The sequence below is a fragment of the Platalea leucorodia genome (assembly GCF_965183815.1).
Source record: "Platalea leucorodia genome assembly, chromosome: 1".
NCBI lineage: Eukaryota > Metazoa > Chordata > Aves > Pelecaniformes > Threskiornithidae > Platalea > Platalea leucorodia.
Window position 1 is genome coordinate 79,505,583 of NC_138823.1, and position 113,945 is coordinate 79,619,527.

At 41.9% G+C, this 113,945-nt stretch overlaps 3 protein-coding genes across 8 annotated transcripts; 2 read left to right on the top strand and 1 right to left on the bottom strand.

Annotated features, from left to right (window-relative positions):
- Window positions 1–10,123: 10,123 nt before the first annotated feature.
- On the top strand, window positions 10,124–67,188 carry MARCHF6 (membrane associated ring-CH-type finger 6). Of its 6 annotated transcripts, none has more exons than XM_082317668.1 (26): window positions 10,124–10,202; window positions 15,027–15,123; window positions 15,411–15,484; window positions 24,981–25,124; window positions 29,416–29,488; window positions 31,520–31,688; window positions 33,446–33,638; window positions 33,940–34,001; window positions 36,044–36,076; window positions 37,772–37,823; window positions 41,304–41,362; window positions 41,983–42,063; window positions 43,286–43,354; window positions 43,473–43,547; window positions 44,388–44,522; window positions 45,030–45,149; window positions 46,938–47,038; window positions 47,745–47,882; window positions 49,699–49,900; window positions 54,219–54,288; window positions 55,468–55,664; window positions 57,069–57,203; window positions 59,301–59,390; window positions 60,889–61,021; window positions 62,045–62,180; window positions 64,135–67,188. In XM_082317668.1, the coding sequence occupies exons 1-26, from the start codon at window positions 10,184–10,186 to the stop codon at window positions 64,223–64,225; spliced, it is 2,748 nt and encodes a 915-aa protein (XP_082173794.1). In that variant the 5' UTR covers window positions 10,124–10,183; the 3' UTR covers window positions 64,226–67,188. The 6 variants fall into 6 exon arrangements, 5 of the variants coding, with proteins under 5 accessions (XP_082173794.1, XP_082173796.1, XP_082173793.1 ...); XM_082317670.1 differs by having other exon boundaries at window positions 55,483–55,664; XM_082317667.1 differs by having other exon boundaries at window positions 10,137–10,202; window positions 15,024–15,123.
- Window positions 67,189–72,811: 5,623 nt separating this feature from the next.
- Window positions 72,812–83,216, top strand: ROPN1L (rhophilin associated tail protein 1 like). The gene is made up of 7 exons (XM_082312559.1): window positions 72,812–72,830; window positions 73,436–73,593; window positions 76,681–76,804; window positions 76,976–77,137; window positions 79,504–79,679; window positions 81,442–81,528; window positions 82,789–83,216. The coding sequence occupies exons 2-6, from the start codon at window positions 73,463–73,465 to the stop codon at window positions 81,503–81,505; spliced, it is 657 nt and encodes a 218-aa protein (XP_082168685.1). The 5' UTR covers window positions 72,812–72,830; window positions 73,436–73,462; the 3' UTR covers window positions 81,506–81,528; window positions 82,789–83,216.
- Window positions 83,217–83,348: 132 nt separating this feature from the next.
- Window positions 83,349–92,163, bottom strand: SNRNP48 (small nuclear ribonucleoprotein U11/U12 subunit 48). Its single transcript, XM_082312546.1, has 9 exons — window positions 91,893–92,163; window positions 91,690–91,803; window positions 91,420–91,480; window positions 90,652–90,726; window positions 88,058–88,246; window positions 87,018–87,139; window positions 86,460–86,575; window positions 85,194–85,358; window positions 83,349–83,586 (listed from the first exon to the last, which is right to left on the bottom strand). The coding sequence occupies exons 1-9, from the start codon at window positions 92,007–92,009 to the stop codon at window positions 83,547–83,549; spliced, it is 999 nt and encodes a 332-aa protein (XP_082168672.1). The 5' UTR covers window positions 92,010–92,163; the 3' UTR covers window positions 83,349–83,546.
- Between the last annotated feature and the right edge of the window lie 21,782 nt (window positions 92,164–113,945).

Consider the following 113,945-nt stretch of genomic DNA (forward strand, 5'->3'; position numbering starts at 1 on the left):
AGAGTAATTTTTGATGTGTTCATGTTCATCTTTCAGGCAGCTGAACTGCTGGCAGTTGTGTTGCTTACTCCTGGAAACTCCCAGAGAATCTGCAGACTTCAAAAGCTGTTAGGAATTCTTCGTATTCTTTAGATAGGGCATCTTTTTGAGGAACCCTTCTTTCTGTGATCTCCCAAAAGCAACTGAAAGCCAACAATTATAACCTCCTTGTCACACTTGTAACTTTCTTTTCTCTTGTACTAAATGGCTGTCCATTTATCTTAAATGCAAATTTTACAAAGAAGAAAATATAATATTTTTCTGAATTTGTTTTTTCTGAAAGCAAGAAATACATGTTTTTTTCCAGCTCCAGATTTAAAAAAAAAAAAAAAAAAAAAAGAACATGACTGAGATGCTGAAGAAGCAGCCAAGCTCAAGCCAAGCTCCGAAGAGCCAAGCCAGTACAGGTCCCAGTCCTGCAATGCACACCACTTTCCCAAGGCCCCACTCACTTTATTCCCTGGGCTCCAGGAGGGACTTTGATTCTCCCATGGAGCACAACACTAAATACAGATGGTAATTTTTTAAGTACAATGGATTTAGGATGGACATCCAGGTGAGTGAAAATTTGTATCTTTCAGCTTCCAACTTTGAGTAAAATATGGTCATATTAAATAACTGAAAATGAGTAGGCAAAGAATCTTATTGAGTGTTTGTGATTATATGTGATACTAAAGTGCAGGACATCATAGTAAATATCTTTGAGAAGCTGACAGAGATCAATATAGCAACTGGAATATAGCAGGTAGGGAAAATGTGATGGAAAAATAGATGGAAAAGTCACTGAATTGTAATTACATTTTAGTGAATGGTTTGTTGCTCTGCATATTATAAATATGGGTTTTCAAAACCCGAAACAGGTCTTTAATGTGTTTCTTCTCATGTATCTTTCAGCGACAATCTGAATTCAACCCTTTTTTGGTTATGATAACTGATCTGGAATTGATCCTACATCCAAAATCTACAAGCCAATCCAAAGTATACTGCAGGTCCAAGAACATTTCAGATATAATCCTGAAAGATATATTAACATAAATACATCAACATATTTAACATAAGCATACATTTTCAAAACCCAATTTTGGACTGCAGTAAGAAAATCTAAAGCAGAAAACCAAGCACTAAGTCTCTTTGCTGTACAGATTTTGAATTCACCCACATTCACAGATCCCCATTGCTTAGACAAACCAGACAGCTCTGGGTCCTCTCTCTCTTGACCTACTTGGACTTCCTCCTGTCACTGCAAGATGAAGGCTGCTGGTGAGAACACATCCATTCACACAGGCACGCTGCTCAGCAGGGCTGTGCTGACATGCTGCCAGACTAAATCCAGTCCTTTACGGCCAGGCTCGCGCAACAGGCTCCTCGTGTGAGACCATTCGGTGCCTCAGCACTGGAGCACTCCCACACCCCCGTCCCTGCCCCCTGCCTCCTTCCCAGTGGGGACCCAAAGCCCCTCTCGTTCCTCCTGACTTTGGGCTGCTTCGTACTGCTGACAGGACATTTTACCAGGTAGCATTTTCCATGGAACTTGCTAGATTGGAACCAAAAGTTCACTGAACGGCATCAGGGTGACAGTGACCCCTACCTGGGCCCCCATCAATAAAGCAAGGGCCCACATCACCCTGAAGAGAGAGCCAAGGGCCAGTCCGTGGGGCAGGAGCTGGGACTGCTCCCCGCCGGGGCTGGAGGAGCGTAGCACTTTCTGCAGCTGCCTGGAGGCAGAGACCAGCAGCTGCGGGCACATCGCCCAGGCGATCCTGGGGGACGCACTAAACCCTCAGATCTTTCTCCCCAACCACCTCCAGCCCCAGCTGAGCACAGGCAATGACTGATCCAGATGAAGGGGTTTTGGCAGTCATGGGATGTGATCTGGGGGTTATTCTAGTGCAGATACAGCAAGATATGGCAGCCTGAGGCAGGACAGCAGATAGGCAGCCCCTGCTGACTCGCTCGTTCAGCTGCCACCAGTGCTAGCAAGGTGCAGGGCAGCCGTGCAGGATGCTGACGTGTTCAGTTTTGGGCCCCTCCCTACAAGAAGGACATCGAGGTGCTGGAGCGTGTCCAAAGAAGGGCAATGAAGCTGGTGAAGGGTCTGGAGCACAAGTCCTATGAGGAGTGGCTGAGGGAGCTGGGGTTGTTTAGTTTGGAGAAGAGGAGGCTGAGGGGAGACCTTATTGCTCTCTACAACTACCTGAAAGGAGGTTGTAGCGAGGTGGGGGTCGGTCTCTTCTCCCAAGTATCAAGCGATAGGACGAGAGGAAACAGCCTCAAGCTGCACCAGGGGAAGTTTTAGGTTGGATATTAGGAAAAATTTCTTCACTGAAAGGGTGGTCAGGCACTGGAACAGGCTGCCCAGGGAAGTGGTTGAGTCTCCATCCCTGGAGGTATTTAAAAGAAGGGTAGATGTGGTACTTGAGGACATGGTTTAGTGGTGGACTTGGCAGTGCTAGGTTAATGGTTGGACTCAATGACCTTAAGGGTCTTTTCCAACCTTAACGATTCTATCATTCTATGATTCTGTGCTGCTTCGGATGGTGAAGGCTCCAGACACCTGGAAATGCCCGGGGCCCTCTCAGGCTTAATCAGGTGGCAGCATTCAAGGCAATAGGTTTCCCAACATCTGCAGCTGCTCATTACATGGCCCACCAACTTGCCAGATGGCCGCAGCCAGGTGCATGCCACCGTGGTCGCTGCCTGGCTGGCCCACTGCAGGCCGCACAGGTGCTCTTCTCCTCCACCACCCTTCTCCCGAAGTCTCTAAGCCACCTCCTGGGGCTGGAGCAGAGGAGCCCTCTTGTGGCACCCATGGAGCTCTGTCACCTCTCCGGATCTGCCCACGCTCCTGCTCCTGGTCACCAGGTCTCAGCCGCCACCAGGCTCTTTCACTGCGCCTTCCATAATCCTCCTGTGGACTGAGGTGAGGCTGACTGACCTGTAGCTCCCTGGATTCTCCTTCTTCGCCTTGAGGGTGGCTGTGACGCTTGCCTTTTTCTCATTTTCAAGGACCTCCCCCTATTACAAGTTCTTGACTTCTTCTAGTCTCTCTCCTAGACTCTCTCCTCTCAGCCACCTGTACACACACCCCTCCCAACTCACTGCATTCATCTTGGCCATGCTATTCACCATAACCTTTTTCACCATGCTTTGCCTCTATACAGCTCCTGGCCGCTCTTCCCGCACTCCTGCATGGCAGGACTCCAGTACAGAAGGAGAAACTATTTGCTCAGCTTCAGCTTACCCCCGTCGGGAGCGAGCCTGAGGGCGGAAGAGAGAGTTGTCCATGAGCCTTTGCTTTCCTTGAAGCGACTGCGAGGTTCAGGCCTCCCGGAGAACTGCCTGCCCTTTACTGCATAAATTCTCCCCGGCCTTTCCATACAAGCGGGATCAGGAACTGGCTCAGGGGGACCAGGAGTGTGTAAGAAAAGTAGAGATAGTGCATCCCCTCAGGAGGCTATAAATCATTTGAAGACCCCTGCTTTCCTTCTTGGTAGAAGACCATTGAGAGAAGAGAGGAAAGGAATGAAACTTGAGGATCCAGGGAAAAACTAAAGAGAAGGAGAACCCCATTTGCTGTCCCGAATGTAAGAGTCCTGACTATAAAATTTGGTACAGGTTTCTGACAGCAATTTGTGTTCTCAGGGCTCAGCTGACAATGAATCAGAAAATACAGGTTCTCAGAAGACTCTTCCTGCTAAAGCAGGGATAAACTAGACACTGACTTCCAAAGTAGGGACTTTTCCAGATGTTCTCCTTTGAAAAGGACAGATTCCAGACAGGCTTGTTCTCAGGAGCTGAATGGGGACGCTGAGCTGAGCTGCTCAGATACTCTTCAGACCCTCTGAGGACAAGGCCATGAGAAAGAAATACCATGCACTGCCATTCCTGTGTGTATCATCATCCTTGTGAGACGACTTTTTCTTTAGCACCTTTACCCAGGCTGAGGCCCTGGCAGAGGCCCATCCGACATCATGAATGCATTAAAAATGAGTAATACAAAATCTTTAACTGATTCACAAAGAAGATCCAAGAAAATATAGGCTTTGAGTAGTAAATGAGTTTGATGTTCCATGTCAGTCACCCAACTGAAAATCTACTTCACTGAGCCAAGCATTTTGCTCTCCTCTTTACAGACATCAAAAACATTAAGTGGTTTCTTCACTGTATTCCCTGACACTACAGTAAAGGTGGTACACACAGCAAATGCATCATTGCCATAGGGGTAAAATTTATGGTTTATGCACAAATTCTCAGTGTGCAAGCTACAGTAAGTGAAAGTTACTACAGAAATCATACTTCATAAAACAGAGGTCATCAGCTTTGATCAACCTGTAATAACTCTGACCTTTAGACCATAGCTCACTTTTCTCTGGCTAAGACAACTGCAATTGTTTTTGCTGTTGCTGCAAATGTTTGAGAAACAGTAATGACAATTCATTAGAAATCTAAGCCCTTTTGTATTTTCCTCCTAGTCAGTGCAGGAGAAGCAGACGCAATACCATAAGTGTCGTTATAGAAAGTATCTGTAGTGACTATGTGGATCATTCTCCACAATAGACACATCCTCTTTTTGGCAACGCTCACAGTTTTAAATGAAGTAGAACTGAACCCTGCCCTGAAGAGTTCAGTTTAATTTGGTTGGCAGTCATAACCTCCAGTAACTTCTGGAAGGTCAAGAAAAGGTTTCTGGCAAAATAAGATTGTTTCTGCTAAATACTGAGGATAATCCCTAACTGCTGTCACCTCTAAGGATATTTTCACAGATTTTTAAAGACATGAGAACCAACACGTCCTCAGAAGGACTTACAAGCAGTCACCTGACAATGCTAACGTGTTTCACACCACATCCTCTATTACCAAGAAGTATGCAAAAAAAAAAAAATCATTCTAATCTAATGACACAAATATCTAACTACCTAAAAGGTTCACCTGAAGTTGATAGAAGTGTTTAGGTAAAGATCTGTATGCCTCAAATGATACTACAGTTATTAGGAATGAGATATTCTGGAAGACAAACACAGCCCTTTTTTTTTGTTTGTTTGTTTTGCACCCAGGAGTCCTTCACTGAGCAACAGCAGCCGCAGAGCTCTGAATCCCAGGTAGGTTAGTAGCAGCCATCGGCTCCACGCTCAGCACGACAGTGGGATCCCAACCAAGTTGATAGGGCCTATGTTTTAAACAGAAAATCCACTGTAACCAATACATGTCAAAAGATCCCTGCTGCCTTTAAGCAATGTAACTTGGTGATGCACATTCTGCAGATCTTAAGAAGAGTCATAAAGTTCTGCAAATATTTCTTTAATGCGTCAAAATGGATATGTGTCAATCATCCAAGTATTACCTACCTTCTTGAAATCTAGACAGCCTTGATTTTCTTCTCCTGTCAAACCTGTTCAACAGTGATTTCTCCTATAATATCATTTTAGACTAGGTTTTTTACACTCTAGCAAAACCTCACCTCTCACTGAAAATGGTAGTGAGCATAGTTTCTTTCTTGGTTGAAACGTTAATAATCCATAGAACAAACCCTGGTGCATAGCCAAGCATATCCTCAGAAATATTTTGTAAAATATGCAGATCTGGAGCCTATATCATGACTGTGTCTGATGGTGCTGAGCCATTATGTCCATCCCTAAATGTACGTTCGGTGCAGTACTGCTACGTGTTTTATAGCATACAGCAGGTGTGCAAAACATGAATCACAAGTCACATCTTCATTCAGCAAGTCTGATTCCTCAGATAGCTACTAATCACAGCCTCGGTTCGGTAAGAAGCAAACACCAGCTGAAAGGAAACACATCGGTCAATACCGAGGCTTCAGAGTCAGTATCTATCATCAGTCCAACAGCCTGGGCCACCCTCCTTGTGCAGCAGTAACCATTACTGCCTGCGCAGTACCTTTGAGACTGCTGCTCTCCATCGCTGTGCCAGGAATCCGCTGGCACAGCAGCTGCCTGCTGGTGCGGGGGAGCTTTATGAGAAGTTGTGGCAAAAAGCACGGCCAGTCACCAGGCAGCACGTCCTCTAAAGGCCCTGCAGCGCATGGGAAGGATCCAGGGTGGCAAGGGCTTTTGCCGTGTGTTTTTGTAGTCCTCAGAACTTTGTGCTTTCTGATTGCCAGGTTAGTTTTCCGTAGGCCATACTTTGTGCTATATACCAGAGTGCCTGCTCTAACAGTTTTTCTCCTGCCATGGAAACTCTAGGCCTCCCTAGCAGTGGTGCATCAGTTGTTTAGGAACCAGATACCTGTTCACCCCAAATACTGCCTGATTTTTTAAGATAAACTGACATCCATTTGGTTTTCCTTAAGATAATCCATTATGTTTTCCACATTTCTGTAACTTGCTGTTCATAACCAGCTGAACCATTTTTGTGGTGAGAGTCAGGCAGACAGCTGAGGAAAAGAACTAGGACAGCAGTGAAAAACACCAAACAACTGGTTGAGAAAATAAATGCGTTTTGAAATGTTCAGCTAAAGAAAAACTGAAAAGCATTAGCTTTTGCTGTTTGGCTTTTTCAATGCTCTGAACTTTCAAAATAACTCTAAAAACATAAGGGAATAATTTTTATGAAGTGTTGGGCTTTAACCCCAGCCAGCAACTAAGCACCACCCAGCCACTTGCTCGCTCCCCCCCCGCGGTGGGATGGGGGAGAGAATCGGAAGAGTAAAAGTGATAAAACTCATGGGTTGAGATAAGAACAGTTTAATAATTGAAATAAAAAAATAATAATAATAGAATATACAAAGCAAGTGATGCACAATGCAATTGCTCACCATCCGCCAACCAATCCCAGCCCATCCCCCAACCAATGCCCAGCCCATCCCCGAGCAGCAATCGCCACCCCCCGGCCAACTCCCCCCAGTTTATCTGCTGAGCATGACGCCATACGGTACGGCATAGCCCTTGGGCCAGTCTGGGTCAGCCCCCCTGGCTGTGCCCCCTCCCAGCTTCTTGTGCACCTGGCAGAGCTTGGGAAGCTGAAAAGTCCTTGACTGGTGTACGCACTACTTAGCGACAACTAAACCATCAGTGTTTTATCAACATGATTCTCATCCTAAATCCAAAACACAGCACTATGCCAGCTACTAGGAAGAGAATTAACTCTATCCCAGCCGAAACCAGGACACAAGTAATTTTAAAATGGGAGAAAAGATGGAAATGTCATAGCACAAATGCTGGATAGTTTCAATTTTGCAATATTTATTTTGTATTCTCTTAAGAGAACTTTTGAAAAAAAGACAGTATCTTTTCTAAGCATTTAAATGTTACAAAAACAAAATGTTTTACCAAAACAAAAACATGTTCAAAAGAATCTTACCTTTTTTCTGCTCTTCCCACCCACTCTAAATATGCCCTTCCTTTTTCTGTAAGCTTCTGTGATTTGGGGTTACATCTATTACTGTCTCAGGTTTCCACCTGCAACATGTCCATATTTCCTCTGTTATCCAGATAATAACTTATTTGGAGCAGAGATTTTTTTTTTCTAGTATGTTTGTTCAGTGCCTGTTGGCACTAATTCTTGACCTTGATGACAGTCAGAAGCTAACAACAATGTCCTAACATCCTCTGTACCAAAAATTAAAAACTACTTAAGCCATGGGTATTTCTCAGGCGAAGAACACCTAACATATTACCAAACAGAGAAGGATTAATAGTATGTTCACCAAAAACACCAAGAAGGCTGAAAGAGAGAGATTTAATTTAATTTAACTTACACTAAAATATTCATTTTTTTTCTTTTCTGTTTAAATTATAATGGCCTGCCTTTGACTCATGTTTACCGGTAAGCTATTGAGTAGCCCATACTGAAACACTGCGTAAGAACAAAATTTTGGGATTAATTCTCTCTAAATGCTGAGAAGGTGGTATACATGTAATGTTTGTTAGGTAATTTAAGTGGCTGAATAGATTGATACAGACAGGAATGAAATTATTCACTGGCAACATATAGCGACTCATTTTAAAAGCTTTCATCTAATTTAAAAAAGCCTACCATGAAAGACCAAAATTGGAGAATTATGCACATTAATCCTGCCAGGGCCTTTTTAATGTAAATGATAATATAGAGACTTTTATATGGCATTTAATTTATATTTATCACAACAGAGTAACAGCAATGGTTACACGTTTGGGAAGTAAAGAGTGGTAATTATGAATGTACTTGGAAATTGAAGTGCCCCATTTCTTGGGTTTTTCATCTGGTTTTTTTTTCATTGATTTTTCCTTGTTCAGACAAATTGAATATACTGGCATTTCTCTTACCCTCAGTACTATGCTGGCACTTTTTTAATATGACAGGATAATTTGTCAAGATGAAAATGAGTTTACTTTTAAAATAAACTGATTTTTTTTGTTAAGTTATAAGTGGGAGTTTTTTCACCTTGCCTTTCTGAGAGGAAAGACACAGAAGAGCTGAATATGATAGCGTAGCCCACATGTTTTATTGCAGCATTTTACTGTAATTATACAGCTACTGGAGAGCCACACCATCCTCACATTTTCCTGAATTTTTTTTCTTACACGGGCCAGTATCCTACATCCCACCAGCAGCTCTGGTGCTTGAAGAAGGTAATCTTGGAGGTACTAATGGGGTTAAAGTTGAGGAAAAAGAGTTATAAAATTGTAGCTTGAGTATGTGCCACCTCCGCACTTTAAGTCTGGACTTGAACTACCATCCACTCTACTGCTGACATAGTGCATGGAGGCTTTGTGTAAAGGATTTAATGACTGGTTGGACACAAAGGGTCATATGGTAAAAGAGAGCTGAAAGTTGGTATGACTCGTTGATCAACCTGAGGGGTTAAGATAGATGCTACAATGGAAAGCTAACATAATACACACATACATTTCATCAATATAGAATTTCTATTTACCCTTAATACAATGAACTTCTGTTTTCTTCCTTACTAAGATTCTTGCCAGCTCATCTGAGAACATCTGATAATCATAGAATCACAGAATACCAGGTTAGAAGGGACCTCAAGGATCATCTGGTCCAACCTTTCTAGGCATGAATCTGCACAGTCTAGACGAGATGGCCCAGCACCATGTCCAGCTGAGTCTTAAACGTGTTCAGCGTAGCGGAGTCAACCACTTCCCTGGGGAGATTATTCCAATGATTGACTGTTCTCATTGTGAAAAATTTACCTCTCATGTCCAATCGGAATCTCCCTGGGAGTAACTTGTACCCGTTACCTCTTTTCCTCACCATGTGGCTCCTTGTAAAAAGGGAGTCTCCATCTTCTTTGTAGCTGCCCTTTAAGTACTGGTACATGGTGATGAGATCACCTCTCAGTCTCCTTTTCTCAAGGCTGAACAAGCCCAGCCCTCTCAGCCTGCCCTCATACAGCATATGGTAACTTTGTGCGCATCCGCCAGAGTACAGTTTTAATGTGCGCTGTCTCAGCTGCTTAGGCCAGCAAGACCTGTACACGTGAATGATGAAGCTAAACGAGATTTTTGTGGTTTGCTGAAGAGCTTATTAGTTCTGTCAGAAATTTCGGGCTGAGGGAGGAGAGACGGGATTTGAAGAAGCGGGCAGGTAACAACTGCCCCCCGAGCAGGCGAGGGCCCCTTCCAGGGCCACCACAAAATCCGTGGCCTGTGGGTTCCTGACCCCTGAAACACCAACCCTCCCGACAGCTTGGCCGACTTCAAGGCTGAATGCGGTGTTTCTCTTTGGTTTGGGGTAGAATTTAGAATCGTTTTTAGCTGTGTTTTGTCCGACTTCCGTGCTCTTCCCGCTACAGCCGCTGCCCCGGGCACGGCGGCCTCCGTGGCCGCCAGCCCTCCCGTCCTTCTCGCCCTTTGCCGCCCTGACTCCCCCCCTCCTGCTCGCTGCCACCCGCAGCGGCGGGGCCGGGCGCTGCCGGAGCGGGCAGTCGCGCAGCAGCGACCACCGCGCCGCCAGCCTGAACGGCGGCCGCCCAGCGCCCCGCCAGCCCGCCCCGGGGCACGGCGGAACCGGGCCCGGCCCGGCCCGGCCCCGCCACCCCCGCCAGGCGGCGCCCGCGGCGCGAGCGGCGCTCTAGCCCTGCCCTCTCGGTGGTGCGGTCTCTACGGTGCCCGCACCGCTTCCCCGCGCGGCCCCGCCCCCCGCGGTCACGCCACCCGCTCGGCCGGCGCTGCGTCAGCCGGGCAAGATGGAGACGGCCGAGGAAGGTACCGCGCTCCCGCCGCGACCCCCCCCTTCCGCGCCCGAGCCGGGGCTCTGCCCCTGCTGCCCCGAAGGGTGGAGGGGCGGGGGTGTCGGGGGGCCCGGTAGCCGCTGGGCGGGCCGGGAGCTGTTTACGCCCGGAGGGGCTTCGCCTACCGGGGCTGCAGGTGCTCGGGCCGCCGCCCCGCCCGGCCGGGCCGCGCCGCGCCCCTCCTCTGCCGGGACCGCCGGCCTGCGGGGGGGAGGCGGGGAACGGGAGGCGGGGGGGGGGTGGCGGCGGCGCGCGCGCGTGCGGGTGCCCCTTACATAACCGCGGCCGTTGGGAGCCGCGCGGGGGGTGGGGGAGGGGAGGGCGGGGCACCGGCGCGGGGCTGGCCTGGCCCGGCCCGGCCCGGCCCTTAGCGGTGCTCGCCGTTACCGGTGCTCGCCCCGGGGCCCGCTGCCACCGGCTGCGCGCTTCCCCGGCGGGGGCGAGTGAGGGGTGTGTGGGAGAAGGCGCCGGGGCGGGAGCTTGGGCTGGGGCAGCGCGGGGGGCTGTGAGGAGGGGACTGCCCCGGGTCTGCAAAACCCTCGCCGGGCCCAGTTTTGCTCCTGGCCGGCAGACGCTGTCGTACCCGGTCCTGTAACTTAGCGAGTTTTAAATTTCCTCTTCCAGCTGAATAGCAATAGCAGCGGTAGCTGCTGCTGCTTCTTTCGCAAGGTTAACTTTGTTAGGCATGCTGGAAAAGCTGTTTGAAAAATTGAAATAGTAAAATGATGCAGGAGCTGACTTGTTTCTCTGTCTCTTCTACAAGAGACTAAAACATAGTAACTTGCCTCATTTTAAAAAAGAAGTTGTCAAAGAGATCATAGTCGTGTTCTTTAATGTGTGGTTTCCATTTTTAAGGGTATTGCTTTACTTGAGATCAAATGCGGGTATGTTTTGTCAGCACTTCTGCTCTGCTGAGGTAATGTTGAGGAACTATGTAGTTCGAGCTGATAATGCAGAATTTTCACAAACCAGGACTTCATGTTGTAGCATAAACCAAAATAAATAAAGGACGTGTGTTGTGCTAGGTTTCTTGCAGTATTTGAGCTTTGTTTGTCTTCTTAAGCAATAACTACAAATATATATTGCAGTAGCAAGACACTTCCAAGGAAAGTGTTCTGTGTCTTGGCTTTTGTCACTTTGGCATCATTTTGAATGTAGCTTTTTATCTAGTGGCACTTGATTTTCCAGCTTGAGAGGATTAAAAAGAGAGAAAGCTGGAAAAACATGAAACACCAGATGAAATAAGACAGCACCTTTGTAGAAATGTCCCTTGGGTTGTGCTGTAGACCTCTCTAGTGCTTGTGAAGACAGATGGTTTATCAAAATATTAGTGTTTTTAAAATCTAACAACTTTTAAAACTGCCTGCTGCAACTTTGTCATGCATCTGTAGACCAACAGTTACTGACACTAATGAAATTAACAAAGGGAAACTTTGATCGCTTGGCCTCTGGTTGCCCAGAAAACCTGGATTATCGCAAACTGTGAAGTGGATACTCAGAAATGACCGGCTGAATTCCCACTACTCCAGTAGTTGGTAAATCCATCTCGGTGGATTTAATTCAAACAGCACAGTTGATCATTTGTTGCAGCCTGTTAACAGTGGTAGTCTTTGATCATACCTGCTTTTACAGGATTTGAGTAGGTGAACAGAGAGACCGGGAAGAAGAAGAAGAGGGGGCTGTTAGTTACATCTTAAGGCATTGTCTCCTTTAACCAAACCTTCGTGTTAAACTCTATACTTGGAATTTGGACTTCTCTCATTTTTAAATTTATATATATATATATATACACACGTAAACACACACACAAACACATATACATGTAGCCTTAAATATTATATTGTAGTCTTATCAATGTTACCCTCAAAAGCTCTAAGTAGTAGGATGAAAGTAACTGGTCTATATGCTCACTTTCCATAAATACCACTAGAATGTTACAACTTCTACAGTTTCAAACTTCGGTTCCCGCTATTAGAATTTCACGACACTTGCCAGAATGCTGAAGAGACTTCCCAAGGTTAGAAGCATTAAAGACTAGTAGCAGAAAAGACTGCGTTAGTGCCTTAAGGAAGAGGAAACCCGTGCTCTAATATTATTGTGTGCCTGAACTTCTGCTACAAAGTGTGAAATGGACATCCCGAACTGTTGGTAGGCCCTTAACGGTGTTAAGGCCACGGTGTTTCTGATGGGTTTCATGCTTGACTGACTTGTATTGTGGAGCTAGAAAACTTAACTGGATGGTGAGAGCTCAGATAAGAGAGGCAGTTTAGGGTAATAACGGTCAGAGCTCAGCGGCAGCTTCTTCGCCTCGGGATGAATGTGAGAGTTGCTTCTCTAGCACCTGAAAGCACCAGATACCAGGTTTTGCTGATCAGAGGTACTTCTGTTTTCTTTCTAGTTAAATCAGTTTGCTGCTAAATAACACAGTCTTCACTTCTGGAGATTACAGTGATGAACATTCTGTTAGAGAGGTGATAGGCAGAGAATCATTCTCGGGGGGAACAAAAAACTGTATTGCCCAAGGTCATTCTTTCCAAAACACGTGCATGAAGAACAGGATGCAAAGCTGATGTGCAAATAGAAAAGTAGCATCTATTACACAGTGGAATTCCCTCTGAACGTGACAGTAGGTCATAAGGTGCATAGCTTTACATGGTGACCCTCAGCGGAGTTTATTGATATGAAACTATCAGCTGCTTAACAGTCCAGATTGTTACACACATAATACGTTTATTTGGATTTATAAAACAAGTGGGAATATCTAGAAATTCTCATAGCCTTGGAAAAAATAAAATTTAGATTTAACTTATTTTAGTAATTGAACAGGAAATCCTTTTCCGAATAAAGAATTCATCTGCTTTCAGTAAAGCAAATTATGTTTTTTCCCAACAGTCTTGAGAATAAGTGAAGAGTCTGCTGTGAAAGCCAATGGACCATTAATGAGTGGGTTCAGAGAGCTATGGGGGTCTTTCAGAGATCAGCATGCTTTTAACTTGCTTTCTTTGGTGCCAGAGAGTAATCTTAGAGCAGCGGTTTCACATCCTGCCTCTTGTCCTGGCTCTAGTGCTTGTCTGACCCTTTATGAGGCTGGTCCAGCGTACAGAGTTCTCAGCTTACTGCAGTGAAATAGCTCTGTTCGAAGGAATGCCGGAGGGAGGTGGGCACGCCACGGCTCGTGGCGGTGGGTCAGTTGAAGAGACCTGTCCTGTGCAGCCATCTGGAAACACTCTCTGTGGTAAAAGACTCGTCTGTTACGTGAAGTAGCGGTTCTGGTCGTTCTTGTCAGCAGAGGAACCAGGGGCTCTTGATGTGTGCAGCGATACGTCGTTGCTCAATATGGCTGTGACGGAAGTGCTCTTTATGTCTCTCTGTAGCATCATTGATGTGGTATGGAATATGTGTTTCTCCTAATTCTAGGTTTTTGGCCTGCATGAATGAATTCAAATCTCTTTTGTGGACACAAAATTATTTTTTTTTTCTTTGGGGTCACTTGAATTCTTATGCTTTATGTGTAGAAACTGTTCTAATACTGCGTGAACTAGGGATATGGTCATATCGCAACTTCTCTTCTTTGTAGAAAAACATTCATATTTTAGTGTTCAGTACCTTTTGGAACTTTTTGTAGAAATACATTAACTTTCGGAGATGGCAACCAAGAATGAAGATAAGTGGTTCAGACTTGAAATTGCATATTTTCAGTATTCTTACGTCAGTACTTTAAGTTGGTATTTTTCTAACAGAGATCTCTGATGTGCATTTGTTAGACTCTTGCAGGTTTGCTGAATGGTGGTTGATAGAGAAATAGTTAACAAAAGAGAAAATCCTAAACTGAAATATTCTATAAAAATGGACATTTTGTGTTCATTTCCTTAATAGAAGTAAAAATGCAATGGTATTAAAGGAGGAGTAAAGGGAAAATACCACACTTCTGTCAATAAGGAAAGAAAATACTTAATTTTTATTTATATTTTGTTGTTTGTTTAAATGCTCTGGATAACCAAATGGTATTAAAATAGACGTGTGTTCGTTAGAGGGAGAGGCTTACACTCACTTCCTTGTCCACAAAACATCTTGCAATCTTTAGTTGTAAGAAAATGTCGAAAATAGAGAATAAAGGAGGTGTGGGACCTATTGAAATATTATTGAAATTGAAATTATGAAATAAGAAATAGAAAATGTATTCCCTCTTGTGACTGGACTGTAGACTGCTAAATGGATGGCGTTATTCAACTCATGTAGCAAAATCACAAAAATACCTATTTCTGTTTATTATGACGGGGTTTTTCCCTTTCACCAAGAGCACCAAGGAACATCCATGTTAGGTTCAAGAGTAGCAAATCGCATGTTTAAGTCATTGTTAGACATTAGTAACTCTCTTTTGCTCAGCCTCCATTTAACTTTTTCAAAACTCTAATGGAATTTTTCCATTTCAAAGTCTCCACTTTCAGGAAGATTATCCTTAACAATCTATGTGTTGTTTTAGTGATAACTTTTTTAGGCAAAGAGCACCTCTGCATGTAGTTTCACTGTGTCTATTTCCTAGAAATCTTAAAGATATAGTAAGACATGTTTTGCATTTTTTTATGACAGGATCAGGCAGATAACATTCTTGTTGCCTTTTGGTGATCTCTCAGTCTTCATGTCTTCCATCAGATGAAATCTGTCTTTCATCCTCTTTCAATTTATTCTGGCTTCGTTTTGCTACATGGCAAAGTTTCTAGAATTTAATTGTATAATTTGTATCGTAAATTTGAGTTCTTTAAGCAGTAGTGTTTAAGCTTTATGTTCTTGTCAGCAGATATATGCAGAGTCTGTCGGTCTGAAGGAACTCCTGAGAAACCCCTCTATCATCCATGTGTGTGTACTGGCAGTATCAAATTTATTCATCAGGAATGGTGAGTTCTGTGTCTGTGGGTTTTTTAATTTTTTATTTATTTTTTTTTTTAATAAAACACATTAACATGTTTCTAAAAACAATACTTCCTAAGTCTTCAGGTTAACTATTAAGAAAATCCAATTTTCAGTGGAAATGTGTTAGGGGTTTTGATGTTTTTTACATGATGATTCATTACAGTTCACAAAGAATTTAGTAATTATATATGAAAAGAAAGTACTGATAATTGTTTGTGCTTAGGACTACAGTTCTGTACTAAGGTACTAATATGATCACTTTTTATTGCAGCTTAGTTCAGTGGCTTAAACACAGCAGAAAAGAATACTGTGAATTATGTAAGCACAGATTTGCTTTCACACCAAGTAAGTATGTTTTACTGTTCCTATTTTTTTCAGACCTTCTTTTCTTTTTTCTCTTAGTATGTATGAAGTGATTACTTTTTCATTCAGCATGATAGAGCCAAACTTGTGTCTTAACTTCTATATTCTTGTTTGAATTGCAGTTCTTATGCACATTATTGCAGACTTTGTTTAAATAATGGATAATCTGTTTCTTTCATAATCTTACATGAGCCATAAAAGAAGTAGTATTCTATACCTTTTCTGACTGCTTCAGTCCCATTCTTTTGTTGCCAGCATTACAGCATATGGCACGTTTTCAGTGTCATTGATGAATTTGCGTGTTTGGAAGTCTCAATGTTAAGGTGAAACCACAGCAAAATTTGAATTTGAAAACCAGTTTTCAGTTACCTTTGGACTATCTACCTGCAACACTACCACATGACTTCTGTCAATTTCAGTTCAAATTATTTTGACAGATGATGCAAATGATAATTATTCCACTTGCATTTCAGTCAAGATGCAGTAACTGCCCAGTATTACATCGCCTTTTATGCTAGATTCAACTAAAGAAGTTAGGCAACTTATGATGAAGAATGACTGCATCTTTATGTAGTTCCCAGAGGGTTCTTAAGTACATTTTAACTGATAGTAGTAGAAATAAGTGAGGTCCTTTGGCTTGGTGGCAGGCTAGGCTCATTATTTAGTATTGCCAACTTACTGACTGTTGAACAGGTAAAGTGGTTCTTGTGCTACGTATTTTTCCCATTAAATTTATTTGTGCTGATTTATTCTTTACAACTGCTGAACTCGGTTCTTCATGGTGCAGATATGTAATTTTTTTTTTTTTTTTTAAACTGACAAGTATCTGCACTGTAGAAGCTCTCTTAAGTTGGGAAAGATGATGAGGTTTGACTGTTTTAGGTGTGTGGTACAATAAGATGTACTTTATTAGTTTTGTGCATTGGTAGAAAAAACTGAGGCTAAGGACCTAGATGGTTTAGTTCATGTATTTTCTCTTCCAAAAATCCTGTAATCCACCTTCCTTCTGTATATTGAACCTCGGAATTTTCCATTTCTACCAGCAATTAGTTGAACACATTAGATCATTTTTCAAATGATCAGCAGTGAAATGTACAATATTAAGTCTGTCTTACCACTTTGAGGAGAACAGCATATTTTATGTTGATCACAGCAATGCTTTCAGGTTATTCTTTTTAAATACTACAGAGACCTGTATAAGAAATGTAAGAGACATGTCATCTGCTTGCAGATTTTATTTGTTAAATGTTTTTATGAAGGCATTATATTGTTTCTGTTTGGAAGCTTTGCAACTTAAAAGTGATCCCCAGTTCTCGAGCTCCCTACAAGCAAATTAGCCACTTTCAAAATTGCATTCTGCTACTAGGTCCTCTTTAGTGTGCAAGACCAGAAAACTAGATTTCAGTGATTTACTAGTTATTAAGAAGAAAGAAGACAAAAATGCCTAGTGTTTTCCTTAGGATATAGAAAAAAGAGGATGAGAAGTTCTAAATGAAATGCACTTCAGATGCGTGTTACTATTGATACTAGAAAGCTTATTCACTGCCCTTATCAACAGAGGTGTTCCTGCAGAAGTTTGATCCTTGACTGACATAGCTGTTAGCAGCACAGCTTGTAATGTAGTTGCAGGTTACAGACACGTGAGAAAACATAATTGAGTTACTGTGGTTTAACAAGTTACCATTTCTCATAGGAGCCTTGAAATTGGTAATAAGTGCACCTCTTTCTTCCCTGTGTAACAGAGTACTTCCTCCACATTCAGCCTCTAGCAAAGGTCTACTTATCTTCCTGTCACACACTGGCCACTCCCCAGACTTAGCACCCTCAGCTGATAACGTTTTCTTCTTGGCTTTCCATGTTGCACAGCGTGCTTTTTTTCTACGAGGCTGCACACAGTGGTCACATATGTCAGGTACCTAGCACAGATTCCTCCAGCCCTCTCTACCCTGCATCTCTTGTTTCATTGTTTCCCTTGCACTCATCACTCATGCAGTTACGGTTTCCTTAGTTTCTCTTATCCCTCTTTATTTGGAGAATAATGTGGCTGTCCAGTCTGGAAGCTCGATCTGCTTGTGGGAGCTGGGAAAGAGTCACAGGTGCTGGAGAGAGAATGATAAGGCAGAGATGGGATTGATGTATATATGCTAGTCATCCAAAACTAAGTTGGATCTGGCCTATAACCATGACAGGTTCAAAGCACTTTCAGATAATTTAATTTACCATGGGATGTGGTGGAATAAACGCATGTACATAATTAGTATCTGTGCTTCAATGGACAGGCAATAAGTTGAGAATAATAGTGCAGTAATACCAGCAACCTTCTTTTAGTTTAGCTTGGTTTGCTTGTTAAGGCTGTTGCTGTCATTCTGTGAAAAATGCTCCTTTGCTGGTATAACTTTTTGTGTATGGAGTATTCATAAAATATTCCTAGTACATATATTCTTTAAGTCCTTTATGATCTTTAAATTCTGTAACATCTTGTGACTTTAGCACCTGAGCTACTAGGTTAGTTACTGTTCAGAAGGAAGGAAGGAAAGAGTAGAAGGTTCAACTTTCATCTTGGCAGGAGTACAAAGCAACTGATTTTTCTTTTGAATAATAGCAGCATTCTCTGAAAATGTTTAGTCGTGTAGGCAAATAACTCAATTTCCAAATGCGTACTTTGAAGCTAAATTTTATGTTTTAAAATTCATTCCTTTTCTGCAGTTTTTTAAGTTATGAATTAATACAGCTTTTAAAAAAAAATAGCTTTGGACTTTTTTGAATTATGTCAAGGTGCTTGTTCATTTTTAACTTGCACATTTTCTTTCTGAGTTTTTAAAGAGCAACTACTCTATATTATACTTCTCCTCCCCACACATGCACTTTCCTTTGTCATGTGCTAGGATGCACTTTTCTTGATGTCACACTAAACATTCAAAAGCACTGACCCATGAAAGAAGGTGAGGCTGTATTTCCCGTGAGAAGATAGTTTTCAAAACTTCTCTTTTCTGTAGAGGGTAACATTAACATAAATATACAGATATGGAAGTAGACTAACCTGATCTTTGGTTGAAGATTGGGATGGGTTGATCCCTCTACTTCCTAAGCAGCTGCATTGCTGGTAAGTGGTCGATACGATATTACAAGCTTAGTTAATACAAAGATTGTAAAATGGAAGGAAGCCATGTGGGCAGGATGTTCCTCAGTTAATAAATTATTATAATCTGAAATAAGCTTTTGCTTTATGCATGCAGAGTTACTAATTCAAGGCTTGCATGTACTTGGAACTCACTGTATTGTTGTAATCCTTGTTTGTTACTGTTTCTTCTCTTTCTTGTTGTTTGCCACCTTTGTTCAGGTATCACTGTTAATGGGAAAGTTTGTTGGATGAGAAACTGTTGATGTGAAAGTATGTTGGATGATTGAGCACCTAAGCTTTCCTATAGTGCACTGAGATTCTCCACATTAAGTACTTAAGGCTGTGGGGTTTTTTTAAATTAATCCATAAGCCTTGATACTTTTTTCATCATCATCATCTTAAAACCTTCCAGATGTGACTAGCATATTTAGCTTAATGTGAAAGAGTTTGTGGCTCTAGATTTTAAGGCAAAGAAAAGTCAGTATCACTCTGACATAATTGTAAAATATTAAATTATATGTTCATATTTTTAAGTAACTTGTGCAAAAACTATCGCTTAGTGATTGCATGTTGTTTGTAGTAACACTTAATTTATTAAGTTCCAAACTTTTGGATCTTTAATTTTGTACAAAATGATCTGTAAGAAGCTATGTAATTATACTAAAATGAGTGACCCATTTTGTTGGACTCGTCATCCAAAGTAATTAAGATTTTATTGGAGGATATAATAGGCTAATTTTTTTTACCTGTTCATTTTGGCAACTCTAACACATAGCTTCAGCATTTCTAGAAAGTCTAGTTTGGAAAAACATAAACTTCTGAAACAAAATACTACATGCTGGCGCAGAATTCAGCATGTCTGCTGCCAGCTCCAGGGTGTGGAGTAAACATGCAGTTGAGATACGTATGAGTATCACTTCACATGTTTTGTTAGACCCATGGCTTGCATGAGCAGGGGTGGCGTTTTTCTCCTTTTACCTTAGCAGTCTGGAGCAAAGTCTGCATATGTCTCAAGAGTGTGAAACCTGGAATGGTTTGGGTTGGAAGAGTCTTTTGAAGATCATCTAGTCCAACCTAAAGAATAATGCACAACCCCTGTGTTGTGGTTTAACCTGGCAGGCAGCTAAACACCATACAGCTGTTTGCTCACACACCCCCCACAGTAAGATGGGGGAGAGAATCGGGAGGAAAAAAAAGTAAAATTCATGGGTTGAGATAAAGACAGTTTAGTAGGACAGAAAAGGAAGGGAAAGTAATAATAATAATAATAATAATGATGATGATAAAAGCATATACAAAACAAGCGATGCACAATACAATTGCTCACCACCTGCTGACTGATGCTCAGCCCATCCCCAAGCAGTGGTTGCCACCCCCCGGCCAGCTCCCGCCAGTTTATGCACTGAGCATGAGGCCATACGGTACGGCATGGCCCTTTGGCCAGTCTGGGTCAGCCCCCCTGGCTGTGCCCCCTCCCAGCTTCTTGTGCGCCTGGCAGAGCGTGGGAAGCTGAAAAGTCCTTGAGTTAGTGTACGCACTACTTAGCGACAACTAAACCATCAGTGTGTTATCAACATGATTCTCATCCTAAATCCAAAACGCAGTACTATGCCAGCTACTAGGAAGAGAATTAACTCTATCCCAGCCGAAACCAGGACACTACATTTTACCAAACCAGTGCTTTAACCCATGAGCTATAAAACACATGGTTTTTACTTATGAATTACATAGTCAATTTCATGATCAGTGCATAAGGATGATTGAGATGGCATATAAGTGGCTTGCAAGTGTAATACTAAATAGAAAATCTATGGGTGAGAGGACTGTAAGTGCATCGATTCTGTGAAGTAGGCTAAATGACAGTTTTACCTAATCAGAGAAAGATGTTTTGCTTTCTTCCACTCTAGACATGCACCTGATTAGGTTATGGGCAAATAAATACCCTGACTTGGATGGGGAAAGAGTGAGAAATGAAATAGGATCCAGTTGCATTGTGACAGCTGTGGAGAAAAGTAAGACTATTTGAGCCTTTGTAATAAATAGTGGTAGGGTTTTTTTGATAGAGTCTATGTCAGAAGGGTGTTGCTTTTCCAGTGTCTTTCTGCAGCTCTGCTTCCCCCAGTGAAAAGTAAGATGATGCGCTATAGGAAGGGACTCGTGGGAGGTATGAAATCTGTACGTATAACATAAACTGGGAAAATACATTTAGGATCTTTATTTCCTTCTAGGGGGAAGATTTGCATTTTCAAAATGTTGCTGGCAAGTAACATGAAAACTACAAATAACTTGCCATTGTATTTTATACTAGTTCATAATGATCATATATCTGACTTCTCTGCAAATGTTTGCATGCTTCAGAAAGCATCTACTTTTTTACCTTGTGGCAGAACTAGCCATAAATGGGGGAGATAAACATATTTAAACCTGCACAACCCGTTCTCGTTCATTGGGAGTAAGCCCTTAGGAGACAGGGAGAGTCTTGGACCGTTGCTTTGGGACCAGTTACACATTGCTGATGATTCATTGTGGAGGTGGGTTTGTACAGGGATTCTACTGCTGGTGTGAGACAGGAAAGAGGAGCAAGAGAATTTCGGGATTAGGAAGAGCCTGGTGTTCTCTCTGTATTGGTCGTTTTTTTCTGTTGTGCAGCTGGCATTTATAACTACAGAGAGTGCCAGTGCTCCTGATTTTGCTGCTTCTTTTTTCTTCTTTTTTCTTTTTTTTAATACAAGCAACAAAAGTGAAGTCTGAAACTATCCAGGTTTGCTAATATTTATAATTATCATTACATATTACATTATCATAACAGAACATAGAGGTATTCAAAAAGCCCCTGTAATTGCTCAGATACTGCTTGGATGAGAGCTCCTTTCTGTACTCTTCGTGTCATGACTAAATATCTCTCATATCCCCTTGCAAGGGAAATTGTGTAGGCAGTATAGTTTTCATTTGGATTAAGTTTTGGTACTTTGAAAAGATTGGGAAACAGAGATTGAGTTGAAAGTGTGAGTTTGTTTATTTCTTCGTAAGTTTAGTGGGAATTATAGCATTCAGGTTCAGCAGATTGTCCCTATTGTGTTTGTCAAAGTACAGTTGTGTGATGTTTGTACTAAATAACCTCTAAGGAAATGGGAATGATGAGAAAGCTTCCTGTAATAAACTTAAAGGTATCGCTTTGGTGAGCTAGAGCATTGGGAACTTTTTTTTTTCCCCACTTTCCTGTTCTAGATTTTTTTTTTTGTCAGCTGAAATCTATTGACAAACTGTTTTCCTGAAAACTACTAATCATTATTGTCTACTTTCTTCCTTATTTTTTCTAGGAGAAGGAAAGTTTCTAAAGACAGCCTTGTGTTTTTCCTACCGTATTTGTGTAAGTGTAATAGCAGATTTTTGTCCTGAGCTGTGTGCTTTGGAGAAGCAAAATTATATTTGTGTTCCTGAAAAAGTTAGGCTTATGGGGGAGGGTGGTGTGCGTGGAACAAAAACCCACCCCCAGAAAACAACCAGCCAAACGTGGCCTGGACAGTTCAAAGAACCTGAACTAAAGCTCACTTATGCTCAGCCAAAGTCTGTTTGAATTTCATGCTGTAATAGAAAAAACGATTGCTTTAATTGGCCTCTAGCAGAACAATTTTTATTTGGAGGAACTGTAGTAAATAATGCAGGAAATTGGTTTCTCAAACTGATTTAGGAAAGATTACTGGGACGCGAATTAAGGGATGGAGGAAGGATGAGGAGGACAAGTGTGTAAAAGGGAATGAAGAGGATGTGTACCGTGGTGGCAGGGGTCAAAGTCTCAGGCCTCACAGTGGTTGTGGGGAGTGGATAAAAGGGGGTGGAATGTGGAGAGAAGATAGTGGTAGATGACAGACACAAGTGGGGGCAATTAGCTATGAAAATCACTGGCAGCAAGCTTCAGTGCTGCAGCATGCTTGCGCACCAGGGGTTCCTGTCATGCTAGGAATTTTTGCATTTCACCTACCTGAATGTTGTAGGACATAGAAGGGCTTTATCTTATCATCATGGTATAAAACTTCTAGTGGTAGAAGCTTTATATATGTTGACATGTGGCAAAACAGAGGAAAAAAAGCAGTCTTCCCCTCCACCCCCTGTGCCCCCAGCTCCAGAAATTGTCAACAATCACCAGATTGCACCAAATTGTTAAAATTTGGGGAATGTAGCTTGTCTTCTCTGAGTAGTAGCTACGTTGTGCGTTTATTTGAATGCTCACCTGTAATCCTAAAGCCTTTAGAAAAATGAGTATGTAGAGGTGCTAACATTTGTAACCACTTCAGCTTCACTGAGTTAGGATGGGCATCCTTTTTTACAATCCCCTGTGTGAATGTTCAGTAATTCCTGAAAGATGCATTTTTTTTTTAAACTTTAAACCCTCCCAACTTCCCCCTAACAAATAAATCATTAATGCATAGTTAATGTTTTCCTTGTAGCCTCTTCTGCAGTTCCAAAGTGTTGATCAAAATATATTTTTTGAAAACTAAAAAAAAAAAAAAAAAAGCCTCAAAGTATCTGCTGAGTTCAGTTGTATTGGGTGATACCATAAATGTGTAACAAATGTACTCTAGGTAGGTATTCTTGTAGAACCCTTAACAAAGGTCTGTTTGTCTCCTCTGATAATTTTCCAGAATGTATGTTCAGTCTGAGCTGAGAGATCGTTAGTAAGTCTTCAATTGGAATTTTCTGTGGTACTACCAAATTGTATACTAAATTTGTTTCTATAATAAGAAAATTGTAAATTGGTAGACAGTGTCAAAAAATGTGTGTGTCCTGCTTTTAGTTTACTGCTCTATGTTCTCACAGCTATACTTCCTTAGTGTTAGATTTTTAGTCCTTCTTTCTTTTTTACAAATTCCAGTTCCTTGCCAGATACCTGACAACCAAGAACCTTTGAAATTTAAAACCAGTTGCTCTTTGTCTTGTGCTTACTGTTTTGTTGTTACGTTGTGTCAAATATTACCCACATGTTGTTGAAATGCACCAAACTCTCCACAATCTTTGGCTACTTCTGCATGTTGATGCTGCTTTCCTATGTTCTGGAGTTCTCTTTATAATACAGAAACTTAGAGAAATATCCCTGGAGAGAAGAGGTTTTTTCTTCTGTAGTGGGTTCCTCTCTGAGATTAGTAAAAGGATGATTAGTAATGTAGGTAAAGGTAGCAGGGATATTCATTAGAGAAAAGGGGGGATGCAGGTAGGTTGCATGAAGCAGTGTTTCTCAGACTTTTAAGTTGAACGATTGTCCATGAGAGGGAAGGAAAGCTTTTCTCTAGTAGTTCTTATAAAAATAAAGTTCCCTTACATAGTTAAAAGTATGTGATCTTTTAAAAAATAGTCCATTAATTAAATGTGTTAAAGGCTTCCAGCTCAGCTGTTTCCAACGTGACTGTTAAACATCCAGGCAGCAATGTCTTTGTGCAACTCCTAACTGTAGTTTATCTTCTTTATTCAAATCTGTTATTGATACTGTACATTACCACTTCTTGGCATCCATATAAGAGTGTAGGTGCTAACAAAATGTAATGAAATTGTTAGAGATAGATGTTTTCTAATTGTTTGCAAAAGAAGCAGCCCTGTCACTGTTTTTCTTGGCTTTTGAGTAGGGATGGGTTTATTTAAATTTAAAAAGTCAAGACAATTTACTATTATGAAAATGTCTACACAAGCTAAGGGATTTGCATTATGTTCTGTAACAGGAGTGACCTTAGAAGAAATCTTGTGTAGTATGAAATAGATACCTGTTGAAAGTAAAAGTCATTCTGTGTAAATTTCAACGTCTGTAGATACTTAATCAGTTCCCTTCGCTTTTTCTGTCTGTGTGGTACTTTCATTTTGCTGATTGTTTTTTTTTGTGCTGTTGCGAGTGCAATCTAAATTATCTAGCACAAACAAATTGACAGTATGCAAAATTGCTAAGCGCTCTTGTTCCTTGCGCTCTTTCCTTGAACTAGGTTTATAAGTAACAGACAGGGATATCTTTGAGGTAGTGCTGAGTAGGAGGGCTACTGAACTTAGAATCTGCTTTTTCTTGCAGGCTTGAGCTTATTTTGAGATAATCAGAGTTTACAGTTCATAAATAAAGCTATTAAGAAAACTTAGATAAATCAAAAACTAGCATGGTGTTTATTGATTTTCCCATTCCACTCAGTACACAATGTAACAAATACGTGATGTGAATTTTTTTTTTTGTTATTTGTTTGGGGTCATCTCTTGGGAATCTATAAAATATGCTTATTCTTCTAATAAGCTTTTGTCAAATACAAACATTTTGTAGTTGGCAGGGCTTATACATAAATGCTTATTTAAAAGAAGAACTGTTTCATAAGTGCCTTTTCTACACAGTTTATTCCCCAGATATGCCTTCACGGCTTCCAATCCAAGACATCTTTGCTGGACTGGTTACGAGTATTGGAACAGCAATACGATACTGGTTTCATTATACACTTGTGGCCTTTGCATGGTTGGGAGTAGTACCTCTTACTGCATGTAAGTATTAATTTTTTGTACCGTAATACTCTTATAGGCAGGAAAATATGTCACTTCCTGCAACAGTGTTGTGAGACCATTGTTGGTTTATTTAAATAAAACAAATCATTAAGTGAAATAATGTCTTTGAATTTTTTTCACTCGGAAGTTCTAGCTATTTGACTCTTAAGCCAGTAGTCCAATGCAGGAAGGTGTTAAGAAATAGGAGAAAATGCATAAAAGGGTTTTTAAACTTCTTATTCCAATAAAATGCTTCTTCTCAATTATCTTCTTTAAAATCTACATGGAAATTTTTATTTGATACCATATATTAATATTAAATTAGAAGAATTGTCCTGGTTTTTCTAACCATCTATAAATGAAAGCGCAATATTTTTTTTAGTATGAAAAGTGAAATTCCTTTATAGTCATACATAAATTGATTAGTAATAAACTCTACTACTATAAGTAGAAAAAGAGGGCACATTTAAATTACTGTGGTATCCAGTTTGAAATTCACTCTTCAAATACAAATGTAAAGAGAACTATTGATGTTTCAACAAGCTAAAAATATAGAGAAGATGAAAAAAGGCAAAAGCGATATAGTGTTCAGTCAAAGAAATTATTAGAAGTGCATCTTTACAAGCAGTAATATACCCCTTGAACAAAAGAGCAGGCAGCCAGTGAATGCATTTCCCTAGACAGTTTGTCAATATGTTCTGTGCTTTTATTTGTAGCTGGCACTGGCTTAGTTTGAGAATAGCACAATATTGGTATCAGCTGTAAAAGAGTGATCCTGTTTCTGCAGCCTGTCCTTCCTGTGCAAGAAAAAGCTTTTCTGGGCACGGAGTAAGCAAGATTTGCATTGAAACTAAAAAATATTTCAAATTTCTTCCTTGTGTTTTTAGACAAATCTTGGTTTTCTACCATTGTCTTTCAAAATGCAAATGTTGTATGCTTTTCTTACTAAAATTTCTAAAGGACAGCAAAATCATATTCAATAGATTAATTAAGGTAGCTATGTTTCATAACTGTCTGAAAACCTGATGCTGGCTCTTCAGTAATACTGAAATGTTACCTGAAGACACCACCTACAACTTAGTTACATAGTTTTGTGGTTGGTTGTTTTTGGTGTTTGTTGGTTTTTTTTGTTTGTTTGTTTGTTCTTTTTTTTTTTACAAATGTCATTTTTGTTTTTTTGTTTTTTAATACTCATTTACTAAGCCAACATAACTGACTTATGATTTTGATTTACGAGTGACTGGTTTTTTTACTTTGTCATAATTTCTAACATTGCACATGTACCCCTGTTTATGGATTCCTTTAAGAACTAATGTACTGTGAAGGGTAACACATTTGCACAGGAGGATATCCAACATGATAGAACAATTCAGTCTAACGAACCTTGAAAAATCCATTTACTTTTTAAATTCGTCAGGATCTGTCTTGTGGATGTGATTTTTGTATAGGTCTTGTCTTCTTACATTAAATGCCTTTAATGTAATCTTTAATTTTCTGTAATATTTAAACACTTCTCAGTGTAATCTTTTGCCTTCCCCATTTCTGTCATAAGGCTTACATAATTATGTGTGGCTGGCTTCGCAAGGAAGTATTCTTCTCATTATTTTATATCTGGAAGAATAAAGTGCAGCATAAAAATCTTGTCAAACATACCAAAGGAGATGTAGGGTTGAACAAATTTGTCTTGCAGATTAACATGCTAGTCATGCAGTTATCCCATTGTAGGATAAATTCTACATTCTTTTTTGGTAATTTCATTTCTTTATTGCATACCCATCTTATATGGTTGAGTAAAAGGAATTTATCTCTCTGTGCACACCCTCAGCCTAATCCCAGCAGGGTCTGATACGGTGTTGCTATTCTGTTAGCACAAAGCATATTTACATTAGTGGATGAAAAAAAGCCAGTTATACAGCTTGCTTGGATCTGTTCAGAGAAGTAGGATTAATTGGGCCAATTTATTCCATAGTTATTTTATTCTCTGTGATAATTGTATTTAGCTGCATGGTTCCTAGAGAGAAATACCCAAGGTACCTATACAGTGCGTGGGGTAAGAAACAGGTGTACACGCTGAGTAAAGTGAATGTGTACACTGAGGCAGTAGGAAATGCTAGAGTGGGAGTAGGGTTGTCTGAAGTGCCTCCTTTATCTCAGATTTTAGAAATCACTGTTCACACACCGATATGGCACATAAATGTATTTTTCTGGAGTGATTCAGTTGCCATTAAAAAAACAAAACAAAACAAAAAACACAAAAAAAAAAAAAAAAAAACAAACAAAAAAAAAAAAACAAAAAACACCATAGCTGAAGAGAATGGTTGTATACCTGTTTCATGTAATTGTATAGTGGTTAAAATTGCAGAGGTGTGTAATAGAACTACTTAAATTGGCATGAGTAGAGTATGAATGGAATTATATGCATGAGCACCAGCAGAAACAGCAGAAGAAGGGCTAAAAGGAGTATTTGCTGTTTGCGAAAGAGCACTGTATATGTGATTTCATTCAAATCGAGGAAAAACAAACAGACTAAAGATAAAGTGTCAAGAAGATGACAACAGGACTGGAGTCATAAGATATACAGATAAGGAGAACAGGAGAACTGTGAATTTTGCCTCAGGCTCAAGAGGGATGAAAGAAAACAGTGAGGTAAAGACATCCACTTATGAAGAGTATGAAAGGCAAGTCTAAAATGAGTTCATAAATGCCAATCAACAAGAATCCAAGAGATATGATGAGCTGGTGTCCTTTGTCTTCAGTGTTGCTCACAAGTGATGCTGTCCAGACCACTTGGGCGTACATATCTTAGTACTTGTATGAGAGTGAGCAAGTGAAATCTGTGAGGAAAAATAGCTTGCTTAGAGATCAGTTTGCTTAGAGATCTTGTGTAATAAAATCCCCTTCCTATTCCATAAAATCTCACAGTGAGTTTTGTTACACTGGCTTCCTACCAGTGTAGTGTAATTGGGAGTTATAAGGCTTGTGTTCTTTGACCTTTTCAGCCTGGCAGAGTTCACAGCGGTATCTTGCCCCTTTGAAGCTCCCCCACCATGTAGCTAGATAGTAGGCAGAGGCAAACTATTAAAACTCACTGGCAGCAGAGGATCAGTATCCTCTTGCTAAATTTGATTCAGTGACTGTTCAATATAAAACGTGTAAGTAGTACTGACTACAATGAGACTGAACATTTTCATTAGATCAGCTACAGCCATTTTCTCTTTTGTGTTCTAACTAACTCTAGACCTTTGAATTTTGTAGTATTATTTTGTATTATTTTCTGTCCAATATCAGAACTTCAGTGGGAGGGATGGATTGCACTAGGGATATAAGTGTTAACTTCCTCCAAGTGCTGTATTATGTCTTATATAAAAGATGAGCATAAACAGTAGCCCTTTGGGGCATTTCTGGTAGATTGACTCGTGAGAGATGTAGAAACATAAACTTTCTGTAAGTTTCAAATAGGTTTAACCAAGAGGTAATAACTGACCTATTTATTCTAGGTCGCAGAAACCACAGTGTGCTAGTATATACTTGGGTACCTACGCCTGCCTAAAGGGTGGAATGAGAATCTCAAGAATTGCATTTCTGGGTACGGGTGCCTTAATTCTTCCCTCATCCTGTTCTGAGCATCTCTGTCAGCCTCCTGTGGATCTGAACCTAATTTTCTGAAGTAGACTATATACACCGATAGCCTACTTTTAAAATTATGTGACTGAAGAATCGTGGTAAAAAGCTAACATTAACTAGCATCAAGTATTAATCCATAAAACAATTATTTAAAACAGATAATGAAATGGTGAGACTCCTTGCTACAAGATATCATAATACCGAAAGTTCATACAGGTTCAAAATATGATTGAACAAATTAATGGAGGGGGAAAATCCATCAAGGATTAATTAGCACTGAGATATGGCACAGGAACTGAGCTGCTTAGCGTGAAGCCTATGAGAGTGTACTGAGGAAGTATTGCTGCAAGCGTCTTTAACCGGCTTCCATATTCTTCCTTAGGCGTCTGTTGGTGTGACCAGTGCTGGAGACTGAGTCTAACTTAGTATGGCAATTCTTACACTTTGAATGTATGCTTTATCAAGAATGTTCAGTTAAAATAAATACAGCTTTGTTCCATGTGGTTGTATATGGTCTTGAGTTCTGTTAGTTCACTAAAAGTTGAGATTTTTTTCCTTGTCATAAATTTAGTTAGGACACCAGGTGAAAAGAGGGTACCTATGGTCCTTTCCAAGTGAAGCTATCACCAAAATCGAATTTATACCATACTTCTGTTTCTTCATGCAGGTCGTATCTACAAGTGCTTGTTTACTGGCTCTGTGAGCTCACTACTGACACTGCCATTAGATATTCTGTCAACGTAAGTACTTAAACAGTTCAATGCAAATAACTTTTCTAGTCAGGTTTCACTGTGAAAATGGTTGCTTTGGAACTTAGTGTCCCTTTCTTCCAGTTATGCTTGTTATTCTTCCTTCATCTTATGAGAGCAGCTGCCCATTACCCTTTGCATAACAAGATGTATGGCCAACAGTATTCCAGTAGAAATTATTTCACTTTGAAGTTCTGTTATTCAGGATCTTTGGAGATGGAAAACTGACTTTTCATTTACCAGGGCCCATTTTGTAGATTTGTATTTGATGTCAAAAAAACTTACGCTGCAAAATTACACTTAATAATTTAAAAAATTAATTTCCTACAGTTTAAATCAGATGCCACATAGCAGAATATTAATATATATTGCTAATAATATTAATGTCACATTCTGCTTTGTTACATTTTCATATTTTGAATTTAATTTTATCCATCCTGAGCCTCTTATGTGATAAGGATTTTTTTTTTTTATTGGATTGCCTTCTAGCTGACACTTAGATTTTAGTGCTTCAATCACCATATGCTATTGAATATTGCCTATCTTTGTCTTTTTAAAATCAATATTACTTAAAGAATTGGCAAATGCCAACACAACAGAGTTTCAGGCTCGTTCTTACTTTTTTCATTGTCTTGAACCTGAGGAATTGAAACTCAGTTTGAGTAGGATCAGTTGCAAGTCAAGCAAATTTTGAATGAATGTCCTGTGCAGTTCAGCTAAGTCATCTCAGCTGGGCTATTTGATTAGAGACATCAGGTCATGTTATGTTTAATTAATTTTTATTAATGGAGGGAGATGCTTGCTTGAGATTAATAACAGTATTTTTCCTGTTATGTCCCAGTAAGTGTAGATTTTATTTTTATTTTTCTGAGAAGAATCTGAAACAACTGAACCTAGAGCACCTCTTCTCCGGTCTTTTACAGTCTAAGCGAGAAAATAAGGGACTCAAGTATGTGTCAGATTTTAATGGCATGTGAAGCTGTGCTTTGACATGTATTTCTTTGGCAGAGTCAATTTCAATAGCATCTTGTGTCATCTTTTCATTTTGGACTTCTTGTCCCCAGGGTATTCACTGTGCTGTGCAGGCACAAGTGCTTGTGCGGCTGCATGGAGAGCCAGGCAGAAACTTCTTTGGGGATGGCAGAGTGCTGTGGTGGCGTATTTCTTACTTATTTTAAAAAACGTATTGTAGTTGGTTAGTTTCCTGAGCAAATTCACTGTGGTCAAGGAGTAGTGCAAGGGTGGAAACAAGTGGGAGGAGGTATCTGGAATTAGGGATGAGGGTTGCTTAAGCCAATTTAAGTACTTCTTGCATTGCATGAAACCCTAGTTTCAGTTGGCTAACCGAACTTCATTTTGCTGCTGTTTTACTGTTATGGATGACTTGATAGATTAGGATTTATAAAGTATAGGGATAATATCTGGGGTAAAAGACTACCTGAAATGTAGAGCAGTCGAAGGCAAACCCTGCAGTTCCGTTCCTTTGGTTAGGGTAGCTCAGCAGACAAAATGCTTCAGTGGACTGGGTATTATGCATCTAGCCATTTAAACAGATCTTTTACTGTAGCAAATCATTTATTTAGTGACTATTATGTTTCCTTTGCTATTCTTGCAGATTGTTTTTCCTGAACTACTCTTGAAGCTTTTCTTCATATTGAGTCAGATCCTGTTTTGCAGGAATATTTATGTTTAAACAGTAGTAATTTTACAAACCAAACCAGAGCGAAATAAAACCTTTCCAAATCAGTGTTTATCTTGGCACTTAAAACCATTTGTACACAGGTACATACAGCCTTCCTAAAAGAAACCTTCTTTGAACAGATTTTTTTTTTATATTAAATAAAAATAACGTCTAGATACTTTCTTCACCTAGAGACATAAATAAATGCAGCTTTTTGCCTAAATACTAGTTTATTTGTTGGCTTGGACGAGGAGGATCTGGTTGTGGTAGTTAATAGTGACTAAGTTTAGTCTTATTAGCAAAATATATTTGTCATTCATTTTTTTTTCTTTCTTTAACAGGGAGAACTTACTGGCTGACTGTTTGCAGGGCTGTTTTGTGGTAACATGCACTCTGTGTGCATTTATCAGCCTTGTTTGGTTACGTGAACAGATCGTCCATGGAGGAGCACCACAGTGGTTGGAACAAAATCAGCAACAGCCACTCAATGGTGTTGGTCAACAAAATGAGGTAAAACTTAACTGCTCAGTAGTTTATGATAACCTTAGAAAATGTGTTTTTGTGAATAAATACATTATCAGAACCAAACAGTAATGTTATTTTACTGCAGGGTATCTTTATTTGTACATTAGCAGGAGTTGAACATGTGTTCCTGTATAAACTCAGTGACACCACTGTTACATTTTTGAAGTTCTGTAAAATGGAACATTAATGGATTTGTTTAGTATATTTTAGTAGTATATATTTTTGTATATTAGTATATAGTATAAAATAATATAATAGTGTATATATATAGTAATATATAGTATATAATATATATACACTATTAATATAATATATATTATATACTATATATTATATATTATATAGTATATATAGTATATATATACTATATATATAATATATAGTATATAATATATATTATATATTTTATATAATAATAATATATATTATATACTATATATTATATATAGTATATAATAATACTATATAGTATAAAATAATAGTATATTTTTTGTAAAGTAACTTTAACATTGTTTAGATTCTTATGTCTGTATCTTTACACTTTTTAAAGATAATTTTGTGTGTATAAAGCTGAATTGTCAGCCATAGTCAATGAAGATGCAGCTTGCTTTTATCTTGTCTTTCTCATAAGTATTTCAGTAGTTCATGAGGTAACAATTCACTGTTCTCAAAACAGAGGTTTTGTTGAAACCTCTGAAGCTGGAGCTTCTCTGCCCTCCCAACACACACACATGCACCCCTTTAGTGCTTACAGGAGCCTCTTGGGCAGGAAAAGAGGTGATATAAGCAATACATGCATAGGGGGAAATAATTAAAATTTTGTTTTCCTTTGTAATAAATGTCAATTTTTTAAAGACAGAGACAGAGATCTTCAGCTTGATGACTGACTTGGGTTGTCCTTGACTGACCATCTTTCTAATACAATGATAGTTTTCATAAGATCAAGAGAGTTCCCCTCTATTGAGCACTGGTGAGACCACATCTGGAGTGCTGTATCCAGTTCTAGGCTCCCCCAGAACAAAAGAGACATGGACTTACTGGAGTGAGTGCAGTGAAGAGCCAACAAAAATGATTAAAGGACTGGAGCATTTGACATACAATGAGAGGCTGAGAGAGCTGGAACTGTTCAGCCTGGGGATGAGAAGGCTCAGGGTGACCTTATTGGTGTGTATAAATGCCTGACGGGAGGCTGTAAAGAAGACGGGGCCAGAGTCGTCTTGCTACTATTGAGTGACAGGACAACAGGCAGTAGGCTCAAATTAAAATACAGGAAATTCCATTTAGACACACAAAAAAAAAAAAAAACCACAAATGCAACCAAAACCCATCCCGCACAAAAAAAACAGATGTAGGTTTTTTTGTTTGGTTGGGTTTTTTTTTTGCTGTACATGTGATCAACTACTGGAACGGGTTGCTCAGAGAGGTGGTGAAGTCTCCATCTCTGGAGTTACTCAAAAGCCAACTGGAAACAGCACTGAGCAACCTGCTCTAGCTGACCCTGCTTTGAGTAGGTGGCTTGACTTGACAATCTCTAGAGGCCCTTTCCAACCTCAGCTACTCTGTGAAGAAGTCTGAATGTTTGTCTTCCTCTTTTAAAAGGTTTAGTGGTCCCAAATTTAATGCTTATGTAAAAAAATACATTATTAACATTTTTTCAATACTATTCGTTTTTTCTATATACAGGATAAAAGTACAGAGAGAGGTTGATCAAGTTAACTGAATACTAAATCCTGTTTCTGCAGGCTCAGGCTGTTGTAAATGGAGGTGTTGAAAACGCTGTGCTTGATCAACCTGCTAACCCGGCTCCTGAGAATGTAGTTGTAGGTGAGAACCCTGAAATTCAAGAAGAACAAGTAGATGAAGAGGAGGAGGATAATGAAGATGAAGAAGATGCTGTAGTAGAAGATGCAGCAGATGCAAACAATGGAGCACAAGGTAACAGGTGACTCAAAACAGTAATGTTCTAGTTCTTTTTAAATATAAATGAAACCATTGAAAATGGAACTGTCATAATTCAAGGAAGCTGTGTAAATTCCCAGTTCAGCTTATTTATCTTGTTTTTGCAAATTTCGTATATTTCTTTTGAGTGCTGAAGCATTTGCTTGCTGAAAAGCTATCAGCAGTTATGAGTGGAACGTTACGCACTTAAGTCTTTTTGTTCATTTAAAACATAGCACGGAGTGGTTACATCTTGTTTTGGGTGAGTCAGCTGTAAAAATGGCCATTGTCTCCTCAGATGACATGAACTGGAATGCTTTGGAATGGGATCGAGCAGCAGAAGAGCTTACTTGGGAGCGAGTGAGTAAGAATCATTTTCTTGAATTGAATAAATCAGACACATACTTGAAATGATTATCCATTTGGGATAGATTTGGATACCATTGTCTAGTATGAAGACTATCAGTAAGAGGCTTTAGTGACCTAAAAAAGACATTATATTAAAAACAAAATGTTATTATGCTATTTGTTAACTATCAAAAAGGCATTTATTTGATTTGAAACGCAGTAGCAGCTTAAAACATGTTTTAGCACAGACTTTTCTGAAGTCTGCAACTTGGGCAGGTTTAGAGATGAATTGCAGCTTGCATTGAGGATGCTAGGTCAGATTAGAAGCACATAGGTGTTGGCGTTATGTATAGTTTAATGGTTAATTTTTGTATTCGTGAAAGCGTTAAGCTAAAGAAAATAGAGAACCATAAATTTTGGTTAATTTATTTTATTTACATGTTTGCAAAAGACAAGTGTATTTCTTAAAAAATGACGGAGCATTTTAATGTAACATTGCTTCTGTTTTGTTTATGGATCACAAGTTCCATAATTAAAGCATGAGATGCATGTACACAGTAATCATAGTGTAGAGACTCAAGAAGTAGGTTTTTTGTAGCTGGTTTAGAAGAAGCCAATGTCTGAGTTCAAAGCTCACCACATGCAGCAAAATCTACCTGAAGGTAGGTGCAGCAGCTTCATGTGATTTACCAGTGTCTCTAGTGCCTACGGCAGACAGTTGTAAAGCTAGTCACTGTATTCCTAGGCTGTGATATAGTTGTTGCCTTGATTGCAGTGTAGTAGAAATACAGTTTTCATCACAAGGGACAGGTCTTGATCTTTGTTTTGTGTCTAGTGAAAGCTTCTTCATTTGTTTTGAAAGATGTTTAGTGGAAAAGGGCATATGTAGATTCAGGTTTCTGAACCATTCTACTATGTATCTCAAGATGAAAGTGTTATATTTCTGAACCCAATTTATGCGCTGGGAAATGCTGATGTACTCCTAATTGAAGATATTGTGCTGCCTCTCTGTGAATATAGAAATCGGTTTCAGCAAACCCTTATAACCATTTCCAACCCTATGTGCTGGCGTAGGCAATAGACATCTAGTTGGAAATTAGTATCAAAGGTGGGGTGGGCTTTTCTGCTATTTTATCTTGTGAAAATAGCATGCAAGCTTTCTGAATTTTCAGAAGTATTTGCATCTTGGTTTACTTTGTAAAATATGTGCAACTTTAATATCTTGGAACTTAGTGCAAAATCCTGGTACAAAATAGCCTTGAACCTGGTAATTTACAGCAGTAATTGTGGAGTAGGAGTGTCTGGATTGAAATAGTAAGAAATCCTCGAAGTGGGGGGAAAAGGAGAGTTATTGGGGTTTGGTTTCGTTTTTTTTTTTTTTTTTTTTTTTTTAATAGATGCTCTGGTTTTGGCTGTTCTGTGGATGCTTCCCATAACAGCTGTGCAGAGGGATGGAGGATTTGTTTCCCGTCTTCCCTAGCTGTAACGAATTATGTCGTAAACTTAATAACATAGTGTAACAACATTATCCTGTTACTAGTTGCTTTTATACATTGAAACTAAAATATTAACCTTTGACTTTTCTCAGTGCAACATAAACTGATACTTTGCAGCTAGGAAGCAAAAAAAAAAAAATCGCTCTTGTATTTTAATATTGAGTTGTTTAAACATGTTTTTAAATAACAGTTCAATCACTAAAATGTTTTGTAAATACAAAATCTTTGTTAGTCTTCAAAATCTTGGAGAGACATACCCTATAAATTAATTGATTATGTGTTTGGTTTGCCATATATAAATACATGTGTATTAAGATATTCCACATGTATATCACTGCCTTTGATCAACTGAGTTTACTATGTTGAACAAGAACTTAGTTTCTCTCTTTATCTTCAAGAATTTATGTCCAGGTTATGTTGGTCGAGCAATAAAAAAAGCTTTTGAGTGTATTGGACATTAAAAGTTGGCGTGGAAGAGGCTTCTATGCGGCTTATTTTAGATGCGTGTCACTTAATTTTTCTGATGAGTAAATAAAATTAACTTTCTTATCTTCACAGATGCTTGGACTTGATGGATCTCTGGTTTTTTTAGTAAGTGAAATCCTGCGTTTCAAAAATTTCTATAGAAGGCTTTTTTTTTAAAGTAAACTGTATTTTTTAAAATTATATCGTTCTATTTGAAATCCCTATTTTCATATGATATATGTTCTTTAAAGAGAGACTTTCATATGATGTGTCGTGTTCAAGCAGACTGTCTTTTTAGGAGTTTCACAGAGTAGAGTTGTGTGTGTGTGTGGCATAAAAGTGGAATTTCTTAAAAGACTTTTGGATCACGTACTCCACTGTAAATAAAAATTAGAGCCTTTAAAAAAAGCATACACTGAAAATACATATCTGTTCTAGCCTTAAGTTTTGCTCTTTATGTTGTAATGAAAATAGCGTCCATTCAGATTTTTCTGATTTTCCCTAATACCACCAGAATGCACTAGTGAATTCTTAGTGTAGACTAGATTTTAAAATTTAAGATCTTCAGTTATGTTTCTTGATTTTATTTAGGGTTGGGGTTTTTTTTTCTTGTTCCTCCCTAGAATTTTTCCCCTCTTGAATATTATTTTAATTAATATCCGTATCAAATCTTTTTTTAAAATCTTCACAATAGTCAGTCTATCTTGTGGAGCACATATCTTTTAAATTGGTTCCAAAAATCTTTATGATAATTTAGCAAAGCACTCCTGAAAAAGCTATTGGCTTTTTAACACTTGTCTGTGGGTGAACACATGTTGATTATCTCCCTGACAAACTCTTACATATATAATGCATATCTTCTAGTGGATTTTGTCATAGCTTATTTGAAGGGCTCGCTCTGCTGCCCATCCTACCTGACTGTTGGAGATGTCTAGCTCTGACTTCAGGGTCAGGGGATAGAGAATGCAAAGAGTTGATGGCAACAAAACTTTAACCCATCACAGCTACATTCATTGGGTATCATCTGCCAGGTCACTTACTTTTAAAAAGAGAAGTCATTTATATTTTAAAGAGGAAAAAATGATCTGTGCTCTCTTCCAGCAGTATAAATTTTACTTTATTTAATGTGTGAAAGAAATATAATTCCTAAATAGGAATGTGTTTCTTAGATACTGTAGTGGACAAATGTCTCATATCTGAAATAAAACGTCTCATATTTTAATGTAGCGTCTCATGTTTAAAATAATGTAGCTTATTATGTCATTAGTGACTGACCTTAATTAATAATGTCAAAAGAATTACAATTCCAGTGTACTTATGGCTGAGTTCACATCTTAGCTAAAAGTAATATTAAAAAACAGAGACACGCTGTCATTTCTAGAGTGAGAGCTGTCAGTTTTGTTAATGGGTTTCTTGTGACAAAGTCTAACTGTTAAAAGCTCAGATTAACATTTTCTCATTTATAGAATAAATATCCACATACATTTCGTATAATTGTTTTTAAGGCTGGAACTATTTATATTGATTTTAAAATAAAAGCTTATTTTTACAAAATAAGGATATTAAAGCCAATATAAATGCTCTTATCCAAGTACATGTCCATGAATGTAAACAGATGCTTTCATAATCTGTCCTCCATGTTTTGGTCTTTGTGTTAGAGCAAATTTCTTGACTCTAACATGAGATGTGCAAGTTCTGGTAATAATAGGCAGTTGAAATAAGAAGTTTAGATATAAAAGTAAAGTAACTTATCTAAATGACTGATATTTATGTACTGTTTCCTTGTCGTCTTCCTCCCTCCTTCCCCTATACTTCTTGCAGGAACATGTCTTTTGGGTGGTATCTTTAAATACATTGTTCATACTTGTGTTTGGTAAGTATCATTTGCTCTTAGGTTTTAAAAAGATCCTTCTTTGTAAAGTGATAATGCAGGTTAATTTTAAGGCTGTTCTCTCAGAATAAATGAAGTTGTGACATCTAGAAATGGAATCACAAACTAACTGGGAATATGAATAATAAATCTTTATTGCTTCTAGTTTTGTCATTTTAATTCCTTTAAGTGAATAGGTTTAAAATAGGAAATCTACAAAAGCTTAATGATGTCAGCCAAAGCACAGGAAATAATATTTGTTTGGAATACTGTTAAATTAAAGCAGGAACCTCCTGGAATTTAGCTTATGAGCAAATGCAGTACTTTTAGGAATGGCTAGGATGGTGGGGTTTTTTTCCTTATAGTTTTTGCTAGATATAGTTAAATTGCTTTTTCCATCAAGAAGCCATTTTTGGGGCTCAAAATTGAGAGGGACAGGGGCGTGCAAGAACATAGTTGAATGTGTAGAGTTGTCAAATATACTTTCATGTTGTGTCCAAAATTACTATGGAACAGCTTTCCTTAGGTCATACAACTTAGACTGACTTAAATTTTAGAAAATAGTAAATTCTAATCAGTGGTGTATTTTACTTTATTTTCTATTCTCCTTCCTGTAGATGCTGAAGCTGAACTGCAACTTTAAATGTTTGCAAGACTCTCTCTATTTCTAGTACAAGATAGGAATATTTCCATGTTCTGGTTCCATGTATAGTTAGTGCTAGGAAAATTTCTTGGACATAAAATTTGTCACAGCTTAAAAAAACAAAAACAAACAAACAAAAAAACCCCACCAAACTCCCCAAACCATAAGTGTATATTTCTCAATCATTTGAACCCTAAAAGAAAAGGGTAAAATGCCTGCCTTATTATAAGTAGCAGTATAGCAGTAAGCTCTCCTTTGAGAGTGTCTGGAATTCCTATTTTATATTTACTGCTTATAATATGTAGGGTAAATTTGCATTTCCACTCTGGTTTTACTGCAGAAAGGAGGGTAACAAATTTAGAATTTTTTTTTTTTTTTTTTTTTTTTAAAGACCCTCCTGAGAGGCATTAGGCTGTGATTCAGATTTTTTTTGTTTTGTACCTTACACCTGTTGAGTGACACAGGAAAATAATAGCTCTTCCCTGTGCCTTAATTTTGCCTGTTTTGCTGCTAACAGAAGCTTCTGGATTATGGTGCTTGAGCTCATTAGTGTTGTTAATGTGACAGAACTGTGTGCAGAAGCAGCAGCATTTTAGTGACAAGATAGAGCATTTTATACACTTGAAGAGATACCAGACACAAAATTTCACTTGCTCTGAGTTATAAGTTTAGAAAGGGATTGGTTATGTTGCTTTGGTTTTTTGAGTGGTCTTTCCTGGCAGAAGAGTTTGAGCTTTAAAAACTGATGTCATATGGTAGATAAGAAATTTTTGCTGCAAAGTAAAGCTCGCAATACTGAACCAGTGATTTCAGCATCTAGTTACTGAAATGAATCAGCAGATCAAAAGAAAATAAAAAGAATTATCATATATATTTAATTCACAAAAAACTATGAAAAACTATAATTGTTCTAATAGGAGTTGGAAAATACTTGAATTATTTCTTTCTGATAATTAGTCTATTTTAGTCTCTAGTTATAGCAGCTAAAAAACCTAATTAATTTATGATAAAATTTAGGCTTTTTTAATAAGTAGATAATAACGATGAAATTTCTAAATCCTTGATTTAAATTCATTAATAAGTGAGTAATAAGAATAATTAATAAGGTTGTCATATAGATGTGTTTTCGGTAGCTCTAAGTGTGCTTTAACAAGTGGGAAACTAACAAGTAGAGAAGAGAAGGGGAATGACTTTCCCAAGCAAGTAAGCAGGAGATCTGGGAATTTAATTTGTGCCTCTCAAGCCTATTTTTAATATCTTTCCCACTAAGTAATACTGCCTAATTTACAACTGCCAAATGTCTAGTTATTCATAATTACAGTCCTGGTGAGGTCAAATGTCACAGGAGGTACTTTCTAGAAGATAAAACAGAAGGAAAGCATTTGGAACCTTAATTACTGATCCAGAAATTCTATGATGTTCGCTTGGATAAGTTAATTAAGTTCAACTCTAATTCATATTTTCTATAGCTCATTTTAGTACTCACAGAGGAGTTTGTACTCTTTCATGCTCTTTATTAAAAGGGGTCTATTAGAAATTATCTTTTAAAGAAAGTTATTTAAAAAAACATGAGAAACTGTGCACTATAATCTCATAAAACACTGTCAAAAAGGTATGACTTAAGTCATGAGTCTGATACCTGTAGGAGTCATGAGTGTGATCCCCCCCCCCCCCCCCCCCCCCCACTTTTCTTTCCCTTGTTCTTACTGGGCAGGAAGTGCTCAAGTCCTCCTCCTCCCTTTATCTTTTACATTTTTGCTATTCCCAGTAACTGCTGGTTTCTCTGAAAGGGACATAAATTAAAACTTTCAGATCACTGATTAGGGTAATACAAGTCCTGCTGAATCTTTTCCTAGTTTTTTTTACATATTGGTCATATGAAAATGAGGAGGGGAGAGAAAATCATCTGGCTTTTCATTTGAGGGTATGTTTAGTCTACAGTAGTCCCCACAGTGGATTATCATGATATGTTGAAGGCAATATAGGTGAAAATAAAAGCTTGCAGTTACTGCAGCCCTTTTACTTCCTATTGACTCCCTCTACTCCTGTAGGAAAGTGATGTTGAATTCTGTAGTCCTTCGTAGCTTGGTTAGAAGACCACAGAGTGAGCTAAAACAACTGCTTGATCCTGTTGCAAATACACAGGTCTCCAAAAATGGGGAAAGTGCTGTGTTTTTTAATTCATTCCTGCTGAGACCTCAGAATTGGCAAGAGCGAGCGCTCAGGACTGATGACAGTCGTTAGTACATTAATTCAAAGTACAAGACTTCTCAGTTGCTCCTCATCTCTTCACTGGAGCATCATCTTTCTACCCCTCATCTTCTCTTCCCTTTCCAAATTTCTGCAGGGATTGCATTTTTCACAGTATTCTTAAGAATTAAAGCACTAAAACTGAAACCTCGCTAAAGCAAATCCCATCTGACCAAGATGTAAAATGGCTACTTAAGTCTTCTAGTGCACGGGAAAGTGAATATACAGAACAGGTTCCTACAGCAGTCTATGAGACCGATACCACCCTAGTATGTAAGACAGAGAAACTGAATTGAACACACAGCAGGATGAACTAAGACGGAAAAGACTGTCCTTTTATTCTGTGTAGTTTTGTATTGTTTGTAGTCTTTCAGTGTGAATTCTGATCCGATTATCAGTATTTGTGAGATTATAGAAATATAACACTTGCAAATATTTGCACAAAAAGTGATTTTATTTTTTAGTCATTTTCACACCATTGATGAGAAGTAGAATAATTACCATGTTACAATACACATCCTGCAAATAAGGCTCCAGTTAGCAGTTTTCATGGCCTTTGTTTTCCCCTTCTTTCTGCTTACGTTATGCAGCATTTTGTCCATACCACATTGGTCACTTCTCCATTGTTGGCCTGGGCTTTGAGGAATATGTAAGTACTGTTTTCTAATTTCAAAATGAAAAAACCTGCTGCTATTTATTTAATCACAATATTTTTGTAGCATCCTTCCACTTTTATTTGTGATTGCAAAAGTAACGTGTAGTGTCTCTCATTTTTTCTCCTCAAACCTTTTTTAATCTGTGATTAAAAATGTTCTCACTCTTTCCAACTTCCTCCATTATTTACATTTCAAGTGAGGTTTTCTCCTTTTACAAAAAAATGCATACGTTTTGGGGTTTTTTTAACAGCCTCTTCTTCCTAATGTATTTTTTAAATTTGTGTACTGAGTAATTTTCATAGTTGATGATAATAGGTAATGAAAGCTAGGAGGTAGTGAGGTAGTGTAAGGTGACACCTTTTGTTTCATATATAGAGGTGGTTTCATCTTTGAAGAAAGTAGTTGTTAGGCTTTTCTAGTAAATGTAAATGTAAACATTTTGTGCTCTTGATGGAGACACCAAAAAAGTAGTCGATTATTAAAATATGTAAAAACTAAAGAAACTTGTCATGCTTCTTGAAGAGTTGAGATTTGGAATTTATCTTAATTACATAAAAAGGAAATGTAATCTTTTGAGACTGATAGACTTTGCCTTTTTTTCCCTCCCCTCCAGGTTCAAGCATCTCACTTTGAAGGCCTGATTACAACTATAGTCGGATATGTTCTGCTAGCAGTGACTCTAATTGTTTGTCATGTATCCTTTTGTCAGTAGTTACCTGGTTCGGATTTTACATGTAAGTCATTTTTTCTGGCTGTATTTTGAGGAGGCACGGTTGTGTTGCAGATGCAATTAATTTAGCGTTTTGCTCTGCTCTTTTGGTGAAATTAGAAGGTCTCTTCTGTTCTCTTGGACATTTGAAAGTTGTCAGCGTGACTGCATTCTTCAGAACACTTGCACACATTTAACAACGCAAAATCATAGGCTTTTGTGCTTGCTTGAAGGCGTCCAACTAAATTTTGAAGGTCTGTCAGAGAAGATGAGTATAGAACTATTGTTTTTTCCTCACTGTCCTTACGCTATTGCTCTGGGTTACGTAGTTCCAGCAGAAAGAGAAATGAAGTTATGAAAATAAGTAGAGTACGATGGGAAATTTATGCACATCTTTTTGATCCTGCCAGATCTGTAGAGTGTGGATTGTTTTAGTTTCTCTTTTATGTCTCTAAACCACTGAGAGTTTGCAGCAAGGATTTATTTCAAGTGTTAACCCTCATTATTACAGAGAAAATTAAGTCATGGTGGAGTCCTGAAAGCTAGAAGGATTTGGTCAGAAGTAAGAAGTCTGCATTCTAGCTGCATGTTTTTAAAGGTTCTACACCAACTTCAGTTTGAAAGAATCAACATTTGTTAGTAGTTTTCTGCTCAAGAGCACACAAAGCTAACATCACATTTAGACCACACCAATGTGCAGTGCAAACGTGGTAAAACAGTTGATTGGCATCTCTCTGTTTTGCTTCCTAAAAGAAAACAAAACAACCCCCCAAACTGTAATATGCATCCAGCTTTTCCTGGAAAAGGTGAGAATTTGTTTCAGACTGCATGAAAAGGAAAGCTACCATTTAAGGTAGGCCTTCAGTTTTGAAAGTTGCTTACTCATGGCAGATGTTTTCAAAGGCAACTGTTTATTTCTCGAGAAAACTTTTGGATGCTTCAATTAAGAAGGGTGGTAATACTGTTATTTATTTATTCATTTATTTTAGATGCATGTTTGGGGGGGTTATCCAGCACATCAGATTGTGACTTCCAGAGTCACAGCCCACTTTGAAAATAGAGCCCTGATAAAATACATACTTCCTGTTTCACTTTTGTCTTTCGTAAAATTTCCTGTTGCTGAAAGCCACATAATATAGAGTTTCATATTAATCAAACTATGTTATAAAGTATTTTTCAGTATTATTTTCTTGACAAAACTATTCAGGGTTTGGCAGCACTTGTTAAGTTCCAGCGATCACGTCGTTTATTAGGAGTTTGCTATATTGTTGTCAAGGTAATCTTTTTTTTTTTTGCATGTAGCAGAAAACCCTCTCAATTTAAGCTTACATTATAACTTTCTTGGCAATTTCTGTTAAACTAGTGAGATGTTCTTTTCTCTTTTTTTCCTAAAGGTTTCCTTGTTAGTGGTCGTTGAAATTGGTGTGTTTCCTCTCATCTGTGGCTGGTGGCTGGACATATGCTCTTTGGTAAGAATGGAAATAAATGTGATAAAATATTTTTTAATGGTGTTTATATTTAAAGGAAGGAAAGTTCTGATGAAAAGAGAGTTGTTGATGTGAGTTTGATGACACTCTTCTGTTTTTATAAACATAGTGTTTCCAGAGGGAAACTGTCTTTTAGGTACTGCTTAATGCTAATTTTGTTTTCCTTTATGTTACTACATACAAATTAACATGCTATTATTAAGATGATAAGATCCTAATCCTTTTTACTTCATTTACAAGACCACTATGATAATGAACTTACTTATAGGCAAACTTCTGTACTGAATAAACTTCTTTATGTAGCCATCTTACGTGAAACAGTAATGACTTCATATTTTAATAGTTGTCCAATCTCTTTCTGTTTTGAACAAGATACATGCTGTGTTTGCTTGGAATTGAGAAGGACAGGCTTTTGTCCTGAAAAAAAATTAAGTGATTAATTTCAAATGGAGAAAATTAATTTCTTCTAGCCTTCGTAGAAATACAGTTTTACTTAAGGGAAGAAGTATTTGCTTCCATCACAGTGCCACTTTGTTTAAACTGATTTATAACTTATGTGGTGTATGTTAGTGTTTGAGTTGACTTCTTTCATCTTTCTGTCAGAAGAAAGAAGTTGATCAGAAATTGATCTTTATTTGCTGTTCTTGTTGTAACCAATTCCCTTTTTTTTTCCCAATTAAATGCTATAATTATTTATGTGTTAGCACGAGGCAGACATTTAAATTAAATGCCTAGTAGTATATATGAACTAGGGTAAACAAAATGAGTAAGTGTGGAGGTTTGCCAAACTTTATTCATATTTGTTTGCTACTTACCTTCTAGGAGATGTTTGATGCCACTCTGAAAGACAGAGAATTGAGCTTTCAGTCTGCCCCAGGTACCACAATGTTTCTGCACTGGTTAGTTGGAATGGTATACGTCTTTTATTTTGCATCCTTCATTCTTTTACTGAGAGAGGTAAGTCTATAAGAACAAGATTGGTATATAACATAGAGAAACTTGCGTGTTGAACTGTTAGTTAAATATTTCACATGTGGGTATTGCTGCTACTGTGTTTTGTGTGTGTGTATTGGATTTCAACCTTATGTAAAAAGGGCCACACTGGTACTTACCGCAGTGGAAAATGATGATTTGGAGTATATTTTACTTGGAGATTTTTAGGTTACAAAGAGTCCTTAAACATGAGTGTTGCCTTCAAATGACTCTAAATATATTTCAGTTGTTTAAGATTGATTAAGACTTGAAAATTAAGACTGTAATTGGTTATTGCTTCTCTACTTCTCTATGATAATGCTTCCTTTGTTCTATTTCTGTACCATTTTGTTGAACCTTGTTGAACTTTGTTCAACAAATACCCCTGTTATGTTTAAAACTTATTTGCTGCAGCAGTATTACCCAGAATGAAAAACAAAGAATACGAAGATAATTTTCTTTTCATATATTGTTCTCTATTTCCTACTTCAGGTATTGAGACCTGGTGTCTTATGGTTTCTCAGGAATTTGAATGATCCAGACTTTAATCCTGTGCAAGAAATGATTCACTTGCCCATTTATAGACATCTCAGGAGGTTTATCCTATCAGTGGTAAGGACTTTTTTCAAGAATTTATTTGGAAAGAAAATTTCATATGTTAGCTCCCATATATGCTGCTGTGTATTTAAGGAAAAACGCCATTTTCACCATGAAGGTGATTAGACACTGGAACAGGTTGCAAACAGAATCTACATCTTTTGATATACTCGAAACTCAACTGGATAAGGTTCTGAGCAACCTGATGTAACTGAGTCTGCTCAGAGCAGGGGGCTGGGGTAGTTTACTGCTAGAGGTCCCTTCTGTGACATCTTCCCCTTAGGCAAAATCACAGGAAATGTTTGTGTATTCAGACAACAAGTATTTGTTGTTTATTATGGATATTGTAAATCACATAACTCTCTTGTGATGTTCGTGGTTATTGCAGTAAACATTGTGTGTCCAGTTTAGCTAAAGTAGTGCAGCAGGGGTAGAGTAACTATCTAGTTTTGGATTGGATTATGCTGATCCTAGCCAGTGGTGTCTGTTTCCAGGTTATCATTGTAAGATAAAAAGGCCTAAAGGTTTTAGAGATGTGTTCTCAGGCTGTGTTGAAACTGGTGGTAACTTGAACTTCACCTTTTGATTTTGCTTAGCTAATTAATTCAGAACTTTTACCAGCCTCACGCTAGAATATGGGACCCAAAATAGCAATCATTTACAGTTTACCATTTCAAAAAACGACTCAGGCTTTTCAGGGTGTGTTTCTTTCTCAGTATTTTTAAGAAATTTCTTGTGTCAAACATAAACTATTAAGTTTCAAGAAGAATTTTTTTTGCATTTTTAGTCTCTAGTGGTGCATTTATAGAAAGTGTAAGAATGTGTTTAAAATGTACTTGGTTTTTAATTTGGTTCCTTAAGGAAGCAGGATTTATAAAAGTGCATGGTCTTCATGCACCTGATCCCCCTACTGAATTTTGATCTTTCAGCCAGTTTAAAATGTGAGGAAATAGAAACTGAAAGATCTTTTGATCTTTTGTAGATCTCAGTAATCCCAGTGCTGGGGGAGGGGAAAGAAAGTAGAACTGTCTGACGTTATCCTCACTGTCAGGTGGCCAGCCAGTGCTTATTCAGCCGCAGTCTTATTTGGCGAGGGCATCGCAGCGTACTGGTCTGCCTGCGACGAAGTTAATTTTCTTCACAGCGGCCCATGTCCTTCTGTGCTTTGCATTAGGGGCTGAAACACTGTTGCTAACAGGCAGGTGTTTTGGGGGTGGCTGAACAGTGCTTGCACAGTGTGGAGGCTTTTCCTCTTTCCTGCTCTGCCCTGCTCCTCCACCCCTCCAGTGAATAAGCTGGGGTCGGGAGGGGGCTATACCTGGGACAGCTGACCCAGACTTTACCAAAGGGGTGTTCCGTACCATGTGACGTTGCGCTCAGCAGTAAAATCTGTAGGAAAGGAGGTCGTTATGGCGTATGCCTTCCTGAGCAACTTTATGACCTTAAAGGTCTTTTCCAACCTAAACGATGCTGTGATTCTATGTGCTGAGGCCCTGCTTTCCAGGAAGTCACTAATCGTCTGTCTGCTGATGGGAAGTAGCGACTGAAGGACTCTTTGCTTGCGCGCACAGCTTTTGCTTTCCCTATTAAACCGTCATTATCTCAATCCATGAGTCTTCTTGCCTTCCTTCTGTTTTCTCCCCATTCAGCTGGAGAGGGGAATGAGCAAGCATCTGGGTAGGTGTTTGGTTGTTAGCCAGGGCTAACCCACCACACACGAGAAACATGTCAGAGAGATGGGTGGGAAACTAGGTTTTGTTGTTTCTGCTATTGGGACTAACTTGTTTAACTTCCTTGTTGCAGATTGTCTTTGGATCAATTGTACTGCTCATGCTCTGGCTTCCTATACGCATTATTAAGTATCTCCTGCCTAACTTTCTTCCATATAATGTTATGCTGTACAGGTAAGCATTTAATTTTAAAAAGATGTTTTTTCAGTCTCCCAGTAACTAGAAAAATGTGTATTTGCGCTCTTTGAGCATTAATGTGACATCGTTTGGTGTGTTTTGTTTGTTTTCAATTAATCTAAACGTCATTGTTCTAGAAAAGTAAAAAGATAAAGGACGCAGATACATCATACAATTTGTCAAATAAAAAGCTACTAAGAAGAATAAAAGGCACTTTGTATTACTGCTGTAATGATAACTATTTGATTTTTATATGCCCTCAAAACACTTTCCCCTTCAACTTTATGATAGTGAAGTTGCTGCCATGTTTATTTTTCACATTCATTCCTGATTATCATTGCTTCAGGAATAAAAGAATATCTGTAACTGCATTTCTTTCTAATGATAGCAATATCTTTCTGTTTCTAAATAATAATTGAAACGGGAATGATAGAAGTAAATAGAATAGCAAATCATATTCTCTGGTATCATCTTTCTCAGCATTTTTTCTTAAATTTCTTGTGGGCCTAAGTGCCTAAACACTCATGAACACTTAACCTGTTCTTGGAGTAGTATGTAAGGAAAAATGTCTGCAAACACCTAAGAATTGTTCCTGTTGGCATCCAATGTATTTTTTATTGTGGTGGTGTTAATATGATTCAGTGTAAAAGATTACTATCAGAATGTTCTTTGTTTGACTTCCTGTTCTTCCCATTGTTTCTAGCGATGCTCCAGTAAGTGAACTTTCCCTAGAGCTCCTTCTGCTTCAGGTGGTGCTTCCAGCTTTGCTAGAACAAGGACATACAAGACAGTGGTTGAAAGGTCTTGTACGAGCATGGACTGTTACTGCTGGATACTTGCTGTAAGTACAGAAAGCCAAAATCAACTACAAGCATTGTGTCCAGCTTGGCCTTTTAGCATGAAGGCAGCATGCTTTTTCAAGAGTTATCCCAACAAGTAGCTTTAATAGCTATTTTATATTTTATAGATAAATATGTGATGAAAAACTTCTATAGTGATTTCCTATGGAAGTACCTTCTTCTAAGCAGTAGTTGTACCTACTTCTGGACTAGTCTTTGACAAGTAATTCTTTTGGTACACTATTACAGCATTTGCTTAGTAAAAAAAAAAAAAAAATCTATAAAAGTATGACTAACAGCTTGTTAACTTCCTATTATATGGAAAAATTAGAGGTAAGTGTCAGCAGAGCATTTCCATGAGTCATGTAGGTAAAATTCATGTGCGCATCTTGCATTTCTTACTGGGGGGGGGAGGAAAAATTATTTAGAACATTAAACTGAAGAAGTGAATACCTTTAAATTGGGGATTTTAAAGTTAAAAGGTCAGTCTCTAAAGAAGGAAAAAACTGTATCTTTGTCAGCTGAAGTAAATGATTATACAAAGTGCGGTTCTCTAATTTAGACTGCCAGGCAGAGTTTTAGCACTTGAAATTATTTAGTTCATAAGTTGTTTGCCAAATTAGTCAAGAAAAAATTAAGGTTGATTTCAAATTTAACGTCAAAGTATACTGGCATTCTCCCACCATGTCTTGCTCATTGTAGGTCGTGCCAATGCACCATTATTAGGATGAAGATTTATTCTTTGTTAAGTTATGTCTGAGACTCTGAGAAAATGAATGAAAGGCTTTTTTCTTCCACTACAATCCAAAATATTTATTTTAGCTTCTCATAAGGAAACTCTCCCCACCCCTGTTCTCTTAGTTTGCATTTTGGAAAGTTATTTTTTGAATTAATTTGTCTGTGTTTTGATAGTGTTTTAAGTATGACGCAAGAAGAGAATTTTGGAGATGATAATAGAAATTGCTTTCCTTTCTCCACTGTTGCAGCTGTTAAGAACAATTGTGAAATATCTTTTCAGCAATTTCAGTTGAGCAAAGATGAAAATCTTTTCCTCTGCTTTTCTTAAAAAGCAAACTGCTGTGAAAATGTTCTCATCATCTGCCAATAGAATATCTGCACGCATCTTACCGCTCATAAAAATTCTGCTAAAGCTGAGGAAAATTAACTTCTAAATGTTCAGATTGGGTTTGGGGTTTTTTTAATCAAACTCAAATAAGTATCTGTTTCCTAATGACGTATGCAGGAAATATCAATGGAATACTTTTTAAAGTAAATTGAATCTTTCTATAATTGATGTTCTTAAAATGTTGTGAACAGTTCTGAGCAATTTAGAATCTTCTTGAAAGACTCTGCCTGACTCTGCACTTTTGAAAGCATGTCTATAGCAATACAGTACTGTCCTTGTACAGTGTAGGTTTGGAGGCAATTGTTTCCAATAGAGCTTAGTAGCACTAAAATAAAAGTTGTCAGTTGAGCTGCCTGCTTATACGAACTGAAGTATCGATACAATTTTCCTTTTATATGCACAACTTTAATACCAGACATTGTTTTTAAAGCAAACAGGTAAGTGATCTTTATTTGTGGCTCTATTTCCACTGTTCTAATCTGCATCCACACTAGCATTTTTTTTTTCTAAATACTGTGTTTAGGATGACATTGAATACATTATCAGAAAATGGCTTATTTTACTTTATCGAGATTCTGCAAGTACTCCTGTTTAAGTTTTGTACAACTTGTACTCATTCTGAGTAGGCCTATATTTCTGTAAGATTCTCATTCATATCAAACAAAACAAAACTGAAATTTTGATTGTTACAGGGATCTCCATTCTTACCTACTTGGTGACCAGGAAGAAAATGAAAACAATGCAAACCAGCAGCCTAACAACCAGCATGCTCGCAATAACAATGCCATTCCAGTGGTGGGAGAAGGTCTTCATGCAGCCCATCAAGCCATACTTCAACAGGGAGGACCTGTGGGTTTCCAGCCTTATCGTAGGCCTTTAAAATTCCCGCTCAGGGTAGGTGTATTTCATGCATTAAGAGAAAAGGGAAAGGCATTTGAAAAATGGGTATAACTTTTTTTGTAAGAAAGATTTGGCCCACATCTTCTCAGAAGTCAAGTGGTGGGTCATGTTGTTTTGTGTTTTGTACAGCTTGTATCCTTCTAAAAAGTAGACTTACAGTTCTTCTGACATACAGCTTTTTTCAGCCTGTAACTTAAGACCTTCAATTACCATTTTATTTATAGATCCTATACATGTTGTGTATGAGCTATTAGTTCACGTCTTATTTTCCTAACAGTTAGTAATGGAGAGAAATAAAATAACCCCCCAGCAAAAGCAGGTGGTTCAGGAGTGTCTCTAACGAGGCATGGCTTTCAAGGGGGTGTACTTCGGTCTTGTAGCTGGAAGTGTATTTTGCTTTATTAAGAAATTAAATGGAGAACTTCTGTTGCATCTATATTAAAGATGGAAAGGTGTTATAATACTTGAAATTCTAAATCCCTACAGTTAGTAAGGAAATGTTGTTGGCAAATACTTAACTTTCTAGAATAATATATAGGTCAAACTAAATAAATTGTTTTGTTGTTACCAGAACTCTGAGTTAACCAAAAATAAACTTAAATACAGCTCAGTACCATAGTTTCAGGTATAGCTCAAGAATGGAAGTAATGGCTCAAGTTAGAACAGTGTAGTATTGCTTCTGAATTGTCCTTAAAATGCTGAATCTACCAGAATTCTCATAACAAAGTACAAAATAAAGTGCTTTCCCCCTGCCCCCCCCCCGCCCCCCCAGCCCCTTAGATCTCAACCTAGTAGAACCAAAAGCAAATTTGAAAGTATTTTAGGATTTCACAACTGTTGAGCTTCCGGGTGTTTGAAGCTGGGGCTTTTGGGTTGGGGGTTCAGAGTTAATTCCCTCCAGTGCTGTTTTTACCCCCTAAAATGGCTCTCCACAGGAGTGCATGAGCTAGAACACTGTTGTAGAGGAACATTGGTCTATTGACTGAGACCAATTTAATCTAGCATAAATACATGCTTACTGCTGAAAGGAGGGGTGCCGGTCCTCTTTCCATGGCAATTGCTCCTTTCTTCCCTTCTTAGCATGAATGCCTGTGCGAGAACATACACGCAATGAGCTGGAACAGGAAACTGGTCCAGCTGAAAACTGAGGTGATATGGAGAAGGCATTAGTTAGACACGTTTGAAAGTTCAGATAAGACTTTATAGTGTTATTTCTAAAGATAAATATGATACTTGTCACATTTTCACTTAGCCTGAGTCAAGTTCATATGAAGTTGCTGGGATGACAGACAGGTTAATTGAAATTAATTCCCTGTTTGATTGCTAAGGAGGTAATTAAAGTGGATTCTCACTGTGACCTGGCAATATACAACTGTAATGTGGACATGTTGCTTTCAAGGAAGGGGTGTGTTAACCTAGGAACTCATTAAATCCTTTCTAGCACTACCTTTGCATGGGTTGTTTGATTTTTGTGGATGTCTCTGGATAAGGACATGTGCTGAAATAGTCTCCCCCGCTCAAACTACTGCATAGTATAAGCTTTCAGTAATTTGGGGTGCTGACCTTGAACTAGTGATGATAACTAAACAGTTTCATACTCAGCTGTCAAAGACTGTTTTTTCTGGTCTACTTACTTTCATCTAGACATTTTAAGTTGTTCTTTGGAGACTTCTACAGAATATAGAAATAAAAAGAAAATCTGATTTAACTGAATTTCTTTCCATTGTTTTCATCAAGAGATATGACAAGCACTTGCACAATCTTGAACACATGGTAGCTCACTGATAGGATTCTATGTCCCTGGTTCCACTTGTTTAAAACATTTAAATAACGTATCATTCAGGATCATTGTAGGTGCTTCAGTTGTGATTTTTGGTGTATTGACCATATAGTTCTACTTGGATAAGCTCATCTTAAGAAAAATGTGTCTCCTTCACAGACTTCCACTGTGTAACACGACAGTATTTTAATTACTTTCTCAATTGGGATTTTAAGCATTTGAGAAGGGAAAAAAAAAAAAAAACAAACAGTGTAAACATCTGATCTTTTCTATGCTTTCATTAATTTTTTTTTTTCATTTTAACCAAGTTGTAAGATCCTAGAAGAAGGTGGGTTTTATTTAGTTTTTATTATGTATGAATGTTTTCCACTGGAACTCACTCATCATGTCCATATGGATTGAGCAAGCCATCAGAACTGATCCTTCATGTTATTTCAGTTATAAATGAGCATGTAAAACTATGGTGTTGATTTATTTTTTTTAATTTAATTAAGTACATACTGTTAGTATCAAACAAGATAAAAAGATCAGATTTTTTTTTTTAATTATTCTGCATAAAAGCCTATCATTAGTTTTATCAGCCAATCTAGATAATTCTGCCAACTCATTCCTTTCTTAAACAAAGGTTCTCTTGCAGGGTCCTCCCAAAGCCTCTCCAGAACAAATGCTGATGTCTAAAATTTGTTGAATTTTCCCACTACTGCCTTGTCTTTCTTTAGCCTTCCTTTCATGATCCATAGCTGTCAGCAGAGCCTGCAAACTCTCTGGCAAGCTTTCTTCTGAGGATTTTTAGATTTTATTACTTAATTGTTGATCCTTAAAAAAAAAAACAAAAAAAAATCAAAAAAAAAAACCCAAAAAAACTATCTATAAAAATAAATTTATCATTGCTTTTCATAGAATTGGTATGTTATTTCTAAAATCCCTTTTGGCTTGTCCTACTGTAGTTTTGAATTTCACTTACCAGAGTTCATGCATTTGCTGTTGTTTTGGGGGGTTTTGGTTTTTTTTCCCCTGTGGATTTATTTCCAACTTCTGGAAATACTTTCTGGAAGCCATTTCTGTTTTACTGTTTACTGTGACAGCTTTGGGGAGACATTTTTTTTTAAGTCTTCTGATTAGTAGTGTGAGTTTGTGCCAAACCTTCACTTCAGTATATCTAAACGTGTCTCCTGTGAGCATTTTTCCTTTTGACTACTCTTTTCAATATTCTTTTAATAAATGTCCTCATTTTAGCTAGTTCCCTTTTTTTGAAATAATATTATTGTGGTGGATTTTGGAGAGAGGAGGACTGTTCTTGCCACATCTTTTGAGTCTGAATATGTTGCGGTCACCATCAGTGCTTTTTCTGTGACAGGAATGGCTAGCTGTCTGTGCATTGTTTAGGTCCAAGTCAAGAGTTACTCTTCCTCTTGTTTTCTTGCTCACTGATCCAAGAAGCAGCCGTGTATGGCATTTAAAAGCTTCATATCGGCTTTAGTCCTTCATGTGTTGTGTATTCCTACATGGACTGATTTTTCTTTTTTCCTCAGCATTCCCTAAGTAACTATTTAGACAGTATTGGTCCCAAGCAAGTCGCACCATGTGTCCCTCACCACTGAGAAGTTTTTTCTGCCTGCAATCCAGTTGTCAGCTACTCTGGTTTTCTTCTTTCTGTCATTTGGGATTCCTAGCCCTAAAGAGAGTATTCTATGTGACAAAAGGGTATGTGGCTGTCACCTGGCAAGTAATTGGGTATTGTGGAATCATCCTCTTCACGCAGGCTAATGTCTACAGAATCGCAAGATTTTCCTTCCTTTAAGCAGTGCTGAAGATCCTAACCTAGAGATGAGACTGATCTACATTGTCCCTGAAAGTCTCATCCAGGAAAATGTGTGTTACAGATTTAACTTTCTCTTAGTAGTCTGTTATGATAAGGTGCTAGTCTTCTCACAGTAAGCTTGCTTGTTGTGTGGCTTTGATGATTAGTGAAGCAGAACTTCATAGCACATGGTGCTTGAGACGTTCAAATATTGAAAGAAGTACATGAGAATTCTCTTGATAAGATGTAAGCCTGACTAAGGAGCCACCAGCTTTGCTGTCAGCTGCTGATCACATGAACCTGAGCACATCTGGAAGAACCTTCTCAGCAAGTTCTTCCTTATTATAAAACCACTGTCTTGCTTATCTGACATACAGAGCTAGAAACCTTTCGGGGGTTAATTGAGAGTCATTGTGCTGGTCAGTGCAGAAATAAAGAGGTTATTCTTTAATGTAACATTACAAAGAACTTCAGTCATTCTGCATTCAAATGTTAATTTTTACTGTTGTGGCAACTGATGTGAACTCTTAAAAGAAATACCAACACTGTAGGTGTGCTGCGTGTACTGGGGATAGGTTTATTGCTGATTTATTTATACAGTGAAACATCAGTTGCTATTTGAACATTCTAGTTTAGCTGCCTTTCTGGAATGATGCATCTTTTTATATGGGTCTTTTGGCTTTGGTTAAGTAACTTTCTTATAAACCGTTTCTCTTTTTTTCCTCTTTCAGATATTTCTTTTGATTGTTTTCATGTGCATAACATTACTGATTGCTAGTCTTATCTGCCTTACCTTACCAGGTAAGTCTATTAATGTAAAACTGTGATTAAAAACTACTCAGCATGTTGCCTTGCTTAACAATGGCAGACGTTTTGAAACTATTGTTTAATGTTAAAAGGAGAAAATATGGAAAATTATGTCTTATTTTTAATGGTACATCATGAAATTGTAATAGTCTAAAATCTAAATGATAGACATAATACCTGTATTTAACTGACAGAGATTGCCATTTCCTTTGTTTTGTTGTAGAATAATTTTCTTTTAAGGGCAGGGCTCCAAGTGCTGAGACAATCTCTGTAGTAGTATTGAGAGAAAAAGAGAATTGATACTCTTGCACCTGCTTTACCATTTAGAGAAGGAAAATATATAGGTTGTTACCAAGTCTTCTACAGTATTTTTTTTTAATTAAGTATTCTGAAGGTGTCATCGTGACAGGTCACTGGGAGACTTTGAAGTGATATACATGCCACTTCCCAAATATGTATGAATAAGTACTTTAACCAAATCAAAAGCACTTTGTAGGGATTTTTAAATAATTTGGAACAAATTAAGACATGTAAACTCATTTGAATTTTGCAACCTGGCTACTGTAGTACCATGTCATTTTTACCTCCTTGTATTAATGATGCTGAAGTCAATGATGTGTTGAGATCAGTTATGCATTTTGTGATGGTTTTAATAGTAGTACATAAAATAATTCCATTATAATACTAGTGAATAGAAACACTATTAAGAAATTAAATGTAACAAATGAGTCTCCCATTTTTGTTGGAGAGCTTCAGAAGCCCCATCAGTAGGTCTTAAAAAAATTATATGAGGTAATGAAATAACCCAAGCATGGCTCGTAAGATTCAAGTTCAAGCTTATGCACTAATCCATTATTGCCTTTGCAGTTCTGAAGATTAGTGTTTGGGCTCTGAATAGTACAGTATTCAGTGCTTTGTTTTGCCATAGTTCAGATCGCATTGCTGGTGTAATGAAATTTTAGGGGGGAAAAAAAAAATCTGCATATGTATTTGGCATCATCTGTGTAGCTATTTACATAGTGCTTCACACATTTGTGCCTTATGGGTATAGTAACAAAATACTGTTTTATGCTGAATACCATTTGTGCATTGATATTTAACGATAAATTTGACAAGTATTTTTTAATAGGCATCCTTCCTTAATACATCAAAAAGTATTACTCTATTTAACAGTGTTTGTGTTTTCAGTATTTGCTGGCCGATGGTTAATGTCATTTTGGACGGGGACTGCCAAAATCCATGAACTGTACACAGCTGCTTGTGGTCTTTATGTCTGTTGGCTAACTATCCGAGCTGTGACAGTGCTGGTCGCCTGGATGCCACAGGGTCGTAGAGTGATTTTTCAGAAGGTCAAAGAATGGTCTCTCATGGTGAGTCTTGAGAAAAATTTTTACTGAATTATCAAAAAAGTAGCTAACAAAACTTCTTTCATTTTTCCTTGCAGGTTTTACTCTGTAACATATACAACATTTTCCTTTTCAGATCATTTTGAAGCTTTTGCAGCTTACATTCCCATTGCATAGGCTAACTGTATTTTTGGAAGCAATTCAGCACAATTTTAAGCAATCTATATAAATAAGTTTGCTTATATATGTTTATATATACGTGTATGTTTTTCTGTTTTCCTTTAAAAGTGAATATGTTGCATTATATTATCCCATATGTGATGTGTCCTCACTACATTTACATTTTCACATACACCTGGAAGCTTAACTATTACTCAGTTAGCAACTTGACATTATCAAACAAAAAAAACTAGTAAAGCTGATAGATGATGATGAATGTCTCTACAGAGTAGCTTAATGCATATTTTCAGAATGATCTTTATGATTTGTCGGATCTGAGTGTTGTTCAAATATTTTTAAAGAAAAGGAGTTCAGATTCTCAGTACAGCAACAAATTTATATCACACCTTTTTATCTTGGTTTTGGTTTTGAGGATTTCTGTAGTAGATTTCTTGTCTAGTATAGTAATTTTAAACATCCATAGCATAAATGGTGTCTTGTGGTGGACATGCTTGTGTGCTTATTGGACTATTACAGACAGAAGAGTAGTGTAAGTATGTATTTCATGTATTACCATGTTTCCCAAATACCTCATCCATCATTTTCATTTAGGAAATCTTTAAGCTTGTTTAAGAAAATTCAGAGCTAAAATGTAATGCTGTACTTGTCCTTTGTCCCTTCTCCTGTTCCTGTCCCCATCTCCTGATCAATTAATTTAATGTTAATTAAGTTGGACTAGTTTTGTGTCTGATTTCTGAATGATGCATGTAAATTAAGAGAATTCTAGAATAAAGAAAGATTCAAGCATGGTATTCTAACTGAGTCTTTAGTTTTTAAGTCAGAAATATTCCATAATGAGTGAATTTTTAAGGTTTGGTTTTCAGTGGAGAAAAATCGGCAGTTTTGGAAAGATTCTACTCTAATTTTCTAACATACAAGAATACTCAATGTAATGAAGTGCCATTGGATAGTATTCCCAACTGGTAACAGTCAAAAGTGATTTTATGGCTTAGAACTGCATGGACACCAGTAAGCACAATCATGCCTTTTTCTGGAGGGGGCATGGAATAGGACCCAATCTTGAAAACTTGCATTGCAAAACTATGTATGTAATAAAAATTATTTCTAGGGTTGTATATGTATGAATTAAAGGTCTGTGTAGTTTTTTTCTTCAGCTTTATCTGTTTGTGTAGTTCAAATTACATTTTGAAGTTTAAACAAAAAGAATCCTCTGATAAACATATTAATTAGATGTCTTGTTTTTTTTAGATAATGAAGACATTAATAGTGGCTATACTGCTAGCTGGTGTGGTTCCACTTTTGCTCGGTCTTCTGTTTGAACTGGTCATCGTTGCACCTTTGAGAGTTCCTTTGGATCAAACACCTCTCTTCTATCCTTGGCAGGTCAGTTGCTCCCATTCTTCTTCTGCTGTTGATACATTGCTTTGCTTAAAAGTAAGGGGTATGGGAGTTCTTGTTTCATGTCGATTCGGTGCTTCAGAGCATTTCCCATAAGTATGTTTCTATGTGGCAGAGAAAAGACAGCCAGTCTGGATGCGAAGATTATTTAAACCAAAAGGATATGCTTAGGAATTTTAAGTATGAAAAGCTGAACATTTTGGGATGATATCAGAGGATCTTTGCATTTCAATGATCAGATAGACACTTTTTTTCAGTAGCATAATTGTAAAGTTATGTACAGAAGTTAGTATAGCTGTATGTACGTATGCACAGACTTACATATTCTGTCTGACCTTTCTGGAAAGCTTTCTGCCTGCAGTTATGCAGCAAGAGGTTCAGCTGATCTTTTTTTCCATACAAGGTTTTAATTCGGTGATGATACACACTGTGAATGAAATTTTGATATGCTTTAGGATCATTCCGGTTTTAGGTTAAGATGTCAAATCATTAATACAAGATTTTGCGATAGTAGTGTTTTGTTTTTCTTCAGTCAAGTCTCACAGGTTAAGGGAGTGCAAACTCTTTTCCTGCAAGTTGGTGGAAGAAATAAAGGTACAGTGGATTGAGTGACAAATGCTTGCATCACCTAGGCTGAATTATGAAATAACCTGTAACTCAAAGAAACCCTGAGGGAACCATAACTCAAAAGACCTAGAATGCCTATTACGAAATAACAACAAAGTGTTCAGAGATAGTGATTTTTCTAAGCTGTCTACAAACAAGCTTTCATTTACTTTCAGTATCCAAATGTTTGAAAGCCATAATACAAAGAAGAATTTGACTGCTAATTTAAACATTCCGTTATTTTTATAATACAAGTATACTTTGGAGGTGTCTGTTTGAGTAAATGACTAATAAGTCAGGACATCATGTGATTGCAGTGGTAGATTATCATGGTTTCCAAACAGTTATGGAAAGAATTTGTAATGCTAGAGATGCTAAAAATTCTTAATTTTTGCATGTTAGTTCTTTACAAATTTGTAATTAAATATACTGAAAGATTTTATTCTCATGTGGCAGAGCTTTCTCAAAATACTGGATTAGAGGGATTTGAGACTTGTTCTAAATTAAGAAGAAGCTACTGAAAATGAGAATAATTTCCATTTTTCACAAAAGGGAGTTATACAAAGGTTACATACTTGAGCAAACACGAAGCAACTTTAACACTCACTTTTTTTGTAATAAGTTTTTTAACTTTTGAATGTATCTGGAGTAATAGGCATTAACAAAAGCTGTCTTTTTAAATAATTGGTTAAAGAAAATATATTTCCCGAGCAGTTTCAGAAAGTTAATTAACCTACGATGTCTTAAGTCTTACCAGTTCCGTAGCTGTTTGTTCTGCCTGGTCAACCTGTACTTTGCATTCTGGTTTTGGTGGGTTTTATTGAAGAATCTGTAATCCAGAAAGGATTGACTCATGATGTGCAGTGTTTACTAGAAGCCCATAGTTATATTTGTGTTCTTTTAATTCCATGCCATAATAATTGCAGTATATGTTAAAGCATAAATTTTCCTCTGAATAGTATGGCGTTCTTTTGTGAAGAGCATTCCCTTGCTTTGTTTAGCTTGTCTCACATCAGGTAGGGTTTTGTGAACAATTAAAATTTAAAAGAGGGAAAAAACCCTTGTTTCCTGACTTGTGTGAGCATCTTTGTATCTTGTTTCTCTTATTTTTTAAAGGAATCAAAATAACTTATTTCTAGGTAAATGTTAGCAGTGTTAATTAGTTTGTACCAGAATGTTAGTCTGTTGCTTTAATTAAGTGGAATGCTTTTATTTTGTATTTGCCTTTGGTTTAATAGTAGTAGCTGATTTTCCTGGTTCCAGGGAGCTGAATATTTTACAGATGTCAGCTAAGCTTGAGAGCATCCTCTTTTTCTTAGGTGATTGCAGAAGATGTCACCTCTTGTAAACAATGTCCTGTGTAAATAGAATAGTAATTATCTTTTCACTTTATAAGTAATGTTAGCAAGTTGCTCTAAAAGCTTTTGGTTGTCAAACTAGTTAAAAATATGTTAATGTCCATTTTTACAAAATTAGGACTGGGCTCTCGGAGTTCTGCATGCCAAAATAATTGCTGCCATAACACTGATGGGTCCCCAGTGGTGGCTGAAAACTGTTATTGAACAGGTAGGAAAAAATTATCCATGTGAATTATCTGTATAATACATTTTGGATGTTTTTTGAATGTGTGAGTCAGAAAATGGAGTTACTGTTGTAGTAATGGAGTAGTTTGAGTAATTGAGTAAAACTCAACTAGTCTTGTAAAATCCTTTTAAATTGTATAGCCTAACCCATTAAGGTACACTTAACAGTAAAACAAAAATAAACCTCAGAAATCTGAAATCAAGAAAATGCTGCGTATACATACATGGAATTTTATCAAGTTTGTATTAAAGTGAGAAACATCATTATTTCTTCAGATTAATTCACGTGTCCAAATACTGGACGTTATTTATGTCCACCACTCAAGAACAGAGAATTTCTGCCTTCTCCAGAGCTGTAGAGATTCCCTCCTTCATAGATGAGTGCCTATGAAAGACAGCATTTCCATTCCCCTTTGATTAAGCAATTATTATTATTAAGCATTATTATTATTATTCCCTTGGATTATTAAGCAAGGCAGACAAGTTCTGTGAGCAGTTCTGAGTCACGTAGCCTGTTGCTTTCTTTGGCAGAAGTATTTTTTTTCTTGATTATAACCTTTAAGTTCTGTGCTTGTTGTCTCATCGAAGTATCTCAGTTGTTTGTCAGAAAGTAACTTTCCAGCCCTGCACTATATATAATGGCTATGGTGCATGTCCTGACCTCTGTACAAAAGGTGCCTCTCGTGGTTAAGTCCAGCACGTAGTCCCAGTTATTAAACCATTTACTGATCACTTTAAGTGTCACACCGGAGAAATGTAGTCTTAGTTCTGCGAGTGCCTTTTGATGCATACCATGGCTCTTCCTTCTGTTCTGAATGCTCTCCCTGGGCCTGTTTGTTGTACAGACGCTCTCCTGGGCCATCCTTAGAAATGGTTACATCCAGGCTGTGGGACAGAGGCCGTCGCCTACCTGTACGTGGTAGCCATTTGAAATCGGTCTTTTCCCATGATTAGTCTAGTCGTGTTGAGACCTCAGCTCCTCAAGAACTGTGGAGGCCCTGTCTTCAGGCACAGACTCCACATGCAGAGGCTCTGGGCTCCCCAAAGTGCAAGTGCAAAATAAGATCCTGTTTTCTGCCTGTGTTACAAATTTAATAGGATTTGCTCTATTGGCATACACAGGATCCTCTTTCAGCGGGTTAACAGCACAAAGCCATCCCAGGTCACCCACAAAACCACCATCCACAGCTCTATTTAATGATCTTTCAGCTGGTCTCTTGCACTCCTGCAACCAAATCACAACACTATTCCAGATTAAGTTGCTCTCCCGGGCAATATTTACATGATTTCCTGGAACCCTCATGATGTAGATTGGCACAGAGTTTTTCCTTCTTTGACTGTGGCTGTCATGGTTTTCTTCAAGTTGGGAACACCCGTTTCCTCTCATAAGGAGGATTGTGTAAAACCTTGTAATTATTACTGTAAGCACAAAGCATGGTTTTCTTGATTGATCCATTCTACTTCTAACTTGTTCTTCTTAGGTATATGCAAATGGGATTCGTAACATTGATTTACACTTCATAATCCGTAAACTGGCAGCACCCGTAATCTCTGTTCTGTTACTTTCCCTGTGTGTACCGTACATCATAGCTTCTGGTGTTGTACCTTTATTAGGTATGTATGCATTCAGAATACCTGTTTACCACCTGATGGTTTAGAGCAATGTAAATACACTTGTAGAAATAAAACTTTTAAGTTCTAGGTTATTAAAAAAAAAAAAAAAACCCAAACAAACAAACAAAAAAAACCAAAAAAAAAAACCCCACACAACAAAACCCCCACTATTCTGCCAGCAGATGTAATTGCTTAAGGATTGCTGTGTCATCTTAGAAGTTTGGGGGTTTTTGAGCAATGCAATATGTTATTCTGACTGGCTTTTTAATAAACGAAGTGCAGAATACATCAAGAGTACGGGACTGCATAGTATCTAAGAGCAGAAATGTAGGTATCCAGCTAGTTTGGGAAAGGGATGATTAATTAATTTCTTTGAACAATCAACCTTTAATTTTAGTCTCTCTTTAAGAGCTATACTGAGCTGAGGCCATCTTTTCTGACTTGTCAGATTCTAAAGGAAGCTTAGAACAGGTGAAAATACTGGGTTTTGTTTTGAGGTTTTCATTCAATATTAAAATAAAATGTAAATTGTAAATACAGTTCATTTTTTTCAGACTTTCCTATCTCCTCATAATTGAGGGAAATAATTTTATTAGAGGCAGGGTAGATATGCTTTTTCATCAACAGTTGTCTTTGTTGCTAGTTAGTTCTGATGTTAGCAACATGTTCAAGGAGTCCTATTTTATTCTTCAACCTCTCACTTGAATGCAGGCTTTTATAGTGTCAACCTTTTTCTGATACGAGGTATACAGAACTCAGTCAGCAAGAAGAGCTGATAAGCCCAATTTTTTTACTGTGGATTTTCACTGTGTTAATGGAAAACTTTCAGCTTTAATGCTTCAGATGAAAAAGAACAGCAGCTGTCATGTTGGATCTCTGAGATAAATGGATGTGTTGGTTATTTCACAGCCTTTCTACTGAAGTTACAGTATAACAAAAAGTATAGAAGCAGGTACAGAAGCAGAAATGCATGTATTACTTTAGAAATGTTATATTATGGGAGGGTTGTGTCTTGTTTTGTAGGAGTTACCGCTGAAATGCAAAACCTAGTTCAGCGACGGATTTATCCTTTTCTGCTTATGGTGGTGGTATTGATGGGAATTCTCTCCTTCCAAGTCCGCCAGTTCAAGCGCCTTTATGAACATATTAAAAATGACAAGTGAGTATATATTGTGGATTTTTAAATTTTTTCCACTTTAAATTGTGATAACAACTTCAGATTGAATTCAGGTGTTGTAGATCCAAGGGATTTTAAGAAGCTTTCTAGACAGATGACCCTCTGAGGCAGACCTAAACTGTTCTTGGCAAATGTTTTATCTGTGGTTCAGGTAGATAAACACAGGAACAGACTGTCTTTATAAATGGAAGACACTCCCCTGTATCTAACTTGAATATGCTTTACCACAAATGAAGCCGATTGCTTGTTTGTCTCCCCCTCTTAGTCTTGAAGGACAAGTGAATGTAATAATTACGACATACCTGGAAGTAAACTCATGTCTCAATCTGCTGCTTAGAAAACCATGTCTCCAACCTTTTCTGCATAACTGTTTTTCTTACTCTTTCTACTCATTAGTCCAATTAACCTGTTAAAGACCATTCAGCTGATGTGATACAGTTTGTCCTTACCAAATTTTGTACTGTTTTCTGATGTTTTCAGTAATTATTACTCTGTATTACTCAGATGCCTGATAAAATATTAATTTTCCCAATGTTTTTTCTGGTTATCCTGCTTAGTTTCTAAGCTTTTTTTTTTTGTGTGTTATCCTTATTACCTTATTTTTTGTGTTACCCTAATTATCTTATGCGTTGGTTACTTAGAAAAATAAGTTTTGGACCCCAGCAACTAGTCTTCCTAGGCTGCTTTTTTACTGAAAAAGAATAAACGAGTTTGTTGTGTTCATGTCCTGAGTTACCCTAGAACAGCTTTGCTTTCCACTGACTACAAAAGGAGTCAAACCTAAAATAAACTACTTTGAATCTTAGATGTTAGGAAGTGACTGATACATTAAGTGTTTGGTGTAAATGTGAAATTAATAGTATCTAGAAATATTAAGAGAGTTGTAATTAAAATTAAACTCTCAGCAGATCAATTTATATTTTAGCACCTTTTATTTGATCAGCTGATTTAAATTCTGTTTGCCACCTGCCTTCATAACATGTTCTGTAGTATTAGGCCTACTGTAGTATGTATAGCTGGTATTTATATTTACAAATGGGTTTTGAGCTAAATGTTAGTATCTTTCAGGCAGAATGCATATTGAATTGCAAGTTCCATTAATGTTACAAGTTGCTTCCTTGTGTAAATAAGGCATGTAAACAGCATACAAAGCTGTGAAAACATATCTAAGTGAAAATTACTTTGATATTAAATTAACTTATGAAGTGTTGTAACCATCCTTGTAGACAAGAAGTTTCTACAACTTATGATCTCATTTCAGGAAGTAAGCAAACATAGTCATGCTAGCCAGTAGAAATTTATGGTTTAGAAATATGCTTAATTAAATCTTTCACGTAACAAATTTCAAAAGCATATGCAAGTTTTTGTGACATTTTAAAATGTACAAAAAATACGTGACGGTTGTTTGGTGATGGCACCATGAGGAAAGGAGCGGTGGTGAAAAAGTTTCAAAAGGAGATGGCAGGTTTCAGGGGAAGTGTTCATAGATGTACGTGGCTCTTCTATGTGTAGAACCAGCATACAAATGGGAAGCGTGGAAAGGAATTGAGATGACAAAAAGTAGGAGTGTGAAACAGTGATATAGAGGAAGCAGGGAATAACGTGAACGGCAGGAAAACTGACAAGCTGGTGAGATAGTGAGATGTTGAAACAGATTTAAATAAAGGAATCTCGCAGACCTTATGCTTGACTGGAGTAGCATTAGGATATTTTCTCTCCCTTTCTCTCTCTGCCTGTATTCCATTATGAAATGCCTGAATGTTGAGAAAAAAGGATGAGGATGGTTGGAGACCATTAAGGGGGGGAGGGATCACTTGTAGAATAACTTTTATTGAAATGAGAAAGCTAATTCTGCAGCAAAGGAGATAGAGTGGATTTGTGTTACAGAATTGTATTAACTTTTCTTAATTTCTCGCTGTTTTTACTATAATCCCAGGTACCTTGTTGGGCAACGACTTGTGAACTACGAACGAAAGTCTGGGAAACAAGGCACATCAACAACTCCACCTCAGTCTTCACAAGAATAGATGGTCCTATTAAACATCTTGACCTTCCCTTTGCCTTTACATGTCCTTTTTTCATAGACTCTTCTCAGTCTTTGGATATCTCTCCCGATAATACTCTCAGCAGTGCTTTGGCTTCTGTTAGTAGCATCCAGATAGCAGTTAAGGCTCTGTTCCTTATCTGCATTTTCTGATGTTATCAATACTGTCTGAGGTCTGTATATGTGTAAATAGAAGTATTCTGACACCCTAAAACCTTGGATTAAAAAGAATGTGCATTGTACATCTTTAAAAAAACTATTATTAATTTATTAAATCTAGTTGTCACTTTATTTTGGACTGCTGTTCTGTTGACAATGTGCCACAAAGCAATAGTGCGAAGAGGCAAGATGTTTTTATAAAATTTGGAGATTACTTTATGGTGTTCATAACAGTTCTTATTGTAGTAATATAGTATGATTTTTCATGAATGGAAAGGCCACACAGAGAATATCAAAAGTAAATAACTGTCTTACAGTCAGCAATGAAGTGGCTATGGTGAGAACATAATGAACTATGTATCTTGCTGTCAAGTCTTTTTTATTATTTTGTATAACACCAAAGCTGTTGTACATTTTCTATTGCCTGATTGTTTTTCATGTGTCTGAATTTGTAATATTGTACAGTTGCTGTTAAATCAAGAAAATATTTCCTCTTCTGAGAATTCAGATGTACTCGTTGAGGCTCAGCTGGGTTTTTCTGTTTGGTTGGGGGGGGGGGGGGGGGGGGTTGGCTTTGGGAATCAGGATTTCCTGAACTGAAACAGTAAGTAAAAAATTTACTAAGGCTAGGTGATGGAAGTATTTAAAGGTACCAAGGAAAATTAGATAGCCTCACAACTTAAATTGTAGCCAATTATTATCAATAATAGAATTTTTCAGGACCTCAAGAGGAGGGATGAACCTCATCTGATGTGTTTGCACAGGAACAAAGAGCATAGTGTAAGCAACGTTCTGACCTGGTCCTTAATTAAAGAGCTTGAAATCTCTTTTCTGTAGGTTACCAAAGTTTCAAATTGTAGTATGAATTTTATATTGCACAATTACTTTAAAAGAAAAATTACCCACAACAACAAAAAATCTCTTTTCTTTCAGAAATGGTCACTGTGAATTTTTATGGGAATAATATTGAGGAAGTGATTCATCACGTACCGTCTGTTGCCTGTGGGGCAGGGAAATACATATGCTCTTAAACAGGCAAGGAAAAGTTAGCAGATTCTTTGCAAGGACACAGTCAAACAAGAGCCACCAAATCAAGCCTGTGTTATTTCTATATGTAGATAGAGTTCTTTGCAGTAATGTTTGGGGTTTTTTTATGTAGATATTTTAAAGAAAATACATAACAGTATCACAAAGCTTTAAGTAGCATCAAATCACATGCTTAGATTGCAGTATCTTTCCTAGATTAAATGGGGGAAATGTGAGTATCCATTGCAGTAATCAGAAAATTGATGGAACATTTAACTTGCTACTCGGTACACTGTCCTTCAGTATTCTGTACTTAACCATACGTGTATATAATTAATACTTGAGAATCTGGCAGCTGCTTTGAGATTGTCATCTCCTTTTATTGATGTTGCATCTCTGATCTGGCGTGTTTTGAGCTAATGTGGTCCAGGCTGTGATGGTGGTAGTGCATTTTTTGGTGTCTGGACTCATGTTCTAAGGCAGTGAGCACAAGCCAAACGCATATGCATCTAGTGGCAGGAGGATTGGGCTGTCACTATCAGAAGGTCAGAAACTACTGTTTTACAGAATTACTGTTGTCCTGATGGTTTTCAACCACAAATACTACCCTTTGGGGTGATTTATTAGGAAATTTCCAGTGAAATGAAATCATAGAAAAATAACCAAAATATTTCTCTCTCATTCACTGTTGCTGACTAAATGCTAAATTGAGTATTCACCCCGTATATTTTTGATGTGCATAAATATTGCATTTTACTATTTACAGTGGTGTACATTGTGGGACAGATATATTTTCACAAGATTAAATTCACTGGTAACATACATACTTACTTATGCCAAGATTCTGTCTTTGACATATCTTTCGTAAACAGTTCCAAAATGGTCTTGCCACTCAAATATTGCAAGCACTACATCATGCAGAATTTGCAGTAGTGTGGTTCTTGTAACTTTGTGTTTTTATCCAGACAAACTGGTCTTAACATTAAAATTTATTAAGAAAAAGCCTTTGTGCTGTTTTTTATTACTGTTATTTTGCAAGTCATGACAGAAAAAACTGAACTGGGCCAGTCATGTAATGTTAACGGTAACTGTTTTAATGTCGCTTACGTTATCTGTGTTCGCTCTTTGTTAGGAGAGCTGGTTTCACATCAAACTGTTGTGTTGCTTTCGCACTGCTTTACAGATCCCAGGTGAAGCAAAGTTTGTTTCTGAAACTGTCCACTGTGAACTTTCAAAAAATCTCATCTCCTTATTTTTACGTGTGTGTTGGGAAAGAAGATGGAGGTTATATAGAACAAGAATTAAAGAACGCTACTTTTTTTTATTGGTTTAAGTTTTAATGGTTTGCCTTATTGTGCTGTATGTACTCCTCTGGCATAGAAACTTGATAGTGAGCGTGTAAGTTAACCGAGAGCTGACGAGCTCTGTACCTGCGCCTTCCGTCTGTGCTGGAGTCGTACAGCATGCAGCAGTCTAATACTGCTCTTCAAGTGGGAAAAATTCTGCGTGTCTGCACGCTTCCACCACAACTTGTGTTGACCTTGGGCCTTGAACGGAGGGGCTGGAGGTGCGTGCTGGCTTCGCTGTGTCCCCGTTGCGGCGCCGAGTATCTAATGCTGTCAGTCATTCTACAGGCCTCCATCCAAGAACCGTCAGATGGCTCCGTAGCTGTCTTTTGCACACTGAAAGAAGTTCATTGCAGCATGGCTTTGACTGGTTTTACACAGATTATTTTATATTTATTAAAAAGTTAAAACTCTGCGTCCTTTCTCTGGCTCCCCTTTCTCCGCTGGGTAAAGCCCAAGTTACTTGTTTTTGGTTGTGAGTGCCCTCTGGAACCCGTAACTACTTTCTGTCAGTAAGATGCCAGCTCCAACACCAATTACGGTATTCACATCACTTTTCAGCTGAGTGCATTAATTCTTTCCTTGCTTCCCCCTAAGCTTGAGCAAACATCCTCATAAAAATCTGCACGGCGGCCCTACTGTGCTTCAGAGGACTCTGTAAAAAGCCCTTTCCCTTAGAGGGCACAAATGGCAGCGGTTTGTCGATGGCCCTGCCTGCCAGGCTGATCAGCGTCGCTTTGTCTCCTCCTACGACCCCGTCTGGCCGCTCGTTCAGATGGAAACCCCGTGTGGCAGGGTCAGCGTTCCCGTCCTGCTTGTCCTGCTTGCCCTGTGCACGGCGCTGCACAGCCTCGGCAGGGAGGGGGCTTGTCCCACTCCCATTTCGGGCTCGGGCAAGGCTTGTAAGGATCCCAAGAGTGAGATTAAGACACGAACAAGGTCAAATGCCGCCACCTTTGGTCACTTTATTGAACGCGTGTAAGTGGAAAAAGAGCGATAGGAAAGGCAGGAAATACTAGGAGGAAACTGAGCAAGCATCCGGAGAGATACGCAGAGGGTAGTCACCGCCAGGGACCCAGCGGCGTCCCGTCGGTCCGTAGTCGCGCCTTCGGTGGTGGTGGGTGCGCACACACACACCCCCCGTGGTTCCGCTTCACGCGCCTTTCATAGAGGGTCGTTAGGGGGCAAGGAGGGCAGTTCTGGTACCGGCAGTCGGTACCTGGGCTCTGGCACATTTGGCACGTACTCACTGTCCGGCACACGCGTGCGCCTTTCGTGCGCTGTCCACGTCTCTTGAGTCTCGTCTTTCACGCGACCCCCCGCCACGTGCCAAGTGGCCGGCCAGGTCCGGACGTCTCTGCCACCGCTCTGCCGGTGTCCGACGGGTATGAGAACCTCCCACCACCCCCGCCAGCATGGCCAAGCAAGCTTCAGGACAATCATCTAACAGTCCAGTCTCTCGCAGGGGTTCTTAGCAGAAATTATACCGGTCATAACAACATTAAACAGGGAACTGAACCTGGGTAGTATAATGAAGGTCAGGATGCAAAAAAAAGGAAGCTGTCTTCTGAAACAGGTGAGGAAACAACTTTTACAAAGCATAATGGTAAGTTAGAGCTCTCCTACTCTGGTATTCCAGTTCTTAACTGGATTAACTGGAACTAAAGAATTGCATAGGTAACAGCAATTTTATTAACTCTATGATTATTCCAGAAAAGCTGTGCTTCTGGGTTTAATTTCTTCATTGAGAAGTCACCATAAATTGAGAAACAATGTGCTGAAATCAAAGTTACTCAACAATGGAAATTTTTAGAAGATGGTATTTCCAAAGGTCAAATACTATTCCAAAAGAAACTGAATGTTTTGAATTCAATATCATACCGAGGAATGAAGCAACAACAAGCTTATTTCACAACTCTGCACATCAGTTTTGCTGCTTATATGCTTACTTGCTGTTATCTCTTACTTGCTGAGTAGTGGCCAATGCCAAAGCTGCACAGGCGCTTTTTTACCCCCCTGTATAAGGAGAAATCAAACGTATCTGGAGTCGTCTGACATCGGGGGGGGTGGGGGGCACTTAACCTTACTTGTCCGATTCATGTTAAATCACTTGGCTTTCAAGGCCTGTGTCTGTTCCTGGAAAATGACGCTAGTTTTACCTAGAGGGAACAGACTTCCTTGTTGCTTACAAAAATAGAGAACACTGCAAAGCTCGTTATTTATTTATATGAATAGAATTTATGTATTAGAACCTAGACAGTGAAGATCTGCATTGGTGTGCCTTGTTCGGCAGGTGCAAATTGTGTAAATGGCCTGGTTGAGTTCGGTGAGGAATGTGCCGAATCTAAAAACACTGCTGTGTTACAATGGAGCATACATGGGACATTTAGGCCCGTTGTGACCAGGAGTGGTGGAAGCAGGAAGCAGCAGCAGAATTTCTAAGCTGAAATCAGGTAATGCCACTGTAAAGCAACAATTATGTCCATGGCTATACATGTCCATGGCTATACTTCTAATGCTCTTTATATAATCCGTAAAATGCATGGGGGGGAAGTACTCAGCATCTAGGAAGAATCCAAGTTACTTCTTTCACTGAAGCTACACTTGTGTATTTGCTACCTATGTTTTCATAGAGTTTCATCAGCTTTTTCTTAACATAAATTGTTTAAGCCTTACTACCTTTATAACTTTGGGCCAAGATTCTCAACATGACCCATCAATGTCCCTCCCTCTCACTGTGCCGTGCTGTGATCTCTTTTTCTTCCCCCTTGAAAGGGATTTGTTGACCTAACAGCCACATTCCTTACCTGTGTAATCCCAAGTTTCCTTAAACAACCTTGCATTAACCTGCCTGTAATTAGCAACTGTTTTCACACCACCAGCCCTCGAAACTGAAGCTGAAGCCTCCCTCCCTCGCCTATCTGTTGATCTTAATTTTACTAACCAGCCATCTCAGAGGTTATTCCCCCACCCCGGCCCTGCGCAGTTAAATACCTGATCACCTCTGGCCAGTCAGGGTCAAAGGAGAGAGGAGAGCAGTGCCCACACTCCTCTTTCTGCAAAGATCAACAAGCATATCCCCCAGAGGCTTTTTAGTACTTGATGCAGTATGTCATCTTAATTTTTGTTACGTGTAAGCATTTATACAAAGATTAATTTAGTCACACCTTTATAGATTAAGCGTGTCCTGGAGCAGCATGCGATTAATTGGTCTCTTATATTCCAATTCTTTTTCATTCTTGTATGAAACCTTTAGCCTTTTGCTTCTTCCAACAGCTTGCAATTCATATAAAAGAATGTGTTTTAAGAATGCACAGTTCTTCATTAAATACTCACAGAAAATCTTTCTGCTTACGTGCTGCTGCATCCCATAATACGGTTTGGCAGCTTTATGCACGATTTTGCTGCGCTGGGCCAAATAGCTGGAAGAACTGTGGGTACGACATTTACTGTGTGAGCGTCTTTAGGACAGTTCCAAGGGCGTCCAAGGACTGCGGATCACAGAGAACATGAAACTTTTGCTGTTTCCCTGTTATCCCTAGACACCTTTGAAAAACTGCATTGTGAAATTAATTTAATCCCGTTCTGTAAACCCCTGCAGGGTAATGTTTGCTACAGGTATTTTTTTTGCTATAGCGTTCTTAATTGTTTTAAAGCATCTACCCATTTGAAGAATAGATACGTCATGGTATGTCAGAAGTTTGCTGTTTTCATGCAGTTGCAGGAATCTGCAAAGTATTTTGAGGCCCGATACTTGGCCTGTAGTCTATGCAGAGTACTCGTGTTTTATGAAAAGATTAAACCATTGTTAACTTGTGCTTTTTCGTTTTCCAGAGACCACCATTTTATCGTTGTCCTGCGTGGCGTTGTGTGTTCATCAGTGGGGACATACCGTGGATCAAGAAGGGCCGGCTTCAAATAAGGTTGTGTTCTTGTTCAGTAAGGGTTTGGCCTGTTTCACGCATGCAGCACCCAAGTTTCTTTGGAGCAATGGCTCGCCAAGGCTTTCCGAAGCGAATAATCCCACGATCAAGCTCACCTGAGTGCTCGGGCTACTTACAGCCCACGTTAGAAGGAACAGGCGGGCACTGCCTTATAACCAAGCCAGGAGCCGCGCTGGCGTCTTCACAGAGGACAGGGTTCAGGTGACCTCGGGTGCTGTTTTTATCCAAGAGCCGAGGCCTCGTCGTCCCCCGGGGCTCTGGGGTGGAGAGGGCGCTTTCCCTGTCACCAGGTGCCGAGGAGCCGCTGGCACCGGCCGCACGGTGCTCGGTGGGGGCAGCCCCGCATTCCCAGGCCCGCGGAGGCCGCCCGCCTGCAGCTGGAGCCGCTCCCGCCCGCAGCGGCGGCGGGGCGGTCAGTCGAGGCTCCCCGCCAGCGAGCGCCGGCCTCCCGCCCGCCCCGCCCCGGCCTCCCCCGCCGCGTTGCCCGGGCAGCGGGGCGGCGGAGAGGGGCAGGTGAGGCGCCCCGCCGGGGCCTCCCCCAGCCGCGGGTAGCGGCGGGGGCGGCAGCGGCCGGGGCGGGCAGGCCGCTGAGGGGCGGCAGCGGCCGGGGGCTGCCGTTGCGGCGTGGGGGGCTCCTCCGGGCGGCTGGGCTCCGAGGGGCGGCTGGGCTCCGAGGGGCTGCGCCGGGCGGCCGGTAACAACCGGTGCTGCCCGCTGCTCGGAGCGGCCCGGGAGGGGACCCCCGGCCCTCAGCCGGCGGGGGGGGGCGGCCTGCCGGAGCCGGTCACCGGGAGGCTCACGGCCGAGCCTGGTCCTTGCCGGCGGGGGCTTGCGGGCTGCCGACGCCAGCAGCCGGGCAGCCCGAACCTGCCTGCGCCTGCTCCTTGGTCTGCGCTTTGTACCCCGACCGCCGGGGGCGGGCTTGGGGTGGGTGAAGGGGAAAACGTAAAATAGGAGCAGATAGGAGGCGAGGGAGGCTGGGCGGCCTTCGCGTGTGGCGAGAGAGTAACCGCGTTGGGGCGCAAACGGGAGCTGTGGCCGTGGCCCGACAGCCGGGCGTGGCGCAGGCCGGCGGGCCCGACCGCGTTTTTCCCGGCTCCTTAGGTCCGTACGGGCCCAGGCGGCTCCCTCTGGACGTGGGGGAACGCCTCCTCGCTGTGCGGGTGACCGAGCGCTGGCACGGGTCGCCCGGGGGGGTGTGGGGTCTCCCCCCTTGCGGGCAGTCCAAACCCCGCTGGGCAGGGTGCTGGGGAGCCGCTCTGCGGGGCCCTGCGTGAGCAGGGGCCTGGACCAGGCGACCTCGGGAGCTCCCTGCCAGCCTCAGCCCTCCTGCGATTAATGGCTTGCTATAGAAAAGCAGGTCTCATGCTTTTGGTTTTTTTTCTTTCTACTTTTTTGATCAGTTTTTTTATTCTTTGATTGCTTCCCAAGGGCACGTGCGCGCACGCACACACACACGTACTCCTTCCTCGAGGTTTTTCTGTTCTCTAGCTTATCCTGAGATCCCCCACTTTTTGCCTTCAGCTTCAGTCCCTTGGCTAGAGCTGCGTTTTTTACTGAACGCATTACTGAAAGTGCGTGACCAATGTCGTAATTAAATGCACACTCTGAAGTCTGTCCCCAGCGCAAATTTGCTGCGTTGGAGTAATGAAGATGCTGTATCCTGTCTGCGTTTCTCCAGAAATGAAGTTCTGAGTATGGTTTGATCCTCAAAGGAGACTTCAGTCACAGCAGTCCCATTCCTCCATCACTGACTTTTTGTTTTTTTTCCAATACAAGAAAATTCACATTAATAGGCGGAGAAAGTCATCTACCACATACTCTTATTGTCATCTTAAAAGCTAAAAAATCTAAAGGGATAAAGGATGCTATTACGTTGATTCCTTTCTTGATGCCATTGCTTTCACTGTTCTTCCCTTCTGCAAATAGCTGACGTTTTCAACTCTTGTTGCTAAATCAACTTAAGTAGGCTGTAGTTTGTCCTTTAAATGATGAGGAGAGCGCCCAAATTTCCCACCAAATGCACTGGGATGCTATAATGGGATAAGGGCCATGCAATAACCTATGTCTGTCCCTTCTTTCAGATCCTGGGGAACAGGATTCCTTGCAGCAAGTAAGTTACATCCTGAGTAAGACAAACCTAGCTGTAGAGCTGCATGAGCAAAGTGCAATGCATAATGGCAGCATACATGAATGTTTTGTTCATTGCTGTGATTTTTTTGATGTAAAGTCTGCCAGGAGCACAAATTAATAACTTTTTGCTGCAGTGTTTTTTGAACACGCAAACGCAGGAGAAACTTGGCAATCTGCATACTCTATAGCTTCTGTGCAAAAATGACAAGCCTCACCTTGGCATGTGTGGTGTGATTTGTCTGGACTACCTGTTTTACAGATTCGTATTGTGGTAGGTTTGAGGAGAAAAATCAGTTTAAAACTATCTAAAGATACCTGTTAAAGTAGTTAGTTCTCCTTACCCGGAGCTGTAGTTGGTGTCCAAGCTCCAGTCTTTTGCTTGGTGTTGCCACCAAGTTTAAGGTTTTTAGAGACTCGCAGTGCTCGTCCGTTTACCCTTCTGAGTTTGTCAGTTCTCCAGTAGCTCCTGCAGTCGAGTAGGACAGGAGGGAGTTGGGTACAAGCATTGTTTCCCCCATAAGCACACACAGTTTTTCATTCACATTCTGCATCTGTGAACTGCTGTTTTATTATTGTTCCCTCCAGATCCTTGTCACTGAACACGAGCAGACCATGCCTCTTCCGGAAACAATGTTTTGTGCTCAGCAGATCAAAATCCCCCCTGAGCTGCCCGATATCCTGAAGCAATTTACCAAAGCTGCTATTAGGACTCAACCTCATGATGTTCTGCAGTGGGCAGCTGCGTAAGTAGAGTGGTCACATAACCGCGTAGCGCTGTGTGTATGGACCCACAAAATCTCACTGCTCCTGTTCGTTGTACAGTGGAGCTGGCTTGAGTATCAAACCAGCCGGTGTATTGCGTATGCGTTTCTGTGCATTAATGCAGCATGTGAGCCTTTTAAAAATAGTCTAGTATTTGATTTATTTTCTGTTTCATTGAGGTTTTGGACCAGCATGTTTCTGGAATAGTTTGATTTCCGGATGGAAGAATGCATGTTAGTATTTTTGTTGTTATTGTTAATTGCTCTGTCTTTTAAGACCAAAGAGGTCCTTTAAGACCTTAAAAGACCAAATCTTTTTTTTTTTTCCTCTCATGTGAGACTTAATTCAGTTCTTGGAATTTAAAGGAAACGTAGAAAGAGCTTTCTAATTCTTAAGCTTGCCTAGGTGTCTTTTTCATTGTTGTTTCCAGGAACAAAATTAAGGAATCTCCTTAAGTATCACTGAAATAGGAAAAAAGCCTGAAAAGTTGTGACTTCTAGATGACAGTCCGCATAATAAATGTCTCCTCATAAAGTTGGTTTAAGATATTTAAATGTTTCTTCTTCTTTAATGTCTTTTTTTTTTTTTTTTTTCCTTTTACCTCAACTGCTCCCTATCACTTTTTTCCTATCCTACAGTTTGTGTGGACAAGCTCTTGAAAGGTGTCTGTAAGATGTTCTCAACTGCGGGGATTAAAAAAGGCCTGTGCTGTGTCCATGAGGGAGGGGAGGCCGTTAACAAAGCCAGGCTGGAGTCTGGCTAGTCCATTAAAAAGAAAAACAACCTGCAGGTGAATCGCTACAGCCGCAGTGTTGGAGAAAGGCAGCAGGAACATCTTAAAGCAGGGTGGGGTTTCTCAGGAACGTGGTGGAGGTGCAGCGCAGTGTGCCTCTGGGCGATGGACGTGCGGGGAGCTTGCCCCAAGCGAGCGGTCGGCAGCGGCAGCTGGCAGGTAGCTTGGGGCTGGTGAGAGCAGGGGCAGCGCGGCACTGCTGCGGCCACGCTGCCAGCCAGACCCCGGCCTCTGCTTCCGATTAAAATCGGAGATGGCACCAGCTGGGTCGGAGGAGCCCCTGCCGATGGGTGGGCGGCTGCTGCTGCTGCTGGCGCGCCCCTTTCTGGAATACGCTCTGGTGCGAGAGCCCCTGGGGCTGAGCGCCATCTGGACCTGGGAGCCATGCGACCTGGGAGCCACGCGAAGCAGAGCGAGGCGGTGGTTTCACACGCGCTGCCGGTGTTGTAGTGCTGGTCCCTGTGAACAAGCAGATGGAGAAATGGATCCGGCTGGAAAATAGCCCGGGTGTTATATGTACGTGCATGCCGTGCATCTGTTTCTATATGGCCACACTACTTCAGTTCTGCAGCGCTGCTTGCTGTGCAGTTTGGCAAGTGTTTGCACAGCAGGGGATAGCCTGGGCGTGGACATGGCTCACCGGGGCAGATGAGGGAGGGTGAGTGGAGAAACCTTTAGGGAGTAACTATGACTCTCTTAAGATGGGATCAAAGTTACTAACTGGGCTGAGCTGCAGAGGTCACACCTCCACGTGGTCCCGCTGGATGCCCTTCGGGGTAACCGAGTTGACCTTTGCCCCAGACTGGGAGTTATAATTTCTTCCTCCCTATCGATTGGCCTCACCAATCAGTCGATAGTAATTCAGTGGTGATACAAATTTCTGGCATCGAATTATATCCTTGCCTAAAACCTGTGCCCACGGGTTTAAAGCTGGGCTCCAACCCTACAGACACTGAGGGTGGTGCTGTCTGGTTTTTCCTTCACCCTCACATTATACTGTAAAATGCGTCAACCAATGCGGGTTTTGTTTGCGTCGGTAGCTACGCAGACATGTTTTATGGACTTATTTGGAGACGTGGTCACGAGAAAGATCCAAGACCACGAACAGTCGGTGAATGAGTCTTTGAATTTAAGGGGACTGGAGTTTATAAATTCCAGGATTGGGGAACCAGAAAGAGGTTATTCTACCTCCCTGGCTGAGAGACTGGGCGGCCTACCAGAGGTTTATGAGGAACTAACCTCTCCAGAGCTCGAGGGCATTGTCATCAGCCCATATCATGAAGAGGTAGAGAGTGAGGAGGAAGTCAAGCTCGGACGGGTTTAAGATCAGAAATGTAATGAATTGTAATGAATTGCAACTGATTGTATTTTTATTGTTATACTGACTGTCAATAAACTGATTATCTATAAGGGCGAGAGCCGGACCCCCGAGGAAGGAGAGGCCACCACGGCAGGAGCTTGTGTCGAGGGTTGATAGAGTAGGTATAGGATATAGTATGTTGGGACTATAAGGAACTCGGATCATGATGCGCCATATTCTAAATTTACCATCTGTGACACTGAATTACTGGCCTTTGCCAAGGTGGACGGGCCACCTTTACTTAACCCAGAAAAGGAGCATGTATACTTGTATATATGTTCGATAAATTAGACCTGCTAGTGACTGAATGAAAACTAAGGTTTTTTGCACGGTTCAGATTGCTGGCCAGGTATGGCAGAGATGGTTGCTCCTAAGGTGGTGGTAGCCTTGTAATTAACAGGATGTCCATCTTTCTGCTCTAGTCTTAAATTTTATTTTGGAGTGGACAGAAATAGCAGAAAAGCTGATGGGAGAGTTGCAGCATAAATAGCCAGTCGTGCGTTTCAGGTAGTGTGTCAGGGGGATGTTAAACAAATGAGCCCTAAGGTGCTCGTCAATCAAATGGGAAAAGCCTGCACTTTGGTTTGCTAGCCCTCTCTGACATTAATAAATCTCTCTGCCCTTGACAAGAAGGGCTGAGTCTATCATGCACAAAATAAGTTAAATGCCTTAAAAATTATTAGAGCATCATAAAAAGGAGTGTTTAAAGTGTGTAAAGATTGTGGTTCCCACTAAAAAGAATGGTGGTATCTGGGCACGGGGAGATCGGAGTTGTGTGGGCGGGCGGCTTGCCGAGTGCTGCCGTTCCCGTGCCAGCGTGTGCGGATTCGTTCACTGAACTGTAAGCGCGTTTACTTCTGTGCAGCTTGTAATGGCCGTGGGCATTGAAGTGTGTTGCTCTTCCGTTTCACTTAGGTATTTTTCAGCGTTGTCAAAAGGCGAGCCCCTTCCTGTGAAGGAGAGAATGGAAATGCCTTTAGCAATGGAGAAAACAGACGCTGGTTTGACCCCAGGACTCCTTAAAATCTTGCACAAACAGGTACAAACCGGCCTTTATCAAATGCACAGTGCTACTGAGGAATGGTGATGTGTTGGAGATGTTTTTTTAGACTGACCGTCAAGTATTTGATGTATTTTGCAGAGGGACTTTGTTCTTGGTTTCATTCTGATTTTCGGAGTTCTTATTGTGGTACCATGATTTCGTTTAAAGCTTTCTCCCAAAGGCATGGTGAATGTTGCAGAACTGAAGGAAAAATGGAAGCACTTGTGCTTGCCAGAGGAGCAACTGAAAGCTATCCTGCAGCTGGACGACTTCGGCGAGGAGGTGGAATGGATGAAGGTTCTGGCACTTGGGTGCAGCGTGCTCGGCGGGGTATGTTCACAGCAGGAGCCCACGTATCCAAACGCAAATGGTCGTATATGAGGTAGACCGTAGAACCATTGATGCAAACGGACTTTGGGGAATGGAGATTGCTTTTGCAGCAGCTGGCAAAGTGGCTTGCGTGTTTACTTCTGTTCCCCATCAGGTTTTGGTCAGGGGAGCTTAACCAGAAAGAGGGGTAAGTCCTCAGTTTACTGGGGCGGCAGTAGAAGAGCAAGCATGTGCACAGGCAGCTTGGACCATGAGAGAGAGGATGATAGAGGAATGATGCTTATGGCATCAGTGTAAATGTCCACGGAGGAAAACTGGAGGGAGAAATTAAAACATCAGTTTTTAATTGATTGTGTAGTCAATTAAATTTTCACAGAAGCAGGTCATGTTACTAAATCTACATTTAATTCTTTTAATGTCAGTAATAAAATCTCAACAGAGCATTTCAACAGAATGAGAGATTATAAAATGCACTAGGCTGATGTTCTTATGAAGCGTAATATTTTAAACGACTCCTACAGTAGGGAAGAAGGGGTACTAAAAAGAAAATACATGTTAAATAATATTTTGAGAATGTTGCAATATCTGGAAGCCCTGAATGTTAACCTGGCCTGGCGATGCAATCGTGTATAAATATATATATATATATTCATTTCCACTGTGTATTTCTTGATTCCAGTCCCCCTTCCAACATGATTTTGTAGTTTGGGTTCTTTTTTTCATTTAAAAAAAGTAACACCAATGTTACTTATTCAAAAAAAAAAATCAAAACAAAACCAGAGTCACAGGAACATCATTCTGATGAAGCTAGACAGTGTAAATTTACCTCCATTTATCCGTCCTTTCAGATATTAAGTGAATGATTTGATTTCTGCTCGACATATTGAAACCTAAACTTAAGTTTTCTAAACCAGAGAGGAAGATGCACACAAGAAATTTACATTCATTTTCCTGCAGCTGTAAATTGTGTTCATAGTTGAATAGGGTCACAGGTACGACACAAGGGTAGACAAGTATGAGCTTCTTGAAAACACTAGTCGTCTGAAGTCTCTTTCTGTAAAGCACTGATGGGTATTTACAGCCTTGGAGAAATGACCACCCAAGTGGCCTGCTAAGCTGTCTTTGACAGGTGGGGAGATGGATGTGAATAACTCTGCTGCGCTGTGAGGGCAAGCGAGTGGCAGCTTGGAGTGGCAGGAGCGGGAACAGCAGTAGAGGAGTAGCAAACTGCAGAGGGTAGAGTCTGCCGTCGTGTAGGCAGCTGCCTCTCCTTCCCCACAGAGGCCTCCCAGGGGACGAACTATGTTAAATAAAACTTTTAAGGGATTATAAAGTGACACTTCTCTGGCCTGTGTTCTAGATCTTGAACAGATACTGCATTTATTTTAAATATTGCTGTTCTACTGTTAGGAAATACTTATTTTTTACGAAGTCATTGCTTGCTTTTTAATGAAGAGGTAAGGACAAATTTTGAAAAAGTTATGGCAAAAATATTACTACTTGGGTTAAAAAGGGCCCGTGTGGGGTTTTTTTTGTTGTTGTTTTTGTTTGTTTCTTTGTTTTAATGGCATCCAACTAGTCTTTGGCTCAACAAAGCTCAATGTTGAATTTTTCCACGTTTCCCCATATAGCTCAGCATGCATAGGGCACTGGATTAAAGACACTATTGAATAAAGGATTTCTTAAAGTATATTTGGAATTAATACTTTGAGGCATGTTTGTTCTAAAGGGAACTCAGACGTTATTTGGCTTTGACTAAAACTGAAACATTCCTGAAATGCTTTTTGCCCCAGTGGTTTTTCTACTAACTACTAAAATGGAACTTGCATATAAATAGGGAGAATAGTAAATACCAGCATTCCTAAAAATTAATAACATGCTAATATTATGTCATAATAAAAAAGTCATCAACCATATGAGTTTTCTGGGTTTTGTAGATTTGTCTGTCTTAACTGCTGCTGAGAATTCCTTTAGATCCATTGAGATAAGAAATACATATACATACGTATGTATATATACATCCACAGCACACACACACAGAGAGCTAGGTATAGTGATGTTTGAGCTTTTATGGTAGCAGAATAGAGCAATTTGGCCATATTGGAGATAAGGCTCAGACTGCCCCATGCAATCTTAAAACATCATAGGATTCTGGTATTTTTTACTCTTGTTTCTACTAGAACTTCATTATTGTTTCCATCCCTGGACCTGCATTGGTGGGTAAATTTGGGGTTGAATGTTAGGTAATGATGATAAAGCCTTCATCTCATTTACACTCGCTTTCAGTGTAGATTTTGTCATGGTATGGAAAGGACGTTCATGGCTCTGATACTGTTGCTCTCATTTCTTGACTGAACCCCCTGCAGTCCTTGCTGAGTTCAATGAAACACGCCTGCGAAATCTTAACAAGGGACCCAGAAGGTGGAGCAGCTCGCGTTCCCTTCGAAACATTCTCCTTCCTCTACTCTTATTTGGCCGGTATTGATGGAGAGATACCAGAGGAGAAAACTGAAGCATTCCTCCACAGAATTAAAGAACAAGCGTAAGTAAAAATCCGTGCATGGAATTTGAATGTACAGATCACCTCTGGGTTCTCCGTAAACTTTTAATTTCAGGTGAATAGTCTCTCTTCAGTTTGGGCGTAGCCACAATGACGGGAGTAGAGGTTGACTAAGGGTATGTTGAAAGCGTACATAGTTATTTTCTGTTAAGTGGTCAACATCGGGGTTTGAACTGTTAAATGATAAATTATTATTTATCCACCTTTCTTTGAAATGTTGAAGTAACTACCTGGTGGTATAATATTCTCTGTAGGAAGCAATTATATACAGGTTTGTACTATCTGCATATTACTGGTACCGGAACCAGCAGCATCTTACGGGCTGCTCTTCTGATTTAACATAGACCGTAAATCAGAGACAGAGGAACTGGGAGTCCCCACTTCAAGTCTGAAGTTTCTGTCATGTTTCTCCTGAATTACTTCTCCCTAGAAATTTTGTTGGGGAAATATTTAGCGTGTGCTTGGTTTTAAATGGTTTGGCTTTTCAATTTTTGTAGTATTAGCTATGGTAAATTGTCCTTCCTGGAATGCTCTTAGTGTTTGTTGCCTTCAGTGGACACAAAGGACAAAGGCAGGACATCGTCCCACCCGAATAGTTCATCCTGTTGGGCTCTGTGTACCAAGCCGGGGTGGTTGGGCACATTTCCAGTCTGTTGTGTTTCTGCTTGCTCTGGGGTTGGCTTTATAGTTTGGTGTCGGTCTTGTCAGTGAGCCATGAGCTGACGCGGTTCTTCACAGCGGGAGATGCGTAGGTTGAAGGTTAGGGTGGCTTCTTAGCAAGCGATGGCTCCCCCCAGTAGTATTAGGTGTCCTTCTTACAGGGTTGGGTACAGAACCATCCTGTCGATGATGGGTCCCTTCCAAGTGCGTTGCCATTTTCTGACACGCTGTCACCGTCGTTGGTGCTCACAGCTTGTTTGTTCTGAACGCTTCTGGGCACCTGCACTTCACGGTGGTCAACAGGGTATTCACGCAGTTGGGCTACCTTTTTCCTTGAGCACACCAACACTGTCCTGTTGCTTTAGACAGATGGTTGATCCCATTTTGGTCAACTTCTACAACAGCAAGAACGTAAAATCCGCAGGCTTGTGCTAACAGCTCTGCTAACTAGGCCTAACTTACGCCAGCTCCTACAGGTGAAAATCTCATCCCTAATAGACTTGGATTGGTCATGTAAAGTCTTGTGCCTACAGAATTCAGTGTCAAAACCTCATAACTTTTTAGCAGAGGGAAGAGAAGATGCATCAAGATACTCTGTATATTCCTGCTAGAATCAGCATGGAATTAGCGTTAGGAATGTATGAAACTTACAGTGACTTCAATCCAGCTCTCAGTGATAAACTCCCACTCATTTTATCCGTAGTCTCACACAGGTCACACAAAACGCGCTTTATTTTTAACCACGTTTAAAAGATTGGTAACGGGCTTGTCCTCCAAGTGCTGCCTACGTGGCATGTTTGCAGACAGGTACTGACTCTCCCTGCCATCTACCTGGAATTGGTCTTTCTCTCTTAGATTGCTACCAGCTCCATGTACGTGGGAGCTCAAAAACACACGAGCACACAAATGCACTGATTTGTTTTGTCATTACAGTTACCAGATTCACAATTCTTAGTAAGAACCACTTTTTAATGACACCGCTCTGGCTTGCAATTAATACAACCCTCAGCTGTATCTTTTCCAACACACTGGGATTTACCATGTTAAAGCGGTGTTCTGAAACGTTTGGTTTATTCCTTTCCAGTGACCAACAAACTGGCATGGTGCTGCTCAGAAACTTCCTGACCCAGCCCTCAACACCCTTTTGATCAAGCCTACTCTTCAGCAACAGGTGAGAGGAAAAAAAAAAAAAAAGGAAGGAATAAATATGTGGAAGAAAATAATTTTTGTTCAAAGGGCCGTTATTTGCACATTACAATAGAAGTAATTGTATAGAGCAAATAGATACAAGTAATTGTATAGAGCAAATACAATAGAAGAGCAAAATACAGTTTGCTCTTCTCTGGCACTTCCTTTTCTTTACCCCACTCGTGAAGTGGCGCTGGAGAGGATGCTAATTGCATACACGGTTATACTGTTCTCCTGCCTCTCAAATACTGATGCTCACACCTAGGGAGCGATACCTTCACTCCCCTCTTTATACTGAATAAAATGTATTTTGTTATGGATCTTCCTACCTGTACTTCCTAAGTGATTGTAAGCAAAGAAGTAAAACACAGAATTCAATTGAGAGAAGACTGGACAGCTACAATTGGTGCTGTTTCTCATGACACTTCTGGATAGCACGCTTTGTTTGACTCTTACGCAAACGGAGCTTGTCTTTTGACTACCTTGTCTGAATGAACAAGCTCTGTTAAACAAGTAGTTTTACCAAGCCTTATTCAAAATGAACTCAGCCCTGTGGCTGAGCTGGTGGAAGAAACATTGACTTGAGGAAGGACGGCAATGATCCCGTATTGTTTTCCCTCTAATTAGGACCCTTTCAGAACTTAGATAGCCTTTTCCATTCTTAGGTGAACTTTTCTAATTAAGGATCTATTTTAAAATACGTCTTGTTTTCGGACAGGAAAAGCTACTGCATTTGTCACGTAGCTGAGGAAATGCCTGACACATAGTTCAGTTTGGTTTTACATTGAACAGCTGTAGTAGGTACAGAAGCCTAAATCAATCAGAACTAGGCGAAGTATTTAGTGACAGACAGTCATACTTAATTGCAGAAACGATTGGGACGAGTCAGGATACTAGTGGCTACAGTGAAACTGGAGAGATTCTAGTACCAGAGGTGGCCAAAACCAGGAGCCTATGGAGCGCCCTCTCCTGGGAACTCGATCAAACAGAGGAAGTATTGTAGGAAAGAGGGATCTGCATCCTTCTTTTATAGTTGCTTACTTGGTTGAAGTAACAAGCTTGGCTGATGATGTCTGTGCTGTAGCAGATTGTGTGAGGAATTAACAGGACTGGAAATTGATATAATAAAGATATCACTGAAGTTTAGTGGAATCCTCCTGCACATCCTTACTACGTACCTGCATGTCTTAAGCCTTACTGTTTTATCAACCTCTATCACTAATACTTATATGTTACTCTACAGGATGGGGAACTCCTCCTGGTTACTTCTGGAAGGAAATGGGTACGCACCCGGTGTTTGAAAATGGCAATCAGTAATACAACAAGTGTGCTTGGTACCTCCCCACTAGTTTCTGTGGAGAGCTATATTCTCATCATCTTTGCCAGATGACATTGATCCTGAATTTCTTTCAGCATGAGCTTGGGAACAGTAACTTTCCCATTATTGCCCTTTTACCACTAGCTGCAGTTGAAGATAGTTTAGCCTGTTGGAGAACTCTGAAGTCTGCCCTCTCACCTCTGGGGTACGTGCTGTAACTACGCAGTAAGTCAGTCCTGTCTTTCTGGAACACAGCTCCCAGAGGTGACAGTGTCAGGTGGGAGGGGAGCTCTCTTCACGCCTTTTCACTTGTAATTGATCCTAGACTCCAGGGATTAGCTCTGTTCTATTTCCACCAGCTGTGGACCAGGAAGGCAAATTAGTACAGCCTCGCACAGATTTCATTCTTCAGCCTTGTCAGACTAAACTCAAATAGATGAGAGAGATCAATATAATTTATTAATAGATGCATTAGCGTCACACACATAAACATTTTCTGATATATACTGGTTCCATCTTGACAAACCTTAACACTGTTTCATTTTTGTCTCCACGCACAGCTGTGATGCAGCACCAATATTATGTACACACCATTACTGTCCCTGGCACAACAGCAGTAACAATAGTTCCTGTGCAAGTAATTTTTTGAACAGCTGACAAACAAAATAATCAGGGTCTGGTTTCTACTTTCTTCTTTTATGGCTGTGATATTTGTCTTCATCCCTGAAACAAAAACACAAACATTGTGTGTGCTGTTAGGCTCACACTAACAGAATCTGAAGGGGGGAAAAAAAAAAAAAAAAAAAAGACTTGGAAAACAGAAAGCTCTCATTAAATGTAATCATGTCCTCTTCTAAGGAAAAAAGTAAACTACTTTATTAAGACAGTTTATTTCCCATGCTGTTTTGATCAAAGTCTTGTCATGCGGTGCCATAGTGGCAATTTGTTTAGGATGCATGGCATCACTGCGTAAGGAAGCCAATTTTGAGACAGGCATGCATTCCCATCCTTGCAGTTATGTACGGCATTTCTTCCCTATGCACTAGGGACAACGACCCCTTTCTTCTGCACAACAGCCTGAGCCTTTGCTCAAACACAGGCCCCACACACCTGTGGGCTTGCAGATGCAAATGTGCCCTCATTGATGGTATTAGAAGGTGTGGCCGAGATTTGTTTCCTTTTGCCTAAAAATATGTCCAGAACTACGGAAGAGCAACAGCATTGTTTTGAAGTATGGAAAAGCTAGTCAAGTGATTGTATGTATATACATATGGCTGAACATGAGCCAGCAGTGTGCCCAGGTGGCCAAGAGGGCCAATGGCATCCTGGCTTGTATCAGGAACAGTGTGGCCAGCAGGACCAGGGAGGTGATAGTGCCCCTGTACTCGGCACTGGTGAGGCTGCACCTCGAGTACTGCGTTCAGTTTTGGGCCCCTCACTGCAAGAAGGACATCGAGGTGCTGGAGCGTGTCCAAAGGGCAACGAAGCTGGTGAAGGGTCTGGAGCACAAGTCTTATGAGGAGCAGCTGAGGGAGCTGGGGTTGTTTAGTCTGGAGAAGAGGAGGCTGAGGGGAGACCTTATTGCTCTCTACAACTACCTGAAAGGAAGCTGTAGTGAGGTGGGGGTCTGTCTCTTCTGCCAGGTAACAAGCGATAGGACGAGAGGAAACGGCCTCAAGCTGCACCAGGGGAGGTTTAGGTTGGATATTAGGAAAAATTTCTTCACTGAAAGGGTAGTCAGGCACTGGAACAGGCTGCCCAGGGAAGTGGTTGAGTCCCCAATCCTGGAGGTATTTAAAAGATGCGTGGATGTGGCGCTTAGGGACATGGCTGAGTGGTGGACTTGGCAGTGTTAGGTTAATGGTTGGACTCGATGATCTTAAAGGTCTTTTCCAACCTAAATGATTCTATTGTACTGGTGAAAAAAATAATCCTATTTATTAAATCCCAATTGCAAACCAGAGCAGAAATCAGCATTAGATGTGACAAGCACACTTAATTGGTTAAATGGACAGCATGTCCCCCTATGCATATGTTGATCGAGAAGTAAAATAGCCTGTGGCAGTACTGCGCTAATCCTCTAGCAGGCTGTTGAAAGGGTCACCTTCCAGATGTGAGTAAATTCTGAAGCCTGGATCACAGTTTATGATCTCACAGCAAGTTCTCTTTAGTATTAGTAGCCTCATGCCACCAGCTATTTATACTATATATGAGATTAGCCTAGCTTTTTAACAGGACTAGATATTCTAATTCTCTGCACTAAATCTCATAGCTGTGGCTAGGGCTGCCTGATTCAGAAGCAGGAGTCAGCTGACGCTATTTATGCTCACCTCTCTCTTTTTCTCCGAGAATCTCTGTCTTTGCCTCTTTCGCGACTCCTTTTTCGTTTATTGGGACTCCTGCTGGTCTCTCTCCTATGTCTGCTGTGTTCAGTATCCTTGTAGCTTCCTCCAGACTGCCGTGACTCCACTGAAGCTGACCGCCTGTCTTCCTTTCTGAAAAAAAGGTTATTGATTTTATTCAATAAAGATAGTTTCACCGTCACTACTGTTTTCAGTACCAGTTTTGTAATATAATGACCTACTAACGGTGTAAGACAGAGGCTTAATATCTTTTATTAAGCCTCTCTGTCTCCCCAAGAAATACCATACCTCTCAAAACAGGCCCAAAGTCCATACTCTTATATGTGCACATTTCAGCACACTACTTAATCCAGCTAGTTCTTACAAACGCTGCCCCTCAGTCTTATCACCTCTGCTCGTGAAACAGGAGACAGCAGAAGGGGTTCGCTCTTGTTTTGCTTTAAATCCCTAACTCTTCAACCACCTGCCTTAAGCCGACACCTACAGTGGGAGAACCCAGCCAGCCTGATCTTCTGTATGGCCTTTTCATTCACCTTCATTCTAATGCTGAAAACAAACACCTCGAGTGTCACCTTTTAGTTTGTTTCAACAACATTTTCATCTCAAAGATCTCCTGAAAAAGCACAAATAGACTATCACCAGCTCATGATTCCATTTTTATTTCAGCAACAAATGTTTGGAAGAGTGCGCAGTGTTGCTTGACACAGGAAGAAATATGCGTACGTAAAACACGCTCCCAGTTAGCACAGCAGCACTCACGGTGATAAGAACTGTAAAGCGTCCCCATGCTTAGTAAGTTATGAAAACTTTTTCTCTGAGGTATTTTGTATTATAATATATCTACCATAGCATGTCCTGTCATGGGGTAGGGAAGGGAAAGAAATTGCACATTTGTATTTTCAAGTGCCATTCTGTCCGCAGCTATCACATATATATATGCGTCTGGAGACAGAGGGAGCAATATTCATTCCCCAGCTCCACTAGAAACTACCTGTTCACCTGGATCACTTGCAACCAACCTCCTTCCCCCTGAAAGAAAGTTAATAACTCATTTTTCCCCACCCTTCATGCAGACAGAGCTTCTCAAGCAAGAGCTTAACAGAATTAGTATAAAATAAAGTGTGTGTATGTCTCAGCCAAGGTTGGTATGGGCTATTGGAAAGAGGTAATAGGATAACGTTACAGGCTACCAGGCTGCTGACATCCCTGAGGGATTTGCCAACAGTGACATACCTTCCTGAAGATTTTGACTTCCCTCCTTCGCATGTCTCTGCATTATCCAACCTGTTCTCCTCCTGCCAGTGATTGCTGAGTTCTTCCATATGCACACCAATCACATCCCGAATCACCTGGAGATTAAGACATATTAAAAACAAACAACAAAAAAAGCAATATGTCCTGGTAGTGGCCTGAACTAGCAACTAGACAGCACAAGGTATACATCTCAACAACAAAATTCCCCCCAAACCTTGACATCAGATGTTTTGATGGAAAGTCTTATCTGCAGAAACAGGCATTTCAGCATAAATTTAATAGCATCATTTTACAACAGACAGTAAACTATATCTTATTGGTATTTTCACATTCAAAATTTAATAATCAGAAATGCTCCTGTTATTTGTAACTTGCTGCAACAAACCAAAACCAAAAAAAAGATTCCTCTATAGTTTGCAACTCTAGTAAGGCAGTGGAAAAAGAGACATTTTCCTTGTCTAAAAGGGTATACCATTGCTAATGCTGATATGAGTACTTCTGTGCAAAAAAATCATAGCTGTCTCTTCAGATACTCACCTCAGTGTAAGACTTCTTTGTTATATGAACATTCTTAGCCCTGTACGACTGCCGCCGCCTTTTGTAGTCTCGCATTTCAGCCAGAATTTCAAGATGGGACTTTGGACCTTTCTGACTGTCATCTAATGAAAAATTGGAAGTAAAACAAATAGTCATTAGCAGGACATTAGCACCTGCGGGTATGCAAGTCTGGTGCTTTAGTAAGAAGTCTGAAGCATAAAACATATTGTGTTCTTTCCGAAGTTTCTCCAGTATTTAGTAACTATGATGAATTTAGCACAACCTGCCTCTCCAGCCTTGTTGCTAGCTGTTTACACAAGACTAAAAAGCCACCAAGCCAACGCTGTTATGTGATCTCAGTCTCCTGACAGTGAGCCAAATCAATATACGGGCTTGTGATTTGGTCAAACACCTGCAAAATACAGGCCTTGTTTTCAAAGCCAGTGTTACAATAAGGCACAGAGACTGAGAAAGCCAGATTATGCAAAACATTTACCTGTGTAGATGGCAAACACTGTCTCCTACCTCCTAGGCATAGCAGGGCCCAGAGGATAACACAGATGCTTATGTTGCACTTGGTATAGTTACAAACCGGCATGACTCAACAGGGATACACCCATTTGTATATTGCTCAAGAGCTCCATCGGGCGACTGCCAACCTTTCTTGTTTGGCTTTTACTCTCAAGTGATCTTTAATCTCATCATCTCTTGCAGCGAATACTGCTCCAAGCTGCGCAGTGAGTTGGCAACGTTAAGCAACCTGAAGTCAGTTGCAGCAAAAACAAAAGATCCATCCACTCAGGTACCCACAATACGTGTGCCAAGAGCAGAGCACCAAGGCTTTCTCAGAAGGAAAACAACACAAAGGACAGCAAACTAGTGTTTTCTGATGCCAGGTTTTCATTGTTGCTTTTAAGAACAGTATGCTTTTCACAATAAAAATACCATAAGAAGTTCTGTTTGGCTTTCAACAAAACTCATCTAACTACACGAAGTCAAAGTTCTGAGCCATAAATTCAATAATAGACTGTTCTTCAAACCTTGGGTGATTTTCGCTGCTAAATCCACAAAGAGGTCACTGTCATTTTCCAAAATTTGGGATCTAGACCTCTGTTTCTTTGTTTCCTCAACAACATAATCATAAAGAGCAAGGCGATCAGCTTGAGTCAGGTCACAGGTGAAACGCTTGTGATTTTGAGGAACTTCTACAGGCAGTAATGAGTAAGATCCTGGAAGTTGAACAGACAGCTGTTATTAGTAAAATAGCATAATTATACAAGAAAACACTGACAAACTCAACAAACAAACAATGCAGTAAACACTCATGCTGTTTTCATCCTTCCCCTACAGATCTGTAAGAAGTTTCATCCTTCTTAATTTGAAAGGATAAAAATTGCTCAAATTAAAAAAGGCCCAAATCCCTCCCCAGCCCCACGCAGGTGGTGTCACCTCTTGACTGCTTGCACTGTAAGTTACAGGTTCTCATATGCTTCGAAGGGAACGCACCAGATGATTAGATCAAAAGGACACGCTGTATCATCCCATCAATTTCAGCTCTTGGCTTACAGGCGAAAGCAAGAGAGAGGAGGCTGCAGCTCTAACTCGTGGGTTTGTCTTCACTCCTAACACTTTCTGTAAAGTACTACCTGCAAAATACCCGTTGTTCTGCCAACAAAAACAAAAGCTTCTAGGAGACCAGATAACTGGCACTGTGCAAATCTGTTTCATTCACACTGTGACTTTCTCTACGGAGCTTTTATAACAGACTGCCACAGGCTTTCATAGCTACAAGGGCTACAAAGTCACTTTCAAGATGCTCCAGATTAGTTCAGGTAACTAACTTGAAAGTTACGGAAACACACGGCCTGCACAGTCTTCCTTCCCTGAGCGGTCAGCCCAGTACTCACTCTTCCCATTCCCCAGTTAAAACACACACCCTCCAAACAAACAATAAGTCCATTCTCAGTCCATTGCGACAGCAGCAAAGCCACTTCCCCAAAGATACAGGGTGCAGTACGCTAGGATATTGCCTGCAGAAAAGCATTTTACTCGAGACCATTCAAATTCCCAGCAACCATTGACCTGACCGCCATAATCCTGCTCCCCACAACGCAACCTCCTCCCTGCAAGGCACAGTCCCACACAGACGTACGCCTCCAGGCAGACAGAAGAGCCCACAGGTAAGACAGGGTGTATGCCGCCGGAGCCTTCCCAACAGCAAGGCTACAGCTCCTCTAGATCATTCAGCACTTAACAGAAGCCGAGCAATCTTTCACATCCTGCTTCCGCTGAAGACACCGAAGAAGAGGGAGAGGAGCCACAATAACTCTGCAACAACAAACCTAAAATGCAATACTTCCTTATTATTATACTTGGAGCCTAAACCAGATTTTTTCTAATCCGAACTAACGGATTTAAACATGAACACTAAAATTTTATTTTTAGAATGCACTGTTCTCACAGGGTCATGGAAGCCCATAAAAGTGCCCTAATAGTTACGTGCTTGTGATCTTACAAGAATTTCATGCCTTGTGATTAAGACCAGCTTTTCTGTCCTATTATCTAGCTATTCTAATATTCTAAATATTGTTAGAACTTTTTTTAAAAAACAAAGAAAGAAAATTACTTCCTTTGATACAGTCAGTCAAAAGGAAATTTATAATGAAAAATGCTTTCCATTTGTTTCTGTTGCCAAAGACTTCAAATCAAACAAACAATTCCAAGTCTGTAAATCTTACAGTAGGCCAAGATGCCACAATGAAAACCACCCCAATACAGTTTTAGCGTTATTTTCAGAGAAATGCAGCTTGCAGTGAAAACTCGACAGCAAACACTGGCATCTAGTGGCTCACTGATGTATCTTTGTGATGCACCACTTGATAAAGGGTTTTATCTGTTTCTTCTTTACTTGGATGTGCTTGTGTCACAAATTAATGAGTTACCACTTCCCTCCAGAGAAAATTTACCCGACGTGCTCCAAACACAGTGCCCATCACATCAAAGCTCCTTCCCAAGCAACTGTCTGTTAAGGCTCCATTTGCTATGCCGCAGAAACAAAGACAACAGGAAAACTATGCCTGAGCAAGCGCTGCGGTATTTGACTGTCAGGAAAGCAGAACAAACGCACTTTTCCTTCTGCATGTATAGGTTTACCAAACTAAAGGACTACAGACAGTAAATGCTGTATCTGTCAGGTGTTGCAGGAATTTCCGAACCAGTTCTACAGTGGGTTCTACAGGCAACCCTACCTTTCTACTCTGTCTTGGGCTGAACTCTCAAAGAGAGTCTTAACCTGGTCCCCAGACTGGTCACAAAACCCACTGAAAAATGAAACATAAAGGAACTAATGAGGAGTAGTGCTTTAAGAAACCCCTGAATTTTGCAGTATTGGTTTTCCAGTCCTGAAGAGAACTAGAGGTGTGAGCACAACAGACTCAAATTCTATTATCTAGTTGCCCCGAGCAGAGAAAGTAGTTATGCTCCAAAATATAGAAGGGAAGGAATATTAAAAATAAATCAAAAGAAGTCCTCACGGCAGTCCACAAGTAGAATGAAGGAAGCTGCAAGGGGGGAGACAAGAGCAGCTCTCACATAAGAGCTGATAAAGTTGTCTCAGTATCCGCTTGCTACTTACCTTCGCTGTAGCCTGTACCTTCTTTCGCACTTTGAGCTCTAGCTTGCTTAACAATGTGAAACTGTAGGTCTTTATCTGCAGACAGAGAAGACAAGCACATCACAGAACTTTTAGCTGAGTGATTGAGTACATGGTAGGGTTAGTCTTTATTCCCCAACCTGTATTATGAAACTTATTTTACAGAACATTGAACTTTTATTTATGCATAAGGGAGAGTCTGATCATTTTAATCTATTCCATATTTGAAGGGGGGGTGGGAGGATTTCCAGGTTACAGGGATATGGAAAAAGAAATGTATGTATATTGCAATTCTCTTTGTACCATTCCTATATCCCCAAACTCTATGGCCAGTTTTTCCACCTTCTAAGCATATGTTTTAATACGCTTTCAGCATTTGATGCAAGGTAAACATTGGAAGAACCTGGAAAATAACCTAAGAGAGGAAAAAAAAAAGGACCTTCCTTGGATTTTAAAATGAAAACGGCCAAGTGACCTACAGAGCAGACGCGTAATGATGGCAAATTAAGGCAAAACGCCAAGGTGAGAAAATAAACCTCCTGATGGAAACACTCAGTTTTTCTAAGAGGACTTGGAAAGTTTATGGCTGGCAAGGCAGCGGGGTGTGCTACCGCAAGGACCGGGACTCTGCCCCCGGGGTCTCCCCTCAGCCCCATCCTCTCCCCCGCCGGGGTCTCCCCTCAGCCCCAGCTGCCCCCCCGCCCCGGGGGCGCGGAGGGCCCCGTCAGGCAAAGCCCCGCTGCCGCTCACCCATGGCGACGCTGGGAACCTTCAGGTTTTCGTAGAAAAATCTGGAGTCGTACATCTCCGCCTGCGGGACCAAGAGGCTCGGTCAAGGCCCCGGGGCCGCCCCCAGCGCCGCCGGCTGCGGGCTCGGCCGCCCAGTCGCCCCCGGCCAGCGGGGACCCCCCGCCCGCGCCCTCAGGCCGCCGCCGCCCGCTCAGCCCCAGGCCAGAGGCGCCGGCCCCGCGTCCCCCGCCCCAGCCGGGGAACCCGCCCGGGGCCGGCCCGGGCGCCCACCTCCTCCTCGGCGGAGTAGCCCATCTTGCGGAGCCGGCAGGACGCGGCGTGCCTCTCCAGCGACGCCCGGGGGACGCGGTGATGGACGTCGTAGGGGCACGGCACCCGCTCCACCTGCCGGCGGGACACGGGTCAATGCGCACCGACACCCCCGCCGCCCCACTCCGTACCCCCCGCCGGAGCCGCCGCCGCCGCCGCCTTACCGGATCCCCCAGCCACACCGCGCAGGGAGCCGCCATCGCGGGGCGGCGGCCGAGGCCCCGTGACGGCGGGGCGGGGCCGGCGCCATCTTTACTGAGGGCGCTCCCGCCGCAGAGCATGGTGGGGCCGCGGCGCCATCCTGCCCGGCGGCCGGTTCCTTCCCGCCTTCCGAGCGCCGGGAGCGGCCGCAGCAGGCGCGGCGCGGCGGGAGACCCGAGGAAGAGCCGGGGTGGGGAGGGGAGGCGGCGGGAGGCGGCCCGGGGTGCGGTGCCCGCCCGCCGTCACCTCCGGGCAGGGGGCCGTCGGACAGCCGGGCGGCCCGCAGCGCGGCGGGCGGGCGCCGTCTGCCGGCGGGAGGGGGCAGCGACGGCGGCGGCGCGGGGAGGCGGCGGGTGCCAGGAAGCGGCCGCCGCGGAGGGGGGAGCCCGCAGAGCCCCGGGAAAGCGGCGCGCCCCAAACGGCGCTGCGGGGGCCGCTGCCGGTCTCTCAAAGGGCTGAGGGCCGGCGGGCGCCAGCAGCAGCGGTTGCCCAGCGCCGGCGGCGGAGGCTGCTCAGCCGGGGGGCCCGGGCCCGGGCCGGCAGCCTGCGGACTCCCTCCCCCGGGGCAGCGGCGGGTGGGCCGGGGCGCGCCCCACACCTCTGGGGAAGAGGAGTCTGGCAGCAGCGGTTTCCCGTGAGGGCACTGGTGCCTTGCCGCGCCTTTTGGGGCTTTGTGCCGTGGAGGAGGAAAGCGGACGCGGAGGGCGGCCTGCTGCTTCTTCCCTAGGCCCCGGCGCGAGCTGCTCGCCGGCTTTAGCGAGGGCCGGTTTCTTTTCTGAGCGGAGCTCGTGCCCGCCTGGGCGCTTCGCAGCGGGAGCGGGAGCCAGCCCCCGAGAGCGCGCGCCCCTTAGCGACGGGGCAGGAGGAACCTCCGGCTCCTCGCCGCCGCTGGGCCCCCGATGCCCGCTTCCCTCTGGCCAGGCGAGGAGCGCGGCGCGGGACGGCAGCCTCCCGCCGCCTCCCGCGTGAGGGGCTCGGCCAGGCGCGCGGGGCCTGGGTGCCCGTTTCTCCCCGGCGCCGCTCCCGGGCACGTGCGGCGCGGGGTCGGCGTGGGAGGCAGCTGCGCGGCGGCAGCGTACCCCCGAGAGCCCTGCCCGCCGCCTGGCCGAACCCACGAGGGCCTTCCCCTAGAGGCTGAGGGAGCGTCAGGGCTCAGTAAGACTAACGCAGGGTGAGGAAAGAAGGCCTATCCTAAGGAATGTATTTCATGTGATTGACATTTGTGGTTACTTATTTTTGTCGTCGATGAGAAAAGCACACATGACTGGAAGGAAGGGTGGGTTTAACAAGGTGGGGGGCTGGGGGGGGCGGCAGCCTGACAGATGTAGCTGCCAGAATGACTCTCGTACATCTGCTTTCGTTAGCAGATTACAGCCCTTTCTCTCCTGCACAGTGAATTTGAGACTCGGCTGGGATTTTAGCCCTTTGAGAGATTTGCTGTCCTAGCTATGATTGCCTGAGGATCTTTGACTTCGTGTGACGCAGAATACTTACAGTTGAAGACTTCCCAGCTGCCCTTGAAATTTCGTCTGTGCTGTACTAGAGTACGCTTGCTAACCTTAGCACGTTTTATCAAAAGAGTAATAAGAGCAGCTGGGCAAAACTGTTCTGACCATCTCCACTGGAAAATACTGTTTCTTCAAAATTATAAAAGTCAAGTTTGACAAAGTATCCAAGCAGATTTTTTTTAAGAGCAAAGATTAAACAAGATTTTGCCGTCTTGATTTTGATTTTTTTAACTTATAAATTAAATTGATTGATAGTTAAAAATCAAGATCAGAACAGATGCTTTGCTCTATTAAACAACAACATTTTGAATGAGTCAAAATGATCTTAGGGGTTTCTTCTCCCCTAAAATACCAGTTCCTGGGATCATGAAACAATGAAAAAAGAGTCTCTCTTCTTTTTTTCTGGCCTGTGTGAGTTTGGGGAAATGCCTGAGAAACAAACCACTGGGATGCGCGTTTTCCTTTCTAGAGCTCTGGGAGATGCCCTGTGATACAGCACACGAGTTAGGAGGCAGCTTGTGCGAGGAGGGCTGGTCATGCCAGGTGACGTGACAGCTCACCCGCGCTGGGCAGCAGAGGCGTGCCTTGAGGAATCACAGGACGGCTGCCACGTGGAGAGCGAGTGCTCGGCTGGTAGTGTCTAGGTCGCTGTCTCGGCCCCAGAGGGACAGACCTACCCACAGTCCTTGGGCTCTGGAGAGGAGCAGAAACCCTCGTCAGGGTCTTGAAAACTGAGGGATGCAGTAGTGCAGACCACAGTGGGGCCTGGAACAACACAGGGCTAAGATTAAGCCTCTGAAATAGGTTTACAAGAAAATCAAAGGCAACAGATGAACCAAGGCCTTTCAGTACAGCAAGGTACCATGAAGCAGGAGTAAGATCCTTCTGCCAGCCACTTTGCGCTATGTATTCTGGCTGCAGCCTCTCCAGGAGCAAACTGACTGATGCTCCCATCAGCCAGCTTACAGAAGTTCACAGCACCACTTTTCCTTCCAAGCAACGGCACGCTTACGTTGGTTTCTCATCAAAGAAGGGGTGGGATCGCCACAGACTTCCAGTTACATCATCCTTCCCAGCTGGTTCTCTCCAGTTTGCGGCATACCCTCTTCTCCTGCACCCTCGCACCGTGCTGGCTGCAGGCCAGCAGCGTTGGGACTTTGTCATCAAACAACGTGGTTAATAACGTACCATCAAGTTTAACACATCTTGGTCTCTGTGGTTTCTCCTGAGAAGGAGAGAGGAAGCCCCACAGCTGCGTTTCCCCAGGCAGGACTGCCGCCTGGTTGCAGCTTCCCAGAACGGGAGTACCTGAGTATGGCCCATCCCTTTGCCGAGCGGCGATGCTGGGTATGCTGGTAGTGTGGTAGAGCCTTTTCTAGAGGCTCTTTCTGGGCAATGTTGATCTCCAGAGAAAGTCTCTGTAGGAACCAGCCCTAAATATCCTCACCGTGCAGCAGAACAATCCTAAACTGCAGGGTAAGCAGGAGGCCCAACAGGGAAATAGCATATGCATTATGCCAATATAAAGACCATACAGCACTCCTGGAGAACTCCTTAAACTTACCACCTTGTGTCCTCCTCCAGATTGAATTTATACTGCTGGACAATCCAGCTCTGGGCACATCGGGGACCAGCTGGCTTGAGACCACACCCTGAGGCAGGAACCTTAATCCAGTTCCGTGATGCCAACCCAACAAAGCCACTCGGTACCCCCAGAGCCGAGCACCGGGCTGAAACCATGCTGAACTCACACTGCTCGTACGCTCCAAACCTTTCTGAGGGGTATCCGCCAGGAGCGGGAGGCTCATCCTCAGCAACAAAACCCTTCCCGCACAGGTCACACAGCGAGGAGTATCCCTCACCCACAGCTTGTATTTGTTTTTTCCTTCACCAATAACAAAACCTTGCAGGCTTTCTGCAGCCATTTATTTATTTAGAAGTATATTGACTCCTTGAATAAAATGAATTTCTCTCTAACATAGAAGAGAAGACAGTTTTCGTATTTAGCATTCCTTCTATTCCTTGGATACGAAGTATTACTAAGAGTTGTATTGTGTTCACAGTTCCTCCTTGAAATGAAGAAAAAAATGTGAAAGCTCAAATTATTCATTCTTTTAAACATGCTTCTGGTAAAGATAGATAAATAAAATGAGCTTTATAACAGCTTTCCTTTGGCTGGGGCTGCACGGCTAGAAGGCGCGCCCCCTGGGTGGTGGATAGGGGATCCCTCTCTGGAGGGTGCACCGGATAAAATTGAAGAAGGTGCCGCAAACCAACGCAGCCTAAGGGAAGGCCACCCTGACAGAAAAACCACTGGCCCTCCAAGTCATGGGGGTTGGGCAGGAGGCCAACTACCTCCTCCCGGAAAAAAAAAATAAAAAGTTGCAGAAACGACAAGCATCAACTTTCAAAAAAAACCGAAATGGCAGGGATGGAGAAAATCAGTAATGAAGTGAGGAGGAGGAGATGGAACTGGATCGGTCATGTCCTGAGGAAAAAACCAACAGAAGACTGCGCTGTGGCCCTTGGACTCCAGAGCACGCAGCCGCAGACCGATCGAAGTGGAAGAACGATGTTCGCGCCTTGTGTGCCTCCTGGCACTGAGAGAATTCAGATTCAGATTCAGATTATAACAGCTTTCTCTGGTCTTACCTTGTTTGGCATGCACATTTCTGGATGGGGAAAGGGCCAGGGAGCAGGGAAAAGCAAGCTGAAGGATGAAAAGAAACTTCTTGGGACTATGTAAAAACCAAACTGGAAGCAGCCTGGTTTATGGCCCCAGACAGCCCGTGCAGGACTGGCAGGCAGAAAACACAGCTTTCGATCTGCAACTGTGATTGATAGATTTTTTTTCTGGGCTCCACCCCAACATATTTGGCAAAGTTGCAACCAAGTTCTCAGCATCCAGCCTAGCAAAGGGCATGGAGTAAGCAGCCAGCACCTGGCAGAGCCCAAACTGTCCTGCAGCGGGGGATTGCTCCCCCAGGGGATACGCTGCAGAGAAACTGCCGCATCCCTCGCGGGGCTTAAACCACGGCTGCTTCGTCAACACTCGCCCGTTGGACTGCAGAAATGGGGGACGTCGAAAAGGGAGGCGGGGGGTCCCAGCGCCCCGGTGGTGAGATCGACCGTACCCACCTCAGAGCAGCTGTGCTAGCTTGCCTTTGCAGGGATACCGGAGCAGCGGTGCTAGCTTGCCTTTGCAGGGATAGCGCCTCTTCCCTCTTGCCCCCGGAGCCCACGTGTCGAACTGGTGTTCTCCAGGGAAGGAGATGTGCTATCCAGGCTGATAGCACGGGCGTCACTCAGCAAAAGCTACTGAACTAGAGAGAGATTTTGTAAAGATGAAACACACAGACACTTGAATTTCAATTTTTTTGTCATTGCTGCTATCTTAGACTTCGGCTAAGATGGCACGCTGAAAATCTGTAACACAGATTCAGCTGAATCAGCTTTGTTATCTGCTGGGACATGAGGTGAATTTCTCTTGCGCACATGAATCAATTTACAGAAATATTCTTCATGGCATAGGCAGATTTTTCAAAAATTCCCTTCACCAGACCCCTGACCAGAGTTTAATTTTCATCGTTTGCTCTCTGAGTTCTAGTTTTGTTGCCCTTGCAGCTCGTCCCAAAGCACCGCTGTGGAGCAGTACAGGTGCTGATGGCAACCAGAGAGGTCAGAGGTCTGCCTCACTGGTTCCTCTGCTCGGGGGCTGGAGCTGATTTATTCCTTCAGCTGTGTACCACTCAGAGCCTGCTGCAGGTCCTTGGCTCCCGGATCTTCATGCTTATTGTTTCGTAGCTTAGTCCAGTTCACAGTTACAGCCTAAGGTATATTTTACAAACTGCAGTACACTGGACACTTCCAAATTGATTTACAGACGGCAACCCTAGCATCTGTTAATGCCTTATTGATTCCTCTTCCCGTATCTCCGTGTGATCTCTCATGGATTCATCAGATTTAGATCAGTTTAGCAGGTTCATATCATCCTTATCTTTAAAGATAACGCAATTGAAAGCTTGGTGTTGCCCCCATGTGCCAGATTCGTATGGAAGCTATGTAACCCTCTGTGCTTAAACACAGTGACAAGACGTATCGCTGCAGGAATATTAACAGAAAACATTCTCACTTGACAGAGCTGGAAATCCACCATTAAACAGCCAGAAGTAAATCCAATGTCCTCTTGCACACAGAAATTTTAATGTGTGTGTTTTTCAGCTTGCATGGGTTTTTCTGTTTAAGCCCTAGCACCTTCACAGTTGCCGCACTGCGATCCTTGATCCTTTGCCTGCTCCCTCTGCCCTTTCTTTGCTCTGAGCTTTCCGCCCGGGCAGTGCCCGCTGCCTGCTCAGGGCCAAGGTTCCTCGCCTGCCTTTTCCTCCTGAGTTGTTAATGGCCTGGCGGGCACGGTCTGGCCTCTGCTTTCAGCACATTCATTTATTTAACACCCGTTATGATTAAGCATAAGCCCTGCGAAAAGGAAAGCCTCTTCCACACTTTTCGTCACAAATACTGCTGAGGTGGAAACCAACTAAGCCAAAAGGTGACCGAGACTCAGTAACTGTGGAAACTGGCAACTTCTGGCCAGTGACTCAGCCCCTGCTTGTGCTTAGCTGTGCCAGTGCCCTGCATGCCTTAGGTGTGGAGACCCTTCCAGCACGGGCTGCTTGTGCTTTTTGCCAGGAAGGGCAGAGGAGCCTGTGGTTTTCTTTTCAAAGCACGCTATTGATGTACAATTGATGTCTGCTTGAAATGAAGATAGAACAATTTACTCATCCGCTTGCTGTTTCCATGTGTCAGTCTTCCTGGGGAGGCTTTACAGCTCTGTGCTTGACGTGAGGCTGCCTAACGTGTCCCAGCCAGGAGCTCGGGCGCTGCCCTAGCTGCTGAGCAGCATTGTCTTCCCTAGAGGTAGCTCCTCACTAGTGACTGTGGGCTGAGCAAGAGAGCCCATGCTGCGCAGAGCCCTGTCTCGTGCTGCAGGCTGCTGCACTCTGCTGACCGGGGCTACAAAGCCACCGCCAAGGTCAGCCAACAAAGAGGCAGCCTGATGTATTGGGTTTGCGTGGCAAGGTTTTGGTAGCGGGCAGCTACAGGGGTGACTTCTGTGAGAAGCTGCTAGAAGCTTCCCCCGTGTCCGATAGAGCCAATGCCAGCCGGCTCCAAGACGGATCCGCCACTGGCCAAGGCCAAGCCCATCAGCGACAGCGGTAGCGCCTCCGGGACAACATATTTAAGAAGCGGGGCGGGGAAACTGCTGTGCAGCAGCAGCTGGAGTGAGAATATGCGAGAGGAACAGCCCTGCAGACACCAAGGCCAGTGAAGGAGGGGGAGGAGGTGCTCCAGGCACCGGAGCAGAGATTCCCCTGCAGCCCCTGGTGAAGACCATGGTGAGGCAGGCTGTCCCCCGCAGCACATGGAGGTTAATGGTGGAGCAGATATCCACCTGCAGCCTGTGGAGGACCCCAGGCTGGAGCAGGTGGATGCCCAAAGGAGGCTGTGACCCCGTGGGAAGCCTGCGCTGGAGCAGGCTCCTGGCAGGAGCTGTGGTCCCATGGGGAGAGGAGCCCACGCTGGAGCAGGTTTGCTGGCAGGGCTTGTGAGCCTGTGGGGGACCCACGCTGGAGCAGTCTGTTCCTGAAGGACTGCACCCTGTGGAAGGGACCCACACTGGAGCAGTTTGTGAAGAACTGTGGCCCATGGGAAGGACCCACGTTGGAGAAGTTCATGGAGGACTGTCTCCTGTGGGAGGGACCCCACGCTGGAGCAGAGGAAGAGTGTGAGGAGTCCTGCCCCTGAGGAGGAAGGAGCGGTAGAGACAACGTGTGATGAACTGACCGGAACCCCCATTCACTGTCCCCCTATGCCACTCGGGGCAGGGAGGAGGTAGAGAAATTGGGAGTGAAGTTGAGCCCGGGAAGAAGGGAGGGGTGGGGGGAAGGTGTTTTAAGAATTGTTTTTATTTCTCATTACCCTACTCTGATCTGATTGGCAATAAATTTAAGCTAATTTCCCCAAGTCGGGTCTGTTTTGCCCGTCATGGGAATTGGTGAGTGACCTCCATGTCCTTATCTTGACCCACGAGCCTTTCATTATATTTCCTCTCCCCTGTCCAGCTGAGGAGGGGAGTGATAGCGTGGCTTTGGTGGGCACCTGGTGTCCAGCCAGGGTCAACCCACCATGCCTGACATCAGGCATAATCTAGTATATGTGCACCCCTTATGGCAATACCCACAGGTTCTCTGGGTTGCACGTAGCCTCAGGCTGCAGCCCCAAAGGCATCGGTGTGAGGACAGGTGTAGCGGGTTTGGGAGAGGTGCGAGGGAGGCTGGAGCCGGGGCCTCCTCTCTCAAAGTCATAAACCAGGACTTTAGACAAAAGTGCTGGGTGTGTTCATCAGAGGTGGTCACTTACCAGTGCTGCGTCTGTGGGAAGGTCTGAGAGCAGGGTCTGCCTGTCCAATGGGCAGAAGACAGCAGAGGCACCAATAACCCATGGCCACCTTCGAAAATGTATGCTTTACTGCCTCTTTTCTTCGTTTTCCGCAGTAACAGGTCCCCACACCAGAGCAAGAGCTAATGAATTAAATATTTGTTAATTTGTTATGTAGCTGAAAGGTGTTACCCAAATTACATTTCCCTCCCTCTGTGAACGCATCTAAGGCTACAGCAGCAGATGGGCGCTGCTCCGCATGTTGCTGTCCCAGCTTTCTGCCAGGCCTTTGTCCTTGGGTCGCTGTTGCCCCTGCCTGGCGTGCATTAATAGGATTGTATTTCCTGAGCACGGGGAACCTGCCCAGCTGATCGCCCGCCAAAGATCAGCTGGAGCGGGCAGTCCCCTTGCTGCCCACCCGACCCTTTGTCAACAGGACATGTGGAAGTGCCTTCCAGGGAGAGGGACGCCATCCCTCCCTGCGTGCCACCTGCAACCTCTGAAGCACCTCACGCTGCCAGGCGAGCCAGCTGAGTCCCAGCCCCACATCACCGCGCTGCAGCCAGACGGAGCCCTTCCACACTCCGGCAGATGAACTGCCACATGGGGCAAGGCAACGGGGAGCCGAAATAGCACAGGCCTCACAGTGCTCTCAGCACTTACACCACTTCAGAAGCTTCAGAGCAACACAGAAGTCATGTGTCAACTGCATGTTTCAGCTAGTGCTAAAGTCCCCCTTGTATTTGCCATGTGGGCATGTCCTAAGTGTGCCCCACTCTGTGCTGGTACAGGGAACTTCAGCTCCTCCCATGGGGACCACGTGTATGCCCCAGGCCCTGGGGGGGCCTTGCCTGCATGGGGCCAGTGGGCCATGTCCGGACACGTATGGATCGAGCCGCCTGCTTTTGCTGCATCTGCAGACTTGTACAGCTTTAGAGGTCGCTTTGAAAATGTGGCCTATCATGTTCAGCACTATTAGAGCAGTGAATAACGATAGCTGTCCCATGTATTGCCATTTTTTCTCATGAGGGTGTGTGAAACAAGCAGTATTACTTTAAGCTGAAGCACCATTTCAAAGGAAGTCCACGGGAAGGAGAAACGTACTCACCCGCAACAATGTCTTTGGAACCAAGAGTCAGCAGACGCAACGACAGGCCAGGTTTTATAACAAGCTTAATATCCTGGGTGTGGATTTGCAAGTGCTGCCTGCAAGCATCCTTCCTCTTGCCGGAGGATTAGCATAGGGGATTACAGATGCCCTTTGAAGAGATTGGCGTATGCTCAGATGGTCACGCCGTCTCAGGCTTCTCAAGCGCGTGGGGGCAGGGAGAAGGAGAAAGCAAGCGCAGGGGAGAAATGGAGATCCTGCTCAATAATTGCCAATGGGGGAAACACAACATGGCTTTAGCTCTCGCAGGGACTCATAATTCAAGATCACCATACTGGCTGAGCTCATCAGTGATGGGATTTCATCAGGCTCAGCACAAAAATTGCACCCCAGCGGCATCACGTTTGGAAGCTCAGCCTCTCGGCTGACACACGAAACCAAAGTGCTGCTTGCTTGTGGTCAGAAATGGCCCTCAGGCTCTTGTGTGTGCCTGAATTACAGCGTCAAACTCCATGTCCTGGCTGGTTTCTCTTGACTACACACACACACGACTCATTACGAGTTTGCAGTTAAAGTACTGTGCTCACCACACACACACTGTGGTCTCCGCATCCGCAGCACGGGCTTCTTTCCATCCTCTGTTACTTCTTTGCAGTCTTTCCTCCCTTTTCCTCCTCTGTCAGGCCTGTGGTTTTGCGGTCATCCCCGGCTCTTCAGTATCCCCGCCCATCATGTCAGCAGCTGTGTGCTCCCAGGTCTTTCTGATGCTGTTCACTGAGACTCAAAACCTTCACTGAAAAGTGGGAACTGCTCCACTGTGCTGTTACGGTGTTACCTCCAAACAAGAAATGTTCCCCAGCTGAGGAAAACACCCCGTTTTGCTGAGCCCGTCATTATTTCTGCAGCTCTGAACTGTCCTGCCACACATCCCCTGACAGGTGCTTTGTCTCTCACAGCCTTGCAAAGCAAGCAGTGGCCTGACTGTAGCAAAAAGGAAAAGCACCCACCCTCACCCGCTTCACTGGGTGTGCCTTCCATCCCAGCGTGCACACACAGCACCCCCGCACATGCTTCCCTGCAAGTGTGCATGAAGAATTAGGTTATTTTCTTTTAACAGTTGTTTATTCCACTTCCCAGACACTCAGGCAGAACCTCTTCATGCCTGTCAAATGCGCAGTGCAGTGTCTCATCTCAGATACATCTCTCATTCACCACAGCAGAAGCAATTATAGAAACACTAATAGGACATATCTTAAGACAACAGCTCCATTCACATCAGCAAAAGCTGTTAGCAAAGCAAAAGCATGTCAATAATCAACCCAGGGTCCACCTAATACATACATACAGTTGTAAGCTGTGTTAAAAGAGCTGCTTTAAAACTACATCATTTAAACTGCAAACTCAAATGTAGGAAAAGCCAGATTTGTAGCTGAGGGTCCACACGTGGTGCTGCAGCCTCTCACGTCTGCAGCACGCATGGAGAACAGCGGTGCCTTGGCGGGCGGGCAGCAGATCGTACCCATACGTATTATACCTGTCAATACCCCAGGAGAATGAGCTGAATTAAGATGTCACGCAGACAGCTGTGAATTACAAAACTATCGGTAAGGCTGCCGGGCACCAGGGTTACTCTGGTCTATTCCTGGCTCCAGCAGCAGAGTCTTAATGGGGTACGGCCATGATTACGAGCAGGATAAAGAAGAGCCCATGGCTGGAAGGGCTCCCTCTGAAAACCTCTAGCTGCCTCTCGGGGATTTGGAGCTGTTCTGCAAGCCGCACCTCCCATCCCAAACCTGGCAAGAGCTCTCTTCTTGCTGAAGAGGAAGGATATTTGCATGTCTTACAGGAATGGAGATGCAGCCAACAAAGCCAGGATACCTAAATTCAGTTTTGCCTTTCCTCGACTGTAGGTGCCTACGTAGGAAACCAGAAGAGGAATCAGGTAGAAACACTGATTTAAACCAGATGCTTGTGCAAGGTATAGTAGCTGTCTCTGCTCTTAAATTCCTCACTCAGTATTGGAAAAAAGCAACTGCTACTGTGTACCGCTGAAAAATGCGAGGTCCTGCAAACCAGGCTGTTTTTTGGTTGCGGAGATAAACCCCAGCGCTGAAGATTCAGGATCCCGTTCCCTGATACCTGAGCTTCCCCCTTGTTCCTCACGGGACGGACGGCTGAGGGGCAGCCACCCGGGCGGCAGCCGCAGGGAGGGAGGCAGAGCAGCGCTCGGCGGCTGCCTCCTCGCCCTGGCATCTGTAGGGGCAGCAGTGCAGCAAGCTGTAAACATGCAGTTACGAAAAAAAGCCTTAGCTGTGGCTCCTCTCACTCGTGGAAAGCAAGCCTGATTGACCCGGTCGGTGCATTTCTTTTTTCACCGCACGACCGCGTGGTGCAGAAGCACGCTTCGGGTTGCACCCAGGGTTTGTTGCTGCTCACGGCTGGTCACGCTGATAAACGAGACGGCCACCACCAGTGTAGCCCAGGGAGCGATACTTGGCGTAAGAGCCGAATGCCAACCGATCGTTTCTTAGAAATCCCAGCCGCCCAGGGCAGCTGCAAAGCTAGAAAGCGCCTGGTGCACCCGTGCTCCTCCGGGGGAGAGGGGCAAGGCTGCCCGGGGCGGTGGTACCCGCCGAGCGCCTCAGGAGGCTTTCAGGGAGTTTCAGGGTTTGTGTTAAGCACGGGCAGGAGAAGAGCGGGGAGAGGTTTTGGGAAGGGAGCAGCGCTGGGAGCGCTTCCCTTGCCAGGGCCGGGCAGCAGGTGGGGCTCTGGGAGCTCCGGCGGAGCCCCGCCGCCCGCCGCAGGCCGCACCCGGGCGCCGCCCTGCCGCGCACAAAATGGCCGCGGCTCTGCCTTGCGGCCCTGGCTCTTCTTTGCCGCGGCCCTGCCAGCTGGTGGGGGGTCTCACGCCTCGCTGCCTGGGGAAGGCGTAGCAACACGGGTGCAGTGATGCTTCAGCAACGGAGGGGTTGCACAGGGCCTTTCCGTAGCTGCTGGGGGGTCTGGTGTCTTTGCATCACCAGGGGCGGCCCTCAAACTCCTCCCGGTGTAAACCTGGAGGAGCGCATCCATCCCACTGCTCTTCCCCATTTTATTGGGGCTTTTCTTTCCCAACCCCACGAGGGACCCTGGAAACCTTCCCCGTCCCCCCAGCAGCTCAATGCTCTCCTCCCGCTCCCGCGGGGCCACGCGGCGGGCAGAGGCCGGGGCCGCAGGCCGATGCCTGCGGTCTGGCGGCGCGAGGGTGGGCAGGAGCGCGGCCGCAGCTCCCCCCCGGCCCCCTGCCACCGGGCCCCCGGCCGGCCCCAGCCGCGCACCGCCCTACGCCCCGCCAAAATGGAAATGCTTCCAGCCTGACACGTGCATTTTGCCCGCACTTTTCCTCCCTGGGGCTATCACGTAGAGATACGAGAAGATCTCAACTGGAGGAGCTTGTGCCAAACGCGGGCTGAAGGCGCCATGGGACAGGCAGAATGGCTGCGCGCAGGCAGATCCCACAGCAGTAACTTGCCATGAGCAATTCTGCAAAACCCCTGTTTCCTGCAGCCAGCGAGTGGGCTTTTTTTTTTTGCTTTGAAAATTAACATCTCAAGTTAAGATCACTCCTGTGCTTGTCAACGGTTTGGCTTATTGCAACACTATTTCAGACAACACAGAGGATATTAGAACTTGTCAGCTACTCCTTAATCTTCCCCCCCCCCCCCCCCCTCAGTTTGAAATGTGAATTGTTTAAAGCCCAGAGGATTTCACAGGACTCTGTGCGTTATGACAAAATGACAATCGAAGTGAGGCAAGGTTCCTTCAGCTTGGCATTGCTCTTCTGTTTCTGAACTATTGCTTCTAAAAATCTTTCCCACAGTAGCAATTCCCCAGTCCAGCATTCTCTAGCTCTTGCTCAGAGTCTGAAATTATAAAAAAAAGAAAAAAAATTTCCAGAAACAAAACAGGCCTTCAGGTTCATCTGTCTGGAGATATTTTTCAAGAGGCTCCTAGGAATTTTCTAATATCTCTTCATTTCCCTTATACTTCTCCAGCCTCACTCATGAACTCTATGAGTTGGAAGCCAGAGATTTTTAAATTAAAGAGAAAATCCCCAAGGAAATAAGACAGATTTTTTTTAACATATTATACACATATAGATAATGTATATTTATAAATTATGTATTATTTATGTATATATTTAAAAGGTCAACAGTGTGTATATATACACATATATATGTATGAATGTATGTGCATATATGCATAAAAGGTCAACAGTATGAGTAAAGAGAGTCTCGATATTTTTAGCTGTTCTGTCCAATTGAAAAAATACTGGAGGTCACCTAGGATGGCAGTAAAGGCTTGTAATCATTACCCTCTTCCGCAGGTTTTATAGGCTTACCTGCAGAAACCTTCCAGCTTTGGAGAAAATCCCCGCACACCCTTTTTCCACTAAGCCTGGCAAATTCAACAACGATCTTCATCATGGGATGTTTTCCATCTAATTGGGGGGAGGGGGACAACTGCAGATTACAGTATGATTTTCTCTAAACCACCTGCATTTAAAATGAACTAAAGGGCCTGTGTGAAACCAATCAAGGAGAGAAAAAAAAGTGAGGTGGATAACAGATGGTCCCACAGTTAGGGGAAGCTCTCTGAAATGAGCTCAGGCTAAGCTTCCAAACAAGTAGGCCAAAATAGCCGCTGCTAAATGCTGGAATCGTTTTCAAATACACAAATCTGCCTGTAAATGAGACAATGTTTCTACTGAAAGCAAGACCGTAAAAAGTACAACCTCCTTATTCTGCATACTTATTAAAAGTGCTTTATGAAAAGCATGCATTGCTGTGTGCTTAAGCGCCAATAATGAACTTTTATAACATACTTGTCTTTGCCCTGTCAGCCCAATACAGGTGTGAAACCAAGAAATGCTTGGTTTATCTTTCTTACTAGGTCAGAAAATCTGGTTGCAATAATCTTAGTTGTATTCCTCTATTCACACCTCATCTAAAGATTAAGGCCCTGATCCAGCAAAGCACACAAAGGCACGCTTAGCTTCAAGCACGCCTTGATTTATACGTTCAGCGACTTCAAATCAACGGGACGAGACATGAGCTGACAGTGCGTGCTGGCAGGCTGCGCCCAAACGCGCTCCAAATTCTGCATGTTCTGACATCCGTGGAGGTTGTCCTTGGTAGAGCATCGGACAGAAACAGGACTCAGCTACAACTGACTGTGCTGGAGGATGAACTTTCAGAGTTTGAACAAAGTTTGTAGTCACTACTTTTGCCTTCTGCAAACACTGAACAGATCAGTGCAACATGCCAAGGCTTGAATTCTTCTCTTCTTGCATTTTTTACCAGTTACATAAGGATGTGAGGTTAACATGACCATCGCTGCTTTACCTTCTTCCCCAATATGCCAGAGGCAGGGTTTGAATTTAAAGTTGACAAGTTGGAGAAACAGACTGCAAAAAAATGAGGACAAAATTTTGTCAAGACAAGCACAAAGCACTATCCTTGGGCAGGAATAATCAACTTCATGAGTACAAATTGGGACCAAATAGCTAGGAAGTGTTGGAGAAAAGGTTCTGGGCATTACAGTGGATCATAAACTGAACACAAGCCTGTAGCAGACTGCTGTGCAATAGGTGAGCGCTACGCAACACTGTATGAACAGCAGGATAGCAAACAAGACTTATAAGTAATTCTGCAAGTACTTCTTATGTTCTGTTGAGCACTTGTAAGGCCCCTGCTGGAGTATATGCCTGGACTGGGCACTGTCCTTCAAAAATGAGAGAGATCTGAAATAAAGTGATGTCAGCGAGGCTGTGGAAACTCCAGCATTGGTAGCTTGTAAGCACAGATTAGCTAAATGCTAAACTGACAACATCGGTAATGTTTACTCCTATGCTTGGGCAGATGTCATCCTGGGGTTCATGTCACCTCTGTGGTGACCAGTCATAAAACACATGTTGACAGGACAACGAGGCTATGTGTTTGACCTTCAGAATACAGTATTATCCAAGTAACTAGCATCACCGTGCTCACGTTAACAGGGTCGAGAATCCCTTAACTGCAAGGGAAAAATCCTGCGGCGGGGAAAAACACCATAGTTGCCAAAGATCTCATCTCTTGTGGGAACCTGGGAGCAGCATCAGGGAAGAATCTTACGGAAAAAGAAAGCAACACTTCATATCACCTGGACATGTTTTTCTACACAGAAAGCCTTTCGACAGTAAAAGCGTGCTATGGCAGGCCCCCGTCAGTTTTCCTTTCCCCATTTGACACTTTGTGATTGTAGGCAATAAGGAGGATCGCTGTGCTGCTCCTCCGCGCAGGCGGTGACGGCAGGGGTCTTCCCTGTGTTCCCCTGTGACAGGGGTTTCATCGCTCCTCCGCAACACACTGTGCAGGAAAACTGCAAAGGTGCAGCAGCACAGATTAGCTAATGAGATTATGCTCTTGGTTTCCCCTAACGGAGAAGGGTCATAGGAGATCAGGACATTCCTGTCTGACCATGCATTGCTAAAGAGACACTTCCAGAAAACCAACAAAATGGTTTCTTAACAACATGCCACTCCAGTCCCTCACAGACATGCTTGGCTTTACCCTTCTAATCTTGGTAGCAGGGTGGAAAATCTGATTGCAATTAATCTTACTCGACAAATGGAGAGCGGAGCCAGAGAGACAGCAGGGCTTGCTGAAGGCAGTGATGCAGCTGGGCAGCCGAGCTGGGATGAGCATTCAGTCTGGCCTGACTGGGACTCCCCTGGGGGGGCATTGCTTCAGGTGCAGGTGGGTTACACCTCCTAGTGCAGCTCTGAGTAAAACCACCATAAGTATCCATAAAGAAAGCACACTTTTTTTCAGTTCTTGCTCAACTCTAGCTACCAACGCAGTCAATAAATATTCTTATCACTTTTGCAAATGAGTCAGATTCTGCATTACGTACTGTGTTACGCTGCTCTCAAGGTCTATTCCTCCCATGCTGCCACATGCAGAGCAGCACTCCGGCTATCTCACACTGAAAAGGAGATATTCTGGTAGCAAAAATGAGACTTGGCAAGCAGCACCGCTATTGCGCACATCAGGCTGGACTGGGGGTAAGGAGAAAAGCAGACAGAGGGGAAACTATAACATTACACAGTACGAGTAGTAGTACTCCAAGATTTCATCTTCTATATATGTAGTAGTACAAATAACTTCTAGGTGCTTCTATGAGGGAAAAAATATTTTCATATATACATGCATAGAAAGAATGAGAAACAACATATCACCATGTAGTACAAAGTAAATTGCAGTTGACACGTATATTTTTTCAGGGGAAACAGATTGGTTTTATACCTATGCTTTTATTGAAAAGACTATGGACGGACAGACTATTTAACTGTTCATCATGCTCACCTTAACTCTTTATTCCTTTTCTTTTAAAGGCACATAGTTTTAAGCTGCTATATGTATTGCTTTATGTACTTTTCACTGATCATGTTGGAAGGTAAACTTGCCCTAGAATAATTCTCACCTGTAAGTAGCACAAAGGCTAATACAAAGATTTTTGCTCTTTTTAAGCTGTGATAGCCAATATGATAGCTTTTTCTAAATTGCTGTTTTAATGGTTTTGCTATTTCAAAATACATTCAATTATTTTGCTATCTTGTTTTGAAGCTCATTATTTCCCAGCTGGGAATATAGCAGACTGTGGGCTGAGGCAGCTGGCAGATGGACAGAGAGGAAGAACTGCCATCCCTCAACAGGCTACACCCACACTTGCTGGGGAATTGGTTTCCTCAAAGCACAGCCCCAGTTTAGGTTAGCTGGCAGCAATTCCATTTTGAAGAAGCCTTATGATACCCAGTGTTAAAAGAAACAGAGTGAAGAGCTCTAAGACATATTGCCACCTGTCATGCACCTTTAGGGCAGCAAAACCCCCTACAACACGATAGATTAAAAAAAATTCTATCACAAATGAAGATGCTGTTTTCCCTCCTCACACTTCATTTTCTTATGTTTTAAGCTATGCACATTCAGAACTAATGGAAAAACCCACACAGCTTATTTTCAGGTTTGCACAATAGCTGCATCAAATGCTTGAGACAGTGGAAATACCAGTTACTCCAGTCAAGCTTTTTGAAGGGGGAAAAGAAGGAAGTCCAGGCACCCTCTTTTAGAGGTCTAAGAAAAGAAGTAGTCAGAGTGGACTTCTGAGTGATGAAACGTGGGGATTTCCAAGGGCTATTTTAATTGGTGCTACCTACAACAGCAGCAATAAATCGGGCTTATTGTGATCTTCCACTTCAGAAACTGTTTGACTACACAGCTGGGAAAGTTTCTTGTGCGTATGTGCTCTTGTATTCCAAAATAGACAAGAAAGTGCTAAGAGCATGTGGAACGTGACTGTGCAGCTTTCACGCAGCCAGCAAAACAAGGGAGCGAGCGGACTGGAGGACCACAAGGCTGGGCCACAAACACCGCTGCTGAACAAGCGCTTTGGTTTTGGCTGCCATTCGGAGCCCCAAAGGGTACCATCCCCACCGGCTCACAGGTGACTCCCCTTGTCCCCTCCAAGTGAGCCCTCATTCAGCTGGTGTCAAACTGTGGTGACAGTCCAGAGACTGGCAACTGTGAATTTAAAAATAGACTAATAAAACATTGGATCACACATGGTGAAATTCCCCTTCCGCTACCACTGACCCTGTTAGCATAAAAAAAAAAAATGCAAAGTGCTGTGCCTTCACCAGCATTAGCCACTATGAATGAATAAAATTCATGACTTCTCTTAAACATCCTGCAGTAAAGCTGGTACTACCACCTTACGGTAATTATTCACTAATGACAATTTTTAGACTACTAGTAAGATCGGTGCTTTAGGGACTTTTGTCTGTCCAGTCAGAGAGCAGAAACTACAGGCACTTTAGGCGAGTTGTTCATTTCTCTGTACTCTCAGTGCGGTTGCCGGCTGTAAATAACCATTTCCAAATTAAGGGAAAGGCACAGTATATCCAGGAGACCCGAGATTTACAGAGACGCATCGCAACAGTATTCACTTGGCAAACACAGTGAGTTATTGGAGCTGCCCTACACTGCCCTACTCTTGCTAAAGTGAAAGTGCTTCGACTTTACCAGAAAATAAAGCATATTAGCTAAATTTAAAAAATGAGCACTGGTCCTCCCTGGCAATTTTCATTTCTGCTCTAGGATGGCTGTAGTCCTGTGATCAACTGCTCCCATGCGACTGACTGTGTTGGCATTGCATACAAATTAAGAAATGCACTCATATACTGTAAATTACAGGACTAGAGCCTTAGACTTAAATTCTTCAGGACAGAAGACCCCTTTTAGCAGGAGTTATATACAATGTATAATAAAAGCCCTATGCATAGCATAATAATGGCCTACTACATCTACTCATTATTATTGATGATCATATTATAGTATTATTAACAATTTGCTTTATGCCAAAACTTCCCCAGAAAGCAGCTGGATTGTTGAAGGCACTAAAAAGTTTTCCTTTGCTATCCTAACCTGTGGCGCAAATATAGAACATCAAAACCCTGTAAAAAAAGCAATACATAGACATTCTTCATCCTCTTATTAAAAGGCACTTTCTTAGGCAGAGGTTAATTATTTAACAAGCAATTTAATTCACTTCATCAACCCACTTTGCTTGGTCTTCTGCAGCTGGCTGCTCCAGGCTGCTATGCCTGCTCCCAGACTGCCAGCTCCATGCAGCCTCAGTGTCCCCAGCTGCCAGAGCTGTGGCCGTCACCCACCCAGCCTTGGGCACCAGCCCTGCAGCCACCCGTGCTGCAAGGCCGCTGCGTGGTCCCCGGCGCATCACCCGCCTGCACCAGCCAGCACCCAGCCAAAGAGCTCCCAGGCACTGGGCAGGTGTGAGCAGGGGACCACTCCCATCAACAGTCTGGATGCAGCCACATGGTTTTGGGAGGTGGGAGGGAAGAGCTGTGTGCATGCACACTCTACCATATCAGTTGGGCTCAGAAAACAGGACTTGACCTTTTCTAGTGACTGCCACAGGTGTTGCCTGTGGGTCTCAGCACACTGCAGCACTCTCCTTTCACCTCTTCATATTTGAGCACACTGCTGCCCTGACTGGAGCCCTCATCTTCAGAGATGTCCAGATTTGGGACAGAAGTCTACATTTAGGCACGCATTTTGGCTTTTTTTCTTCCCAAGCACATCGGATGGAAAGCTTGCATCTGCACTACGTCCCCTTGAACGACCATTCAAGGAAGCTCCTCTCCGCAGAACTGGGGGAATGGCAACAGGTGTGGCTGCATGCATCTCACCTGAATCTACCATCAGCAGCCCTTGCTGTAATGTCACACAAGATGGCTCTAGGGTCCTTAGGAATGGATGTATCAAGAAGATGAAAACTTCCCCCTTTAGCACTGGCTGATGCAGCCTTGCAGTACTGAAAGAGAGTAGAATTGCAGATGTAGGGACCCTCATACAGCCAGTTTGGGATTGCATCTGTCCTCATTTAAAAAAAAAACCACTCAGGAAAATATGTTTGCATGTAGCAGGAACCTATTTTCAGCAGTTGCCCAAGCCTCGGCTGCCCTTGGAGCAATGCTGGGACACCACATCATACAGGTGAGTCAGCAAGATGGACAGATAAAGCAACAGGGCAACAATACCCCCAAGCATGTTTCTGGGGCAGGGACCCTCTTTGTGGAATTGTAGCTCTGCATCCCATCTGCTGATCTCTCTCCCATCTGATCCCTGCAGCACCTGCTCTGATTTTAAAAAAGTTTAAAAAAATAGTCAGCATCATCTTTTACTTTCCCAGACATCTCTTTCGTAAGTCTTCCTTGATCAGTCTGAGCAAATCCCTGTCTTGTGACTTTGCTGGGAAAAGACCATTTTTCTAATATTTAGAGCAACTGTCTTTCCGTGGAAGAGCACTGTTGGCTCTGTGAACATTGGTGTTCGTGTCCAACACAGTAAAAGGACAGATTAGGCAAAGGACTGCCTTTCAAAGAGAAACCTGTGGTTTTAAACAGATAAATATTGAGACCCCCAGGAGCAATTAATACCCAAGATGGACATACACATTTTCTAATCCAATGCACTGTATTCTACTCCTAAACATATTGTAAAAATTATGGAAAAGAAAAAAGAGGCTTTAAACGGCCATTATAGACTGTTAAGCATACTTTAGCAAGACAGTATTATGCCTAAAAGACAACCAGAGTCCTATGAAAGAATCAAGGGAAAAATTAACAGCACAAGAAAGAAAACTCACTGCTGTGGAAATTGGTCATTAGCAATATGGCAGTACTGCAGCAGTTCAGCCAAACAGTCCAATTTGATTGTCAGCCTGCTGGTTGTGACCATTTTCAGGATGCGGCTGGTTGCAATAACTCACATTTTTTTTTCTTAACACTGTAGGTTAAATTCTGATCACTCTTAATATCCGTTACTAGTAAAGAAATCCCATACCTGAATAGTAAAAATAAACTGTTACTCATAAGGTTTTTAAAGATGGACCTATACATTATATAGTTACATTTTCAATAGAAGCCTGAATTAAGGCTTATGTGTTGTTTTTAAACTAAAAGCATGTTAGCTGCATATGATCAGAACATTTGTTCAAGCTTACTAAAAGACAAATGGGCTTGATTAATAAGTACCTGCTGAAATACTCACTTTAATCAGAAACTTCATGTCAATTGTTTTAATATATCAAAGATCAGGAGAAATGGAGATTCACTGATTGCTTATTAGCAGCATTCAAACGCTGTCTGCTTCTGCTCTACAAACTTTGCTTTGGTAGATTAAAAGAATTTCTTGGCTCCTAATCCAGATGTTATTTTCTCAAGGAGCTTTCAGGAAAGGAGGGCTTGTAGCTAATGGGAGGGTCATATCCTTATTTCTAAATGGAACATAAATATATTGTGTGACCTGGGGGAACTCGTTATGCTGTCGGTTGCTTCACTTTCCTCAAAGAAACTGAATACATCCTTTACTCTTATTTACTGTGGGGATTATTTCATTAATACTTGTAAACAACAAATCTTCAATGGAAGATAAGATACAAGTACTATTTCTTTTCTCTTTAGAAAATTTTCAGAACATAATGACATGAAGTTAAATTTGAAACAAAGTAAATTTTATAATTTTGCTTCTGGGTGAAGTATATTTTCCTGACTTGGCTCCATTCGCTGATGTTGACCCCATGTGTCAGCCCCAAATTCAAGTAAATTCACTGTACCATTGACAATATGGCCACATCTATTTTTAGTATTAGTGTGCGCACAGCCAGCATGCTAAATTAGCCACACATAATGTAAACCTCCTTTCCAGCTGCTGAATTGAAATTACATGTATAACACCAGAAGATGGAGTCCATCACTCTTCTGACAAAGGCCAAACCACTAGGGCTGCTGAGTGGTTGCCCATTTAATGCAGTGTGGCCATCTATAGTACATTACATACAAGGCTACACCTCTGTGTTAGTCTCTCAGCTTGTGCCATAAATCAGGCAAAGGTTTTTTTAATGCTCTAAGGACTGTTTTTCAGACACACTCCTCTCTGTACAACTAATGGGCTCAGACAGCTCCATCTGTAATGAGTATATTCTCATTAGAGTGTTGTCTCAAGGTAGCACTCTGCAAATTTACTTTTCTGATGCAGTCAAAAATTTGAAGCGAAATCAAACTGTGAAATGCCACAGTAATGTGTAATACATTTCTAGTCTTGCCATCACAAAGCCCTGGGGCAGTAGCAGGCAGAATGACACAAGGGTTGAGGTTGGAAGGGACCTCTAGAGATAATCTGGTCCAGCCTCCCTTGAACAAAAACAGGGTCATCTAGAGCAGACTGCCCAGGACCATGTCCAGATAGCTTTTGATTATCTCTAGGAACAGACACTCCACAACCTCTCTGGGCAACCTGTGCCAGTGCCTGGTCACACCCACAGTGAAAAAAAAAAAGCATTTCCTGATGTTCAGATGGCATCTC

Bases quoted from the DNA above. Each gene is read 5' to 3' on its own strand.
- MARCHF6 (XM_082317667.1), top strand. The intron at 41,363-41,982 runs GTAAGTACTGTT...CCTCCCCTCCAG, and splicing joins GCCTGGGCTTTGAGGAATAT to GTTCAAGCATCTCACTTTGA. The intron at 55,665-57,068 runs GTGAGTCTTGAG...TGTTTTTTTTAG, and splicing joins TCAAAGAATGGTCTCTCATG to ATAATGAAGACATTAATAGT.
- ROPN1L (XM_082312559.1), top strand. From the start codon at position 73,463: ATGCCTCTTCCGGAAACAATGTTTTGTGCTCAGCAGATCAAAATCCCC. The intron at 77,138-79,503 runs GTATGTTCACAG...AACCCCCTGCAG, and splicing joins GGTGCAGCGTGCTCGGCGGG to TCCTTGCTGAGTTCAATGAA. The intron at 79,680-81,441 runs GTAAGTAAAAAT...ATTCCTTTCCAG, and splicing joins CACAGAATTAAAGAACAAGC to TGACCAACAAACTGGCATGG.
- SNRNP48 (XM_082312546.1), bottom strand. From the start codon at position 92,009: ATGCTCTGCGGCGGGAGCGCCCTCAGTAAAGATGGCGCCGGCCCCGCC. The intron at 85,359-86,459 runs GTATGTCACTGT...CCTTTTTTTCAG, and splicing joins AAGTCAAAATCTTCAGGAAG to AAAGGAAGACAGGCGGTCAG. The intron at 83,587-85,193 runs GTGAGCATAAAT...TTTTTGTTTCAG, and splicing joins TCTCGGAGAAAAAGAGAGAG to GGATGAAGACAAATATCACA.